Source organism: Platichthys flesus, chromosome 15 (genome assembly GCF_949316205.1).
Source record: "Platichthys flesus chromosome 15, fPlaFle2.1, whole genome shotgun sequence".
Classification (NCBI taxonomy): domain Eukaryota; kingdom Metazoa; phylum Chordata; class Actinopteri; order Pleuronectiformes; family Pleuronectidae; genus Platichthys; species Platichthys flesus.
The window spans coordinates 12733479-12865489 of NC_084959.1; the positions used below are offsets into that span (position 1 = coordinate 12733479).

The 132011-nt window shown below is 43.5% G+C and overlaps 3 protein-coding genes across 4 annotated transcripts in view; all 3 read left to right on the forward strand.

Annotated features, from left to right (window-relative positions):
* Positions 1–4059: 4059 nt before the first annotated feature.
* On the forward strand, positions 4060–67788 carry LOC133970138 (disks large homolog 4-like). 2 transcript variants are annotated; one of them, XM_062406980.1, is made up of 22 exons: positions 4060–4111; positions 37831–37992; positions 44554–44610; positions 54124–54177; positions 54939–54989; positions 55109–55233; positions 56856–57025; positions 57181–57317; positions 58511–58655; positions 59082–59217; positions 59353–59509; positions 59607–59709; positions 60296–60410; positions 62240–62416; positions 62858–62900; positions 62992–63022; positions 64035–64082; positions 64180–64281; positions 64487–64659; positions 65017–65129; positions 65242–65333; positions 66332–67788. In XM_062406980.1, exons 1-22 carry the CDS (start codon positions 4082–4084, stop codon positions 66436–66438), a joined length of 2328 nt encoding a protein of 775 aa, XP_062262964.1. In that variant the 5' UTR covers positions 4060–4081; the 3' UTR covers positions 66439–67788. The 2 variants fall into 2 exon arrangements, with proteins under 2 accessions (XP_062262964.1, XP_062262963.1); XM_062406979.1 differs by lacking the exon at positions 4060–4111 and adding an exon at positions 27755–27860.
* An 11993-nt stretch (positions 67789–79781) lies between these two features.
* Positions 79782–118965, forward strand: LOC133969531 (ephrin type-B receptor 4a-like). The gene is made up of 17 exons (XM_062406086.1): positions 79782–80554; positions 100381–100451; positions 102518–102799; positions 103847–104237; positions 106647–106802; positions 108447–108782; positions 108877–109001; positions 109768–109933; positions 110219–110318; positions 111586–111650; positions 111821–111937; positions 112298–112545; positions 112638–112853; positions 113069–113218; positions 113765–113958; positions 114391–114549; positions 115511–118965. The coding sequence occupies exons 1-17, from the start codon at positions 80488–80490 to the stop codon at positions 115617–115619; spliced, it is 2952 nt and encodes a 983-aa protein (XP_062262070.1). The 5' UTR covers positions 79782–80487; the 3' UTR covers positions 115620–118965.
* A 9381-nt stretch (positions 118966–128346) lies between these two features.
* LOC133970119 (voltage-gated potassium channel subunit beta-3) overlaps positions 128347–132011 on the forward strand; it is a 22867-nt gene continuing 19202 nt past the window's right edge. The window contains exon 1 of the mRNA XM_062406953.1: positions 128347–129085. Within this exon, the coding sequence (XP_062262937.1) occupies positions 128790–129085 (296 nt within the window). The 5' untranslated portion in view covers positions 128347–128789. The remainder of the gene's footprint in view (positions 129086–132011) is intronic.

Here is a 132011-nt window from a genome sequence, read left to right on the forward strand (position 1 = left end):
ATATATTTTACACTCACGTTAGGGACCGAGATTTATAAAGGGCTGGTTTGATGTCACTTGCTGGCTGAATTGCAGACGAGAGGGAACTTCCTGACGGGACTCGATTTCGTTCAGTGTGTGTTGGAACCGTGCGTTGTCAACGACAGACAACAGTCGCCTGTCCGTTGCCTTAACAACACCTCTGTCGCTCGTTACTGCTTTGACACTGTCTGAATTATTTGCAGGACGCATGCTGGAATGCCGCGGGGAGCTGGGTTTGCACGGGACTCGTTTTATCCTTGTTCCACTAATGTTAGTGGACATCGCTCCGGTGAGGCCGTTTCAAACGAGTGTGCATGTTTGATGAGCTACCAGCTACACATCCGATAGCAGTTGTGCGTTGTCGGCTTTTGGACGATCCACCTGTCTTTGTCCGTCGTCGTTATAGTGACTGTGAAACTGAGGTGTTCCCACACAGGAGACTTAAATGATGAGGGAGGGTCTTCACACTCCTGTTTGCCTGCGGCCGCTATGACCGCTAGGCCTACAGCACATCCGGTCCTTCGCTAAAGTTGTCGCTCGGTATTTGAGATGCACACAAATAAGTTCCGCACATGGACTCGCTGTATTCGTTTGGCAAACATGCATAGTGAACCAAAAGGGCACATACATGTACCATTATACACTTACTTTGCTTAAAGCTATGGATGTTGGGTATATAAATGCCCCCTCTGTGTAAATTGTGGCCCCTATATTGTCTAGATCTGCCAATGTGTCACCAACGACCTTGACCTCTTCACTTAAACCACTTTAATGAAGCAAGGCTATTCAGCTATGACTGAAGATCTGTAATGATTCATGGGAAATCTTTCCAACACCTCTCCGTACCTGCCGTGAGAAAATCCCATAACCGACTTTCAGGTAATTGATGAGTGCCAAAGTGTATGCTCTGTCCAATAGTACATTGCAAACTTTATCTCACACTTACATGAGGTTTATGTCTGAGTTAGACCTAGCAAGTATCTTCCTCTTCATTTTAGTCGCTATGTGTCTCCCTATCTTACTATCCTTCCACTCAAGGTCATGGGAAAGGCTTCTCACATGACCAATCAGGGACACTTTGCTTGCACGTGGCGGTGTTAACAGGAAGGCACGCGCATGTTGGTGCACACAGATTGCTCGAACATTAGCTGGTCTCCTACACATTTAGCAGTTGTATCTTTGTAACATGCAGAATTTAACTGCACAACAGCTGTTAGCACAGAAAACAGGATCAGCAATGATTGATATTGATTATCTATGTTGCGCTCTACACTGGTAGCTGAGGCTAAGTTGTGAACAGAAAGACTGAATCAGCGAGTGGTTTTGAGTGTCTACGTCAGGTGAGTCCAAACTACGGCCCGCCATCCATTTTAAATGGGCCCGCCTCAAATAAATAATAATGAATTAAACTAAACTAACAATTTAGCAGCACTTAAATGGCACTTAATTATAGCACTCAGTTTGGTCTATTTTTGAAGATATTGTACTTTCTTGATTCTTGTTGTTCTGGGTTTGTACCCTTGAATGCACTTATTGTAAGTCGCTTTGGATAAAAGCATCAGCTAAATGTAATGTGATGGACTATGGCCCATTGTATTGCAGCTGTCCCTTAGAACGCCGCCACGATCCCCCAACTAAAAAGTTTGGACACCCCTGGTCTACGTCATCGTTTCCAAACGTCTGTTTCTGCCCGTCCAGACTAAAGGCAGCCTCAGAGTTTTCAAACTCCAAAACTGACGTCAGGAGTATCCAGAGCAGAGCTGAAGCTTTCTAAACAGAAAACCTTGAAGTGTGGAGGTAGACTAAATGTAATTTTGTTGTGTTAAAGGAGAAACTCACAGGGCACTGTAGACAAAAGTATAATTTCTACAGAGACTGACTCAGTTTTTTTGCCTTTTATTAAGAGGACAGTGCAAGAGGGAAATGGGGAGAGAGAATGGAGAAACGCAGCAAAAGCTTTGGACGACTCAAACCTCTAACATGACATGTACAGGAAGTTACAGCGAGATACATATCACGTGATCCTGTTAATGGATTCTCTGCCATCACATTTTTTTCTCTCTCCATTCATATTTGAACAAGCAATGTCTTAACATATTAATCTTCTCAGGAAAAGAAGCAAAAAAACCACTTGCAGTCCTTTAGTCTTTAAATGTATAATAAATAGAGTTGTCGGACGGCATCAAAGGATAATGGGAGTTATTAAATGTTATATGATGACGGTGAAATATGGCTTTAGCTGCCTCTTCTCGAGTCCCTGCTGGATATCCCACACATTCAGTCACATTCAGCTGCTGTGTAGCTTCTGACAAGTTTGGAGTTCATTTTCAGATGCCACAGATATACAGACTAACAGGTCTGGAGGTGGAGTGATTCAAAGTGGCCCATTCTTTAATCACAGGGCTTGAGAATTGTGAATGCATGACCGCGGGTGTATACAACAGTGTCCATCTGTGGGATGTGGCCATCTGTAGACCGGAGTGTCTGTGTTTGTCGTATCGCACTGTACGTTGTGATCACAGCCTCGACTCCTGCGCCCCCGAGGGATAAATGTGTGTTCATCACTCAGAATTGCTTTATTGCTGCACCATTGCTCCGACATTGTGGGGAGCCGGGGAAGTGGAGACGAGCTGGGGTGAGGGGTGGATTCTGTGCAATTATAGAACTGATGATGCAAAGACACTGTGAAGCGCACGTCCCCCCTTTAACACAACCCCGAGTGGTACAGTCCACTGTCTTAAAGGCAGAGTGTACAGTTCAGTGCATGTATGCATTTTTTCTTACATCAATTTATTGCGGTTAACAAAACAGTGAACACAATGGTTTAAAGCAATAAAGAAAAATTCATGTTCAACGGGAAATATTTTGGGGAAATTTGAAAAATCAGATTACAATGTTGGATCTGTGCTAATATTAAAATAATCCACATGATCATGTCTGGTAATTACTTATTTGAACCTGGACTGTCCTTCATGGTTCTCTGCCCGATGTTACTCCATTTTAAAATGAATGGTCCCACGCACACGCACACACACACACACACACACACACACACACACACACACACACACACACACACACACGTTGATGCACTCGGTCCTTCAGCACTACAACAGTGGCCGTATGACAACAACAAGCCTCTCTATTGCCATGGCAACAACTGCACCATCGCTAAGGCAACAGCTGCAGAGTGCTATAACAAGCAGAAAAACCTTCACACCGTTTCAATCTCATTACTTCATCCGGTTAATGCAAACTCCCATCTCCTTCTCTCTTTCTATCTTTTTTTTTTGTGTGGGTCTTCTTTAAGTCGCTGCTGCTGTGCGTCTTCTTTTTCTGTGATGCATATGTAATTCACGCACTCCTCCTCAACACATTTTCTTTCGGTCTAATTCCTTCTGTCTTAACACACACACACACAGACACACAGACCCACACACACGCACTCACCCACTCTCCTCCTATCTCTCCTTCACTGTCCCCTCCCTCAGTTCTTCTTCTCCATCCTCTGCTGTTTTGCTGTCTTATTCTCTGTTTCTCTTTTTACCCTCTCTTTCCACAGTGTGACACCCGCCACCACCATCATCATCCCTTTTTTAAAATCCCCGCTACCCCTGTTTTCCATCCTCCATCCATTCTTCATCGCTTTTCATATTCACCCCATCATTTCTCATTCCTTTCCGCTATTTCACTCACAAAAAAACCACACGGATGTACTCTCACCTTCCCTCCTCTCCGCTCATTCTCTCTCCCTCATACAAAATTCCAAGACCACCCTCTCTCCTCTCCTCTCTCTTTTTTCTTTGCTCACTCTCTCCGTTTCCCTGTGGCCCTCCCCCTCCCTTTTCATGTTTCCCCCTCCCTCCATCCTCTCTTTCCCTCGCTGGTTCAGTTAGTCAAAGAAGAGATTCACGGACGGAGAGAGAAAAGGGGGGAAAGGCAGGACGAGAGTGAGAGTGCAGGAGTGGGGCAGGCTGGGGAGAGGGGTGTGGGGTCTCAGCCCTCGGTCGTGGGGGGTTGGGGGGGTTGAGATACACCCCAGTGTTTTGTTTTGAGTACCATGGACTGCCTCTGCATTGTGACTACAAAGGTAAGCCTATCTGATGTTACTCCAGCGCTGTGTGTGTGTGTGTGTGTGTGTGTGTGAGAGTGACAAAGAGTGAAAGGTGCCACAGCTGTATCTGCACACAGTGAAAGGAAGCACTAATCTTTCAGCTTCCTCTAAATTATAAAAGTATGACATCTGCATGTCAGGTTTTCATCTGCAGGACACATACAAATCCTGCTGTCTTTGAGATGTTTTGGGGATTTTTATATATATTTCAGAAAAAAAATCATAGGGGGAGCAGAGCTACCTGAGTGCGGTGCACGGACAGAACACTTAGATATCTCCTTCTCTGGATGATCCCCATCTCTCCATCTCCCCCTGCATCTCCTACTCTGTGTCATGCCTTGTGAGTGTTTAAACAGGGGCTGCTTGGATGTAGCGTGAAGTGGGCGAGAGCTTGCGCTATAGGGTTGTCTGTGATGGGCTTTGTGTCATGCCGAAGCTGCAGAATGTGTCAGGGAGAGACCAGGGGAAGGCACTCTGCATGCTAATCTCCCCACATTTTCAGCAGTTTACCTTCACCTCGGCCGCAGGCACACATTAGCGCTGCCCGCTGTGAACGTGCACACATCTGCCTCTCACACACGGGATGTAAGCGTTGTCATATATCACGTACATGTGCTCGGCGTCAGCTCGCCGCTCCACGGAGGCTGTCCTTTTCAGAATAATTGGCTAATAATGGGAAAAAATACATAATATGATGCGACTCTGGGGTTGGACCCTGTTTGTACAGGAGGCTGCCATCTGTCCAGGACCTTCAAAAGTCCTGGTGGACAAACTTGTTCACACACAGAGTCAGAAACAGGGGTACAATGCACTGTGGCAGCTGCACCTGAGTACAGTGTCTTGCAGGAAGTGATGAGAAAACTGGCAGAAAGAAATACACACACACACAGAGAGACACACACACACACACAGAGGTGTGCTAAACTTATGATCATTAGATTTTTTTTACTAGGTGTGTGTAGAGCAGTGCTGATTGCAGCTGGCCCTTTCAAATGTATTACGTAAATGTGTGCTTAACTGTGGCACATTACACTCATTTGCTTATCAACCTCTCAGTTTCCTTGGCAACCCAGATTATTGGTCAGTTAAACATGGATAAGTAGATGTAGTCAGATGAGCAGGGAGACCCCATTTCACACTGTGGAGGTTTAACATTAAAGCAGTGTTATGCAACTTTACCTTAGAATAAAAGCTTTTAAAATAATTTTGACTTAACATTGACTTGTATTCAGTGCTCTGAACCCCTGTTCTTTCACTATACTTAGATGAGTGGGCATGATGTCCAGCGAGAAGTGTGTGAGGCTCCATTATACGTCACACATCAGCTGTCAGCTAGCTTTAAGAAGTAGCTACCTTAGTATTCCCAGTGCGGACATCACGGCAGAGGAGACCATGTCCTTGCATTGACATTTCAGCACCCAACATATATGGGTGCAGCTTTTGATCAATCACGTTAGCCAAATGCTGAGTTGACATCATTGGACCCGATGGTCGCTGACTCGTACTGAGATGATACTTTTGAGTTTGTCGTCTTAGTAACTGATAGGGAGTTGGTCTGAGGTCAGGTTTCCTGTCCATTACCTGTTAGCTTCCAAGGTGAAGTTGCTTCAAGTCCCTTTAACAGCTCCGACTCAAATTTATTTTATACCATCGTCCTGTAATTACCACTTGTGGCCGCAGAGGCAGCTGCCCAGTCTTGTTTTAAATACACTTAAAGGAAAGAAAGGATCTGCCGAGGATAGAAATAAAAAACATCCAATTAACTTCACATTTTTCGCTAATGAGCCGATGATGCATGTGTGATTGACAAACACATTTGTGTTAGTTTAACCGGTGCAGTGTGACAAATACTTTGTGAGGGCAGAAACATGAAAATGTCAAGGTATCTCTTTAAGCGTGGAACATCAGTCCCTAATGCATCATATTTGCCTTGACTGTGAGTCACTGAGTTAGCTTGAAAAATGAAAGAAAAAAACGCTGTAAGCGAAAGACCACAGTTGGTGACAGTGGATATTTAAAAAATAACTTGTTCCAGAATCCTGCATCTCTATCAAAGTGAGAAAAGATTTACTGTAAAGCTGGCAAAGAAAACCTGAGCAGTGCCGAGGGATTGGGAGGCAGATGGTCAGTTTATAAAAAGGGAAAGTTAGTGCACAAAAGAGTGTAAAGGAACACAGTGACTGAGTGGAAATGCATGTCTTCTACCTACCAATGAGATGATTGGATGCTTTAAATAGCTACAACAACCATTTCAACACAACCCTCTCTGGTATCCGGAAGTTTCAGGATAACAGAAAAGCAAGAGATTATCGTAAAGGGTGGAGATTCACTGGTCCCTCTGGTTTACCTGGATGATTTGTAACGGGGCGTATTCCTTCAAATGTGAGTTATTAAACTTTGATGGAGGCTGGCTGCATTGCAGGTGAGGAGTGAGGCCTGGCATTATGAAGCAGAGGATGGGTGAGCGGCTCCTTGGGTGAGCTGCTTCCTGACACCCACATAGTGAAGAACCGGTTACGTAAATAAAGAAAGAAAGAAAGGTTGCTTCCCTAGGCACAAAGGTTTGGCGAGTGGGTGAAACCAAAGTGAGCTGATGAGTGGCAATGTTTGGACAGCGAGTTAAGTTGAATGAAGTCCTCGATGCTGCTTTTACTGTGAAGAAAAGCAGCTTGAGCTCAAGTATAACAGAAAACAAGATTCACCTCACGACTTATAATGGTTTCTCCAGTGAGCCACTGTGTTGAAAAGGCCTATCCTGCTGGGGAAACTCCAATGATTTAATGATGATTTAATTGCACCGATTGATCTGCTGGTGACCTGGAATTGGCAATTTCCCGCCTGATCTATATTCGTTTCTGTGACGAAACAAATGAACAGCCGTACACCACAGAATGGTTCACATCCCATACATTAGTGGCACAAATAAAGCCACTTGATGTCGGCAGAGAAGTTCTTCAACTAGAGAATGGAGGACGCAAAGCTTGCGAGTTTGTTAAAGCTCCGGGGCCGATATAAATAATGTGGAACTAGAATGGCAGCAGGTAGAGTGCATACTTCATAAATGCATGCAGAGCCAGTCATTATTATGTAGCCCTGTTGCAGCTGTTAGTGTCAGATTGTGGGATTTTATTAGTCAAGTAACATGCAGAACTTGAATTTTGAAATCTGTTTGTATGAGAGTGAGGGAGCGCCCTGTAGCCGGCAGGGGTTTATGGGGAAACTTGAAACTTATTCAATAGTCAATGTGATCTTCCATTTTTAAGGAACCCAGTTAAAGTCAGAACTTGCAGGTCCATCTCTCCGGTTGATAAGCATGGAGGCAGAATTGGTACATGTGAAAAACATTAAAGGCACTTGAATAAAGCCCCTTTAGGAGTTCGATCGTTGAGGTAATTGATTTGAATAAGAATTGATTCACTTTTCTTTTATAAAGCATCTACTATCTCTCTACATCTCTATACCCTGACGAGTTCAAACCTTTTTTTCCAGCGAGTAATATTGCCTTATTTCCTTTCTGCTTCCCAACGTTACTTGAGACATAACGTTTGCTCTGTATGTTAGGAAGACGTCCTTCAAGAAAAACTAACTCCCACACATACTGGTGAGGTCATGTTAAGACATTTTCTCTGGTGTAGCCGCTCGTAGATTCATCTCATCTAGAAACCAGATGACCCAGGAACACTCACAGTTTCACTTCCTGCCAAGTGATGTACTCATCTTTTCTTCTCATTTTAACACCTTATGTAGTTTTCTGCTCCTTCCTACACTAAAGTCTCAGGGACGAGACACATGATAGCAATGCATCGCACAGAAGTGTCATTACGTAACATGTTGGAATGGGAATATTAGGGCATATCAGCTCGAGGAGACGTCACAGGATTTATATTTGGTTGCGAGCTTGACAATACCTTTGCCTCGCTCTCTCTCCCCGCAAGGCACGGAGTCAGAGAAGGGCGGTTTGATTTTTAAGAGGCGAGAACAAAGATGAAGACACAGACACGAGAATTACAGTTGCTCTAAAAGCAATTTATTTGGACGCAAAAAAATGATTGGAATAAAGAATCAAGTATGTGTCTCCTGCGAATATTCCTACTAAATCCTCCTTCCTTCTGCTTTGCCTGTAGTTGGATGCACTCTATGTTCCACTTCTCTGCTCTCACATTTCCTATTTGTTCGTCCCTTCTGCCTCCTTCAATTCAGAAATCCCTATTTTTCTCTTTTTACCTCCTTTCCCCTCTTCTGCTTACTCCTCTATTTCTTGCCCTCCACTCTCTACTCTTACCTTCTGCCCTCCTCTACAGCACTTTCAAGGCTTCCCTGGTTAGTGCTTCTTCAAATAAATTATACATTTGACAAGATGTAGTCCAAGCAGCGGCTGCATGTGCACAGCACTGGCTGCTTGTATTGGCTTCATGCTCCAACATGAACATCTCCTTCCCTGGAATGGGTTTTCACACTCACATTCAAATTATTTTTGTGATGCCAGCTGTTCTTATGCTTCAATGTGTGTGTGTGTATGTCTTTGCATACAAGGATGAGAAGCTTGAGGCGGCCGCATGCTTGCTCTGGTCCTAAGAGTCTCCAAAATGGAGCTGAGCTAAATCCTCAGCTCGCAAAGCGAACGGAGCCTCCTCCTCCTGAGTGCTCTTTCGGCTCGTCCACCTTAACAAGTGTCCATTCACTACACTGTGTGATGTGTGATGTGTGTGTGTGTGTGTGTGTGTGTGTGTGTGTGTGTGTGTGTGTGTCATACAGTACACTGTGCTGTGGGTTAGGATTAGTGATCCAGTTGAGAGCTCATATGATCTCCACTCAAGGGCACAGGCGTCCATGAGGCCTTTGTATGCAGCCACAGAGACACAGATCCTGCCAAGTCGCTCCCAGGGCACAGGGAGTGAAGCCGGGCTTACCCCTGCACAAGTCTGATGCCATGACTGAACAGTGCTGAGGCTCTCCTTTGTCCAATGGAGAAAAAAAAACCAGCACAATCAAGGGAACAGCAGAAATGTAATTACATACAGAAGTTTTGCCCTCCATCATCATTTCTGGTCAAATGACAACTTGCTTTTGTGGTCATGAAAAATATATCGGGCTGAATTCTGTGGTCCGCCGCGGCTTTGTTGCTTCCTTAAGCACATATTGCACCAGTCACCCACACATTCAACTGCCTGCCTGAAAGAAAGGCGCACACCTACATGATCAGACTGAACTCACACAAACCGCAGAGCATCCTGCACTCCAGCACGAGGGGGCTCCTGCACCCAGAACTGTAACTGCAGTCTTGCTCGAGTTAAGAAATTGATGCAAGTTAAAGTCTTAGGAAACTCGTCAGGGTTAATTAAACGGGAGGTGGAGGCTTGCTGTGCTGTGTGCTGCTATTTTTACTGCAGGTATTGAAAGCAAGCAGCTGCAACCGCTGTGAATGAGCTTTAATTTGCACAAACACCAATGGATTTATCAGCTGGCCAATAAAAATCCACAGATGTGACCTTTTCACAGACATATCAGTATCAGAGTTTGTGTTTGCTGATATGCAATAATATTTTATAGAAAGAACAATAGCAGATATTTATGAATGTTTATTTATAAAAAAAATGTGTGTTTATTTTCTATCCTCAAATACAATTTCTTAAACTTTAGGGCTGGACATTAGAAACACTCGATAAATAGAACAACATTTAAAAAATCTGAGGTAGTTCTGGGTTATGGCTCCTCACTGTGCTTACACAATGCATAAGAAACCTATCAATATATATTGGACCTTTATTATATTGATTTAAGTTATATTGTGATTAGTATTGTTTTATTGCACAGCCATAATCCAAAGTCATCAGTCATTCTCTGTAAAAAAAAGAGATGGATGATATATTACAACGATAAATTATTTCAGAAACAAGACATATGAAAATGTACTTCCACAAAGGAAAAGTCCATGGTTCAATTAAACGATCCAAATCCAATCCTGCTCTGTGGTAGAAACCCTGTTGATATTGATTTGTCAAAGGAAATATTTGCTCAAAGGAAAATATATAAGTGGTAGAAGGTTCATTATCGGGGCAGGGACTGCAGGAGCTTCAGACACAAAGATGCTCAACTGGCAAGTGTTTAAAGGAACAGTAACCACACTCTGCTTTTAAACCTGTTGGAAACACATCAGTTTATGAAGTCGGAAATTTCGGTCGACCGTGATACTCGTGCATTAGTGTGATTTGTTAAGAAAAGGAGCAACTCTTCCTCATGTGACTGAAAATGTCAATGCAGATGGCGACAGCCAGAACAGTCTGTTGACATTTTCATAGACAGGGTTATTATAGAGGAGTCGCAGTGAATAAACCATTCATTACTAAGACAAATGCACACTTCGGTGTTCAGTGATGGAAAACCCATAGACACTCCTCTATAGAGACGTGGATAAAAGTGACTATGGTCAGACATGATCATCCATCCTTCACCATGTTCTAGATATGTGTGCCAAACACTATAGGAACTGGACAGGCCCTAATACCTGACCTCTCACAGTGAGGGCGTTATGCTGTGGAGGGCATTTTGCTGGAATGGTTTAAGTCCAATTGCGAGTCTCTGTCAGAGAGAAAGGTCACTGCAAACCATTTCAAAATTGATCTGAATGATCACATTTACATTTGATGAGAGTGTGGCCCCTTCCAGGACAACCATCAGAATCAGAATGAGAATCAGAATCAGAATGTATTAATGGTAATACATGGCCCCCTCCACAAGTCACGAGAGGCCACTGAGTGGTTTAATGAGCAGGAAAATGATGTGAATCACATGTTGGGCCATGTCACCAAATATCGACCTCATTGAACATCTGGTGGAGATTTTAAAGGAAAATGTTCCCTCATTTAAAACACCAAATGAAGGAATATCTTTTTGGATGGATGTCTCTATACGTCCATAGAACTTTAAACACCTTGTAGAAAGAAATACCAAGGTGAACTGAAGGTATTCTGACGGCATGTTACACCTTCCTGAGACATTTTTATGTAACCTACCAATCTGTTGCCAGTGTGACGCTAGCCTCTACTTTCTGAACTGCTTTAAAAAGCCCAACCCATCAGGAGCCTCCGCCGGAGAGGAGGCTGTTAAGAGCTTCTCTTTGTCAAATGCACAAAACACAATCTGTGCCCCACTCCGTCCTCGCTGTCTCCTGCCTCACTTTGCTGTACAGTCTCACCCACTGAGAGGATGAGTAATGCCTTAACATTGCTCTTGAACATTCCTTACCTCAAATGTTTATACATCATTCATGAAAGGCTAAATGTTGCTACTTGGTGTTGTTGCATCTTTATCCATTTCAAACATGTAGGCTTTGTTGTTGTGCTGTATCTAGGACCCTACTTGACAACCTCTAGCCGGTCCTGCTCACATGCTCAGCCGCTTAATTTCAGTGTTTTGGCTTTCAGCATGGCTGTCCGTCCTGAAACTGTCCATACGACAGGTGACAGATTAGATCCATCATGAACTGTTTGGGCTGGAGACTTTGTCCTCACACATTGAGTGAGAAGGCCTAACCAGTAGGAGGGCTGTGGCTGACAACTGCGCTCTGACACTGTGACGTGTATATGCACCGACTGAACAGGGCACCCAACAGATTGGTGTACTGATTCTGTAAATGAGACTATGAATCAATAGAGATGATGATGTATATGTTAACAGGAGGGTAAATTCAATAGAGACGGTCCTGTGGGCCTCGCTGGGTAGGGGGCTGAGGTCAAGGTGGGTCAACTTCTCGCCTGTAATAAAACCACCTGAGCACACAATTGGCAACTCAGTTAAAGGACACAACTTAACTAACTGCAATATGTTATGTAATGAGAGTGTGGTTGCCAATGTGTGTGTGTGTGTGTGTTTGCGTATGTGTGGGGTGAGAACAGAGAAGAGGAAGGCAGGAGAAAAATGACGAAAAACAGCAGTGATAGATGCTGATATCATCGATATGAATAGCACTCGCATTAGCCTTGCAAATGGGATCAGATTGTCTTGCTGTGCTGTGATCATATTTTTTTTCAATAGAGCGCACAATGACACCTTGTGGAAAGTTGTATAACTACAGCACAGGAGTCCATGACAGTGAGGTTCAGGGATACTGTCGAATCGCAGCTGCTGGTGCTGTCCATGATGCTCAGATTCTACATTATGCTACATTAGCCCGAGCCTTAGAGTGCATAGGATGCCTTGTGTTTTTTCCCTATTATGATTATTAGTAATTAATAAAATCCTGTATACATATTTGATGAGCAGGCTCATTTCAAAGACCCCTGTGATGTTCTCCTCTGGGATTCTGAGGTTTTTAACCTGCTTTTTCGGGGAAAGGATCCGAGAATACCAGTCATATTTGAATTGAATGCTCTCCCACTCTAATAATACACCGTGCTGCCTACACGCCTGGGAAAATAAAAAAAATCAAAACTACAACATGAGCTAATGACAGTGAAAGCGTTCCACATTGTAAGAAACAAGTGCACATATATATTTTTTTTGTGTGATTTGTTTGTCACTGGCTTTGTATCTTCATGTTCCTCTTATAGGTGATGTCAGTTGCCTAGCAACCAAGCAATCAGGGCCCGATTGTTGCCATGACAACATGGCAGGGGTATCATCATGGAGAGAATAGAGATGAAAGGAGGAAGGGAGGGAGAGAGAGGAGAGGAAAAGAGAGATAGGGAGAGGTGGAGAGAGAGAGGGGGGGGGGGGTGGAGAGAGAGAGAGAGAGAGAGAGAGAGAGAGAGAGAGAGAGAGAGAGAGAGAGAGAGAGAGCCCACAGTGTGCAGGTAGGAGGATGACCTCTGTGTAGGCGGTGCAGAGAATGCTCATGAATGCAGAGAATAGAAATTTTACGTTTGGTCTTATGCGGCTGGAATCCGCGGGTTGCACCCGGCGCTCGACAGCGCTCTCGCAGCACAGGCTTCATTCCAGATGGAAATGTCACGACGTGCTCCAGTTGTCTTTAGTCACACAGACAGTGCAGCCGATGCAGGAGCGGGAGCCTGGGCTCGGTGCGTCGCTGCGGTTTTCGGAGGGCTTTGGGCCTAACCTCTGCCGGTGTCATAACCCATCCATCACCCAACAGCAGTCCACTGTAAACAGTCCAATGGGGTCATGGTGCATTTACTCGTTTGTTCTCTGCCCTTAATACAGCCGCGTAGCAGAAAGAGACGAGGCTGGAGAGGAAGAGAACAGGAAGTACATCCAATTACACCAATTACGAACACAATTTAGATACTTAAGCAGGGTGGATACTGAATTATATTTAGCATCACAACACTGACTACAGTGACTGAACAAATGGAACAACCATTTATTATTGCAAAGATTAGTCATGTGTGTCTGAGCCCCAGCCAATACAGCCATGAAAAGGGACCACAATAATAACATGTTTACTTTACAGGAAGATTTCTAATCCATTATATTTTGGCGTAGTAATAGCACAAAATAAAGAAAGACATAATAGAAATGAGAATTTAGGGTAGAAATAGATCAGTTTATTCAGCCAAGGACACAGGCAACTATAGGTTACATTAAATGTAAATTATGTGTGTAGTAGCAGAGTGACATCCCATGAATAAAGTGTCAAGCCTATACATACTTATGGAATTTTGGAATTTCACATTACTTATATGTTACAGTTAAAAGAATAACTGAACAACTTGAAGATGATGACTAATTAAAGATCACCTTTAGATAAAACAATGATTTACATTCACTTAGGCAAATGTTTCATCAATAAACGGAGGAGTTGTACTACCCTGATTTATCCCTGCTAATATTAGATGTGTTTAAGGGTCACAAACGGTGTAAGAGAGTGATGTAGAAGAAAAAATCACTTTTATTCCTCATGAAGAGACTAAAACAAAAAAGAACCAACAGCGATGTCTGGTAATTATTGAGAAACTCGGCTAAAACAAATGAAAGCTACAGTGTTGACAGGTAATGCTTAAATAATGATAATCTCCACAATGAGTGCCCAGCTTCGCTTTTTGTATCATATTACTGTGTTATATTCTAGAGTCCTGTGTCTCTTGTTTGGCTAAATTATAATTCAGAAAGTACGGAACCAGTCTTCACCAAACGTTGAGGGATCAGGTGCAGTGTTGGATCCAGTAACAGGACTATAGATCCCGGACTTTTCAAAAGGCTCATCATTTGTCCGAAAATAATGTATCCGTCTTGATGTAGATCAGTCAAATTACTGGTGTTAAGATGGATGAGTTAAGTTTATTATGAGATAATTTAGTTGCTGCCTCTTTACTGCTGTAATTCCCCTAATTGGCTCTCAAATGGGGGTTTGCAGACTGTTGGGAGTCGGGTGGACACTGCCAGGGGGACCATGAAAGGTTTCCAGATTCATCCATTAAAAGCAACACGATATATAGGTGGAAATATTTTTCGATACATGCCCAATTTCCTTCTAAGACATTTCTCTTGGGTTCCTCTTTCACATAACTAAGAAGAAATGATATGTCATATTATTTCAGGGTTATACATGAAGGGGTCCTGGGAATATATTATCTCAAAGAAATTGAGAATCCCTAAGCTAAATAGACAAAATATGTATCTATTGTAGTAATATTGTAGTAGTGTAGTATTGTTCTGTCTTTGAGGCGGTATGTGCGCCGTAGTGAGGGACCTGGTTAAGTATTTGTCTATTATCAAATAAATTGTTATTAATTCAATATCACAAAATCGTAAAAAGAAGTAGTTTCCATAAAATGGTCCAATTTGATTCACAACATGAAACAGAGAAGAACTTAATTGATATCCTTCCTATATTGAAAATCCGATATCATTTGAACATTGCAGACAGACACTCATCTGGCCTTAAGCCAAAACATGAAGATGGCTGATATTGTTGCTGTCTTGTTTTTATGAGCAGCAGAACCACTCTGACCCATGACAGACCTGACGGCAGAGGAGCGTCCCTCAGAGATCGGCATGTGGCTTTCACTTTATGCGTCCGAGTGCTTCATGATGCAAATGTGTGCCAGGATGATTCATGGGGGAGAGGGGCGCAACGACCGACGTGGAAGGCGGTTATTTTCAATTTCATTGACGGAGAAGAACATTAAAACAACATACGTGGTTTACTCTCTGTCGCCATGTCTCCTTCTCTCCCCTCCCTCACTCACCGGCAGTGACAAACATATTTTATGAGTCACGGCTGGAAGCGGGCTGCCAGTCCTCGCCGTTCAGACCCAATCCTTTAAACATCAAGACGTATCCAACACCAACAACTCCGTCTTCCAGGAAAACTCTCTCTCCTCGCCTGCTACGACACCCCCCCCCCCCCTTCCCCTCCCCACACTCCCCCCTCCCTCTTTTTTTTATTTCCCCTTACCCTTTCACAGCCTCCCATCTCTCTCCCTCTCCCTCTCTCTCTCCCTCTCTTTCTCCCCATCCCTCTCCTCCTCTACTGCGGGTGTCTGGGAGGCTGTTTTTCCTCTGTCTCTCGCTCATGAAGGGCCGCACTAAGCTCCCTTCCCTCTGCCCATGTGTGGTAGGTAAATCCACCTCTTCGTTTTTTCGTGTCGTTCTTCTCCTCCTCCGTCGCTCTGTTGCTGCCTCTGTTTTGCATGTTAGCTCAAAGTCTAGGCTAGTCGCTCTGGCTGGCTTGAGGGATGCCTCCACGTATATCTGTGCATATTAACATCGAACATGCCTGCAGTCCACTCCACTGTCATAGATAAATCAGCGATATGTGTGTCAGGCTTCCTTTTTTTCCGCGGCCGCTCTACGTGTGCTCTGGGTATGTTTAATCGTGCACTTAAGGTATTACGTATGAATGTGGCCTGGCACTTGTGGGCGTGCAGGTGGCTGTGAGCATGTTTAGACATGCAGACAGAGGGAAACTCCAGCAGACTTGTTGAATGAAGCATCACAGCATCATGTATGCAGTGGTTGTATCTCGGCTCTGGATCGTTTGTTTGGGTGCAATTGTTCACCTCTCTCCTCGCAAGGACGCCAGGGCATCAGCACAGTGTCGTCCTTAGATGATGAATATTATCCAACTGGCAAAATAGAAATTAAATTGCCCTTCCTCAGTTTGTAGGAGGTCATGTCTGTTTTAGGGCTAAAAAGACTAAGGTTAGGCACAGACATTAGGGTTAGAGGTGAGATAATGGCTAAATGTCAAACAACCAGCTATGTCCCATTATTATTATAAAGGATATGTATATATGAAGTTGTGCAATACTTGCAGTGTGTATTTGTGAGAATGAAAAGCACCAAGCAGGCAAGAGATGTCCAGAGCTCCTCCAGTCCTCTTTCAACTAGCTGAGTAGACGTGATGAGGTCAGTTGAGTCCTGGCCTTTAATGTAGTTGAACATCCAGAAACCACCACATGCATGTGTGTGCTTGCACATGTATGTGAACTAACAGAGATTTGCACTACTTATCCGTAGAAAAGTTCGCATTGCGAGAAATGGCGTCCTGCTACATTTTCCGTTGATCTCTCAGAGAATAATTCATGGATCTTGATGAAAAGGGGACTGATGTTTACGAGCGTGTGCAATTTGGTGCAGATCCAAATAAAGATCTGGATCTAGTGAATTTGAATGTGGTTTCATAAGGGGACGACTGGGCCTTGGTGGAGGTGTGCAATCTGCTAGGGGCTATTCTAGTTACAAAAGTAATTGTTGTCACAAGCCGTCAGTTTCACTGCAATAGATTTAAATTGTAAGCGGCTGTGATGAATGAGAATCATTACATTTTTTATTGACTTCATTATTGGGACACAGTGTTGTCAATAATTTCTTGGACAATTAATTATTTGTGTGGTTTTGAGTCCATCCAATTTTGGTGGACTGTTAAAAAAGTTGTTTTTGTTTAATCTTGTTTACAAAAAAAGTAACATAGATACAAACCAACAAACAAACAGACGACGTGAAAACATAACTCCTTTGACGGGGGTAAGCTAGGAAATGTAAGTAACAGTTTAAGACCGTCTCATTTCAACTAAGTCAACATGATCCTGCATAGTTTCACTAAACGGGTCATGATCAGAGTGAGAGAGATGAGCCTCATATCATTCAGATCAGGTTTGGCAAGCTAACGGCACAACTTGGATGCAAACACTCCCAACAAAATCACTGAGTCTCTCTCTTTGCTCGTCATGATGTCACAAAACTGTCGTGACAGAAAAAGTACAGTCTGGGCCATTCGTCTACTGAAGCCCAGTGATTGGCTGACACCCTGTCACCTCTCAGCGACGGGAGGGCAGAGTCCCATCAGATGTGCGTCTCCCCGCTGTGCTCCTTTATACATGGTATACATATACAGGTATTTTCCTCATGTGTCCTGATCATCCAGCAGGTATTAGATTGCCAGGACTCTCATGAGTCATTTTTCTGCAGAGGTGATTTTACACATTTGCACAGGGCTCGAAAACAACTGACCATCCCGGCTTTGACATGACACAGCATTCATCAGGGCTAATGGAGCTCACGTAAGGTCATGGATAATAATGTAGTGTGAAGGTTTGTTTATTTGTTGTTCACATTCTTTTTAAAAGGCAGATAATTACAATTAGTTACCATTTTACAGAGAAGCCGTTCATCTATTGTGTGAATTTCTGCAATGGTGATATCAGGTATTCAACCCAACATTCCCTACTAGTTAGCACACTGGGTAATTATTGTAAACTGCACATTACTATGTGCTCTTAAGTCACTGCTACCGATGCCGCCTATGAGTGTTTTTTAAATCTGTAGTGCTTCACAATGGCTTCCATGAAAACTATACCATTTAAATGGCACTTATACTGTTGAGATATTGTTCTTCCTGCCTTCTTATCCATCATCCTTCAGTAAATGTGTGAGGCTCTCAAGGTCAACAAACCCTACAATGGTCGACACCATACTGTAACCACAGACTGTACTTAAAGATGGCGGACAAGTCTCCACTTCCTCCCACTAACCAAGAATGAAGCCAAAATATCTGAGGATACGAAAGCAGCAATCTCACGCATTTTGTAGCAAAAGAGCTGTAAAGTAGCGATCAGGGGATAGGGGGGGCGGTAGCTGGGTCTCTCAGAAACATGCAATGGACCAATCGTGAGTCAGTCTCTGATGTCAATCATGACATTTCAGCCCGTTTTTATAGCATTATGTAACTAATGAAAATCAAGCCAAGAAAAAATCTTTATCTTTGACTATTTACTTTTGGTCTGTGTCCCATCCACTAACATGGAATAGGCAGGTTTTATGACCTATATTGCAGCCAGCCACCAGGTGGTGACCAAGACACTTTGGCCTCACTTTTGAGGAGCTGTCATTTTGTCCCTCTTTAGATACAGTATGGTCAGCTAATAATACACATACTACAATAATACTATTATAATACATTTATATTATTGGCCATTCAAAAACCATATTAGTTACAGAGGCATTTACTCAGTTGAGCAGATTGGTCTCTTGGTTCTTTTGTCAAAGTTGTTTTCATCCAGTTTCCAAAGTCACGCTCACAAGTACTCATCTTTTCACACTCCATGTGTAAAACTCAAGCCAACATGATTCACTTTGAGACGGCTATGGTGGGCAACTGGGCATGCATACTGCCAGTCAGCTCTACCTGTTGGCACCCAGTGGCTCTGTTTTTATCATCTTGGCTAAAAGCAGTGCCATGGCGGACCAGACTGGCATCCTGTTGTGCTCGCTATGGTGAGGAGCCAAAGCTATCAGCGGTAGCGTGAGCCTCCTTTTTTTTTGCATTTCATCAGAGGTAACTCCAGAACAAACTGTGTGAAAGTTTGAGAAAGGACACACAGCGAGATGCATGCGCCAGTTGGTCTAAACATCACAACTTTATCCACCAAATGTTTTGGCTACACATGGCTTCACAGCCGAAGCTATCTGTAATTACAGTCGAGTATTTTCAGCATAATCTAAAGCAGCAGAAAAGTTGATTGTTGTATTACTCAATGAAGTATCTGGCATTATATTCACTTGGACTATTGATCTATGGTGTAGAGGAGTGGTACTTGTGACCAGGCCAAGAAGTGGCTCTTCATGCTACACGCTCCTCAAGTATTCCTCCAACGGAAGAAACTTGAGGAGCGGGTAGCATCAAAACTTATGAGGGGCTAGCACTCATCAGTAAATAATATGTAATCAATCTTCATATTCCAGAAATCTCACTTGGGATGTGTGTTGTAAAGGCCCAAGGAACTTCAGTGTTGACTTTTGTGCCATCTGGACGCGCGATACATTATATTGATGAAGTTCGAATAAACAGGTGACCAGCACTCTAAAGCACCTTGAGATCATTAACGTAAGTGAGGGTGTTTATCAGGACAAAAGTGGCCACGTACACATCTTGTTTTAACATATGGTATGAGTGGACAGGTCTAAACACAGGGTGAGCGCACTCAGCGCACTCAGATCTGATAGCGATCCGATCACGCCAGACCACATTCATAGGGGCCCCTTGTTTACCACATTTCTTTCGGTTTGAAGGGGGGTAAGTCCTGGGCCACATATAAAGGACTGCCCACTCAGCCGACATCCTCCAACCCGCTGAAGTTTCAACATGAACTGAACCTATATCTTTTATTCTTATCTGTGCCCACATGCTGATTTGTTTGTGGCCATCACCAAAATGTCAACAATGACCACAACAGCATTGTAATGCCAGTACTTACCGCTGGCCACTGGTAATGGGATCTCTCAAGACAGATGTTAATACCGTAATACCAGATGTTAATAACGTGTGTTCACGTCAACAACTGATTCTCCAGTCCTGGGTTCACCGTACCGAGTCGAGCTTCAGGTGAACAGCTGTTGGTGCAGCAGCAGTGGAGCTGCTTCAGGGTTCTGTGGACTGAGTCTTGACTGGCTGAAGGTCAATTACTACAATCAGCTTGACTGAAAATGTAGAGATACCAACGAAGCAGGTTTCATGTCTTTACGCCATTCAGGTGGACGAAGAGATGATTCAGGCTGCTCCACAAAACATTGCAGTGGTTCTCAACACTAAGGTAAAACACAATGAGGAAAGATGTCCCTTTACATGTGGATGGTGCTTGCTTGTTGTCCTATAGTGATAGTGTTAACTCATTAAAAGGCAGTGTGTAGCCTGACTAGCATACATTGTCTCTCAGTGTCAATGTGTGGTTTAACTGTTTGAATTTAAATTCAACGATTACGCTTGAAAAACTGTTTTGTATTTCAAATCGCTCTATATCAAAAATCTGAATTTCAATTGAATGTACGTCCGTCCCGACTCAATTCATCATGCTCTACTTAACATTTTGTTTTCCATTAGGAGAGCTGCATATTTGGCAGCGGGTTTTTTTTAAACAAAAACATTGTAATTGATCAAATCTTTTGTTTACTCCAATGTACAGAACACAGTGGCGACTAGATTAAACCAATTAAAATAGAGGGGCTTTGTGAAGAGTCTGAATTTAAATGAAACTGATTTGAGTGCCGCTCATTACAATGGCGGCCTCTTGGTGAAGTGCTAGCAAGGCATGAAATAAGCCAAGCATGATACAAATGAAGACGATAGTTAATGCAAATTGAAGTATATCCAGTGCCATACAGTGAATATACAGTATATTATAGCACGTACATCAGAGCCAGTCATTGAATTAACATGACCCTAAGGTTGCAAATGATGGAGGGGAGCATGGTTTCCACATTAATTCCGATATTTAGCACAACAAAGTTTTTCCTCTGAGTCTGGATCCTTCGTTCACACGCAGACGGCATTTTAAGTCACTAAAATGCAGATTTACAAATATGTGCGCATGTCTCTGTGTAAATGTGAAACAGAGCATTTGGGAAACCATGACATGACAGCTTGAATTTTGTAAAACAGGGACTCCTAGTCAATGTTTTCCAGGGCTTTCATCACCTTCTATTGTAATGTGACGCTAAGCAGCGACTCCAATTCATCATCTTTCCACACGAACAAATAACGTTTTATTTTCGGTTTTACCACAACAACTTGGGTCGAGTGCCAGAAATGTCTCTGATGAGGAGACAAAACAGTTGACAAATAACTTTAATCAAAGATATAAGTACCAAAATTGATGGCCTACTATTGTGTTGGTTTTGAGGTTTCTACCACTAAAGAGGAATAAACTCCTTGAGTGTGCTCAAAATGTTGTTCACTTGTATCTAGAGGGATCGTTGATGCAGACTTTATCGCCACCCACTGGCCGGGCATGAGTGTGGTAGTTTTTGTGTTCCTTGAATGATATATTTTGTAATATGAAGGTCATGTGTACTATAGGACAAATATCCTTTCAATAAAGCATCAGCAGTAGAGAAAGGCCTTAATGTGTTCTCAGGCTGGTAGAACTACTTTTTTAGCTTGTGGGTGGTTCTGGTTTATAATGGGCAGATTGTGGTGCTGTTATGGAGCTTCAGCAGACAGGATGGTCATTTCTCATCCACATTTTTTCCACATCACACATTATATATAAGTCTCTGATGGAGGACAGCTGGCAGAGGGTGGTCCCGGTACACTGCGGTTGTCTTTAGTGTGGGAGGAGGCCCGGCCGAACCAGACTGTAACAGAGGACGTGAGGTGATGGCTGTGTGGAATCAGACCAGTGTAGTCGCTGTGAGACATTCTTCGCCTGTCAGACGCAGAAGATCATCCGTTAAGGCTTTCGTGATTATGGTGTAGATGTTCTCATCCCATTTGAGGGTGGTGCAGATAATTATCCCAGAGAGCTCAATTTAACCATTTAATAACTCTCCAAACATGTCTGCCGCTTCCAAAGGGAGAAAAACAAGAGAAATTCCCGGGCTAATAGACCTTTTCTCCTTTTGAAGTGTGCTGAAGTTGCACCGTGCTCACCATACTTCATGCATATATAACACATTGCTCCAGGTCATCACTGCTGGTGATGTCTCCATTCTGGCATGTTTAATTTACACAGCTGGCTGGTTCTGCTCGAGACAGAACCAGGAATATCAGATGTGAAACGTTACAGTTTGCCTGTAGAGCAAAGTCGGAGTGCTGCTGTTGCACCTGCAGCTGAACCGGGGCAAGATTTGAATCACTCTGAAATTAAGCACTGGGCAATATGGGAAAATATTTTATCACAATTGAAAATGTATCAGGATAAAAATATAAATGTCAAGATGTTATTATTTTTAGGTTTAAAGACATATTTTTGCTCCTCAGTGAAGGTTGTGGATTTTAACTCTTCTTTATCTGCGTAAATGAGAAAAGAGCAAAACCTTTTTCAAATCTTAGATAGAACATTAACAAATATGTATTAAATCCCTCACTATGCTTTCACAATACATAAGCAATATATTGATATATATATTATCATTATTATATATTATTATTGCTATTGATGAACATGATATTTCAATAACTATTAATGTTTTTAAAGGGCCCAGCCATAGAGCCACTTATAGGGAATGAGGACATATGTTTCCTTGACATTTTAAAGCGAGAACTACTTTGTTGCATTTAAGTCCTCCATATTTGACTAGTAGTGATGTCTTTTACAATAGCAATGTTGTATGATATTATTTTTCTAGAACAGAACAGGTGAAATCAGATATTCAAGCAGAGAGACACCAGATATAGCAAGTGTAGGTGTGAATACTATAATTCTCACCTTGGGTGTTTTCCTACTCAGTAGAAGTAAGAGAGTCTCACAGAGATCCCCAGTTGTGTTTGCACTTAGACTATTTCAGTGTCAGAGCAGCTGAGTGCTGGGGGGAATGAAAGGCTGAAGCCTGGGGGCTCATTGTGAGACAGATTTGTTTCCTCCCCATTGGTGACAAACCACTGTTAATTTTTAATTTGGATACTCCAATTTCTTCACACGGTGGTAGGTATGAATGGCTGCGAATAAGATCCCTTAGAATTGTTTGCTCTGTAAATTTCACTCTGCAGCAAAAGGACATGTAAACTAAAAATAAGGAAGATAATAAGGTGGAAACATCATGTAAACAATAATTGTTTAGACAAGGAGTCCAATCAGGGCAAACAAATGTTGTCATGCAGTAACATGGACTAAATATGTTCTCCTCGTCCCTTCACTAACACAAAAGAGACAAAGCTCTGGGTTATTCTCAGGAGACAACAAAGGATGTGGGAATACACTGGACTGTGGAATCAATAATGTTGCCTTCATGCAACATGAAGGCGGAAATAACCATTAAGAAATAACTGTGGTTGGACTAAAAGATGAGTTACTCATTACAAGTCAACCCCTATTGATGTTGCATTGATTGGGCCATTAAAGCAATTATCATTGTCACTCCAGTGGGGTTAGCAATTCTCCAAATATGGGCTGAACTACATTGTGCTTTACTTATATTTAAAAATAGTGTACAGTTTAGCAGATATGCATAAAAGGATCAATGTGAAATTGCATATTTCCAAAAGGGAGTTCGAACTTTATTGTATCTGTGAAGATTGTCATGTATCTGACAAACAAAAATGAGCACAAAAACTATATTATAGCTCAATCACAGTGTGGGTCCAGAGTCAGACTTGTTATTGAATAGCAACTTTCCTTTGAAAAGACATTTAAAAAAAATCCTACAAACCAAAATAGTCGTGGAGGTTGTGGAACATACAGCACATTCAAACTGCAGAAACATAAAACAATATCTATGGGTCTGGATCATAACCTTAGTGTGCATGCAGTCAAGTGTATATTGTTCAGTGTTGGACTTGTGATCAGGCTTGGATTAATTTCCCTTATCACTGACATAAAAGGTAAAGCATTAATAGTCTGTTTTTTCTCAACCTCTGACGACGATAAGAAGATTCCAAAATAACTGCCCAGCACCTAGAGATACCCAGCAGATGAGACACATCTGGCTCTACCTACGGTGTGTTAGGCTTAGTACAACATTTGGCACTCGCAGGCTCGGTAAGCTGCTGTAACAGCCTGTGGTGAATTTTGCCAGCACTATAGCAGCCTACTCTTATAGTCACTACAGTGCGTCTTCATATTCTCTCTGTGAGTTAAGAGGAAAGGAGACAAACGTTGGCATGTGTCTCGCTGGTGCCGCGTGCCGTAGTAGCGTGACGACACGTGTGTTCACACGCACATTCACCTGTGATGTGGCAGCAGCCATGTTATAGATATGGGGACCGAGCTGCTGGCAAGTGGACGATTTGTTTGGGATCTGACGCCCCCCCCATCCCCCCCTGCAGATGTTGTCATGGAAACACTCTTTTGGGTCGCTCTCTATCGTTTTCTCTCTCTCTCTATCTCTCTCTATCTCTCTCTTTCTTTCACACAATGCTGCATTAGGATGTTAATGCTTTACTCAACGTTGGAACACCACAGTTCAGATTTCCATGTGACTCCCACGCTTACATAACGGCTGTAGTGGAAGAGTGAGGCTACTTACAGCACGTGATCGTCATAGAAATGATGCTGTATCTATACTGATTTCCAGAGAGGCAGGGTTAGTCATATCCCTCTTTATGTATAACGTCTGTGAGCACCTGAGTCTGGAAATGATGCTTGAATCAAAAGACATGATTGAAGAGGTGAAGATTTTATATGCATCCTACAAGGGGGCCTTTATACGAATTACCTGTGAATACTGAGCAGCCTAAGCATACGTTGTGTGTAGAGTCAGCCTTGGCTAACATGACGTCCCTCCTGCTGCTCCTGTACATGTCAGAGATCGGTGGAGTGACAAATAAATGTGGTTTCTAAGAAATTCCTTCCCACGCTACAGCTGACAAATAGGATTTGAATGTTTTTTTTTTTTTTTTCCATTTGCATTGTGGCCAGTTACTGATTGGATATTTTACACCATCACTACTCATTGAGCAAGCTCAATAACTTGCTTTCACACTGGAGTTTGATGTAAGTGGCACGCTGAGAAAATGTGCGGACCACCTTTGTGTGTTTTTTCGAAGAGCTGGCCCTTTGTGAGTCTGTGCGCAGTCGGTGCCAGAGTCCCATTTTAAAATCAATTCAGTGCTGCAATTCAGGGCATTCAGGAGTTCTCTTTTGTAGAAAGCAACATCCACGCATACATATTGTGGGTTTGAAAAAAATGAGTCTACCTCTCAAACGTTATGTGATCAGAGATGAGTGTCAAAGTATAAAGTTAAACCTACAGCGTGGAGAAACGTCATATATCTGGAGTGCTGAGAAAACACTGTGCTATGCCCACGCACTGAAATACACACACCGGTTTGCTCAGCTGCCCTTATAAGGACTTGGCATCTGCTTCTATTCAGAACTAACCAAAACCTCATCCCTATTCTTAACCATCACCAATTCCCACCTAACCTTAACCATGCTGGTGGTAGTGACATCATGCCTCATTAGTGGGGTCATTGGTGGGGTGGCTGTGGCTCAGGAGGTCGAGAGGGGTCGTCCACTAACCGGAGGTCTGGCAGTTTGATCCCTGTCTCTCCCATTCCCTGTGCCGAAGTGCTATCAGGCAAGACACAGAACCCGGTGTGCCAGCAGTGTGTAGGTGATGTGTGATATGTGAGAAAATACTGCATATATACACAGTATGAATGTGTGTGAAGAGGTAACCAAATCCAAAATGATTCTAACACACACACACACACAAAACTGAGTGTTCTCCAGCTGAATATGAAGAATAGTCACAATGTTGTACTGGAAGTCATATTAGTGTACAGACTACTTCCCCCTGTGCTGAGACTCATGACCTCCCCCTCTGACAAACCTGCTGACGTCTTAAGCTCGTTGCAGATTTCCCAGGCTATCCCCAACTCCCTGAGAGGGTGATATGGTTGGAAAAAACTCATCAGCTGCACACTGGGCTATTTGGAGCGGTGTCCGTGTTCGATTTAACGCTGACGTCACCCGGGAGAGTTGAGCCCGGCGCCGCAGTCGGTCCTGAGATGAATGCACAATATTTAAATCTGGCCTACCTGGTTCTCTCACTCCACCCTGTGGGCTCAAGACGTCAGCACAATCACACACAGGAGTGGAGAGTCTCCAAACTCACATCAAAACTAAGTGAGATATTCTACTTGTGAAAGACATTAAGTCTTTTATATGATAAAAAGATTATAATTTTATGACACCAAAGAAAAAAGGAAGATGCCCATTATTGGTATCGGTGATTACCTGGAGCTCTTAAAATACCTTTTATTTCTACAATTTTAATTTCGGTTTTTTAATATAAAGCCAAACTCATCAGCTAGTCCTGCTCAGCTTTGAGCAGCCACCTGAAATCTATATCAGCTCTGTAAGTGAAACAACTTACAATTTTTCCAATGAACACAAGTCTGTTCCTTATAAATGTTGTCACAGCATCAATTGATCCAGAAACATTTCAAGGCAGAATTTGACATGTGTACTTTCAGAGAGACACATTAACTTTCACGTTCTGTCCTAATTTAAACATTTGGCGATTTCCTAAATATTTTTGAGCAACAACTGTGCTGCCTTTACTTTTAAATGATTGATAACCGCTTTTCAACAATTGTGCACACATGTAACATGCACATCAGAAATCAGAATAAATCTGCTGGTGTTAATGGATTCAGCCTTCATGTCTAGGGCAAAGGTCCAATTTGGTTATTTTACCTGCAGTATTTTTTATAAAGGAGCTCAAGCACTGACAAAAACCTGGGACGAGGCTGTTGGTAAATGACGCCCGGTTCTAGCTCAATGACACATGTCCTCCTGCCGTACCGCCCACCTCTCCTCTTTCCCCTCATGTTTCTCCTCGCATCCCAACCGAAAGCAGATGGCCGCCCACATCGAGTCTGGTTCGGCTTGAGGTTACAAAGGAAGGAAGGAAACCCTAAAAAGAAGGTTTTGACCTTACTATGCAAAGTACCTTAGGATAATGTATGTTGTGATTTGGGACTACACATATAACATTTTACCCAATTGAATTAAGACAATTTGTGTCCTTCGGGGGCGGGGGGGGGGCGACTGTGCACTAACACTTCAGCACCTTGGACAGCTGCTGTGGTGTGTTGTATTTTTTCCTTTCTTTATCTACTGCTCCAACAGGGGGCGCAGTGATCACACTACAATGTGCTCACTGCTTATCTTTCACTGTAACGTGGTTGTAAACCAGGGACTGTTTGATGTGGCATCATAAATATTTCCCAGTTATCACTTCTTTGAGGACATGCTTTTTTTTAAGTTTCCCCCGTACTTTAATATCACTTCAAGCCTCGTGGGATTAATGACCAAGTGGTGCTATCGCTCTCTGCACAGCTTTGTATATAATTATTTATGTACACACACACACGGGGAGAGAGAGAGGGGTGTGTGAGGGAGAGAGAGAGAGAGAGAGAGAGAGGGTGTGTGGGTGGGGGGGGGGGGGGGGGGGGGGCGCTATAGAATATTGTGAATGATGCTGCCGGTGTTATAGCTTTGCAAAACATGACAGTGTATAGCGCCACAAGCGGAACAGACATGAGGGATCGGAAGTAGTTCGCCTCCCGGAGCCGGGCACCGCGACACGGTCACATTTCCACCGGGCTCCATCCCTCCGCCCCCCCCCCCCCACTCTCCGCGGATCTCCTCCGTCCATGCGTCTCTCTCTCCGCGAGTGGCGGCGGAGCGTCGAGCTGCGGCGGATCTGTGCCGTCTTCTGTTGAGGAAGAAGAGGAGGAGGAGGCGGAGGAGGAAGAGGAGGGTGAGCCTCTGGACTGATGTCTCTGGCTGTCAGGAACCTGAAGTGTCTGTCGCCGGTCATGTGCCAGTGTAAGGTCATCTGCAGCAACCGGACCCTGTCGCTCATGTTCGGGTGCAAGGTAAGCAAGCCTCCGGGGGCGCACGGTGCCACGCACGGCGGCCGCGGTGTTTGCAGCAGAAGCAGCAGTGCCTTCCTCTCTTTCTCTGTCTCTCTCCTCTCTTTTCTTCTACATGCACAATCTGTACTGTTGAGTTCGTGCAGACGTGTAACGAGATTAAAATCAAAGCGAGGCGCGTGTTTGTAAATGCGGAGTTTGGCCGTTTGTGCCACAGCTGACATCGCGTCGCCTCCTGTGGCTGATTCGAAGCGCGCGTTTTCCCTTTTTACACAACCACCAATTAGCACAGGGATCACACTCTGCACCTTTGGCTTACTCTCTGCTCCATATGCTCTCAGGCACCTGCTTATTCTCACAATACCTTTACATCACCTCCTGGTTTGCCCCCACCCCCACCCCCACCCCCATGCTTATATGGCTGATTTCCATATAGCAGGCTTGGCAGGCTGTGGTTGTTTTTGATGACTGGGCTTCTTCACCATATGTGTCGATGGTGGTGATAATTGATGAATGAAACATCGATCACCATCAGATGTCCTCCACTCCCTCTCCGTGGGTCATGTCACGTCGGAGCTAAACATATGGTTCACGTTCTTGCTTTGTATCAAAGGAAAAGCAAACATATGTGACCTTGGGAAATTTACTTTATTGCTCAGGGCCAATTGCATATCATTCATCATCAGGCAGGCCGTGCTGCAATGGAGGCTGAATCTCAGCTGGAAATCAGGTAGCGGGGGCAGTGTCGCTGCTGCCGCGGCCTCCAGATGAATCGCACCTTATAGCCGTGTGTTTACAGCACGGATTTGGACTTTGCATCTCGGTGTCAAGTTGAAAATGTGCGAACCAAAAGAAGCACGATCGTTCATTCACTCGGTGAACTGTCCATCGCCTCCCAGCTCCTCGCTCCCTGCCTCCCTCCCTCCCAGCTTCAGGTGTTTCCAGTATGGCAGCCAGCTCAGAGTTCCCTCACACATGGCACTCTAGTCTGTTACTTTCACCAAGCCAAATACGCTCGCTCCAGGATTTGAGGCGACTCTTCGCCAAAATTAATGTGTACAAGTTTTCAGAGCTGAGAATCATTTGGTCTACGACTTATTTGGTTTGTGTTCCATCTGTTACAATTCCTGGATTTCATCAATTACGAATCAGTAAATATGAAATAGGCGGATATCCTTGTTGTATTTCATTCATCGTGATGTCATTTATATATTTTGTACATTTCCTCTGCTAAGATGAGGCCAATTTCTATATTTGAAAGTTACTGCTGTTAAATTAGAGCGGGTGTTTGCTTTCTGGTTTTATAAAAACGGTGGTCCTGCTGTGCTGAGTTTTACTAGCTCATATAATCCCCATGTGTCCCCACACCACACTCCTGGCTCACATCCTCTTCCTCCGTATCTCCATCGGAGACAACACGTCTTCCTCGTGGAAAAGTAAATCAAACTCAACTCCCACAGACTGAAATTGCTGCAGTCATCGTGATCAAACATTCATTTTGGTGATGAAAGCAGATTTCAAACTGGGATTAACGGCTCAATTAAGAGGAATTGTGCTTGATAGTGTAATGCTGATCAGGACTGATCTGGCTTATAATAAAAAGGGGTTCCGCCCATTTATGGCAAACACTTTTTGAGTATCAAATAATGCTGTATTCTCGGCCTCTAGCGTGCCAGAGTTAATTCTGTCCTTTGAAACATGCTAATCACCTGAAAGATTCAAGATTACCTTCTGCATTGTTCTGCAATTCCCAAATACCTTGTTGGTTCACATATGTCCTGCAGGTTGAAACAGCTTGTGCTCAGTCTGTTGCAGTCTCATGGTGACGAGTTTTTTTTTCAGCCAGATCTTTCAGGAGGCTGTATAATGCAGGGATGTGATTTGTTTTTTACTGTTCCTCTGTATCCTGCACCCATTTCCTGGTTTTGCTGCTTGGTTTAATTCCCTGCTTTCTCCAGCAGTCCTGTAAGATGGCTACACACAATAGCTACTCATTTTCAAGGTTATTTGTTTGAATAACCTTTGTCCTGAAACAAAGCCCGGCACGGAGCCTCTCACTCATCTTAAGCTCAAGATCTTAATTAAAAGACTATTTTTGTGGCCGGAAGCCTTCAGCTGTTCTTTAATGTGCTCTTTCATGCCTAATGCTCATTGATGGCCTCACGACGTTTAACCAAGAAGCGCCGCCTCGCCGAAGTTTGAAGGTTTGCATTTCAGCACGGCGCTCATATTGAAGGGCACGCAATGTAACGTGTCTAAAGGATTGTGTTTAAAACGGAGCATTAATGCAATGAATGATTCACGACTCAGGGATCAGCGTGCCGTCATCTCAATATCAGGATCGATGATCAGCTCACTCTGAGCATCGATTCTCAGTCGTCTTTACTGGAAAAATACCACGCTGTCACTCATTACCAGCCATACAATCAAATGATTTAGAGGAATGATGGAGAAGATATCAGAGGGCAGTATTAAATCAGAGGTGTGTCTTTCCTTCGTGACATAAGCAGTTTGTATTCCTGTAGGTGAGGCAGTGGTTTTACGTTTCGGATCCTTACTGTAACTTTTTGTACGGCTTTACAGCATTTCCTTCCTATGGATTTGACCCATGTCATCCTGCTGTTTGTGGCTTCTTCCTTTATGAAGAGCAGTGAACTCTGACTGGGAGTTCAGAGAACTGCAGCAGCAACAATGTGCAGAGTTCAGGTACAAGATTGAACCATCATCACTACCGTGCTTACTTGCTCTTCCCAGCTTAGCTGTTATCCTGTCCGGCAGCTGGTGTTGTGTGAGCGACAAATGTGTTACTGCAGGAGGACGTATAGCACAACGCTACAACAATGTAAATGAATGGCCCTCGTCCGTCTACAATAAACATGGAGTCCAGCAGACTCACAAGATGGCAGCTTTGGAGTGGGTCATCCATTAACCACAGGGTTGATGGTTCAATCCCAGGCTCCACCGGTATATATAGCAAAGTGTCCCTTGGCAAGACAAAATTGTGGCTTCTCCAACAGAGTGGGAATGATGTGTAATGGAAGTGTGTAGGAATATTTGAATGTGACTTGACGAGTGGTTGTTAAAGCTTGGGTTGGTAATTCTGGAAAACCTAGCAGCAGCAGGGTCCACTTTCCAAAAAGGCAACGGATACATCCCACCCCCTCATTGGCCCGCTCATTGTCTCTCCGGCTGTAAACCTCTTTTTTCCTCCTTCTGTAAGACAAGTTTATTTGTTGACAGATGACAGAGTTTCCACACTGCGAGAGTCCCGATGGCTTGCTTGAAAGAACTCAAACATTCACCCTTGTCAACGTTCTTTTATAAATTTCAATCTGCATATAATCACAAGACAGATGGTGCATTAACCTGGAGTTGAGCACATCAATGGTGAAGAACTGGTAACTAACAAACTAACAGAGGCCTTCGATATGAATTCACCCTGATTAGAAACAGTACAGACAAGGACATAACACGTATATATCTTTTTTTAAACTCTCTCTCTCTCTAAGCATCTGGCAGAGATATGCATCAATGACCTCTAAAATTACATTCAGTCTCAGTGCGATGAACAAACGGAATCCAAGTAACTCGCCCTTCAGTTCATGAGCATTCATAGAAAGCAAAACACAAACTGCATTTCTCTTTTTATTGATAAACAAATAAAACTACAGCCAGAATCATGATGATACTTCTTTTCCACAGTTAAAACTGATGTTACTAGATCATGAGTGTCTTGTCACATGAATTTGGATTTGAGGAGTGAGCTATTTGAGATAAACCTCTGATTCCTCCTTTACTGTGTGAATAAAACCAATAAGAAACAAGTGCATTTTTTAAGACATTGGCCAACAGCATTGCTGCAGACCTGTGTTTAAAGGCAAATCTCACAGGATGACAAGAAATAACCACTACTGCTATAATTGCACGTGTTTGTTTCTCGTGTAGAGCCATTTACCAGTCTTTCAGTGCTGTGTGTTAAAATGGCCTCCAGTGCAACATACATAAAAACGCATGTACTCAGCATAAAAATGGACCGTGCATGCTTGTGTGGGTGTAGGGGGAGGGGAAGAAATAATCAAGACCACTGGAGCATGTGTGTGAGACCTGTGAGGAGAAGTGAGGGGAATAATTTGCACCTCGACTGTAAACTCCAATATAAAAAAGCTTTGAATAAAACAATGTATGTTATGTTTAGGGGCCAGTTTTACAAAGTTTGAGTCCATTATTTTGCATCATCAGGATTAAGTGGTTATGATCTAGTATGATGTAATGGAGACTTATCCAGGCAATCGTCCGATTCCCTGAAACATCTTCTGAATATTGTTCCCATTTTGTCTTAGAAACAAGTGCGAGTTTCCTGTGAACACAGGAAACACCCCCACCGCACACAACCAGCAGCAGTAGGACAACAGCCAAGCTACACCCACTATACACCACAATTTACTGTATCTATGACTCTTGTCTGATTATTACATTCCAGGATGATACATTTGTGTGGGTTTTTTATCAATGATGATTCATGCCACAGAAATGATATTCAGGATCTCATCAATTTGACTTGGATCAACATAAATTAGCAAGTGAATTAATCAGGCTGAAGACTGAATGTTGCACTTCTACAACAGTACTGAGCATTTAATTACGAGGAGAGAAAAAACGTGTGTTAAAAAAAATGTATGACAGATGGTGACAGAAGCTCAAGAGCACTTCAGGGACTTTAGTTTGTATTATTAGAGAATGTCTTGGACGGTAATGGGCTTTAAAACATGTTTTCAAATGTTGAATCAAAGTTTTAACAGGAGAACTTGAGAACCTTGATGATCAATCACAAATACACACCTTTATAAAAGGGGTGGAGACGTTTTCCATTGCTTTCCTTAGAGCTTGATTTATGATATATTAATACATGTATTATGAATGACTAAATATACTCCCAGGTAGAAGCTTTGTATTTCACTGTTAACTTTCAGCATTACAATGAGATTAGAGGGACTACACCCAGCAGCAGACTTAAATTAGGGTGAAAGAGGGGGAATCTAGAGCGTCTCCATGGGGGGATAAGAAGCTTGTCTTTGTTGTAGCCCCACTTTTTGATTTGACTGGATGCTTTGTTACATTAAAATCCTGCCTGGTGCAGCTTTAAGCATTCTGCCCCATGGTAAGTGTAAAGCTCTGCTGATTCTGCTGCGGTTGTTGCTGTTGTTGCAGCATAGCTACAGGGTACTAACACTTGTGTTGAAAATCTTTGGAGGATAGACTTAAAGTGAGCACCGGCAGGAGATGAGTGAATTTCCTGTCTTCTGAGGCTCACAAAAACATATGCACGAAGAAAAACAGTCGGACTGTTGGGTCCTTTTTTGATAATGCAAATGAGATTAGAGTTGTGTTTGGGGTTTGGCATGTGAGGAGAAACTTAAGAGTGAAAATCAACAAAGAGGGCAACAAGGGCTGCATACTGATGGACTGTGGTGGTGATGATGGAGTTCAGATGACCATCAGAGAGCCTAACCTTCACGCTGCTCTGTCAAAGTGACGATGAGGGATGATGCTGTGCGGCTGATGCGACGCGGTGCCTTGCATTGGCCTTGAAAGTAGTTGGGTGTGAACGTTTGCTCCAATAACATCCAGCAGGTATTCTGGCCTACATACAGTATGTGGAGGGAGGTAAACTCATGTTGACAGCATTACTGATGGATGAACGAGAGCCAGAATCAACGGGTGAATACAAGAGATACACTGTAAAATATGTTTTCATACCAAAAGAAGTTTTTCTATTTATTTTTGTAAAAGGCAAGTGGCATCGAGTTGTGGATTTGAAAAGTAGAAAATAGAATAGCCCTTAGTAGAGCACATTTCTCTGCCAACGTTTCTGTTACATTTTAAACATCTATTTATTTTGCATCAATTTTTCTGATTTAGTTAAATTCAAGCACATTTACCTACCTCATCACTGCCATGCACGGTCCTGCATTCAACTAAACTAAGCATGTAATTCCTTCTTATGACGCTGTGAAGTGACACGCAGATTTACTGTATCACTCTGTATCCTCTTGAGATCATCTAAGCAGGATGTGTTCAAATTAATCCAAACATTAAAAAAATGAAGGATTCATTATCATTTAAGAATAATGCAAATAGATGAACTTGCCAGAGCTTAAATTTTGTAGAGATGCTGCAGGGAGCTTTGATTTACACCGGAAGAGCTGCTGGTGGTTCGTGTCACAGCCTGCACATCGAGTGCATTCGGAGTCTAAGTATCTCTGAAATGATTTGCCTGAGAGGTGAGATTAGATTTCATTCCATTACCTAACTCACAGCAATTTAAGGCTCAACGTTGGTCCTTGAATTACAAACAGAGATGATGGTAGATAGGGTTGGACATTCGCTTTACGTTAAGTTGAACCATTGAATGAGCAGCTTCTTTAGCCAATGTGGAAGTATTATAACAGTACAGGTGGGCCAGCAAATAATCTCTTTCCAACTGAGTTATTCCTAACAGATGTACTGGTGGCCTTCCATGGAGATACAATGATACCTTAACCCCTGTTAGAGGTGTTAGTGGGTTTAGTTTGTACATTACAAGCAGTTTTTAATTGTTATAGTCTTTTAACCCTCCTGCTTCAGGAAAACTAAACAGACATGATTCCATTCCAGTTCCAGTTTTTCCTTTATGTATCCAGGCCTGTGTTAATGTAACTGTGGGCATGAGGGTGCAGACAACATATCAAAACATAAGAGAAGAAATTCATATATAATATTTAAATCAGTCTCCTGTTGCACTTTAAGATAAAACATCTTTAAGTTTTAGAGGAGACATTGATACTTCTGTGGCCTTTAAATCCATTTTTGTAAAACTATTGGGTTTCATCAAACCTAACGGACTTAGATTTAAGTGTATGGTAATTGTTTGGTGCTTATTTGAATGAAATCCTACAGGAAGTAAATGGGGGTCATTATTCATCAGAGAGTTGCTTGCAATCGTTCAGGCTGAACCACAGAGAAGACATAACACCAATATTAATTGCATACCTGTGGTGCAACATTCCTTTGTATCACAGCAACTATAGTTTTCTAGATGTTCTCCGGACACTAGGGCTGATGTTAAAATGTTTTTTAAGTTTTATTTGGATCTGCCCCACTCGTGAATTTCAGTCCCCTCTACATGCCAGATTTTTTTTAATTTAAGATCCCTGAATATACGTTCAACAAAAATGTTAGAAAATGTACTAAACATTTTGGAAAGAAAAAAATAAAACTTGGATTCACACCCTGATCCAGATCCAAATCAAAATGTAATGGGTTCTTCCCTGACTCATACCACATGTTCATTAAGTTTTGTGATAATCTGTTCATTAGTTTTTGCTTAAACCTGCCAAGAAACAGCAAACAAACAACCACTTGCAGGTAAAAACAGAACCGGCTTGGCGGGAGTCGCAGACACTGCACTACCAAAGGCCTGTAGCCAAGACCAGACAGTATATCACGATGAGTGAATTAGTGTGAAATTGTGCAGCGTATGAACCCTGTGTTCAAATTTATTGACAGAGAAAAAATATAACCCCTGTTCTACTTGTCGTCCCGCCGCCTCGCAAATCACAAGCTCAGTTTATAGTTGATGCGGATGGCCACACACGAGGGTGGAGTGTGAGCCCGGCTGTCAGTGAAAGTGAGGAGATGCAGTTTCATTTAAACGCTGGGATAATGGTGCACATTTTCCAAGGGTCTCTCCTTGAAGGCATTCGTCCTCTTACACTCGGATGTAACAGAAATAGTTTTCAAGAAACGGAGAGAGAGCTGGAGAGCCAAGTAGCATCTGGCCAATCATAACGTTAAGTGTGTGTGAATGTCCAGTCGTCAGTCGGACACAAATGGTTGTAGACTCCACCCAAAGTGTTATTTGGATGCTCGGATAGCTTGGCTCTCTACTATGGCCAGATTTCCCTTCTCCTTCAGGCTCGAGTGTTCAGAAGAGCAATAAACGACATTGATTTCCAACATGATCTTATATGACCTAGTTTTGATGATAACAGTATAACCCGGCCCTCAGACTCCCCTTATATGCCGGCGTATAGGTGTTTGGGGGAAGGGGGATTATGAAGCTATACCCGACCATCCATCTGACAAGCACACTGGCCCCTGAAGGCATCTTGGGCAGAAGTTCTCCGGGTTGATTGTTGCAGGACTCAGAGCTGCCTGTTCGCATAGTGATCATTAAATGAGGGAAGGATTTATATCTGAAACACAACCACCAATATTTAACTAGCAGGGAAAATGTTAAGTGTGTCCTCCACTGCTTCAACTCTCGGTGAGAAACGTCTGAAAATAGTCTTTTACATCACATCGACAGTATTTTCACTTTTCATAATTGAGCTTCATATATCAATCTGGTCTTCTTCCTCTTCCAGATAAATTAGTCTCAGACTCTGCACAGTATATTTTAACGTGGAGTTACTCTGTACAATGATACAATGTGCCGGTAAGAAGAGATGTACCTAGCGCTCTGCAGAACGGACATGTTGTAACGCACCCAGAGCACCAACTGTCACATCCCCCCACCAGTGGGACAGAAGGCGACATGGCAACATGAACGTTGGTCATGCAGGAGAGGGGGAGGCAGCAAGGAACTCGGCCTACTTTGAGCTGTGATTCACGTTGTTTACTATTCTTTGCAAGTTTAAGATTGTGATGGTTGTCGTTGAATAAAAGGTTTACGGATATAGAAGGGTTTAATTGTAGCAATTATGCAGCCGTTGTTCAGCTCAGTATTCTATTGTTCACATGTAATTGGTGGTATACAGGTACATAGTGTGTAATCCATGTTTATGTTAATGTGAATGAAGACAAATCTTGGGTTTCCTCTCATAAACCTGTAATCATGGAAGGGTGATATCAACAACTATTCATTTTCCTCTTCAGTGACCCCCCCCCCTCCCACGCTGCTGTTCTCTGCTTCCCTTTTATTGACAGACTCACTTTTTTTTCTCATTTTTACCCACCCCCCTCACTTTCTCCTCTATCTTCATCTCTATTTCACTCCTTTTCTTTCTTGCTGTCTCAGTGTAATGTGATCCTGGGCCGATGCCGGCAGCCCGGACCGCGGCACTGCAATCTCTGCTCCGCTGTGGTTGCTAGGCAGCCCTGTCTGAGACAGGGGGCTGGGTGGAGCACCTCCCGTTCCGTCTGCCCCCCCCCCCAAAAAAAAGAGAAAGGCGAGAGGAGAGTGGCGGGGTTGGCCATCAGGGCATCAGCCAAAATTCAAATGATCTTCTCCGAATTTCTCAGTCTTCAGACCGGACTGCTTCACATCTGTGGTGCAGCAGTGCATGTTGTTTGGGGGGGGGGCTGGTAGAAAAATGTAAGTGCTGTCACACAGGACAGTGGGACAGAACCTCCGCTGTGAGGCTGCCTACCTTCTGATGCGCTTGTGATGGAAAATGCCGCGTGCGTATTTTGTGTCATCACACCTAGAATGAAGCCTACCATGTGTGGCAGACACAGTGGGCTGCTGGCAGGCTGCCCAGGTGTGGGATATCGGTAGGGGAGTGAGGTCACGAGGAAGAAGCTGCATGATCCGCTGCTGTAGAGCTGCCATGAGTCACAGGCTCTAGTTGCTCCATGTGGTTGTGGAGGACGATCACTTTGCTCAACACAATGGCAACATTCTGAGGCTCCGTTTTATATCATGTCCCCACTTTGCACATGGAGGCGTCGCACATGTTACGTGGTAGAAGATATGCATATAGACGGCACGCATTCATCTGTGATGACATACTGCTCCGGGGGTTGGGTGAATTTGACATTTTGTCATGTGATTAGTAGAGCTGAGACATGAATGACAGGCTAATGGTGGATTCTGTTTGTGATCTTATCATAGCTTAACACGATGATTATTTTTGTTTTGAAGTAATAAACTTTATGCTCCATCCGACCTGCCACTGCTAACAGCCTTGTTTGTGTCTGTGTGTGTGTGTAGAAGTACAGGTACCAGGATGAGGAGACGCCCCCCTTGGAGCACAGTCCAGCACATCTGGCTCCAGGAAAAAGTGCAGAGATGCTTCATATGAGCGACAAGAACCTTGCTGCCATGGAGGCCATACATGGCTACACGCCACACACACATATCTCTCCTGTCAAGGTAAGACGGACACACACACTCGGGGATGTACATTGCTGATCAATAGCTAACACTAATACAGTCAGTCAGCAGAGGACGGAGCTTGTTTTGACCCGATTAAGTCGTGACATTGGTGAAGTGAGCCGTTTTTTTAGTCCTTTGGGTAATTGTCTAGATTTTAGGGATTGAGGTGATATCTAAACAAATCCCAGTGAAATAAGACATTCAAATTTCGTCCCTTAATGTGTTAACAAATTAATAATTCCGAATATCACCAGTTCAATCAACACATGGATTTTTAAACATAGCATTTAGAGTCATAATATGCTCTCTTCAATATCTTGTCTGTTTTGAAATCCTGATATTTTTCAAGGTAAATACTTTAATGGGTATATAATATATTTATGAGGTCATGTGGCCCTCGACCTGCTTATTGGGTAACTTGATATTAGAGTTTAACAGCTTGGAAATCAAAGTGCTAGTGGGAACTATAGACGTATTGAGGACTGAGTAATCTGATCACTGGAACCATTAAAAGGATCAGGCGAGAAATCAGTTTAGACTAACTGAATTATAACAACAGTAACGATTACAGTGGTCACTGACTGGTGAAATACAATTTCTTACGATTGGTTGTGTGAAGCAAATGTAAAATGTTTGAAGATCCAACAGTGGTATAAGCGTAGCCACAGTATAAGGGGCCATATTGTAGCAATTTTATATGCGTGTGTGTGTGTGTGTCTGTCTGTTTGTGTAACTGTACCACAATCCATGTGTGCGTAATCTGATTAGTGAACATGTTAAAAATCTGTAAGTGTTTAATGTGATTTGGAAGAGTATTGAGATTTGCACATTTACAAATCTGATTACACACACATGGATTGAGATAGTGACACAACTCTCCACACACACACACACATACAAATTGCTACTATATTGGCCCCACATATAATATTATGATAAGATTATTTTCTCTTAGAGTAAAATATATGTTACACTGGTTTCATGGCCACTGCTTCGTACTATTTTTTATGAAAAAGAAATAATTCAGATTATCTCCTATTTTCTTTTACACTTCTACTGTAAGAACTAGACGATCGTGTGCAGGGTTGTTCGGCCTTGGCAGGGGAATGCCCTCTATTGAATTCTGTTCTTGTTCTCCTTACCTGAGACAAATGTCTTACACCTTGAAAATGTCTCTCTATGAGACAGAGAGGAGGCATCGACACAGAGGACACAGGAGCTACTGGTCACACAGTCCAAAGATACAGCTGACATCAGTCGGAACACGAGCACAGTCACTTTGCCTGCAGTGCAATAATGATTACACACTGTAGGTATTGTAGCTACAAGTGCGAGCAGGTGTAAGCTCTAATGCTCACTTAATAACGATCCGTCTCATATGCCCACACATGTTATTCAACAGCCTCTACGGATATTAAGACTTTAGAGCTCCTCTATGTATTTGCTTTGAGGGGTGAGCGTTTCCAGATTTCCCACAGGGCCGCACAGTGAAGTCGCTGGGGAGCAGATATGTCCATTAAAATCTTCCCTGTTAATGAGCGGAGAGAATGAGTGACTGTGCTTTACAGCCTCCATTTAAAACATGCAGAGCGTGTTCAGCCTGAGCGATGGTGGCCATGGAGACTTCTCTTTGCTGGTGCTGAGAGAAAGTGAAAAGTTGAGTGGTGGCATTGAAGAGTCTGTTTAGCGCGTCATACAGGACACTAGAAACAATTCATTATGTTAAAGGCCAAAGAACTAACACTCACAGCCGCAGAATTAGGAATTATCAGCATATCAGTGTTACAGAGATAAACATCACGTTGTTTAATATTATATTCTGTTACTTTTTGTTCACTGCTCCTTGGTCACCTGGACAGAAACTGCAGCTGGAGCAAAATACTCCAAATAAAGGTCAATTACTGCTTTTAGACTGTATATAAAAGATATATTACATGAATGCTGCCGAAAAGTGAAGCCAAAGTGCCTTGGTCACCCCCTGGTGGAAGGCTGTAGTAAAGGCTGCATATTCTCCCACTTTAAATGTCAGGGGAATTTAAACATTAAATACATGTTTTTAAAGACGGTTTATTTCATTTCAGGCAGTTAGCTTTAATGTGTTATTTGAGGCAAAAAAATTAGGTGACATAATCCCTATCCCTAACCCTAACCCATAATCAACAGTTGAAACTAACGTCCGATTATTGGGATGTGCATATAGGCGGGACCTTGATACCATGGCTTAACACAACAACCACTACTGTGCAGAATCTGGCTCCAAGTTTTCTGAAAAGCAAAAGAGGGCCGCAACTGTATCCACAATATTACAGCAGGAAGAGGAGACTACGATCACACTGATCACCAGTATCTAAAATCAACCACTGAAATCAGCTACCAGGAAAAGTTCTATCGACCTCAACCAAAAACAGAGAGAAACAATCCCCAGACAGAATTTGGTTGTGGTTGTTTGGTCTAACAGTGTCCGTATGTCTCTGAGTGACTGGGAGCTGCTTTGTCAGGTGTCAGTCCAGCAGCTGCTGCAGCCAACACAGAGTGGGACAGCCGAGTGTGCACGTGTCAGCCTGATATAACGTAAGATGCTGTTGGACCACTTTTCAGGGATCTTTTGGCTGCGATGTACTGAAGCAATCAGGGAGATCCAATAAAAAATATATGACAGTGTCTTGTATCATGTGCTCTGTTACACAAGCACAATGAAATAATCTCCCCAGAGAGATGTCCCATTCTGACCTTTGTTGCTGGTTTGATAAACTCTCCTTTGTCCCAGTGGAGTTGCCGTTCACCAGGGGATCAGTAAGCACCATTTATCCGGGTGACAGGGAAAGAGACTGTGTCCTTTCTCTAAAATAAACCATTACAATGTTATTCAAGTCTGTTTAAGAGAAAAATGTAAATGTGATGTCTAACCTCCAGTGTTTCACATCCATTATGTGAGTGATTCAGTTATTTCCCAGAGGCCTTGTGCCTTCAGAGTTTCTAAATGATGACTATGCCGGTAGAACTATGAGTTTACACACAGGAAATATCACTTTATGCCAAATAATAATTAGAAACAAAAAGCAAGAAGGTAGTATCTGTAAAAATAAATGTAATTAAAAGAAAATGTGTGTGATACATTATACTGACTGTAAGTATTGATCATGTGGGCAAAGTCTAGTTTAGTTAAATCCTCTGTGTCACACCTCCTGTGACCAGAAACTGTTTTAAAGCACATGAATAAGCCACGCCATTGCAAATGGCCCTTACTTTAAATAAACATGAGGGCAATGCAGTTTATTTTGAATCACTCTCAGTCTCTCATGAGCTTTTCAACTGCCATAAATATTCACTAGCTCAATAATAAGTGTTAATCCACCTCTAAAAATAGTGCCCAACCAATGCTCTATTAAGTCCTTTTTGAGGAACCTTTGCCTAAAGCCACAGTAACTGGCTGTTCTATAAAAGTACACATAAAAAAACGTCTTTTAAAAAATGAAAAAAAGTTTGTTCAAGATTGATGCTTGAAATACAATGGTCAACTTTATTTTTCAAAATACTTTTTTGTGTGTTTTTAAAGTCCATTAAGTGTTTATTGACTGGGAGGCACAAACACAGTAGAGAAAGTGGGAAATGGAGAGACAGATACAATGTTTGGTTTGAGCCTTTCATGAGATTTGTTGACAATAATAAAAAATATAATTGAATCACGACAGTTGCTACCTTCTGTCAGTTCACATGCTACAGATGAGACATAATAATGTCTATGGTTTGGGCTTGGCGGGTAAGATCTTTAATTGTTTTGTTTTTATTATTCATGGCAGTGTTAAAAGTGTAGGCAGTCAGATCCTCAGAGGTAAACACTTGAATCAAGGATCTTCATTAGGCATCAAAAGGAGAAGATATTACAATACGCACAATACTCATCAACACGTGTTGTTTGTGTCACGTGTCTGCTCTTCACTGTGGCTGCACCGCACGTCCAGGTCCTTAAGAGTCTCGATTGTTCCGACTCCCAATGCGTTTCATTGAAATCAGAGAATAAAGGGCATTTTTGCTGGATAGCTGCTGTTGAAGAGATCAGCGGTAATGGAAGGAGCTCAAGCAAGTAGCCGAGTGAATTTAGTAGACCACCCATCATCCGTCAGCGGTGTTTGTATAACAGGATTTTCTCCTTAATTAGCTCGGTATTATTCATGCATTTTTCTTATCACACTTCTCTTAGGCCAAGGAGCTTTCGTGAGTCTTGATGTTGTTTTGCCAACCATCAGCAATAACTAAATTCATTTATGAGTTCATGTGAAATTACTACATGTCACCATATTGAACTCTCAGACTATTCACATTACCCCTCCAGACATACAGGTACAACTTTACATGAAATACAAAGATTTTATGACTAGATTTCAAATTGGAGCGGCATCATGAATTAACATTGGATATTTCCTCCATCTGCTGCTCACTGAATCAAAACTCACAATATAAACGTGTAATGGCGACGAGAAAATCAAGGATTACATTGTTATTAAAAAACAAACAATGCAGCAAAATTCCATCTTGGGGATATTTTCTCCTATCGCAGAAAAGGGAGCATGTTGATGTTGTTCACAATGTTTGGGAACCAGGATTGGCCCTATTTCTATTTCTGGAATGTTGCCATTATTTATGAAGTCTTGTGTTTCTCTTCAGAGAGAGCGGAACGCACTATGAAGTTTAAAAGGTCCAGAGTAGGATTGTGTGCATGAATAACAATATGTATAAAAAAAAAAAGACACGTATGTAAAAATATACATAAATAAAGGTAAAGCAGTTCGAGGCTTCGATGCCAGTGGACAAAGACTGGCTGAGGAGCCATTTTGTTTTTACCCACTCATGTGAACACAGTGTACTCTGCTGTATTCTCATATGTAATACAAGACGTGCGGGTATTAACATTTTATGCTTGATGAGCTCTAATTGCAGTGAGTGTAGTAACTGAATAAGTCTGAGGATGATGACGAATATGAGGATTTTGTTTTTGCTCTTTGTGATTGATGAAGATTTGGTTTAAGATTCGCAAGAGTTCAATGGCGATTGTGACAAAAGGAGTAAGGCCAGATTATGATGATGATTTTAGTACTAGTGTGTTGCTTCCTCAGACAGTGATATGCAGCATTTGAGGGGACTTTGCCCCCCCCCCCCACCAAATAACAACATGATACTAAGTCACATCATTCCAATCTTCAAACTGTTTATTATCAAAATTGTAAACAAAGTTCCCACCACCATCCCAAACACATCACACAAAAACATTATGTACGTTCTAGTCTTCAACCAAACTATTTAACTTTTGAAAGTTAAAGAGGTTCTCAGTCAGCTGGGGGGCCTCCTGGTTACGATTGTCTCTACTTTATCCTACTCTTCCCCTTCACTTTACACAGTCCCACCTCTCCCTGCTTGGTGTCTGAGCCTTTCAATGCCCTGCTGTGCCGATTTGAACCTCCTCACTAGTAAAGTCTTAGAGGTAGATGCACCATTGAGCAATGCACAGAAGTCTCCAGAGGAACTATACATAAAACCCGTCGTCTGTACGAGGAAAGAAACCCAAACATAGTCTGTAAATATCCAGATCAGCATGAACCCAACTCCCGGGTAGTCCCCCGCAGGATCAGCAAATACATCTGTCCCAACATTCACACTTGAATAATACGGTTTATACTGCAATACCAAACTGTTCTAGTGGGAGGGAGAGTGTCTCCTGACATGTGAAAATACTCACACTGCTGCTATTTGGTCAAATTCATAGACACAGGGTGTATTGTTTGTGCTTCAGCTGTGCAGGACTCTATTCTGCTTAAACAGACAAAGATGTTTTTCATTATTCCATCAACAAGAAATCAATGCTATCAAACATATTTACGATGTGTGTCGTGTGTTGTGTTATTGATAATTTTTCCTAATTTGTGGTTTACTTTGTAGCAGATTAATGAATACAGGCAAGATACTTGTTTATATAGTTACTCTTGAACAGATTTAATGATCTAAGTAGCTGTAAATAACTACAGAGACATATGAACCTGGTCCGTTTTTTCTCTGGGTATTCCAGCCTCATTTCGCAGTCCTAAGACATGCAGATTGGGGTTAAATTTGACCGAATGTGAATTGTTGTTTGTCTCTGTATATCCTCCCTGTGACACTCTGGCGACCTGTCCACGTTGCCCCCACCCCCCCCCCCCCAGCCCCGCCCAATGTCAACTGGGATTTTCTCCCCTCTCTGTGTAGGTAATGGATGGATGGACATATGAGATTCACAGACAGCCGGGTCATTAAAACAACCCCATTCTTCTAGTTTGTATTAACATTCCGGGAGTTCAAGTCCAGGGAATAACCTTGAAGTATCAATGTTCACATGAATCAACCGCAGTCCTTGTGTGAGCTCTGCTGACTTGATGGAACTCGATTCTGAACCCAGATGTAAATGTGTGTCGTAGATGAACTCGTCAGCCTCAGCTCTCGTTATTAAAGAAAAACAAAACTGACACCGTTGTTTTTGCCCCTCCGCACACCCTGCAAAATGACCCTCTCCCTTCTGTTGTTTTGCAGCCTGTGTTGATGTCTACGGGACACACTCCAATGTACACCTCAGCCGTTTCCACACTGGTAAGAGCACAGCGGTCCGCGCCGCTCTCCGTCACCCCGAAAGTTAACAGCCATCATCATCAGTCATCGACTTCAGTGTGATTTTGAATCCTCATCCTCTGTGTCACTCAGCGTTCTGCCTGAGAGGCGGCCGGGCGCCATTTTATCTGTCTCCTGATGATATCAGTGTGCTCATAATCATTGTCATTCAAAACCCCTTTGTCTGACAGATTTGTTCCACTTGCACTCAATAACTATTTTAGGGCGTGAAATCTCATGCACGCCACTGAAAAGTTTTTATATGTTGGGTTTCGTTACACTATAATATTCCTGTTATATTCATCTCTCTGGCGCCACGCTCTAAAGGAAAAAAAAGATGCTATCGCTTTCCTGCAGCAAAGATACTATGCAGGGAAGGAAATGCATTGCGATGTGAATCCTATTTCAGTGTAAAGAAGTGCAGGTGACTTTGCAGTTCCTCAGGGCAAAATTTTGGGCAAACACTTATCCTTAAATATGTAAATCAGTGGAGCAGTAGCCATGACGCTATGAGAAATGAGTGGAAATTAAATGAATCCTAATTTGCATCAATGTTTACATGTTGCCATGATGGTTTAATAGACAGGTAGATGTAATCTCGTTGCAGGACAGGCTGAAACCTTTAGGGGGCAGTGGTAGACTGTGCAGTGACTTCCATAACCTTGAAAAGATGGCTGCGGTGCTTTCCCAATAAACCTGTTTTATGATCAGACAGTTTGTATAAGGCTTATGTGCCATGACTCGCGACCATGATTGTGTCTATCTCGCAACACAAAAGGCGACGGGCAGAGGAAGTCACACGTAAGCACAAAGCAAACAATATAAAATAAAGTACAAAACACGGAAAATCTGAAAACAGAAGCGGGGTTAGAAGTGAACTTTGAGGATTTATAAAGGGATCATTAAGAGGATTAAACTATTAGATCTGTCTTTCACTCTCTGTTGAACAAGTTGTTACGCTTGTAACTATACATCATTTGATTGACTTTGTCTGCTCGCCCTGACCTTGAACACACCCCCGTCTACTAGTGGCTGCTTATAATTAAACTGCTCAACAACGACATCTGTACCCTTCAGTGTAAAGTCATCAGGAAGAAAAATGTCTTCATGCACATTCCTTCACTCAACATATGCATGCATTCAATGTTCGGTTTGTGTGCCTCCGGGATGTAACCCATCTGTGTGTGGATGTCCGTGCAGCCGCCGCCGTAGAGCCTGTGTGGTTGTCGTTGATGTGTAGGTGGTGTCGTCACATTGTCTCTTTATTGCGTTAATGGCGTGGGCTTTGCCAGTACCACTCCAGGCCTCGTTGATTTATGGGTAGGATTGTCTCTGAAAGCCCTGCCACGGTTTGGCAAAGTGAGACGAGGTCTTTGGGTTATGTACATGATTTAGCAAAGAGGTGCTTTAGCTTCAAATGACATATATTTTTTTTTTAACTTGGGGCATAATGTAATTAGAAATTACTTTTTTTCCACACTGTGCAGAACTTCTGATATTGATCTGTTCTCACATTAATGAATCCTCCCTCATGTCTTCGGAGCCGTGTGCTCCTCTTGTTATGTGGCGACATAAATTTCCGTGACATCATGCGCTGTGATCAGAACTCAAAGTTGTTCCGTCTGACAGCAAACACTAAGTTTTATTCAAGATTTCATATATCAGATTTTAAGAGGCAAACTTCATCATTTGATCCATTACAGAAAGTGTTTAAAGGGCTGTTTCGAAACACAAAGTCGGCGTTGAATCTTCATGTTCACAGTCAGTAGCACCTTACATGTTTTAGAGAGAATTTCATGATATATGTTCTAATGATCAACAGAAACTTTTACCAACCCAATGAGCTATATTTAAAGTTATATTTAACATCAGTTTTTTATCTTTTTTTTATTATAATTATTCGTTTCTATATGTTCATATATATTCATTTTTCAGGTGATCTCATTGTACTTAATGAATGATAATAAATGAAGGAATTCCAATTCTAAAAAGGTATTGCCCTTCTTTTATAGCAAGTCCCATATGCATCTCGGTATTGGCTGTTCAGGATACTTTCAAATTTCAAATATTTAAAAAAAATGGCATCTGTGTCCAACTCTTGAGGTTTTAAGAAAAACAATTAAAGGTTCAATGTTACAATGTTGTCTTTATTGTCCCACTTGGGGAAAATGTATTGATTGTTCAAACCCTGAAAATAAACATGACAGCATTAACTGTGACAGCAACAAACCTAAACATGGAGCTAGTAAAGGGAATGGAAGCTCATGCCATTTCCCTCACTGACATTTTTTTTTTAACAATACATGAAGCAGCCTATATTTATCTTGGCAGATCCAAGTTCTTCGGCTCATACTATCACACAACATTGTCATTTAACCTTCACCCGACGAGCAGCGAGTGAGAAGCAGCAGGCACAAAGTGCTGACCGAAACCCCCCCCACACACCGCTCCCAGTGTGTGTTACACGCATCTCAGTGTCTGTCCTTTCTCACCACAGACACAACAGACATTAGATGTTGTGCAAAAATCCTCCTCAGACAAAACAGTGAACCACTCCTCCAAGGCGTGCATGACACTTTGCATTCACACAATTCGTTCTAATGTATGGATTCAATTAATGTTTTCAGTTTTCCCAGGAGCTCTCCATCATACCCGCCCCTCTCTGCTCTGCACTCTTGTCTGAGCCATATCTGGTTTCTATCTTCATTTTCTCCGTCCTCCTTAGTTTTCTTTAATAAATGTTTAAATATGTCCCTGCAGCTTTGGTGTAATTACTGTGCAGCAGCAGCAGCTCAGGTCCTTCGGGAGGCAGAGAGGGGAAGCGAGACAGAGATGGAAAAAAAAAGAAATGCACTGGGAAAGAGAAGGAGAGAGCTGTTCGTGTTGAATGGGGGGTGGCGGGGGGGGGAGTAAGAAAGATAGAGGGGGCCTTGCAATTGGAAGGCTGAGAAAACTAGATGGGTAGATTTTATTTAACAAAATGAGAACGTCAGCTGACAGCTTGTCCTTCAGCGTGTCCTTCGGGTTAGTCTATTAAATGTGCGCGCCTTTGTGTGTTTGTGTGCATATGCAGCGTATACTACACACCTGTCAATCCATCGGTCTTTCAGAAAGTGAGAGACTGAGTGAGAAGGGGGAAAAAAAACTGTGGGTTGAAACCTGAATTCTTCTCCTCTTCCTGTAAGCAGCTCAGGAAAAAAAATCGAGAAGAGGAAAGACGTCAGATGTCAAGCTGTATTTTTTTCACAATCTCTGCCACTCCTATTTTGAAGTTTCACTACAGAGTCGGGGTTAGCCGGCCTACAGTCCCCTCTTTAAGCGAGAGGAGTCGAGCCAGTCTGCGCCGCTTGTCCTTCCACGTCCAGCCAAAGTGTAAAACCTCCCCCTCTCACATCACCGGCGTCGACATTATGCAGAGAGACAGCTAAGTAATTGCCATCAAACTTTCCTGCTCGCTCCCCGGTCCCTCAGCAGCGGGGATGGGAGGGGTAGGGTACAGTAGCAGCAGAAAATATGAACTGCATTCTCACTGAGCACAGACCAGGAGCAGGGGAGGCACCGCCATCGCAGTCCACTGCCACGGACCACGGAGAATGGAAGGATCTGTTTGTTAAGGCCCTTTTCTTTTGTATTCTGGATGGGGGATTTCTGAAGATAGGACAACTGCGTCTCAGACAATGAGCTTCATTGGTGACGAGTCATTTTGAAAATGCGAGCCTCGTTTTGGTCGAGGTTATTAGGCTTCCACAGACGACTACAGCACCTGCTCACCAAGCGGATGATGCTTTTTGGACTTTCCTGTCTTTGCAATTCTTAAAATCTCAATCAAAGGTGTATCCTGTGTCTAAAGCATCTTATTTTTGCTATTATGCTCAAAGGACCCATGTTCAGTTAAAATAGCTACAAAGCTATGAGGCAATCTGGATGATCTGTGGTCTCTGACCGACTGTTATGGCAGAGTCTAAACCTAATGTTATTTTTCGCAATTATGCTTTTGTGGTATTTCTAAAAGAAGAAACTTGGAGAGCTCACTTTAACACCCTCAGTATGTAATTTTGGAGGCGAGCAGCGTTTGTTCCCCAGTCATCCACAACAACGATTTCAGTCTTGGCAACTGAAGCAGAATGTTCATGTCCGTGTGGTACGCCAAAAAGATGGGCAGCCGCTTCCTCAACAATGTGCGGAAAGCCAAAAGGCATCGACACCATAAGATGGTAGGAACTTTTTAAAAACATGTTAAGTCTTATTTTTTAATTTTCGTACTTCCAATATATTTGAGAAATCTTTCACGAAATTGATATTGAATTGTGGTTTGTGTCTCAAAAGAGATGCTGTTAGATTATTACCGCCACCAAGGTGGTTTATTTTTTCATCTGCATTTGTTTGTTTGTTTGTTTGTTAGTTGCAGGATTACATCAGAACTAATAAACCGCTTTCCATGAAGTTTTGTGGCGCGGTGGCATCACCCAAGGAAGAACTTTCGTTTAGATCAAGATCAGGGGAGATCATGGATGTTATGGAACTGATACTGTGTCCAGATCTAGTAAATTTAAATATGGTTTCATTAGGGGACTGTTGGACCTTGGTGGAGGTTTAGAGGGCCATTCTTATTTTTGATTGTGTTATTATCGTGGCACTAATTGGTACCAAGGGTTTGCCTTCTACCAGCACAGATACAAAGCTCAGGTCAAGGCTGTGGCTTAATTTAGGGCCCAAGATAGATATTTTAATCATGGTGAATCACAACAAATCAAATGTGGTCATACTAATCAAATCCTCCTCAGGCGGTGAGTGGGTTGGTGGAGTGAGATGACGATATGTTCTGCTGCTCTGATGATGAAGGTGCTGCTTTGAGCCTTCATTTGATATTCAAACAATCATGGAGACAAGACCACCAACATAACCAACACACCCCTACAACACTCAAACCCTCAAGGACGCATGCCACCACCTTTTTTCCTGCACTCCACACATGTACCAGGGGTTTACTAGGAAGCAAGTAGATGAGCAATATGCATGATGTGACAAATCTAGATTAACCACCATCGCATCCTGCATTGAAACCAACAAACTAGAACAGAGGTTGTTAAATCACCAGCCATTAAACCAGTCTCCCAAATAACCACAGCTACATATTACAAAACACTTCACAGCAAGTCTTGTCTTCCTCTCCCTGCACAGCTCTGAGGTAAAGGTCCGTCTGGAGAAGGTAATGCATGCCCACAGAATGTTACTGTCGATTTAGTTTGTTTCAGATTGACATTGCGTATTTCACTCAGAGGTCAGTGTCTTGTTAATTGAGCGGATGGCTTTTACCTGTTGGAGCCTTTTTCAGCCAGGTGTGCAGCACAAACAGCATTAAAGCTGCTAATGCAACCTTTGGTTTGTGTCCAGAGCCGGCCCGCTCTCCTCACTGGTGACATTGCAAGTATCCTTTGCACACTTTATCTCCACTTGAGACAGTCCATGGTGTTTTAATTAGTCTTAGGCTTAAAAGGGATAGTTCACCCTGAAATGTCTCAGCTCATCTTCTACTCACCCCTAGGCCGATGGAGGGGTCGGTGAAGTGTTTGAGTTTCAGGGGTAAAAGGTGTTGCAGCAGAATCCAATACAATCGAAGTAACTAGTGACTAAAGCAGTAATAAAACAGAAATAAGATACCATGCCTCCATTCTGCTCTTGAATGGAGTTTTAAACTGTGTTTTAAGCCTAAAAGTCCTTCAGGATTGGCTTTGCTAGTGGACGTTAGCATTCAGATGGTCCCTGAATGACCCCTGTCGGAAGCACACAACTTTTACTCTCATGTACAAACTGATTTCTTTTTGCCCTTTACAGAAAGTTATTTAACTTTTATTTCTTTATTTTTATTCTATTGTTCTTTTTACATTTCTTTATTCTCTTGTGTACCTCATTCTGACCTGCCTGCTGCTGTAACAAGTGAATGTGTGGGTCAAAACATTTCTATCTAATTTAATCACATAAAATATAATTGACCTGCTTTCGAGTTGAATGTGAATGTCGGAGCTTAGAACGACTTGGAGCAGCATGCAGGCATGTTAGTTTTTTTGTTGTTGTTTTATTGCCTTTGAAAGAATCAGTCACTAATAACCCTAACCCTTTAACGCTGTTTACCTCCTGAAACTCCTAAAGTGTTTGTGGACTCAAACAGTTCACCCACCCCTCCATAGGCATAGTGGTGAGTAGATGATGAGTGCATTTTTCTGGGTGAACTATCCCTTTAACTCAGCAGGTGACTGTCAATTGTATTGGCTGCCTGAAAGCGACGAGAGGTTTGAGTGCATGTACAGAACATTTCTGACAGGACGTGCATGTTTCCAGGTGCACATGCGCAGAGCAGCAGCTGGATTGATGAGATAGTTTGAGTGTCTTGTGAGTCACAGAGCAGGAACGGTACCGTGTGCAGCTACAGCCTGAATGTAGCCTGCAGCTCGAGGTTTCCACTGCTAAATTGTCTGTACTCTATTCAATTCTTAAGGGAGAAAAGAAATCGATTCAAACACATTGCTTCATACTTTTTGGGGCTCTGTGTTTTGCTTCAGTGCACGCATGAATATTTATGGAATTATTACATCACAGCATCGCACAAAACTCAGTCAAATCTGGGAATAATTTAGCCAGACAAATCTCAATAAATGTGTTTCATTTGTTGCTGAAAATGCTTTTTCTGGCTGTTAGGTATGAATTCATCAAGAGGCACAGGCCCGGTTGCAGAGGGGTGATGGTGCTGCCTGTGGGGACACGGCAGAGGACAGGGTGGCTGAATAGGTAGTGCTAAAATATAGGTAGGCGAGAGCAGCCCAACACTGTAAATCCTACCAACCCTGATGTCGAAAGACTTGACAGAGCAGAGAGAAGGAGAGAGGGCTCTGTCTAAATCCCTCCAGGGGAAACTGCCTGCACTAGACTTGAATTTCTGCTGGCTATACTCATTATTTTCTGTCTCCAGATAAGGATGAATTTGACGTAATGTTCGGCAGCACGGCCCGTTGGACACGGCTACACGGTGAAGCTCTGCACAGGCAACTCTTACAATCAGACAGCGTTAGGTTAAAGCAGAGCTCTGCTGGCATTTTGTGCAGGGCTAGGGGAGGGTTTATGTCTTTATCCCTTTCTCTATATTTATGACCGTTTCTCTTTATAATAGAAGATATGATTAGTATCATTAGACAATGAGGATTTAAAAATTTCTAAAGAAAAAGGGATTTGGAGCATTTGATAGTGGTGTTGTGCAAAAATGTTGTGTTGTGGTGTTGTGCAAAAATGGATCTCAACTTCACGTATTTCAGCAGGAATAATGAAAATAGAAGGTTTATTATACAAAGTCCTGACATGGATTATAATATGGTGTTGATGATCCACAAGATTAAATATTTTGATATTTGTGAATACGGCTGACAAGCTGATCTTCTGCTATTACCTCTCAAATTACATGTAGCCTAAAATTATGATTTTATTCTCAAAATCAATCAACTTTTTACTTAACATGTCTAACTCTTTTACTTATAACCAGCCAAAATACTTGCTGTAATTTACAGATTCAACTTTTCGCCTCAAAGTTTCCAGTTTTGATGACCCTAGGGAATAAGTGAAAATTAAATTACATTACTGAGGTTATAGTTAAAGGTGGTGTTTGATGGGCTATATTATACTAAGAGCGTTTTATATTATTTATAAATTTAGCCTCTCCATTTGCATTCATGAAGTGAATATTAAAAACACCTGGGAATATAATGCAGCCCAGTACAACTCCACCAATAACATGGCCTTGATGCTAAATAGAAGTGAATTAACAGCTATAGGTCAAAAATAAAATAAAGAGCATAACAGGCCTCATAAAAGTAGAGTTTATGGAGCAGAAACATTGGGTTGCTTTAGTTTGTACATGTGCACTTCACAAAGTGGGAACTGAATGTTAAGAGCCCAGTTCTGTTTTCAAAGAAAAGGCAAATCATTTTAATAATCTGCATATGACCAGTGAGCATTTCTACATATTCCCATTAGAACTTACTCTCTATACAGACAGAACGAGGAACTGAGTGAAAAAAAAAAAAAGATCGATAAATAAAAGTAAGAATTGTGTTTAGTAGCTTTGTGTTTTTGTGTGTGTCGGATCAGGAGCGTAGTTTTTTGTGTGGGTCGAACTGGGTGCGTAGTTGCTTGTGTGTGTCGGTCTGGGAGCATAGTTGTTTGTGTGTGTCAGACTGGAAGCGTAGTTGTTTGTGTGTGTCGAACTGGGATTGAGTTGTTCTTGTGTGTCAGACTGGGAGCGTAGTTGTTTGTGTGTGTCGGACTGGGGGTGTAGTTGTTTGTGTGTTTCGGACTGGGAGCGTAGTTGTTTTTGTCGGACTGGGAGTGTAGTTGTTCTTGTGTGTCAGACTGGGAACGTAGTTGTTGGTGTGTGTCGAACTAGGGGCATAGATGTTAGTGTGTCGAACTTGGATCGAGTTGTTCCTGTGTGTCGTATTGGGAGTGTAGTTGTTTGTGTGCATTGGACTGGTAGCGTAGTCGTTTGTGTGAAGGTCAGCAGGCTGGTTTTCTGCTGCGGTTTGCAGTTCTATAAGCACTTGAGAAGCACAGGGTCTCTCCCATGCTAATCAGGATGGTGCCGAAGAATGACGTGTAATCTAATCGATGAAGACACCTACAAAGAGAGTCAGACTGTGTACTTTAAAGAGAACTGCACATACTTTACATCTTGCAACATCAGATACCCTGATGATGAGACTAAATCCTGTAAAGAAGCAGGACAAATTTGGGATTAAGAGGCGAGGAAGAAGACATGTGTCACACCTCAGAGAAGCTCAACAGACAGGTGCTGTAAACCTAAACCGCATCCATGCCAAAAATCCTCTCCGTTCATTGACTTGCTGTCGTTTTTAGTCTTTTCCTTAATCACTTTGATCCTGATGAATAACTTCCTGATATGTTCAGACTGGCCTCACGCTTTGTGCAAACGATAATGGACGTAACGTGGTTCTGGACAAAAGTTTGACAGGCATAACAGGCACTGTGCTAACCGAGGATAATGGAACTGTGCTGTCTGTCACTGCCTCTCCGTTTCCTCGTCATCCTCGGGAGTGTGCTGGGAGATCGCCACCATGTGCCGTCAGTGGATGAATCACTGTTTCAAAAGCACTGGTGGGCAGCAGGTTGACGCCCACGTCCACACTGATCACTCGATGGCCATTTAGCATCAGTACAACAAGTTTTACTGTCATCCGACCGGTAGCTGTGGCAAATCTGACACCAGGAATAAGAGGGACGATCACGGGTGGATGATAGCAAAAACGTTCCTGAAGCCATGCTCTCCAGCAGAGTGAGAATAGTGCTATCACAGCTGAGAGCTAAAATGGCCATCAGTCTTGGCTGTGATTGCAGGTTCCAGGGATATACTGAGAGCTCGTCCAGGAGCTGCGTCATCTCCGAGTCGCTGCCATCACTCCTTAATGACGTTTCCTCTCTCTGTGTCTCCAGGGAAATACTCCTCCAATGGTGGTGAACACCGACACGCTCGACGGTTCCCCATATGTAAGGATTACGTTTAATCTCCCTTTTATTGTATTAGCATGTCAGGCTCTACCACATAACTCACTTAACTGCCTTCATATTCACTCTGTATTACGAGTAGTTCCATTACATTCCCAACATCCAGGTAGGTTCGTCACTCATAACAAATATTTGTATTTTCGATTAAAATACAGTTTCTCTGTTACACATCTGACAGAATGGAGATATCACTTCACTCGATCCGTTAATTAGGCCGTTTCTAAAATGAATGCCGACATTAACGTGAATAGTGAGGGATTAGAGAACGAGGCGTCTCAGAGAAAAGCCTCCAATCACATGCAGGCCAGTATTTCTGCAGCACTAGGAAAAGTTATTTTCTAGGTCAGACACCAAAACAGCGAAGTCTGAAGTTGTTTGAATTCACTCTTCCTCGGGGACGGGGGTAAAGCTGATGTGAAGCTAAACTGTCCAGCCACAAGACGAATTAGACTGAGAGCAGTGCCGCCATTATCGACCAGGTACCACACATACAACGATTGTAGATCAAACTCAGTGGACAGTCTGGTAAAGGGAAGCTGTAATTAGCTTTAGTGACTATGATGCTGTGTTCTGGAGCTGAAAGAAAGATCCAGCAACATGATTGCCCAGAGGGAAACTGCTGAACCAACATAACTGACTTTAGGATTTATAGTAGTGTGAATACTGTTTAATACAAAAATAACTGTACCTCAACATCAAATGTCTACTACTTGACACTATGAACTAACATTTGTTTCCGACAGGTGAATGGGATAGAAGGGGAAATCGAGTATGAGGAGATCACACTGGAGAGAGTGAGTCGGATAAAATATAATTTTTTTCACATTTTTACTACTTCGAATTATACATGATCGGTTATATCAAATATGATGAATAAACATTGCATTTGTTTTGTGTGGTTTTGTATCTGCAGGGTAACTCAGGCCTGGGCTTCAGCATTGCAGGGGGAACAGACAACCCTCATGTGGGCGATGACCCCAGCATCTTCATCACCAAAATCATACCAGGAGGAGCGGCGGCTCAGGACGGACGGCTGAGGTAAAAAACATTCGTACAGTGTTACAGGAAGCAAATCCAAATGCTTGCATTATTATCCCAAGTCCATGATATACGAAATCTAGGTGTCAAAAGCCTGTGGGACATCCGTGCCCGGTTGACTCAGGTTTTACCTGAGTAAAATGCTCGTCTATTGGCCTCACAATTTATTCCTCTTCACCATCCTTCACGATGTATTGTCACTGAATCCCCTTTAGACAACCTGTCAATTCTCTATCCAAATACTTCAACATCTCTCCTTGGTGTCCTAAATGTTGTACCACAGTACAGTATTGAGTGTCTGTCACACTCAACACCCAAATTATATCTGAGAGGACCTGCCTGTTTGATTCAAAATCTCCAACCAAACTTTAATCTTCCAATTCTCTGTGTCTATCATCTAAAAATGATTCTTTGAAATTAGTGTAGTGTGAAAACAGTGCTCTTACCAAATAAATGTAATGGATGGCATATTTTCCAGAATCCTGTGTAATATGCAACAATACAACATTTGTTTTCCCATGAGGCTGCAGTTCAGACTCTGCCTTTCTGAAAACAGTAGAGCCCAACCGATTTCTCCTCCTCCTCCTCCTCCTCCTCCTCCTCCTCCTCCTCCTCCTCCTCCTCCTCCTCCTCCTCCTCCACCACCACCACCACCACCACCACCACCACCTATAAATGTCCATCTGAATTGGCGTTAGAGTTTAAAGAATGCCCAGGGAAAACCCTTGTAACTGCCTGAATGCAGAATGTTATTTTCATGACCATGATTGTCTGAAATATCTTGAAACTATCCCAGACGTCATGTTGCTTTCAGACTGTTCGCACAATGTAAATTTTAACACAAAAGCATTTTTCCGTAAGGGCTATTCTTCCACTTTGAATGATTCAAGCGAGGGATCCTTGAAAATCTGAACAAACAACCCTGAGACATTTTAGAGAGCAGTGCTGAACCTTTTATACTGCATGCAGATAAATTGTTCTTTATACCTTGATAAAGTTTGGATTTTTTTATATACGTGTGTGGGTGTATAAGTGTGGGTGTGCGTGAGCGTGTGTTTTATATGGCCTCACAAACAATGTGCACGTCAGACTATTGTCTCTACAAAACCTTGGATGAAGACGTCAGCAGTCATTTCTTTTGGAGCCTCAGTGGTTAAAACCTCAAGAATCATTTCAGTCTTACAAAATGTTACTCTATGATATTCAGGGCTGTGAAATCGATTTTAAACCCATGAATGGAATTGTGATAAGTGGAGTTTTCAGGCCCCTGGAGGAAGATTGTGTGTGTTACTGAAAATGGCTATTTCATCAAAATCTTGCTCGAAAATCAGCTGTCACTTAAAACTCCTCCTGCAGTAATTTTCAAGAGCGGTTAACCCAAAGAGAACAATATCAACATTGCACTGGGTCTTTACCCTTTTAGAATTATCTGTTGAGGGCTGGGGGAAAGGCGAGACATGGGTGGTGAAACTGGATCCCCAACAGAGCGATAAGTGACTGCTCCTGACCTCGTCTGGTGCAGGATTACACCCGATTTCTGCACCAACACAGAAACTCAACGCTGTGTTTTCACTCTCCCTCCCACTGGGTCTCTCTGTCTGTCCCTTTCCCCCGTTTCTTAGTGTGAACGACTGCATCTTATTTGTGAATGATGTTGACGTGCGGGAGGTGACACACAGCCAAGCTGTGGAGGCTCTGAAGGAGGCAGGTGCTATCGTCCGTCTTTACGTTCTCCGCAGAAAACCGGCGGCTGAGAAAGTCACAGAAATCAAACTCATCAAAGGGCCTAAAGGTGCGTGGGAGTGTGTATCAGTGTACTGCATCAACACTTTTGTGTGGGCTCGGGAGGCTTTTTACCTGGCTAAGCTGTGCCCTCTGGATTGAACAAATCTGCTCTGTGTTAACCCCTCTATCTCCTCAGCCCCTCTCTCTGCTTTATTTTCCCAGGACTGGGTTTCAGCATCGCCGGAGGGGTGGGAAACCAGCACATACCAGGAGATAACAGTATCTATGTCACCAAGATTATTGAAGGCGGAGCGGCTCATAAAGATCAACGTCTGCAGATCGGGGACAAGATCTTAGCGGTCAGTCAATCATATGTAATAACTTCCAGCATGCAGAGATATGAGCCCACACACAAATGCGTCACTGACAACCTCAGACTCTCACCTCTGAAGCACACGTACACATATTCACACACACACGCTCACACATTTGTGTGCATTAGCAGCAGTGAAGTATCGGGGGCCTGTATAAATTACAGCCGTTATTCTCATGTCCTGAATTTACATGTGAATAGATGTGTAGGCAGGAATAAATGTTGAACTGTGGTGTAGCTGCAATAAAACACAAGCAGCACTACTGCCATCTGCTGGAGAACAGGGAGACTGTGACATAGCGGCTGATGACAAGCTCGATTCCAGTGACTTCAAAATGGTGCTTGGTTATGATTAAATGGTGTCTGGGCTAATGAATGCTCTGCCTCTGAATTGCATATAGCAACATGCTTCTGCTTATAATGAAAATGTTTACAAAATACACTTAAAATAAGTAATTGTATTAGCAAAAATGATAATAATATGACAGCAGTGGAACATTTGAAGTTTTTATCTCATCTAATCTGTACAGCAAACCACCAGCTCACTATTTAATACAGATGTAGTGGATTACATTAATAAATTGTGTCCCAGGGTGAATTGAACTATGATTCTGTAGTTTGACGATCCGTCTATTAATCTATTTATCAGCAGAGTAATGCATTTATGATATATTTAATCTATCATTTTAGATAATACCACAAAATAGTTGAAGCGTTTTTGATCTAGATTAACATTTACATTTTGTTGTGCCTCTTGGGCGGATGTGGCTCAGGAGATTGAGCGGGTTGTCCACTAACAGAAAGTAGTAGGTTTGATCCCCGGCTCCTCCAGTCCGCATTACTTGAGCACAACCCTGAATCCCCAAATTGGACCAGGTGGTTGTTCCGTCAGTGTGTGTGTGACGTGCGATGCATATAGAAGTGCTCTATGAATGTCTGTGCAAATGGGTTAATGTAAATAGCTTTGAGTGGTCATAACAATGGATAGGTGCAATATAAATACAGTCCATAAATAGTCAAGTCATCACTAGGATGATCGGACTGTTCTGAAGAAGAGCGACTGTCATAAATGTAAATTGTGGCCGTGTGAGGGATTCAGTGTTTCTCTGGTCCTCAGTACAGCTGCCGTCTGTTGTGACTGACGCTCCCTTTCTTTCCCTGCTTGCTGCCAACGCTCAGGTGAACAGCGTGTGTCTGGAGGATGTGATGCACGAGGATGCGGTGGGGGCTCTGAAGAACACAGCCGAGGTGGTGTACCTCAGGGTGGCCAAGCCCAACAACCTGTACCTGACCAACTCCTACAACCCTCCAGACCTCACCAGCAGTAAGCCCCTCTCCTGACACACACGGATAGATAAAAACCAGAAGTGTTCATATTTGAACTAATAGTCAATGATAGTCGAGAGAAAACCCTGTTCTTTGTAAATCACTGGAGAGGACAGTGGGACTACTAAGAAAATGAAAAGCTCATGTTTACTGGTTATGGGGCATTTTCTTTCTACCTTTGACACAAATCCGCCTCTGGATGAAAGACTACTTGTAACAAACAAAAACTGCAATAGGATTTCGCAACACAATACACAACAATTTTTCCGACCACACATACAAAATATCATATTACACAAATGCATTTACTCAGTAGAGAAGCCAAACAGCCCGAAGTCTGAACTTCTATTTTTGCTGATATTGCATATCTGTGTACAGCAGCCCTCTGGAATATTATACATCTCTTTGTGTGCTATTCTTCCAGCATATTCCCATATGGATACTGAACTCAGCCACCCCAACTATCTTGGCTCAGATTACCCACAAGCCCTTACTCCCACCTCACCTAGTCGGTTTTCTCCTGTTCTGCACGGCATGATGGGAGATGATGACATCCCCAGGTGAGCAATGATCCGCTGGCTTTTCCTCAGGTTCCCTGGTTATTATTTGCAGTGTTTGCAGCAGCGGTGGTTTGATTAAAGGTATTTGTTTATCTACACTCTTTTATTCACACTACATGTTTCTGTCTTAATCAGGGAGCCTCGCAGAGTTCTGATCCACCGAGGCTCCACAGGTCTGGGGTTCAACATTGTCGGGGGCGAGGATGGAGAGGGAATCTTTATCTCGTTCATCCTGGCAGGAGGGCCAGCGGACCTCAGCGGAGAGCTGCACAAGGGCGATCAGATCCTCAGTGTAAAGACACTCATCTGTATAAAGGTGTCACGCAGCACATTCACGCATCCCACAGTAGCACAGTAGTGATTGTCCATGCTGTTTGTGTGTGCATCAGGTGAACGGCGTGGACCTGCGCATGGCGACTCATGAACAGGCAGCTGCAGCGCTGAAGAACGCCGGCCAGACGGTGACCATCATCGCTCAGTATCGGCCCGACGGTACGGCAACAACTACAACGTACAACTGTCACACATAACAACACACCTTCATGCAGATAGATTCTCACATACATAGAGATTCACAAGAAATGTAGACCTAAAATGTTTGTCCGAAAATGTCCAATCAGCGACCACTTGTTTCACGGATCAAGACGTTTATTTTAATTCTCTAGCAAAGAATTTGTGTGTGCTGGTTTGCTTCTGTGCACAATATCTCAAAAACAAATCAATCTCCCAAAGATGAAGAATAAATGCAAACAGTGAGCAAAGTAGTGAGCTAGAATTGGTATTTTGAAAATTCTATTGGAAACAAAAGGAAGTCTTCTACTTACATTCACTCAGCCAAGGCTTAAGTTTTTAGTGCCATAACACGTCTTGACCGTGAGTGACTTTACATAAAATGGATTCATATTGGTTCTATGAAGAAGGCTAAAGAGCGTTTACATAAGGGAAGTCGAGGTTACTGCTCAGTACAATACTGTTAGATAAGTGGGATGGATGCATCTCCATCGGTTACGAAGCAAACCTTTCGTGTGACTGAGTTTAAACCGAAAAGCTCCTCATGCGTTTGTCTTTCTGTTTTCAGAGTACAGCCGCTTTGAAGCAAAGATCCACGACCTGAGGGAACAGCTGATGAACAGCAGCATGGGCTCGGGGACCACGACGCTAAGGAGCAACCCAAAGAGAGGCTTCTACATCAGGTCTGACACCAACAGTAGAAACAGTAGGCTTTGGTACAACATGACACCCATAGGTGAAACTGTGGTAAACAAATCCTTCGACTTCCATAAAGCAGAGATCCGTCAACATCAATAATTCTGGCAATACAATTTACATTGATACATCAAAATACTCAAACCCCCTTTAAAAACAACGTTCATCCAATGGACTTGCGGCATATGCTAGTTCAAAACTCGTTCATGTGAAACATCGAAACTTTCAACAATACCTGGCATTTTTAGAACCAAAAAAATCGCAACTTGCTGGGAAGCTGATCCCATTCACATCAAACCTGTTCAGCCAGTTGTGTCACTACAAGGCCGATAGAAGAAGGTGACAGCAGTAAATGAAGTTTGTAGAGAAAGAGAAAAGTAAGTTCATAACAATCCACACACAATCTGGGCAACCAGTAGAAACAGGAATGGCCAGTGACCAGTTGTCAAACCATACACCACACTGCACTGAATACATACTGGAGCATGGTGTTACCTTCAGAAGGATGTCCTGCTTGATTCCCTGTGTGAGTGGATCTTTACATACGGTCCATGGAGTGCTGTCAATGGCCACCTGTTCGGCAGGGTCCGGATATTGTCCGGGTTTCTCAGGTTGTGTTCAATTAGCTTGAAGCAGCGACATGAGCTCCATCGTTTCCTCCTCATGATCCACGACGCTGAAGAAAATGTGTTGTGTTATTGTCACCATTTTGACAGAAGTTCGCACATAAAAACTCCCTCCGTGATTCAGACACGTGTCTCCCGCGTCCGTCTGGTTTTCCTGCAGAGTCACGGAGACAACACGTGCGTGTTTGTTGATAACGAGTCTGTGGTAGCCGCCGGTTAATACTACGTAACTCCCGCGACTTTTACGCAACGTGCGTAATCGTGGCGTCGCCAGGACGCTTCGTGAGTTTACCTGAATACCTTTATTTACCTTCCCAAGGTGGTTCTGTAAGCGCGAAGCAGCCATTATAGAGATGAATTAATTAATTCATACAGAAGGGATTTATGTAGTTTAAATCATTAAGGTTTAAAAAAATTTTTGTAAACAATACTTTTTTTTTACTTGTTTGTATAATTTTTCTTCATTTTATTTACATGCTCAAAATACAAAAATGAAATGAAGTTCCACTAAAATAATCCCAATATTCCAATATGTATTGAATCATTATGTAGGTCAAACAGTTCTTATGAGAAAAATATGGGATAAAAATTAAACCAAATCGACAAGACAAATCCAAATTATAAACACTGGGGAAATTGAACGTGAAATGAAAAATTGAGAGATGGATTATCGAGGGATTTGATCAATTTCAGTGAGATTTGATCCAAACAGAACAATGTATCGTCATTTCCCACTTTAATCTTAGCGTTCTTCATTTATCCTTCACAACATAAAATGGCCATTCGTCATCTAAGCAAAGTAGCCTCAGGGGTGGAAGTAACAAACGACAACCGAAAGAGATGGAGGTGGTGTGAAAATGCTTCCACATTAATAATGGAGGTGACATTTTTTTCATATCTTGTCATTTGATTTGATAAACTTCATCATGCCCCTTTCAGTTTTCTCTCTGCTAGTGTGTCATTTCTATTGTAATGTTTGAGTCTTCCTGTGCGCCTTCAAATTAACAAAGTGTGGGTTCAATTCAAGGTTGCAGGTGTTACAGCGCACACCCACAGTGTTTCATTTGGTGCAACCTTCAATAAAAATTACATATCGGATTTGGATATTTCTTTAAAAAGATGATGGTGATGTAGATGATGATTTATATTTTTTCTATGAAGTGACCGATTTACATGATCTCCTCACTCAGGGCTCTTTTCGACTATGACAAGACTGCGGACTGTGGCTTCCTCAGTCAAGCGCTGGGCTTCAGGTTCGGGGACGTGCTGCATGTGCTGGACTGCGGGGATGAGGAGTGGTGGCAGGCCCGTAAAGTCAGCCCCCAGAATGAGGCCGAGGAGGTCGGCTTCATCCCCAGCAAGCACAGGTCAGACACACTGTCCATCGACGAGCTCGCACATATCTAAGGTTTTATGTTCGAGAGCAAATAACAGTGATTTATGGAAAAGTTTAGTAGGTCGTTTGTCATTTTAAGCTCGAATGTTCATATAATTGAACAAAATTATACATGTTATAAGTCTCATTATATAACCAGAGCGTAAAAACCCATTGGCGCCCTGATCACTTGTGATAAATGTTGTGTTATATTGCTCAACCACGTCCATCTTTCTCATTCTATCCCCCATGAACCTTATGACTGAGTACTATGCTGTACAGTGTTCTGTGTTTCGAGTACTTAATATGTGCACACTTATACGTTCTGTCTACTTATATGTTCAGACCCGGGATCAGAGAAAAACAGCATTTCACTCCCGAAATGACAATAGAGTTGACTTTGACTTTAACTTTGATCTTTTCCTCTCTCCAGGGTGGAAAGAAAAGAGTGGTCTCGTGGTAACACCAAAGAGAGGGTGAGTTCACTCACCACAGTTGACTGACAGAGGGCCTTTTCTCTCAAAGCGTCTCCCCCTGTGTAAATCTCTGCTCTTGTTTCTGTCGCAGGACCACGGTCGGGACAGCTTGGGCCCTCAAGGTAATTAGTATGAAGCGTGGATGTTCTCTACATTGACTCTGCAAGCTGCCATTTACACATTCGGACATTCTCTCGTATTTTTGTAAACATAATGCACGTGTTCACATTCTGCAGGCTGCTTTTTTGTCCATCCATTACGAGATGAATTGCTCGATCGAAGGTGCTAGTAGCATCGGCCAATGCGAATGTGTAAAACTGTCAATAACCGCAGACTCAGAGACGTCCTTTCTCTACAACTACCCCGCTCTTTGGCAGCGATGTCATCTTTAAATACCTCCCTGCCAACGTCACAGTTACTGCCAAGTATAATCACAAGAAAGTCCTCATTACCATTTTCCTCCACACTGTGGTCCAAAGCACACTTCACCTTCACAGGCAGGTCTTTTTTTATTTCCTCAGTGGGGCCATCTGATGTATTAGCTCCAGCATTTTAAAGCCACGCATAGAAAGATTTGCACACAGCTACACTCAGGCTCCCCCTGCAGGTGGGATACTTAAATCACTGCGGTAAATATAAGTTCATCTTGAAACCGACAACCAGCACAAATAAAGCAAACAAGCGAAAGATATGACTAACTACATACTTATTCACAACTGGTCAGCATCTGTCCTGCATCCTTTGGTCTCTTTAAGCTCTCGCAGACGATTCCCTGAATTTCCGTTTCTTGCTCAGTCACTCTCTTGTCTCTGCCGTGATTTATACACCGAGAATTGCAAGGTAGTTGTCGCTTGTAGTTGCTCGCTCCGCCTCTGGTTCTTTGTGTGGGATGTATGCCATAGTGTTACAGAACGCTATGCAGTTGCAAGCGTCCAGGGAGCGCTTTAAAAGTTTGTGCACCATCAAATTGATAGCTGTTATTTAAAGGTGTAAACCTACGTTGTGTCGCTTTAAAACACATCGCAGTCATTAAATCTAAGTACAAGCGCACATATGCACACAAAGCTATAAATAAACGGGGTTTCATATTGGTTAAAAGGAAGTTGGCTGAATGTGTCTGTGCTCTGTCTACAGGGAGAGATAAAACATTGCAGAGTTATGAGACAGTCACCCAAGTGGAAGGTAATGTCAACAAGGAAGCAGCTCATTCTTTAGTTCCTTTGTTATCAAAGTGCACTCTTCTGAACGCCCCCCCCCCTCTCTTTCTCCTCCCGCTAAGTTCATTACGCGAGGCCCATCATCATTCTGGGTCCCGTGAAGGACAGGATAAACGACGACCTGTTGTCTGAGTTCCCCGACAAGTTTGGATCTTGTGTCCCACGTAAGTAATTGCCCTGTCAGTCACACAGACCGATTCTCTGATTCTCTGCCCATGATATGATGTCAGTGCTGCCACCTGCCACTATTTTAGGCTTATATCTGCACGATGTGTCCCCTTCTCGGAGAAATAATAGCTTTAATTTTGAGATTCTAGGCGATTTAATCATGTGCACTGCTTTGACAGTCTACTGTTCTTTGCTCGATAGACACCACGCGGCCCAAGAGAGAGTATGAGGTGGACGGGAGGGACTATCACTTTGTGTCGTCGCGGGAACAGATGGAGAAGGACATCCAGAGCCATCGGTTCATCGAGGCCGGCCAGTACAACAGTCACCTGTATGGCACCAGTGTCCAGAGTGTCCGCGAGGTGGCTGAGCAGGTGCGAAATAAAAATGAATAGCAAGACATAACATTTTATCTGTTGTTTTCCCAGTCCTTTGTTGTCATTGGTTTTAATTGCTTCCACTAATTGCAAAACAATGACTCGCATTGTATTTACAGGATCAAGCACATTAATGCTAAATTTGATGAATGGCGATGATAAATAACTGTGATTTCAATTGTGTGTATAAAATGTTTTATAAAAGAACAAGAACTAAAAGTGTTTTGAGTAATTTGCCGAAACCTCCCGTGGCTTGTTTTCCTAATTAACTGGCAGTTTTGAAGTCATAACCGAAATAACAGTGTGTGTTTATTAATCCTCATCACTGCTCTCCCTGCACGTGTACACGAGCAGCAGGGGAAACACTGCATCCTGGATGTTTCGGCCAACGCTGTGCGCAGACTACAAGCAGCTCAGCTTCATCCCATCGCCATCTTTGTACGGCCCAAGGCGCTGGAGAACGTCCTGTGAGTTCTTATTACATTACATAAATGGTCATCGAAAACCGAACATGTCGTCCACCATCAACTTTTGAAGAGCGCCCTCCCCTGATTGACTTTTGTGTTGTGATGTCAACAGAGAGATCAATACTCGTCTGACGGAGGAGCAGGCCAGGAAAGGAATGGACCGAGCCCTAAAACTAGAACAAGACTTTCTAGAGTGCTTTTCAGGTGAGCACACGCAGAGTTTCTGTGTACACAAGGTAACACAACTCCGTCTACAGTCCTTGCACAGTTACCAGTGGGTTAGTGTTGTGACGGCACCAGATGGTTAACCTGAGCTTATACACCGGCATCCTGGAGCCCATCAGCAACAATTTAATGACGAATTAGCCTCTGGGGGCCACGGACAATAATTTGGGGCTTCCGGTGTAGACAGGGGATATATGAGGCCAAGACTCCATCTTCCATTCGCCATTAACAGTCCAACAACTTCCATTTATCACACGAGTTCAAACCAATCGAGCATCTCTCCACACAATACACAAACAGAGATACTTATTGCAGGTGTTTATGGTCCAGACATCAACAGCTATCTTAATATGAATGTGGATAACTTCATTGTTTCACAAATGAAAAGGAAAATAAATTCCTCCTCCACATGAATGAGCTCCACATTCACATATTCACGCTATTGATGAAGGAGTTAAATGGGAAAATGAATGTGTTCCTGGCGGACTCCGGGACTTTTTACTTTTTTTTTTCACATTGAAGAGACACATTTAGGGCAAATCACAGCGGTCGCCAGGAAATGAACGTTAGAGTTCTCTGACAAATCCGGCGCAGAGATCATGAGCAGCTGCCACGTGTGACATTTTATCAGCCACTAAAAGAAAACCTGTGAGACGGAATGAACGTGCAAGACACTTTGTAGGCGTACATGCATCCTGGGAATGTGCCTTTTGTATAACAGATGCGATTTTGCACATTACCGATTTTGCACGGATGATCAAAGTAAATATTCATTAAGCGTCTTAACTGATGATTCCTCCCAACGTCTTGCAAAAACATCTGACAAACTTCCATCTCTTTCTGCCCCCCCCCCTCCCCTCCCCTCTTCCCGAATGTTTCCTGCTGTCTCTCTTTTGTCTTTGTTTTGCCACTGCCTGTGCCACCCCCCCCCCCCCCCCCTTCTGTTGTCTCTCCCTCCCCGACACATCCTGCTGCAGCTGTCGTGGAAGGGGACAGCTTTGAAGAGGTCTATCACAAAGTAAAGACAGTGATCGAGGAGCAATCAGGGCCTTACATCTGGATCCCCACTCGGGAGAGGCTGTGATGCTGCACCCCCGCCCCCGCCCCCGCCCCGCCCGACCGGACTTCCCTCACCGACCACCGACCTGACACCACCCTTCACCCTCACAGCCAAGCCAGCCTCGCCTGCCTGTCTGTCCTCCAGCAAAGTCAGTGCTTAGGCCATCACTGAGAATGACACAGAGAGACAAATGCATACTAAGACAAACACAGAAACAGAGACAGACACAGGAAGTGACACAGCGAGGGAAAGAACGATACCAAAAAAGAGACTCTGAGACAGACGGGAACACAGCTTTGTGTTATTCGACAGAGAAATGACTAAATCAGTATTTAATGAGGCACGACTGAGTCTTGAGGTCCTGTTTCACATTTAGCATTAAAATGCATCTTGGTACAGCTGTGCACCCAAAACTGGGGATGTAAACATCCCGAACAAGGCTTATTTAGCGATGCCAAACAATTTTAGCGTTTTTTTTTTGTTTCAATACAGTTTAAAATCAAATATGAGTCAAATTATACATCACAGCTTGTGAGATTTCTAATGCATTTTGATGCCATTTGTGAGCTGCAGTTCATCTGCATCTATACACGTTATACCTGCTGGACACACGAGACATCAGGCCTGAGCAGGGCTTGAAAGAGAGTAGAGGGTGACGCAGCAGGGACGGACACCGGGGTAGTATTAGCACCACCTCAACCAGCCCCATCCCTCGGGTGTCTCACGCTGAACACCTCCACGCGCCCATGTCGGAGATGGAGGTGCCCCAAAAAAGACACTGGCCCCCCCCCCCCCCCCTTTTTATATCAGCTCCTGGCTTTCTCTCCTCCTCCTCCTGTCAGCTCTGCCTTGTTTCACGACAGGAGAGGGGGACGACTGGGAACAGGAATCTCCTCTTGGTTCTGTGTGTGAACTCAGAATTCCACTGTAGTGACCAAGACTGACACGTGCTCAGTCGCCCATGTTGAATATCGCAAGGCATTATTTAACGAGCAGTTCTAATAATTATAATGATAAAAACTCATATGCTGAATTTGTGCATGCATCCTCGAAGACAATGGAGACAGGAGACGAAAAACAATGGAAAATCAGACAAAAAAACTAAAAAAAAGTGGTAAAAAGAAAGGCGAGTAAATAGGCTGTGTTCTTCTTCACCACCTCCCTATCGTGGAGGAGTTTTTTAAGCATGTCTCAAGAAAGAAGAAGAGAAGAGAGACGAGGTCATGAGACATGGTCATGGGAGGCCAGTCCTGAGCACAGTAAAGCTCTGACATCCAGTTTAGCCTCTGCTCTCTTATGCACACACACTCAACGCACCAACACGCTATCACACACACACACACACACACAAGCACACACACACACTCTTGTCCACTGCCCCCCCCCCCCCACCCCCCCCCCACCCACCCACACACACACACAGAGTTGTAACCTCAGCTGTAACCTAGCACACTCCTCTGCAGGGGGAATGGCTGTTCTGACCTGCTAGTCAGAATCCCGGATGAATGTTATCTCTCTAGGCACAAACAGCAGAGCTGTTAGCTTCATCGCACCACAGCCAACTCACCGGTCACTCTTCCAAAAGAATCCCTCAGCCGCAGACGTACACACTGTTTCCAGTGGCCACAGTAAAAGCCATGGCGTGTGCGTGTGTGTGTCTGTGAGAGCTTGCGCGGGCGTGTATGTGCGTCTGTGTGTATGTGTGCGCATCTGTGCACATTCATGTGTGGAACCTCCTCTGTGTGGGAGGAATAGGTCTTCTTTTATTCTCTCTTCCACTTTTTCCTCTGCTTCTTTCTCTCTTTCGTGTCCACACAAAATAAAAAGCTAAGTCATGTTTAACAAATAAATGGCCTATATATATAAATATAAATATAAATATATATATATATCTTTTTTATGACAATTTCTAAAGTGACTAAGTCTGTAAAAACATCTACAAACAATACTCCATTGATTTATTTGGGTAATATTACTGTTTGGTTGTTGGATTTACTCACGTTCCCATTTTAACCCAGCAAACAGAAATAGGTGAAGCAGACCTCACTCTAGAGCTTCGAGCTGAAGAATCTGACATGTTCTGGAGTACGTTGACAACGAAGTGAGACACATTTACAATGCAGCTGTGTGTGTGTGTGTGTGTGTGTGTGCAACTGTGTGTGTGCATCGGTGTGTTTGCAGCTTGTGTGCGCGGGTGACAAGAAAGCTCATGTGTTATGTACACAGAGTATAACTGATACCATATGAGAAATATCTATCCTTTATAACATCAACATGGTGGTTATAATGTATAATGCATAAATCAATGGTGTGTGTGTGTGTGTGTGTGTGTGTGTGTGTGTGTGTGTGTGTGTGTGTGTGTGTGTGTGTGTGTGTGTGTGTGTGTGTGTGTGTGTGTGTGTGTGTGTGTGTGCGTGCCAGGGCGAGAGTGGGACACGCACTTGAAGATGTACTGCAATACTCCTATGATGTTATGCAATGAAGATGGTTTATACATGTGTCTAAGATTATAAAGAGTATTTATGAAGTTTGCACTGACGGCATTATATGCTACAGGTATCTGCAGGAAAAAGATGGTGACTGGAAAACAAAGGGACTCTGAGGTTTTATGAGCATGTGTTTGTATTTACTTATAATTGGTCCTGAATTATAAGAGTGTAGGTGGAAGTGTCGATGGAAGTAACCGTATTCATATTTATTGTTTGTTTATATTTTGCTCACTTGCTTCTCTCAGCTGAGGCCTGTCAATGACAAGTTTGGATTTCTGTTTTTGTTCATGGTTTATTATTTATCTAGAACTGACACTGGTTCCATCTCAAGTCTGTGTATTTTATGTGTTTTATTTATTTACATTTTTTAAACACATTGAGGGAGCTATTTGGGTCTCGGCCAGAAATGCTGTAAATATAACAGGTATGTTGGAGTGTGGCTTCAGCACACTGCTGATTCGATGCAGGTACAGAGTCCATCCGAGCCACAGCCCAGTTTATCTGCTCAAACACACAACATCTACACGCACACACACACACACACAGATATCAGCACGTCCACACACCCATTAACATTTACACACTGAGAGAATCACAGAAACGACAACACACGATGAAACATCCATGAATGGAATAATATGTTTTCTTTCTTTGAACGGTTCAGTGTATTTCTTAATATCTCTCTCAGCCATCCGTATCATAGTGTGATATTCCTTATAAAAATATATGACTTTTTACAGAAAAGACTGATTACGAACTTACACAGAGACAACTGATGCAGAAAAATATATTTAACGATGACAAATATCAAGCAAAATAAAATGTTCCAGTTCAGTGAAGCGCTTGTTGTAAATTAGCTATAAAATAATAAAATGAATTTAAAAATGCTTTCTGAAATTGGACTCAGAGTGGTCTTGTTTTTTGTTCCAACTCTGTCGATGACTTCAATGTTCTAGTTCCACAGTGGACGACTGCAGGGAAAGAGCGGTACGACCAGGAGAGGGCGCTCTCTCTCTTTCTCTCTCTCTCTCTCTCTCTATTCAAGTTCCAGACTCTTACAGAAGTTGCTCTCAGCTGCACACACACTTGCTCTGGATTGTATTTGCTTCTCACTCCCACCAACTCTCCTCCTCTCATCAGGAGGAACCATTTTCTCCTTAGAGAACACAAAATGAGGAACCTTTCCATTTGATTTCATGTTATGCTATTGTGTGTGTTTATGTCAACACAAAGCTATTGTGGCTTTGTACAAGGCTGACATGATTCTGCCTCTGTACTTGCTCACCACCCCGACTTCTAATAAGGCACAATTTAGCATTCATTTGAAAATATAAGCTTGATCCAGGTACCACACACACACAAGATCAAACTTGTTTAATGCCGAGAAACCTGCATCAAATTTGGCCATATGCAATTAAATTGAAATTGTATAGCGCCAAATCAAAAACATTATCTCAAAGAAGACTGTAGCAAATTATAGAGTTCCCATAATGAGCAAGCAGTTGGTTGTGGAGAGAAAAACCTCCCTTTTAACGGGGAGTAACCTGCTGGAGAAAGAAATGGGGGAGAGAGGAGAGGTGGGTGAAAAGAGGGAGAGAGAGCTAGAGAGAGAGAGAGAGAGAGAGAGAGGTAGCAGGAACCGCTGGATTCTCTGGTTCTGTCTCATTACAGTTCTTTTAAATCATCATGAAGGGACGTCCTGGTGATGCGGTGGTTAGCACTGTCGCCTCACAGCATGAGGGTTCCCTGTTTGACTCGCGGGTCAGCTTTGGTCTTTCTGAGTGGAGTTTGCATGTTCTCCACATGTTTGCATTGTTTTTTTCTCTGGGCACTCCAGCTTCCTCCCACTGTCCAAAGACCTGCAGATTGGAGTTAGGTTAACTGGAAACTGAATTGTTTGTGGGTGTGAATGGTTGTTTGTTGTTGTTGCATGTTGGCCCTGCGGTACGCTGGCGACCTGTCCAGGGTCTATTCCGGTCTTCCACCCAATATCAGCAGAGATAGGCTCCAGCTTTCCCTGTGATCCTCAAGGGATAAACACGATGGATGGATGGGTATTTGCGCATGAGCAAACGGATTTTGTGCAAACTACTTCTTCGATTAGTTATTGGTCTTTTAAATTTAAATAACATTAACGCTGCTACAGAGAAAAAAACAAACCAGCTGTTGCCCACTGACCTGCTGGTTGGCCAGTTCATCGGCTTTGCAGCAATCGTGAGTTTAAATCCCTGAGATATTGCACCTGTTTGAATGGCGCCGATATGGAGCCTTGGAATGAGATTATTTTCCCAACTCAAACGTACTTAAGGGGGAAAATGTGCGAGGAGGTAAAATAGTCATCTCATCTAATCTAATTCATAACCACTCATCTTGTTCAGGGTCATTGCGAGGCTGTGGTGTTTCACTCCAAAAAATGCAAACCATCAATCACCTGGTTGACCACAGGCAGGTCTCTGCTGTATTATTTCAGCTGAAAGTGATGTGAAGGATCAGACAGAGAGAGGGGAGAACATCCATCACTGAACAGAAACAGGATTTAAAGCTGCAAACGGCTAATGCCTCGCAGCCATCGGGCTACTCCCGCTTGCATGTTTCTGTTATCCTCCTCTGAGCCGTGAACAAGTGTCTGTGCCGCACACCGGGTTGATGCCGCCACTCACGAACTGGTGGAAGAATGCAGAGATGGATCCCGGAGGGAGGCCGAACATTTGACAAAGTGATGTGGTTTCTTCAAATTCCCTCGTGATTAAGTGACTCACTGGATGAACTCTCTCTTTTATCATGGCAGTGATTCATGTGTTTGAAAAACCTTAGATCTTGTAGAAACAACAATGTATATTACATCCTGTATACGAGGACCATGTATCAATGTATTCCACATGAGTCACTTAAACCAAGCCAGTGTTAAGAACCAAATATCACACCAAACAGAGAAATTAGGAAACAAGATTTGCACTGTGTAGAGTGAGTATCTCTATGTCCCCTTATACGGCTGTGGCTGAATGCAAGAGCGGTCGTCCTCCAACCTGAAGGTCGGCAGTTCGATCCCCAGTCTTCCCCATCTGCATGCCGAAGTGTCCTTGGTCAAGATGCTGAACCCCGAATTGTCCCTACATTTAAATTCACTAGATCCAGATTTTCACTTCAGGAACATCCACGAGTTTTTCCCTGAGAAATCCATCCTTTGATCTGGATCCACAACAAAAGTGAATGGGTTCTCCCTAGAGCCATACCACATCCTTCCACCAGTTTTTGTGATAATTAATTAAGTCGTTTTTTGCGAAATCATACAAACAAACAAACTACATTTAAATTCACTAGATCCAGATTTTCACTTCAGGAACATCCACGAGTTATTCCCTGAGAAATCCATCCTTTGATCTGGATCCACACCATAATTGAATGGGTTCTCCCACGAGCCATACCTAATCCTTCCACCAGGTTTTGTGATAATTCGTCTGTTTTTTTTTTGCGAAATCTTACAAACAAACAAAGCAATAAATAAAAAAAATAAAAACAGGGGTGAATACGTAACCTCCTTGGCGGTGAAATTAGACACACAATTGTTCGCCGTCACAGCTCTTGCAGGGATCTCGATGTTTGTCGAGTTGCGAGGATTACCAGCGATTGTTCACAGCCGGCTTGACAACAGGCTGGTGATGGAGTGATGCCTCTTTCTGCCTGCTGCTGGGGTCCAGAGCTGCAGTGACAGGCTGGGATTTAGATGAAAAGAACAGCTGACATGTGTCGAAGAGTAGACTCAACCCAGAATTATCCCAAAGCGTTCAGAGAAACTCATTCACTTGGCTATACCGCCTGGGAGAAGCAGTGAGGCGTTACACTACAACACAAACCCTTCACACAACTCAAAGCCAATATGACCAGCGGACCTGAAGGGACCTGAGTTGTTCCAAGCATCAGTCCTTCCTGAACGTTACGCACCCCTCAACATGATCCCCTAAAGTGCTGAGGCCTTCTCAAATATGAAGGAGAGGTTGTAACATGGGTTATATGTAACACTTCCATTTCCTCCAATCAGGGACAAGTTAGAAATCACCAGATTCACTCTAAACATGCAAAGTTTAGTCCTTATTACACATAATAAGTAAGTGGTCGTTAATTCTAAAGGGAAACACTTCATTTTGAGGTACGGGGGTGTTTTTCAACTTCATTTATTGTTATAGCATTGACTGCTTTGTAGTTAAACTTATCCAATTTAATTTGTGTTTATTGTCTGTCTATTAACGTATGAGTAGGTTTTTTGGTGCTGACGCTTTAGCTGTTAGCTGAATATGAATCTATAAGAGTACAAGACTCCAACAGTCTGAGTGAGTTCTAACAGGAAGCAAATGTATTCAACAGACATACACACACATGCATGAATGGACACACAAACATAGGCATTTACATGTACATTTTTGACATTCAGTTTAGTTAACATGATGCAACTTGCAACACACACACACACACATACATCCCCCCCCCCACACACACACACACATTTAAAATAACGTTTTTTGACCTTATTTCATCCTGTTACATTGGACCCCAGTGTACGTTACAGCTACACAACAACGCCATGTGGTGAATAATAACACCTCACTCCTTAGTGTTTGAGACTAAGCTGTTTTCTGTTGCAGAGATAACAGTGACACCTTGTATTAGCAGGCAAATTTAAATGGTTTGTGTAGCATTTTGAATGCAGCGGATTTGAAGAGATCGGAGATACGAGCAAATGTTATAAATATACTCTGTCTGCCCTACATATGAGTGGCGGCACACAATAAAAGTTTTTCCACTCACATTTGAATTCATTGCACTTGCTAAATGTCTCTATCTTTCCATCGCCTGAGCTGTCAGATGTGTGTGTCTATTTCCTCCTGCACAGACTCAATTATTTGGTCAAGGTAATCCTGAGAATCCAGGATGATTACACAGCGGACATGTTCAGTTTCCAAAAAAGCAAAAAAGCAACAGATACTGGTAGTCTTCGACTTTAACGAGAGACATTTCAATCAGTCTACCCAACGCCGGCTCCACACAGGAGGTTGTCAGCATCATTTGTTAGCTTCATTACAACATGACAGCTGCAGCCCGGAGATGAGGATCAAACACAGATACTTCCATGTTTGTGTTTTATTATTCATTTCCGCCTGCTGCATCTTCCACTCCTCCACTCTCCATCCCCTCCTCTCGCTCTCCGGCTCATCAGGTCAGAGCCGGTTCCCCCTCGAACCGTGTTTGTGTAGGACATCTCGAGTTCGCCTCTCTTGTTTACAGCTTGTGCTTTGTTAGTAAATCCAGATGAGTCAGTTGAGCAGCTTCCCTACTCTTCTTTTATCCACTTATCACGCTGACTGCATCAAGATTAGAGGCTTCATCTTCAGAGAGGTGCTCGGCAGGGTGTGGTGCAGGGTTTTTTTTTTGCCGTTAAGATGCTCCTTTGTGCCGGTTTGAAAAGAAGTGCCTTCTTTGGTTTACAGCCGGAGATAATACAGACTCCTGTGGTTTTGTGCCAGAGCTCTCAGTTTGAAAGCAGATTAGACTTAGTGGGTTCTGCTGTCTTTTTCCTTAGTCTTATTAGCAATTATTAAAAACACCACACTGCGGGCAACACTAGCACAAAGAGACTTCTGCATGAGATGGATCCAGGAAGGTGTTTTGGCATTTTCACTCTTATTTTTCTGAGGAAAATGTCAACTCCGTACCCGTTCCGCTTATTAAAACATGCCACACTGGCTACAAAGGAGTGATAACCTTGTGCGGGTAACATTTAACAACCTTGAAATGAACTGAAAATGACAAAGACTTTTGGTTTTTCTGATTCGCAATCCAAGAGTATGACATCATTTTTAGAGTGCAGCCTTCTGGTGTCACTTTTAAAGCTGCAGGGGCAGAGCTTAACCCGAGAGGGCTTAAAATGTCACCCACACCAAATGCACACTTTCAGTTTTTGTAGCAGCGATGATAACTCCTGATCCCAAAAATTAGTATGACTGCATGCAGAATATATAAGTGTCATTTTGAATGTGCCAGAGCAAAATACCACAGACACTTTTACCAACCAGCGCGGTGCTTCTGGAAACGAAGAGATAAGGCCAACATTCAGTCTTTGGAGGACACTGGGGTCTAAAAATGAAAATGTCTATCTGGTGATTCTGTAATGAGTCAAGAAAAAAGCTCTTTCCCACAGAAAATGTTTTAGCTGTTAAGCTCATTGCGTGTCTTGTGCCATTACAGGTTGTTATGGGGTCCATATGGATGCACTTCTCATTGTGTAGCTGCATTTTAGGAGGCACAGTTTGTTCAATGCACCATGTAAAGAAATAATGTACAAAATCTAATGGGATGGCTTACACTAAGGTGGGGTGGGGGGCACTGATTGCACAACAATTGGTGGTTCCATCTGCGGCTCATCAAGCCTCTAAGCAAAACTCTCTAAGCCACACTACTCACATAATGGTGGGGGGTGAAAGCCTGAGTCGTCGGCCATGCTGCCATCTAAGGCTGTACTCACACATAGTGGTTGCATTGAGCTAAATGCTTATGAAATCATACTAACATGCTTGGTCTAGGTGAGTAGACACGTTTTGGGTGAACTATCCCTTTAAGTTCTTTCTCAAACAAAGTCCATATCTGTTAATCTGGAATTGTCGCACATTTAAAAATGAAAATCAACCTCACGTTGTGTCAATCGTGTTTACGCACCGACTCTGAAACGTTCGTACCCTCTTGCAGACTTTTAGTGCTTTGCTTTGTGATGATCGATAAAACGGGGGTGACATTCAGGTGTCTCTGCAAAAATAGAAGCTCCTCCGTCTTTCACTCTTACACTGCAGAAGAGATTTCTACGAATTATACACCCGACGTGACGTGATAAAAAATGGAACGTCCCGAGGCCATTTATCAGTGTCGTTTGTTTAACACTTACATTTCTGTTGAAGCTCCCACTGCCGCTTCTGCCAGTGCTGGAAGTAAGAGTCTGATTAAAGCTTATGAAGAGGAATCTCACTGCGTACAGCAAATGTGACAGCTCTGGCGAGCTGAGAGCCCCTGAGCAACGCCCCGTACGCATGCTGTTTTGAGTGTCAATCCACTTATCTTACACACTAACATATGAACAAAAGAACAGAATTGAAAAATTGACAGTAGCGACAGAACGGTGCAAAAAAAGCCAAACTGCTCCTTCTGTGAACGGATCGTACTTTGTTTTTACTTTCAAGACAACTCTCACGGTATAGTATGTGTATACAGTAAAGGGCAATACAGTGTAGGAATAGATCCCATTCTCTTGACCTCTGGAAACAAACTGAGGATACAGCAATGCACCCTGTGATGATATCAATAGCGTGGAGGAATTAAATGCATTTTGGAGTTTCACCCAATTATCCTGACATAAGACACGAGAAACAAACAGCACAAGTTGAAACAGCAAAACAAGCAACCTTGGTCTCGCCTTGCCAAAATCAAACACATGGTCTGGCCTTGTTAGCGAGCATGAATTGCTGATTTCTTATTTACATTTAGTCATTTAGACCTAAAATTTGCATATCCTCTCATTTATGCTGCTGTCCCCCCCCCCCCCTCCCGATCTTCAAAAAGTGAATCCGTTCAATTTCCCTGGGGCGGAACACCCATTAATTAAATAAGAAAACGGGCCGTTCCGCAACACTGATGTAATGAATCGGTGATGTTATGGCTTTCATTCACACAGACCATGCAATGATCCGAATGCTCCTGGTAAAAATAAAACATGCACATTTCAGAGAGAGGGAGAGAGGGAGAGGGAGAGAGAGAGAGAGAGAGAGAGAGCGAGAGAGAGAGAGAGAGAGAGAGAGAGAGAGAGACGTCATAAAACGTGCATGTTCCAATATGGCCTGTGATGTGGCACAACTGCAAGCGAGCTAATTCTTTGTAATGAGGGTCACAAATGCTAATTATTCGTACTGCATGAAAGATGATTGAACGTGGCAGCAGCGTTTGCATCATTCATCAAGTGGTGTGTTATCTGTATTTTGCAGATTCCTGCTTCTTTGACCTCAGCAGGAGACCAAACGCTGCGTATGTGGTCAGAAGAAATCAGCCCGGATCTTAAAGGCCTTCGTTCTTCAGATAAGCTGCTCTCCGTCAACTTCAATGTGCAGTTATATCAGATGTGATGTAATCAAATGCATTTGCTTTTTGTCAGTATTATGGATAGACTTACAATATACTTTTCTACTGGTACATTTAACTCAACCTGCAGTTTTATCTTGAGGACAATTTACAGGTACAACATGCCAGTACTTGTACACAGCACTCATTGTTATTTTGGAGTAAAGAAAATCTGAAATATTGTAACTATCACCAGATGTTGTGTGGATCGCTTTTCAAAGTAAAAGCACATGTTCTTTGCCTAAGAAGTGTGATTTGTGTGAAAAGAAGCCAGGGAGCTCCATTTGGTTGTACTGCAGTAAAATTTAAAATGAGGGCTCGCTACTGGATGACTAATTTTACCTGCAGGAGTATAAACAAGAGTGTGAATGAAAGATTCACAGATGTACAGATGTGGAGCTTGTGAACTTATATGACTTTTATGTGGATGACTGCAAACTAAAGTCTTCAAGTCTACATGGACAAGCACGATTGCAGAAATTATACCATGCAATAGTGTAGTATAGGAATTGTATGGCTGTCAATGTCTGTATAGAATTTTATTGTATGGATGGTGTATTATATACTACACTCTGTTCAGATTTTTTCCAGATCTTTTTTTTCAGCTTATTAATTGTGAATAAATCTAATCTGAATAAAGTTTATCTTATTGCTAATTAAGACCCTTAGTAATATTATAACAATATATGAATTGTGATACTATGCGCTATGGACACAGACATATAAAAAGCTCCCCACACTTCCAACTCAAAAACAAGACTACAGGCCTAAAATACTTTTTAAGTAACCACAAAAAACATAGCTGCATGGTGTGTGATCCTTTGTGTCTCTGCAGAGATTTCTTATTTTTACCTCTCAGTCTTTGTGGCAGTTTTGCTTGTCTCTGTTGTTTTGTGTCTCCTTTGGTTGTTTCATTCCTCTTTTTGCCCGATTTGCATCTCTTTGTTGTAACAATTCTGGGATATTTTGCTCGATATTTGCAGGTGAAGGTCAGATGAACCTGTGATATGTGGATGCCTCTGCATGATAGGCCTGTTCAGTAACCCCACATGAGTGTTAATCCAGGACGTTGCTTAAATGTGTATAGCAAGAAAGGGTCCCTCTGAGAAAACACAATGTAAGTAAACACAAATGCAAACAAAAGTATCTTTAATCCTTACGACCTCTACCAGGGAGTTTATGTTTCTAGAAATCACATTCCAATATCAATATAACAATATTATGAGGTAGAGCACTTTTCAGGTATTATATAGGGGACTGAGATCAATGTTCGTGTACGATTTGGTGCAGCTTGATTGAATTTAAGGGTTTTTTATTGGGCCTTGGCAGAGACATGCGCTCCTGCTGAGGATCATTCTAGTTAGATAAGAGGAGTCTCAATTCAGGGGCTGCATACTTCGGAGGACACTTAGGCTGCATAGACTACAAAGGTCGGACCTAAGTGAGAAGGTCTGGTCTACAGAGGATTTCAGTGATCGGGGGTCACCAGCTCATCCTGCCTTTTATCACTGTTGCCTGCAGCTATGTTAGCAACAGTGTTGTGCATGAACGAACGCGTTCATTGAACACGTTCACCTTTATGAGAACGATGAACTGAACGCAACTCAATGAAATAATGAATTTGAACGGTGAACACGTTCTTATTGTAGCGTCCTCGCGTACAGACGACAGGAAACTTCTCTCTTTATATAGGTTCATCTCTGATCCATGCAGCTTCCTTCTACCAAGTTGTGTGGTTATTGGTCCAGTAGTTTATTACTTAAAACTGTTTATGTAGAGGAGGAGATGTTTCTTAACTTGGAATGCGGGCACTCAATTTCTCGGATATACAGCAGGAGCAACACTCGCACCACCTCCAGTTGGTCCGTCACTTCTCGTTATACACACTTTTAGCGTCTTTACCCACAATACCCAGCTGCACTACGTCACACACTACTAACTTTCCTTAAAGGGGCAGGCCATACCTGCAACACAACAGCTCTTGGTCTCATATACAGATGGCAAGAGAAAGCAGAGAGGGATTTTTACACACTGTCTGATAAAGATTACGACAGTAAAGGCAAGAAGTAATAAGGTTTTCTTTAACTAGTTAAGTCTTTCATTCTCACTTTCCACCTTAAAACTATGACATGAACTGAACTATGAACTAGTTCAGAATTTAAACGGTGAACTATGAACGTGAACTATTCATGTTTACTTGTATGAACTGAACTTTGAACTAGTTCATGAGAGGTGTGAACATGCACAAAACTGGTTAGCAACAGAGCTGACATTTGACAGGACAAGATATTTGTAATGCTCCTTGGTCTTTCTGATGCCCCTCTATGAACAACAGGTTGTCAATAAAACGAATGATCCCTTGGGTAGGTCTGGATAAATCCACCTGTGGGCCCCTTTGTTTTTCAAGGAAGGAAGGACTCATTTGTCGACTACAGTTGGGGGAGCCTTCGAAGTGTGACAGCCTCAGTGGTCGCATTGGGTCTCCAAATGCATCCTCCGAAGGACGATGCCACCACCTGAACTGAAACACAGCTATATCTCAATTGAGCTTTTAATTTGAAGGCGTCGTCCGGAAGCGAAGCTTCTCACCACGCGCTCTTGACTCTGCTGTTATGGCAACCCGAGTGGGCGGGGCTTGCCGGTGCCATTCGACTCCGGGGTGTGATGCGGTGATGAAGCGTCGGTGACCAGCGGCTCACAGGAGCCATACCTCGCTCAGCCACCGCACCGCACCACCGTGGACACCGCCGTGCGTAAAGCCTGCGCACTTCTCTGCTCCGCCGCTCCTGTAACAGCTGACCTGCCGCGCCGCATCCCTCCACCTCCACTGGATATCTTCTCCTCTCATACCCCCGCAGTCCAGAAACCTGGTCTGGTTTGGAGGACGAAGTGGAAGGAGGTGTGATGAGGTGGAATGCCGTGCGCTCTGCTCGGAGGATCCAAACCTGCGCGACCGTCCAGCTGAGGTGAAGCAGGGAGAGAGAGATTTTGGGAGAGTCGTGTGGGAGCTGAACCCCCGCCCCCCGCCCCCCGAAGAAAAACGAGGACACAACAAGTTTGAGGCATGAGCCCCCACTGCTGACGGAGGAGTGAGGAGGAGAAGGAGGAGGTGCTTTGTTCCCATACTCTAGTTTTCTATCCAGACTTTTCCACCACAAAGTCAAAGTTGGGCAACGCGGAGGAGAAGTTTCCGGAGAGTAAATAACAAATAACAGTGCAGAGCCCCTATCTCCTGACAGCTCCACTGTCTGTGTGTGTGTGTGTGTGTGTTTCTGCTGCAGCGTTGTGGCTCCCCCACATGCACACTACAGGTCCACTCTAAATGCGGACAGGTCTGCGGTCAGTGAGTGCGCACAGCCGAGCCGCCGGTGCCACTTGGTCTTTAGGAGATCACGGAGAAACAGGAGCATTTCGTTTGTGATCGTGCGCCATGGAGGTGACACGCCAGAGCATCGTCCTGCTGCTGGGCTGCATCCTCCTGGTCTCTGCAGAGGAAGGTGAGTGAGCCTTCTTCTTCTAACGCTGCCCATCGCATGGACTGGTTTTCTGTGGCTACAACTGGTGGTATTTGTATGGTAGCCCAGAAGTGCAAATCATAAATTATATAGAAACAAATCACAAAACTCAACGACGAATAAGAATACACAATTGCATTAATAAATAAACACAAAAAGTCACAAAACATTACAGGAACTAAGAAAAACGCAAGGATGATTAAGGCGAAAAAATTATGCATTTTGAAAACACAACGTTAAATACTAACACACAATGATAAATCCAAAAACATGACATTAAATTACAAAACACAACGGCAATAAAATAAATATAATGTCATCTAAGAAAACACAACTGCACCTATAGGGAAATACACTAGGAAATAAATATACACAATTGTGAAACAAAAAAACACACGGCAAATAAGGAAGCACAATGACAAATCACAAAACGTGTGGATGGTCCTTCCATCCAATCAGCGATCGAGCCTTGTTGATACCAAGTACCAAACTTTACTAGTTAGAAGTCAATACGGTTGTGTTCTGTAGTTTGTCGTCATGTTGTGCAATTAGTTTATTTTAATTTGTATTCTGTGGTCTTTTGTGATGAGTAGTGTGTGTGATTTGCACTTCAGGGCCGGCGTAGCATTACATCCTGTTCCTCTCCACGAGTGAGTGCAATAAAAAACCCACAAGGAATTTTAAAAGCATGCTGTGCAAACATCACAAAAGAAGCTGACCTAAATCCACGGGGGAATCATCATATAAATATCATAGCAGGATATGACTGCAGCCACACTGATTAGAGGTACTTAGCGTTACATTTATATCTCCAACCCCAATATGAATGTCAGTGGTGGAAATGTGGTTCTTCTCCTCCTTCTGCAAAGAGGGGCTTCGTCCTTTTAGTTTAAATTAAAGAAAAAGAGGAGATAACACCTTTATAAATAAAGACAAGATAGTTTTTTTTCTCCTGATATCTTCAATGAGGTCATATCTAAGAGTGTGTCTCTATTAGGTTTCACTTAGAAGCCATCAAAAGGGCCCCAGGCTGCGTCCTTGGGGGGCCCTTAACCCCCTTACCCTAAAATCAATACTAAAACATTCAGTGCGTGGAGGCTAATACGAGGCTGGAGTGATTTTTTTTGTGGGATGACGTAGACAGCTGGATGAGACACTTTAGCTTTTCCATTTAACTTGAAGGAAAAAAAACTCCAGTGCTTTGTAACAAATGTATAATGTGGATCATCATTTATATCAGGTTCTGCCAGCAGATTTGACGTTAATGGTCAAATTGGATCTGCGCCGTGAACCCTGGAGGGACAAATAACACAGGCTGAAATTATCTGTCATAATGCCCCTCAGAAAATGATGGTTGTCTGGTTTTAACAGGCCGGTGCGGCTCGGCATCATCCGGCAGTGAAACCACCAAGCCAGCGTGGGGATGATTTCCTTAATGCAGGGGAGCAGGGCTGAGTTTCACGAGGCTAGGTGTTTATTTCTTTTTTTCTCCCTCCTGCCATGTCACTGGCATTAATGGGGAAGGTTGCGGTTCTACAGAGTGAACTGCGAACTGAGTTTGTAAAAAATGGTTGGTGACGCAACGTTCTGCAAAGGCTTTTATAGAAAACGGTGGAAATAATAGGACCGTGTTTACTGGGGATCAGAGGATCACAACTGGGTTTCTCAAGGAGCTGTTGAACTGCAGCCGCTTTTTTTTTTAAAGTACCTTACTGCTGTGTCGGCTGCTTGCTGCTGTGGTCCTGTGAAGAGCACTGTTTGATCTCCATCACTCTTTTCACTGGTTGTCACCGTGGATGGGCGATGTGACTACTCCCCGAAAACTGAAGCCAAAGAATCTTGGCTGCAGTCGAAGTCATAAATCCTGCCTCCTCCGTGTTAGCTGATGGGACATTGGCAAAACTAAAAAGTCAAAGTAAACATCAGAGACATTTTTCTTCGCCCATGTTTATATACAGGCTCTGGTTGGTAATGTTTGTTTGTGAGCTCGCACACTGCTGCTTCCCAGTGCATTGCTAGCATCTAGCATAGCTTAATGAAGAATGAGTTCATGTTTGACGTAAAACAAAGTCTTGAGGAACCAACGATTTCTCTGGCTAAGTTCCAACATGCGCGACGCTGTGGCGATGAAGGGTTTTTCAATAAATTGAATTTTGCCTTGAAAACAATGAGCGCTCATACAATGAACATTCTCCTGAAGTTTGCTCATTTCAGTCAACAGTTGTTGTAAACCGGAGCTCCACAGCCATGCATGACTTCACCCACTCTGGGGCAGGAGCACAAATCTGTCAGCTACGTCTGGTTTTGAGGCTGGACGCTGCATATTTGCTGCGCTCTCTTCTTACGGGGGGGGGGGGGGGGTTTACAGTGTGGCTCTTGCTATGTAGACTATACAAACAGAGGGATGTAGCGTACGTGTCATCACCCATGGATTTCTTGAGTGTCTTTCCAAGCTTTGGATTTGTTGCTTGTGCACACACACCCAACAAAAGAAGATGTCACTGCAGCTACAAGCACAGTCTGGATTCTTGTGGGAGGGGGGGGGGGGCCAGTGTTGACTTTGTATTTCACTGAGAGAAATCTGGGATTTTCCCAGACGCTTAATTTGACTCTACTGACGAGTTTCTCTTCTTCTATCTTTTTCTCAGGGACATATGAGATACTTAACCTCAGGTCCTCGCTGGCGGGAATGAAATCAAAAATAGAGAGTGCCTCAGAATAGTCGCGGTCGACTTTGCTGTGTTTCGCTCTCGCTGTTTTTTTTAGAAGACGCTGGTTCCAAACAGGTGCAGCGCTGGCACAGTGCGGAGAGCGGGGGGCTGGGGGGGTGGGGGGGGGCTGACGGGATCTTGTGGGCCGATTCCAGAACATCTCTGTCTTGCCAAGTGTGAACAAGATGTCAGATTTCCATGTCTTGGGTAATGGCCCACTCCTCTTCCAACACACAGTGGATCAACCCCCCCCCCCCCCCCTCCCTTTTCTCCACCTAGTAGGGAATTCTGTAATGAACTGATGGGAGGGCAGATGAAGCTCACAGCTGCCAAATCTCTCCTCCTTTTCCAACTGAAGGATAAATGACTCACTTAGGCAAGCCACTCGCTGGCTCGGCACATAGATCTCTCTTCCTTCTGTCTCCACCAAGATTAAAACACAGACCTCCTGATCAGATCACTACTTTGGCTGGAAATTGATAACAACCTTTGGGTGGAAATTAGTAACAAGGATGCACACACATTGTCTCTCTCACAAACATATTCTTGTCTTTTTATGATTGGGAGGACACTGATAAAGTGCATTCCCTATAGGCCCTTACCTAAACTTTAAATATCACAAGTTGTATGCCTAACCCCAACCCTTATCCTGACCGAAACCTAATTCTACCCTCAACCCTGAAACTTGTCTGCATGCAAATGACGCTTGGAGTCATTAAAATGGAGATTTTTTACAAATGCCTTCCAAATTGCAGATACTTGTCTTTGTATGTTTGTGTACTCAAATAACGGAGTGCTTGGGAGAAGCTTACTTCCCCTTGGTGAAATGGGCATGCTATAGAAACAACGACAACAGTTGTGCCCATATACTGGTTTCTCCACTTTTGGTAAGCACCACTAGGTCTTATTACAAGTGTGCCGCAGACCTTAGCATTAGTGCTCCACATTACCCAGCACAGGTGTCTGCTTGTTCTCACAACTTCAGAAAGACAAATACACACACACATACAGACACACACATTCTTTCTCTGCCTCACTTTACACATAAAAGTGTATGATGTGCGGAAAAGTATAACGGAGTCCTTAAACTGAAAAGACATTGTTTTATCCAGTATTAAGTCTCTCTAATGTAACCCCACTACAATTTTAAAACATACTTGAATTAAAAGATGTAAGCTATGAAGAATCCCTGTCCTCCCACACACCCATAAAGTACCCATTTTTGTTTTTCTCCCTGCCCCTCTTCATTCCTCGCACACACAGTTTCTCTCTCTTACCAATTCCAAATGCTGTCATTGACAAAGCACCGCAGTCTCTCCCACCTGTTCAGGTCCAGAGCTTTAATGATGTCGACACCATTGTCAGAAAACAGATGCACTAATGATGCTCTGGCTCTTTTTCCTTGGCTTTTCTTTTTTGGGCATTTTATTCATACTCAATTTGATAACGTGTTTTTTATTTTATGTGTGCTCCTATCTACAACTGTCATGTGGATATTATGATCGAGAGGTGAGGTGGCGTGAAAACCTTGCGGAAGAGGGCGCAACAAGAAGACATGATTAAAGGGCAGGAGTCTAGTTAAAAATGAATGGAAAGGAAAGCATGAAAATATGACCTTTATCTTTGATTTATGTATCGACGTGAGGGAGGTCTTTCTCCTCAATGGTTCACGCAGATCAGATGTTTTTGTTCACACCACAGGTTGTTGGCACGTCGAAGAAGCAGAAGCACTGCTGTAAACGATCGAATCTGTGTTTTCAGGGTCCTGGTTCAACTTGATAAAAAACGAATCCAGATATTTTTACATGCAAATAGAAAACGTGAATACAAAAAAGTGGATGAAAAAAACACTGTGTTCATGCATCTTGACCGTAGATGAGGAGCGGTGGAGAAAAAGGCTCTGGAGTTGACGTGTTATTGTCTGCTGAGCTGTCAAGTCAGGGCTGTGTCCCTTCAGCGAAAGTGTTTACGTTCGGCTGGTAGGACTTGTACTCAGAGCGTAAAAGTTTGAGAACAGCTTTGTAAATCCATCTCCCTCTGCTCGGGCTATGGGGGAGTGTCTCTGATCTCCAATATGGTCTGTTTCTGCAGCTGTTGCCTCCGTCTTTCTACAAGTCATTTTTTCGCATGGTATGCAACAAGAGCGTGCAGCTGCCGGTTTGATTGTTTAGCACGGGCATGTTATGCTGTTCGTGCTGGTAATCATCAACAGGACTTTTTAGCTTGTGCTGATGGGAATAGGGGTGAGGGGGCTTCCTGTCTCTTACAACCTTGAGTAATTTAGCCATTCCCTTATGAAACCGAAATAAAATTCAGTAGATCCAGATTTGTAGTTGGTGCAGATCCAAGTTGCACATGCTCCAAACTGTCAGTCCTTAAACATGTCTGAATTGATCCATGAATTCTAAAGAGAAATCATAATTTTTTTGAAAAAGAACTTAAGTCGCGTTGTTAAAGAAAATTATTTTAAATATTCTGCATCCACCTCCTGATCCAGATCTGCTCCGAAATACAACGGCCTTTTTCCTGACCATACGTCCCCCTTCCACCAAGTTTTCGTGGAAATCCATTTTGTCGTTTTTGTGTTATCTCACTTACAAACCAACCAACAAATAAATGGGCAGGGGTGAAAACATTAAAACCTCTACAGCGGTGATAAAGAAACCCACATGTTCCGGGTGCTGTTCAATGGTAGCCATAGAAATGAAGCAGCTATAGGCTGACTGCGTGCCATAAACAATTACTGCAACATTCACCATGTTGCTAATCTCCAACCTGCTAACCTCAATGTAGCAGGCTCCTTAAAACATTCTGCAGATACTTGCCTGCTTTTTCGAGGGAAGGCAAGATGGAGATCAACACTCAAGAACCCTCAGAAAACGGGGATGTGCTCATATTTTGTACCAGAGTGTTGTTTATTCCTTCACCTCGTGACTCCTCCATGGCAGCGAATAACATAATGCTTCACGATCTAAACTAAAACTCTCTCAAGTGTCTCAACTGCAGAATGTTTTTTATCTAAGAGGCTTCAGTTGAGCCCCAATCCCTTCTTTCACAGACATGTAGCCTTTTCTTTTGCTACTCTCTCCACGTCCTCTGTCTCCTTGATGTTTGACTGGTGCTATCCTGTTTTCTCCTGCTGACTGTCTCCCCTGCCGTGGAAATGTGGATCGTTTCCCAGAAATCCCTTTAAACGGAACCGGTTTTTATAAGAAAGGGATTTGCATTTAAAGCAACCTCCCCCCCTCGCTCCGAAAGCCTGTAGCCCATCATCCTCTGTACCTCAATCCGATGATTAGTTTCCTCAAGAGTTAAACAGGCGTCCAAGTGCCACAAGTGCTCTCAGCCCCTGTCTCTCTCTCTCCCTCAGTGCCCCCTCATAGAGAAGGACGTGTATGGCATCGAGGAATTGCACGTGCACGATACTTTAGCTTGGTGAGAGGATGCACCCCCAGCCCATACATCCATGTCAGGCGTTCACTTTGGAGAGCCGTTCTGTCCTCCACCCACACGCCTGCTCTCTCAGAGTGGGACACAATGGGGACAGGCTGCAGCAGAGAGGGAATGAGGCCACAGCCTATCAGCCATAAGCACCAAGGAGAATGGCACTTTTAGAGGGATGGAGGTTCTCTTTGAAGTGAGTCAAGGAGAGACGGGGAGACCTGCATGCGTCAATGAAACAGAGAGAGCAAATGCAGTGAGGGCGAGGAGGGTGCATGTCTGCACACCGTGTAATGAGCAAAGTGTGTGTGTGCATTGCCTATTTGCATTCTGTAATCACACACACCTGGGGCAAGATCTGTCAGATATATGTGATGGGCTGAATATGTGATTATAATAAAGAGATTAAAAAAGGGTCTTTAATTAGAGGACAACAACAGAGAAGGGGAGGTATTTGTCTCAGCCCCATCTTTATCTGGCACACTGATCACATCCATTATTTGAGGCACACTGAGCATTGTATTAGGGAAATCTTTGTAAGGCATTTCTGCGCGGCATTGTCGCAATGTTTTTGTCAAAAATCGCAGGAGGGGATGAGGCAGCATGGAGCTGGTGAGACGTCTGAGCCTGAACGTGCAAGACTTGATTAAAAAAAGCAAACCTAAAATCTCTCTGCTGGAAGCGTGCGCTGCCAGTCGACGTGTTCGGGATATTTTCTCTCCTCCCTGCATCACGGGTTGACCTACATCTTGCGTTTGATATCCCAGTTTTAAGTTTATAAAACGCAATTCACTTGGTTCAGCGTCAACCTGGAGGGATCACGTTCACATCTGCTTCCACCTTTATGCATGCACACGGCTTCACGTCTCCCAGGGCCAGCTTTGATACACCGCACTGGAGCAAGTGGGCTCTGCTCTATACGGCATAACAGAGACATCCTTGCACGTAGCTGTGTGCAAGCTTCAGGAGGGAGCCAGGCTCCATAAAGGAATAGGTCAGTTCAATTAAAGAATCATTAAACACCTTTTCCTGGCAACTTGAACTCTTGTTTTGAAGGAGGGCTGCACAGAAAAAATTGTCTTTCACTGTTTGCCTTCTCCGATATCATTATTGCTTCAGTGGCACATCATTTTTATCTCTTTTCAGCCTTATGCAAAAGAGTCATTGTATTATTAGTCTTGGTTAATTTATTGTGGGGGATTAGAGAAGTGTTTTTGGAATTCAAAGTGTTTGTAAAGGACTGAAGTCATCCCCTGATGAAAACACAAAATGGCTGAGGGTGAAAATTATGCTCATTTTGCTCTAATAGATGGCTTCACATCCAATGATGTGTCCATATATATGGAGACATGTCTCTGATGCACCAACCCTGATGCTTGTAGGTGCAATGCATGTACGGATGAGGAGAATTAGCTCTCAGCATGTCTGTTGTTGATTGAACATGAAAGTGGGATGTGTCAGAATAAAAGAGAAAATTCTCTGTCTACTCCCTTGTATTTCCACTTAGATGTGTCAATCCTTAGATGGTTTATTTAGCTGGAGTCTGCACTGTTAGCTTCAAGCTGTCCACCTCCCACTGCAGATTAGTCACTGAAAGCTGCGTGCGCGTTTGTGTGTGTGTGTGTGTGCGAATGCGTTTTCTTTGGCATGATTTTTTTTCCTCTCCCAAAATGAATTGTAGACTGTGCTTTAGTGGAGGCTTTGATAAAAACTTGTTTTAAGTACAGCAGTAGACATTTCTGGGGCTCACGGAGAGGTCGCAGATGCATCACAGCAGTAGTTGTGGGTTTTTCATCAAATCGGATTTGAAATAAGATCGGTCACCTGTTATGTATTATTTAACATAAAGTGTAAGCTCACATTTCCACGCTTTTACTGCTCAAAGTGAAATATTGCATTCCAGCTCTGAAGGTCAAAAAATGCAACGTTTCATAATGGAGCCAGGTTTTACATTCATGGTTAAATGACAGAGGAGACACACACATGCTTATAGTCAATCGATACTCTTCCAACTGGTGAACTAGCTGGTGTAATTATCCAGAGACACAGAAAACACAGGGGTGGCCTTCTCCCCTGCTGGTTGGGAAGATCATCCCAGATTTCAGCTCTGTGTGACTCCAAAGGGTCCGTCCTGCAGGGGTGCCAGTCTACGGCTGACCTAACCTCCGGCCTTCCCGTGGATGTGAGAAGGGGATGAAATCCTCTTTGTAAAGAGATTGAAAAAGTGTTTGAACACAGGCACCTCACCTGCACACTCCCATGGTGATGACACACTGCCCTCAAGCCCTCCATGAAGTCCATAACTTAACTTTAGGCTAGTTGGTTTTCAGAGGGCAGTTTGGACCACAGCGTGATAATGTGTGATAGTTTCCAGGCATAGAGCAGTGTGACTCTATAAAGTTGTCCGACCTGAACTTAGTCCATGAGAATCCTGAGTCTGTAGTAAAAACAAACCCACAGATTTATCGAGAGCTTTCAATTTAAAACCACTGTCAGACAGAAGGTCTGCGTATGATGCAGGTCTGCGGAACATGTGTGTCCGACCTGCATTGGACCTGTTCAATAGAAAAAACAACTCTGAGTCTCTGCAGTGTAGTTTGAAACATTTCAGTCATAAAACCACACAATAACATGAATCACATTAAATTATTTACCGCATGAAGTCTCAGTTTCTCTACTTGGTCTGTGAAGTTCTCTCTTCTCCTTTCTCTTTTTTTCCCGAGGGTTCTATAAATGACATTTGAACAAACACATATCTTTCCATTCCTGACAGCAACGCTAGTTCACCAAAGCTTGGCACTGGCTGACCCTGATCCAGAGGAGGGTCAGCCAGTGCCGATGTTTTCAGACAGAACCACAACGGCGGTTTAACCTGTGTCACTGTGCCACCGGCTTTTGAGTTTCGGAATTTGTTCCCAAATTATTACAATTTTTCTCTTTTAAATACCAATCTGAAATTGTCTGACATTTTTCTGATTGTTTTCAGACGGGTAAATCCAGATGCTTTCCGTGATGTTGACTAGCACATCACACCGGAGATAAATCAACGACCAAAGTTTCATTTCCAAATGTTAAAAACAACTTTTAACAGAATTTCAGCCTCGAGTCTTTGCTCCTCTCGTTCCCTTTTTCTCCTCTACATTTGTACAGACTGTAGCCTTCGACAGCACCGAGCAGAAACCTTCCACTAAACACATGCCTGCGAAGAACATCAGCACAGAAAATGTCTTTTAAAACAGCAAAGTGCTGAAATGTACTGTGCAGCACACTTCAATTTAGCCAGGCACTCGCCTTTCAGTCCGATGGCATCAAGGTGAAGAGAAACCATACATGTTCTCTAACTTAAAACATGTGTTTCCATCTACGGCCGCGGGAAGACGTAGCATTCAGTGTAGTGGGGGGAAATTCCACTGGATACAAAGATACAAAAACATTGTGTATTGCCGGAGAGAGTTTTAAATCTTTTGTATATATTTTATTTATTTTGAGATCCTTCAAAAGGAATTGATTTTGATTAGGGTGAGAAAGACGTGTGTGATAAATGTTGTGTAAATTGTGGACGATGTCTTCACAGAAATTGACTCTGTTGTGGGGACTGAATGTGTATTCGGTCCATGGTAGACTTGTCATTCCTGAACTACATGTGAGAGAAGCAGCCTCTTGTTTCAGGGCGGGCCCCTCCTTTTGCTTTGCTTTACTGGACAGAGCCTTTCTCCCGTTCTTCATCGTGTTTATGTTTGTGTTGCCTTCAAGCAAGTCCCCCTGTCTTAATACGTGTTGCGTAGAAGAACACAAAGCGGCATTCCAAAGATGTAGAATATTGCTGTTAAAGGCGTTTTAGTGGCACAACGCAGTAAACGATAAAGCATAATATGAAAAGATTGACGTTTTTTCCATCGTAACAGGATATTGCCGCTAATGGGGCTCATTATAATAATTGTCATCTGAGAGGGGGAAGGCAATTTAAGGTGAAGAAATAACATGGATAATGGAAGAGAGAAATTGAGAGTCTGGTTCAGGAGGGAGAAAGTAATGTGTATAGAGCTTTAATGATCAGTCAATGAATGGATCCATTGATTGACAGAGGATTAAATGGCCAACTGTTTTCATAATCAAATTCATTTAGTTATTTTTGTCATTGTCTAAGTGAATCATTCCAGACAATTTGTGTTTCCAGCTGCTTGTATGTGAGGATTTGATCTTTTTGAATTATTGTATATCAAATATCTTGTGTTGGTCACACAAAAATAAGCCATTTTGAAGGCATTGTCTTGGGCTTTGGTAATATATAATGGAAATTACTAGTTAATTAAATACGGTTATATATATATGATCATTATTAAAATAAATTAGGGATAGTTGTAACTCTACCTTTCAATAAAGACCAGTCTTTATTTTACAAAAAAACAATAGCTCACACACCACTGGTTTATCTGTTTTTTTTATATGGGTATGATCCCAACTCCTGGCTGAGATTGACCTCATAGTATTCTTATGGGACCTATTATGCCTTTCCTGAGTTTCTGTCATACATATATAATATTACAGTTTTGGATGTTCATATTAAACGTTGCCAAAGTTTCAAATAATGAGGTAAATGTATGTAACAGAAATCCCTGTGAGACGTATTCAGAGACGTCAAACTGCTCTGAACGCTTGGCTCCAGTGGTTTATTTATTTTTCCTTTATCCCGTAGCTGGCTCCAGGCTCGGCTCATTCTCCCATAATAGTCTAGACTTAATTGGACCTATAGTCATTTAACATACTCCGGCATTCAAATAAGTGAAAGAGCAGGTATTCTATACAATCGTTTGGCGTCACCAAAATAGCTCTTTAATAGCAACAGAGGGTTTCCTCTTGCAGTCACCATTTTAGCCAAATTCTCTCATATGACACTAATAAACAGGCCGTATATTTTTTAAATATACAGATTGTGATTGAAAGACTAAATATGACATTATTTTTCACATAAGTATTTAAAGGGTGAGATATTTATCAAACAATGACGTCCTGTAATATTTACTGCAGTTGTTCTTGTTGTTGTTTACTCTCACATTCTGGATTGGATTTGGGCTCGAACATATATATGGTGGATTTGAGAAGTTTCCATTTCAAATCAATTGTGCTGTATTACATAAGCTGCTTCAAGGCCTTCACTGAAGTCTGGACTTTTCCTGAAATCTCCTCCGTCAGTTGCTGCAGACATTTTTTTCTGTGTACATTTTACTGCAACTTTTCCTTCTAGTAAAAGACGCGAGTGTGTACAGCGCTTCTAACACACGATAGACTTGGGACCGGAAGAATAGATATATCTCTGGGTGTTAAAGGTCCGATAAGTCCAAATGTTTCTAGTATTGTCGTCAATGCAGACATAAGCAGGGGGGGTTTCAGTGACTGGTTAATTGATTGATTCACAGTTTGCGTTCAGAACCACCGAACAGGTCAGAGGATGAGGCGCTTCTCACAAGCACTGGATGTTCAATCAGAGGAAAGTGCTCTTTTAAGGACTCTCCGTTAGGAGACCCCAGCTAATATTGCTTATGACTTTTTTGAACTGTGAATCATGCAGAGGTACTAGTGGAGTCTCAGAGTGAAAACATAGAGCTAGAAATGAGCATAATAGGTCCCCTTCGACGGCTGCATGGCTCGTGGTAATGCAGCGGTTTGAAAAGTGCAGAATACTTTCACAAAATGTAATGATTTTTTAGGTTTTCTTTTTTTGTAATTTATTCCTCCTCTTATAGGATTCGGTATCAGGAAGCCACCAGGGAGTTGGTGTTGCCTGCAACAAGGTTCTCAAGCAGCCAGTCAGTCAGTCAGTGGGGTTATTTTTGAAGAGGGTTTGAGAGAAAGCAGCTTCTCTAATTTGAAGTAGCTGCAGTTGAATTCACACAGTGGCAGATCAATAATCCGAAGGAACTGAAGTACACTGTAAAGCCAGGTGTTGAATCAATCACACATATGAAGGAATGGGTGGGAAAAGTATTTGTTTTAAAGTTTTGAATGTGTCTGCTTAGAATCCAATTCTGAATGATTAACAATTCCTCCAGAGAAAAGATAAAGGTTTTTTTCTGCTTGCGTCCTGTTGAGAAGAAAATGTTCAAATCTATTGCTTTTGCTTTTCCTTGCCAGAATCAGTCCGTTCTCATTGTACGAAAACGTCCGGCAGCAAACACCTCCTACAATAACCCTGAGATCTGTTCCCAAATGCTCCTACAAGTCACCTCTCTATACATAGTGGCCATTATTCATCCAGTGTAGTCTCTTTGGGAATATCTCTGGCCTCTCCACAGTGTGAATTGTGTTTGTCCAAGGGGAAAAAAGGCTCTTTGAGTCCACGATGCACGAGTGCCGTTGAGGAATTGACACTAAAGGTCGAAACTCATTACTCGTAAGCGGCAATATAAAGAGGCGCCGAATCAAGTAGATGTATCATATCCTCTTAACCTTAAATCTCTCAATTTATGAAAGGGTCAAAACATTTTTATACCACTCTGATTAAAGTAAACGCTCTCTTTGAACCAGTGCGACTTGAATAATGCAACATTTTTCCCTTTCACTATATGCCACAATTCATTATAAAGGGAATCAGAGATGCACCTGCATTTGTTTGGTGGTTCAACACCGGGGGAGAAGCTTTTGTTAATTTGTTTATGCTGTGATGATTCACAGATGGATTCATGTTAAACAAAGAGCCAGGATTTGAAAAGATTAAAATGGTGCTTTGCCCGAAGACAAGAACACGCGTGCAGCTGAACAATAACTAGAAGTCAAAACAGTTTAACTGCCGTACTGAAATGATTAGTAGCTCGGGGGTAGAAGTCTTCTGATCTCTCATGTGAGTGTGAGTGAATGATGCACTTGTGGGAAACCCATCTTCAAGTGGAGATGATTAATGTAACGATTGCTTCTAGCGAATCTCTGTAGGCCGTGTAAACGTAATGGAAAACATTCATAGGGCAGGTAGCACGGACCTGTGCCTAATCCTCAGTGGGCTGGGTCAGTCACTTTGATTCACTGCAGTGTTGATCCTCTCCAGTAGCATCTTTGGTTTCTGTCCAGTGTGAAGCTTCCTGCCTAAGTAGGTCACATCCTGTCCTGGGACAGAGACCAGCCGCCGCACTGACACCGTGTATCCCCTACAGACAAGACAGGGAAAACGTGTTAAACGCGTACACATTTTCCTCATCTCACCTTTGCTACTTTCAGCTCCCGTCACGTCGCTCCTTGACACATACTTAATGTGGCCAAGGGTATTGTTTTACAGTCGGGCAGGAGTTAAATTGGCCCCCACTCGCACAGGAGACGGGAAAGGGACAGGAACCACAGGAAGCTGAGGTCTAATCTCACTAGACACAACTCTTGTCAAAGATACACAAACACGGTTTACGCACACACGCAAATTTCATGCCCCACACTCACAAAACAATGCAGAGCTGACATGTGAAGGAAAAAATATAGTTTTTTCTATTCATTTGCATTCTTCTTGTGCACGACAGTAGATAACCTGAGTGCCAAGGACATTCAGCATTAGCATTTCTGAGGTTTCACCAACAATAGCTGGGTGGTGATCACTCCTTGTGTACGATGAAGGTGATAATCGCATGCAAAAGGATTACCTGTGAAACATTTAAAATTTGACACATAGTTTGCTGTGTGATGACATTGACTTTGCAAAAAAAAATCAGGACATAGGGAAACAGCAGGGCTCTGTCTCAGGCTGAAAAAACTCTTTGACCAACAGAGATGTTTGGGTGGAACCAGCAATATAAACCTTTGTTAATTGAGCTGCTTTCAGTCATGCATGTTCCAGAGCTTTTCCTGCCAGAAAAATGTCTGGAAAATGTTTGAGTGAGCCGAATGAGGTTTCTAACATGACGGATGCAAAAGTGAATACGAATCCAACTTATCTCATGATGAACAAAAAGGAGCCAAACACGTAGAAGATGGGAAGATGTAAACTTGGAAAAGAGTTTTTTATGACAAATGCATACACACCGTTGTCGATAAGCTCTAAACAAAAACAAGTTGTAACTGTTTATGTCCTGGTGCCAGCATGCTGCACTCCCGCACAACCCCTCGCCTGAATGTCCGGACCCAATTTTCCAGACATTTTCCAGAGTTAACGTCTGAAAAGAGCTTAAGTGAGCTTTGGGGCTCGATGTTTAAAAGAAAACAAAAAAATTGGGGTTTGATGTTTCCCTCTGTTTGTAGTCTAGCGCAATGCTAAGCTAAACAAACATGAGCGTGGTATCAACAATCCTGTGTAATTTGTGGAAAGACAGCAAATAATTATATTTAACAACGTGTGTTCCTTTAATTTAAAATGTGAATGTATCAAGTTACCTGAGGCACCAGAATAATCCTCGAGCATGTCTGATTTCAGGGTACTGGCTTTGCAAAATTTAAAACACGTGGCGGCTTCATCCCCCGAAACATGAGGTTCTGAGTAAAACCTGGAGGACATGAACTCTCCTATCAAAGACTTATTTCACGACTCAAAGAAATCTGGACGAAACTTTTATATCGAGCCTCGGCAGAGAGCAGCTTCAATCCCAAACCACCTAATGTGGTGCAAGCACATGGAAATCCTTAACACGGCAATTCATGAATTATTACTACTTTATGATAAAAAATGTGCATTTGAAAGACTCAAGTGGTTGATAAGTCACTTGCTTGCTACATGCAAATGTCATCATGGTATAATTATTAAACTGGCCATACAGAAGTACATCATAATGACACCATGCCTGGAATAGCTTCATGTTAACCGACTAGGATCTTAAAAAAAAATACAAATAAGATCAAGTAACCTGATGAATGTAGCTATAATATTCTTGAACAGACAAATCCTAAAGCTTCCAACAGCTCTTCTTACGTTTCTCGTTTTCATTTCCCCTGTTCTTCACCTCTGTCTGGATTTCTCTAGGTGTATGAGTGTAATCGGTACTCGGTTTCTTTAATTAAAATGAGGCCTAATTGGAGCTGAGGCAGGGCAAATGTTCGAAGGCCTATAATTTCCCTCTTGCAATCCAGAACCCCAGAGAAAGTAAAAAATAGGGAGGGAACTGGATCATGGTGTAGAAGTTAAATGTGAAGTTACATTAGGAAAAAGGAGCTTCAGGTCAGATGGCCTCCTGCTCTCGGGCTTGTGGACATTTGTTGAGCCTGATGACAGCTGAGTAGAAAACAAGGGTGTTGTCTTTTCTTTGTTTCACTCTCCTTTTGTCGGAAGCACAAAGTCTTGTTTTACATTTCAAAAGAAGCCACTTACAACACCCTCCACTGTTACCTGCTTTTCATGAAGAAAAAAAACTAAAACCTTTCCCTCTGCTGTGTATTTCCAACATGGTGTGTTGCTAAAAATAAAGCTTGATCATGCTAATACTAATACCTCAAATTATTTTCTCCACCCTAACCTCGCCCTGGCTGTACTGAAAAACAAAAATTGGTTTATAAGACTGTTCATACTATATCTTCAAACTGTTATTTTTTCATAATTATAATTCCAAGGCCCAGCACCGGTCCTGCTGCCAGCGCCGGTGTCCGTTTAGACTCGTCTGGTGTCTGTTAATGCCAGCGATTGTACTGTAATTACTGTACAATTCTTTGTTTGGGTTTTTAAATATGACCAGATGACGAATCTTCATTGTTCCCAACGTTTTTCTTGCACTCAGGGCAATTCTCCGGCAGTGGGTGGCCACCTCTGCTGAAAGAATGTAGGGGAAACGCTGGCTTCCTCTAACGGGGCTTAAGCCTGAGTCTGCTTCAGTGAAAGGCAAGGGCCTTGCATGCACATAATAGAAACACTCGCGCTCACGCATCCTGCCTCATAAACCTTAATGATAGAGCAACGATAAACAGTGATTACCAAGCCTGGGGCAGAGTGTTTCTTTACCACTCCTTCCCTCCTACCCCCCCAACAAAAATCAGCATGAGAAAAAGGAGGCAGGTGTTCATATGAAAAGTCTTCGCACCGGAACCTTGGTATTATGAAGGTGTTTGAAATTATGCTGAAGTGAACTCGAGGCAGACTAAATGCGGGGAAAGCACCGGCCTGGATTGTGCCGCCCAATTATCCTCCCCATCCACCTCTGTCCTCTTTTTTTCTTTCTTCCCTCTCCGCTCTTTGCAGACTTTCCTTCCCTCCTCTTTATCGCCCGCCTCAGATTGTTGTTGGTGTGCTGCTGCAGAAGCGTGTGTGTGTGTGTGTGTGTGTTTCTTTCCAGGGAGTTTTGCGCACGGGAGTGTAAAGCGAGTAGATTGTAAAAAGAGAGAAATGGTGGAAGTGCAGCGGGAGACGTCGGTGATGGAAGCTACGTTTACCATTTACCTCTCAGCGTGACATAATGACAGACCTGCTGCATATGTAGCACCGATGATTAGTGAAGTCGTGTGTCACTGCTTCCGTGTGCCGTGCGTTGAGAGAGGTCGAGGGGAGGGGGGGGGGCCGACACGAGGTGGAATGCCTGAAGTACAATTTAAGTAATATTGGCTGTCGACAGAGGGGAGGAGAGGGGGGTGGTGTGTGTGTGTTGCTCCCTGATGGTGAATGTATTAAATATCAGGGGCTCAGATGTGAGCAGCTGTGGGTGTGATGGAGTGACCATTGAAAAACGTTAATGGGAAAAACAAAGATATAAAGACGCAGATATTAATAGACAACACGAGATGCCGTCCACTTTAAACACTCGCTCTTTTACGGTTAATTATTTTGAGTGAACGTGTTTATGTGCAGCAGTTAAAGGTGTTTTATTCTGAAGGAGGAGCAGCGTTGGGGAAGGGGGGGGGGTGTATTTATTTAATGAGCTTGTCAAAGGATGTATCTTTATGAGTTTTCGTACAGACAGTGTGACTTGTCATCAAGTGTGGTTTGACTGTAACAGTGGTGCTGCTTTTCCGACTGAACTCCAGACACTCTCAGGAGGATTCCCAGCGGGAGAGGAGTACTGTGGATGCTTCTAACAAGCAACAGACACTGAAGTGAAAAAAGAGGCGTCACGCAGGTGGAGGACACGGCAGAAATGTTCTACTTGGAAAGACAACGAAATTTGAGGAGCTTCTGCAGTAAAAAACAATTCTGATGCGTGTAGGCAGATGTGCAGGATCAAAAAATTGCAATATCTGCAGTGGAATTTAACTGCCAACCCTCGCCTCCATGTTCCGGACGTTTTCATGCTGGTGTGAACGTGTCGGATCCTGACAACCGCCTGCTTGGTTCTGTTTTATGTTAAAGTCCAGAGAAGATCTGGACACACTTGTGTGGACATTTTCCAAAGTTTATGTCTAGAAAACGGCTTGAGGGAAAGGAAAAGTTGAGCATCAAGCACAATGGAGGAACAAATAGATTTAACCTATGTTACCTGATTAGAATAATCCAAATATCATCCTGAATATATGATCGTGAATAGCCTACTGTTGTCAGTAGAATTTAACATCAGTCTCTGGACGGCTGCAGCTACTATATTTCTCTCGGTAGTAAACGAGAGTCAGATTCTTCTTTATCTCTCTTTTTTTTCTCTATGTCTTACTGTGTGTTTTATCGGGATGTGGGTTGGCAAGTGATTCATATGATTGCCTCTCATTTCCACAGGATCATGAGATTAGTAACTGCAGGCGTTGCAGTTATTTTAGTGAAATACTACAAGTTTGTATCTCTGAAAACGTACACCCCCGTATTATTGGATGTTAGAAGCATTTCAATTAAGAAACAGAAGAGGTCTAATTTAAAAAAAGGAGTGAGCCGTCTTATCTCACATTTGGATGAATCCAGATGGAATCACTGAATCTGTGTCGAACATCAGAATGTATTCAGAGCACATGATCTGGAACCAAGTGACATGTTGAACCAAGTAGGCGGTGGAGACAACACATCTTAAACAGTTGAGAAGAGCAACAATTTGGCCCTGACCATGAGAGTGAAGCCTTTTTTTTTTAAATTTTATATCAAGAGCAACATACCACAAGTCCAATATTTATATACAACGATATATTGCTTTTGCTTTGTGCAAGAACAGTGAGGCGTTAACGCACATGATCAACCTCAGATTTAATCAGAAACAGATTCCACTTGTGAATATGCAGAATCTGTAGGTGAGGGACAAGATGTGGGGCCAAGAAGCTTCTGGGTTCAGCCTCTGGTTTGACCAATCTCCTTTGAATAGGCTTTGCTCGCTAACAGGGAAATAGTCCATGTGAAGAGCAAAAGAGGCAGAACACATTGAACGAAAAGAATGAGCTATTTGTTTTTTAAATAATCCGTATGCATATGCAGATAGCTGTTTATAGAGATTAAGCCAACACACCAGCACTAAAACGCCAACAAAAAGTGTTGCTGTGCTGTCTGTGGTTTGCGCAGAGAGATGCTCGACTTGTGTGATAAAACAGACGAGTCAGGCTGTAAACAATGTGGGGCGAACAGAAGACAGAATCCAGGCCTGATTATCTACTGTCTACACAGCAGGCCCCAAAATATTGTTTGACTGTTATATATCGTCAGACAAAAGCCGAGCAGCTCTGAGATTTGTGAAATATTTGTGCTGTTTATCAAGTGCTTGTCATTCTCTACCTGTAAAGAAGAGTGTAAAACCACAAAGTTAATTATCGATATCAGCTGCTATCAACATTTTTATTTTCATATAATTTTGAACTTATAGCTGCAGCCCTAAAAAATACAAACCAGTAGAAATCACAATTGGGGAAAAGTAAAGCTATTAAACCTGTGTGTGTGTTGGTGGGTTATGGAATGCTGACTTTACTGTTGAACCTCATACTGGGAGCCTAATTCAACTAAACATCTTAATAACCTCCATGATAAACTCTCACTGAAAACCCCCACCTCCTTCAGCATCCACTTCCTCCTTGATCATGGTGCACAGGAGCGCCGCATTAAATCCCGTTTATTGGTAAAAACCAAACTGCCTGACCCTTGAGATGAGCTTCTGGGGGGAGAGGGGGGGGGGGGGGGGGGGCATGTACGGCTCTAAAAGTCGGGTCTGCTATAGAAACCTAATACCATCAGTGTGAATATCAATCATAATTTAACAGAGACAGAGACTGCGGGAGAAAAACAATTTAAGATGTCCACACGTGAAAAAGAAGTCACCTCGCTATGCTTCAAGTTACATGCAGCTCGGCTCCAAGGTATTATTGGGATAGTGAATCGTAGCAGAACTGCTCAGGTTGTTTGTGAGCTGTCCCCCTCACACTCAAAAGATTACAAAAAAATCAATTCTGCTGTTATCACAGATCGTGACGGGAAAGGCTTTAATCTTTTATATATGTGTGTGTGTGTGTGTGTGTGTGTGTTTGTGTGTTTGTGTGCACGTCGGGCTGATACTCTTGTTGCCACCTCTGGCTGTGACTCTCTCTCTTGACAAAAGCCGACTCTTTTCAGCAGGTTCAGTGCGACCGCAGCCCTGACGTGTCTCTGGGGACAGACGGGACATAAGGGGGATAAAAAAAAAAACATGACAGACAAGAGCATTTTAAGGGAGTGGGAATGTTAAGAAGGAATCGAGTGGTGAAAGTCTATCTTCTATCCTTACCAGTATAAGCAAGATCTAAGCCCACGTTTAAAGTCACTTGTGTGGTATAAATGTAATACTTCTCTTTCCTCCTGAGGGATATTATATATATGTTAATCCTCTTTTGCAGAGGTCCTGATGAACACTAAGACCGAGACATCTGATCTGAAATGGACCATCTTCTCACGCACCAAACCCGAGGTATGTAACCCCAGCTTCCCCATGTTATCTGTAGTCCTAACACAGACCTCGTGGTGACTGGGGGATTTTTGGCTTCCAGCTGTTCTTTTGTTACTTGGGCTATAAAAGAGTTCCTTATATGGCTGGTAACTGACAGAATAAAGGAAACGCCAGAGTGAATGTGGGATTCGGTGTATATTGAAAGCAGATGCTTTGATTTAGCCCATCAACCTTGGAGCTGCCCACAGTTTTGAATAGTGCAGCCAGAAAAATACATATTTGTAATTTGATCAACTGAAGAGTGGTTGCTAGGGTATTATATATATTTTTTTGCCAGTGACCGAAACTGCTCAACTCGCTTACGTCTCAGAAGGAAAATTGGTAACAGTGAAGCTGGCAGGGGGAGATTTCGGGACCTGGACTGAAATGCTCAACAAACGGGTCTGTGCTTGTGATTAAGATGCACAGAAAAATTGTCTAAAATGCTTTTTTGCAGACGTCACCATTGAAAACGGTTTATTCAAAGCCTCAAATCGTCCAAACCGCAACTAAACACGACTGAGTATGAAACATTGATGCAGTCGATGTGGACAGGCGGCAGCAGGGGGGATGCCACAAACCGTCTGCATCAGAATTTACAGATCGCAAAGGATTACCGTGGTTGTTTATTTTCAGGATTCACGGATTGTCGCGGCTCCATAGTAGATGTTTGTGGCTGTTCAGTTTCCAAAATACCTAATCATCGTTAAACGTTACATGGGCTTTTCATTCGGAGGCCAAATAAAGCTTATATTCACATCAAACCTCCAGTGTAATCGTTTTTATAGCATTTTAATGAAATCATAAATATCATTTCAAGGCTTTACGGTGATGTGTATCCAGCTACAGTTGTGGAATCAGGTCCTTTGTGATCACACGGGATTAACCCTGCCACGTGTATTAACACACACGTTGAATATTTGATTTAGTCTAAGCTCATGTAATAAAAAGTTTTCACTGCACAACATTCACAGGATCGTTTTTTAATGTCTGTTTGCTGCAGCGGCTATTTTTAGATCTTTTCAGCGTAGCAAAATTTGCCCCGTGGTATCTCAGCCTTTTGCATACAACTGATGTATTGTGTAAAACTGCGCATCTATATATTTATAATTCCCTCCCCGATTTTGCATTCAAACATAATTTCTCCACAGTAAATGTTTCTTTTTTTCGGATGAGCCCTGAGGGACGCTTTGTGCATCTTCATCACAGAAAATATTGTGTTCTCAGACATATGTCCTGCCAAAGTCCAAAAGTATTTATTTGTGGGGATTAGAAGGGAAATTCTCCCTTCGAGTGATTCAAACCCGGCTCCCGGTGCTGTGCCCCACTGTAATTCATTCAGACCAGTATTCTGCCTCACTCAACGCATCATCTGCAAATGGATTTTTAAAGATTTACATATTTACATAACTGAATTTCTGAGCCTCGAGTTCAGCAAAATCTGCTAAATTCTGCCCCTAGTATGTTAATTTCCTGCTTGTTTCCCGCTCTTGGGAACATGGCGGCGGTGAACATGTTCCGTTGACTCAGAAGTCAAACATGAAAGTGTTTTACAGTTGTATTTGGCTCCCCAACAAATGTGGATTTCTGTAGAGGTTTTCCAGATCATACATATTTGCCATATCCCCTCTGTATTCTTACGTTTTAGTCTAAAGTGTGTTTGAGGGGTGAAAGCTGTGTCTGCCTTGGATGCTGTGAGCAGTCGTGTGCTCTGTTTGACGAGGGAGACTTTTATTCCCACTAGCTGAGCCGCGGCTCAATGGGAGGACTGATTTAACAACCCAGATTCAAATTTGGGCCGGTTCAAAACCCACAGCGGGCCAGATTCGGTCCTGCAGAGCTCTGACAGGTGTGTTACAGCACAGGGCCAGCAAAGAACTGCAACATTATTATGATTAATAGGACTTTTAATGGTGACCCATTATAAAAAGACGATAGTGAAGGTTTTTATAGGGCAATTAAATATATACTCTGGTCTCACAGAGAAGTTTGTTGGGGGTCACATGTCATTTTAACCTGACGCAATTTCTTCTCCTCTTTCCTCTCAGTGGGAGGAATTGAGTGGTTTAGATGATGAGAACAACAGCGTGAGGACTTATGAGATCTGCCAGAGCGACAGCTCGTCCAGCCACTGGCTGCGCAGCGGCTTCATCCCGCGCCGAGGAGCATCTCAGGTGTACGTGGAGCTGAGGTTCACCATGTTGGAGTGTTCCTCCAGGAGCACCCACCACCGCAGCTGTAAGGAGACCTTCAACCTCTACTACTTCCAGGCAGACTCCAACGAGGCCACAGCCACTTACCCCCCCTGGATGGAGAATCCTTACACTAAGGTATGTCCAACATCTTATAGGTCACAGTCGCCTTGTTTGTTTGTTTTTACAAACAAAAACACTTTTGTTTCACTGTTGTTGTTTCAGGAAGGAATGTTTAAAAAGGGGTTTTATTTATATTTGACATATGAAATCTCAATCAAAGGTGTACTCCACCTATTTTTCACATGTTTCACGTCTTCTAAAATGGAATGTAAAGTTGAATAGTTCCAAATAAAAAACATGATTTAACAAAGTCCTTGAAAATAATATTAAATCTCTCTTCTTCTATCATCCAACATTTTTTAAACTATTTATATAATTAAATTTTGGTTTGATTTTGATTAAATATGACTTTGAATTAGACTTTTTTTTAACATTTTAGCTGTTTGTCTATATTATGGTGTGTTGATATTATAATGTAAATGATGTCTTAACATTTTCCTCAGCGTAAAGTGGCTTCTAATCCCCCAAAATGCATTTGGCTCACAACCAGCTCATAACAATATGGAAATCAGTTCACAGAGAAAATAGTTGATTTAGGTATATCATGTTCTATTGTCAACAGTTTATGACTTATATTTGATATCCCAGTTACATTATTGTCTCATTGGAGCCGAAACAGTCTTTAAGCACTGTGCTGGCCCGCGTCTCCTCGTCAAACCTCTGATGTCAGAGGAACACAGCGCCAAAGGGAGGATTGAAGGCTGTCCCCGCTCCTCGTCTTCATTACCACTTAGTAATATGACTCTGACAGAAAAATAAAAAGGGATGAAATGTTCACCGTGATGAATTACCGCTGCTCTCGGGCCAGTTTCAACTCTGTGCGAGTACAGCTTCAAAGCTCACTGTAACAAATGGGAAACAATGGGTGCCAGGAAGGTAGTAAATCAATCTGAAATCACAGCAGTACGCTTTGGAACATTTTCAATAATGTAAAGCACATGTGATGCTTCAGTTAATGGTCAAAAATGACTAAAACATGTAAAGCCGCCCTCATTACGACTGAATCCTGTGGGTTTGAATCTGGACGTTGCGTAAGAGCCTTTCTCTTTCTTCCTGTCCTAGGTGGACACAGTGGCTGCAGACTTTCTCCTGAGGAAGGGCGGGGAGCGGAAATTCAATGTGAAGACCTTAAGAATCGGCCCTCTATCCAAGAGAGGGTTCTACTTGGCTTTCCAGGCTCAGGGTGCCTGCATGGCCCTGCTCTCTGTCCGGGTGTTCTTCAAAAAGTGTCCCCCCCTGCTCAGCGCTCTTTCCTCTTTCCCCGAGACTGTGCCCCGCATGCTTGTGCAGGAGGCACAGGGTGTGTGTGTGGAGCACGCCGCCCAGCAGGGGCCGCGACCTCGCCCTCCCAAGCTCTTCTGCGGGGAAGATGGCCAGTGGGTGGGCCAGCCAACCACCTCCTGCGCCTGCCTGGCGGGATATGAGGCCACTGAGGGACAAACGCTGTGCACAGGTAAGAATGAGGCCCATTTAGGCCATGTAGGTAGGCAGCAGAGCAGGCGGACTAAACAAGAAAACAATGGAGAGAGGGTTTTGGCAGAGTAAGGGTCGCTGGATTGGAGAGGAAGTGAGAGACCGAGGAAGTTAAATGAGGGAGGCGAGGGGCTTTCACACGGAGGGGACACAGAGAGGTCAGGTGGGGCAGCACTTATCTCGTGGAGGAAGAGCAAGGTCAAAGGCTCGCTGCTGAGACAACGGGTGGTTCGGCTGAGATAGAAGAAACACAGGAGGTGAAGGTAGTGAAGGGGTGGGGGGTGGGGGGGGGGGCGCTTGGGGTAGAGATCACATTGCTTCGAGAACATCAAAGTGAAGCAGACAAAAAAAAAGAAGTTAGAAGCAGGAGGATTCTCTCAGGAGCTCAGCAGCAGCTCCGTCTAATGAGTCCAATTAACAAGCCCTGTGAAAACACACATGCACACACACACACACACACACACACACACACAATCATTACCTTGACTTACACTAATTTACTATACTCATACTATACATAACTGATACTTGTCTGTATACTATAACACATTCTCTAACCTTAAAATTTAAGTCCCCATAAGGTGAGCATGTAAACAGACTTTGGCCCCCACAATATGAGTAATACCTCACACACACACCCACACAAACACACACACACACACACACACACACACCCTAACATGGAAAATGATTGACTGGTAAACACAAAAAGAAACGCTGCAATTCTCAAGAAAAGGGGAAATGTGTGTTTCTCTCTGTCTGTGTTTGAAGGTGGGATTCAGTTTGATCTCTGTGGGAGGCGTAATCATTTTTCCATAACAAAAAATAGAAAATAAGAAAAAATTATTTGCGACATTTTGCTTCTGGTGAAGTGGGGTTGACATTTCCAGCGTTCTGTTGCTGAAGAGAGCTGGGGGGGGGGCGACCCTCTAGACCATAAAGGGAAATTGCCTTCACAGCAAGACTGAACAGTTAATTTGCAGCGTAGGCCGGTCATTTCAGAAAATGAAATTGACATCCAGGTTTAAAACGAAATTAATTTAGCTGTAATGCCGTTATCTCCCATAGACAACGCTTATACTTCCTGCGTCTAACACAACCCTCTAACTTCGAATTTATGAACGCTGTCGGGTTGATTTAGTGTTTCAGATCAGCTCGATCACTATATTTAAAACCATATCTTTGAAGTAAAGCTGTAGCCGGCTATTAATACCGCTACATGGGAGGGGTCGATTTCTCCATTTGCCCCCATGTCTTTACCAGATTGACATAATATAGAAGATTACAAGGATGGCGCCCAAATAAATGTATTTCAAGCTGTGACAAAAGGGAGTCGGTGAGGATTTCAGCAGGTCTCACCTCTCCCCCGGGACTTTTCTCACATGTGGGATATTCCTGTGTGAAAGCGTTGGCCACAGAGTGTGTTTGTTGTTATGTTGCTCTCATTCAGCCTATGAAGCCAGGATAGCAAACACTGCAGGTGTTGGCGCACGTATGTGTGGCGCCACTAGACGACAGCTCATTACATATTCATGTGTAGGACAAGTGCCGGTGTGTATCAGAGGAGAACCGGTTCAGACGAAGACAACCGATGACTATTATCCATCCGTCCATTGTCTTCCACTGAACTGAGGATTTGGAGAATTGTTACAGCCCTGATAATAAGAAAATATTAAAAATAACTTCAATGAAATATATGATAATGATAGAGATTAAAGACAAATAATAGTCTTACACCCCAAGTTACATCAGGAATAAGCCTACCGAAAAAAAGTAGGTATTGAGCCGAGATTTAAAAGAAGATGCCGTCTCAGACAGCCTCGTTTCTTCAGGTAATTCCCTCCAGAGCCTCAAGGCCCTGATGGAAAACTGCCCCCCTAGTTTTCAGCCTAGCTCCAGGAAAGGGACAGCAGATGTTAACAGACTCCGTTTGTCTGGATCCCTACCTGGATCATGTCCCACCCCTCCACAAGATTTCATGGAAATTGGTTCAGTAGTTTCTGAGTAATCCTGCAAACTACTAAACAAGGTTCTTAGTTACGTTCCCTGTGTCTTTATATCCTGAGTATCACCGTACTGTCTTTGGTTTGGGTGAGGAGACTTTGTACGATCTTGTTCTTCAGATATGATCAGATGAGTCCAGTGATAGGCAACATACCGATGTGAGTGTGTATTCACTGACCGATGTATATCAGCGTTATTGTCTTCAGTTTAGAACCCTTATTGTTTAATTCTGTCTGCGACCAACCTTCACACAACCACCCTGTGAAAACCAGATCTGTAGATTGGGTCCGACCCGGGTCCGTGTGGGACTTGGCGGCTTTGAAGAGCGTGTGCAGTGTCGTGTGTAATTTGTCTTCGTCTGCCCCCCCCCCCCCCCCCCTCTCAGCCTGTCCTGTGGGTCAGTTCAAGCCGGGCACAGAGGGACAGTGCGTAAGCTGTCCAAGGTTCAGCCACACCACCGTCAGGGGCGCGTCGGTGTGTGCGTGTCGCATGTACGGATACCTGCGTGCAGAGACCGACGCTCCCGACACCCAGTGCACCAGTAAGTACGCCGTCAGCCGCACTTAACACATGAATCCACATGCAAACAGGGAGGTGCAAAGATAACGCTCGTTTGTTCTCGCCTATTCAGCCTCTTCCTCACTTTGTTGTTGACCATGTCTCTCCTCCTCTGGTGTCGTCGGCCCGGCTCCTCTAACCTCTTTTGTTTCCTGTTTCTGTGAGTGTCGGCCATTGAGATGCGTGTCTTTTGTGACAGGTTGTTGGGGGGGGGGGGGGGGGGGGGGGCAGGGTCTTTTCCCTCTCCACAGTTAAAGCAGGCATTGATGGTCTCGAGTGACACCTCCATGCCAAGTCAGGAATGTTAATTCGGCGGCATGTTAGGCGTTTGAAAGGGAGGGGCTTTTTAATGAGGTGCATTCTCTTCCGGTGGCTTTAAAGAGGAAGTGAAACTGATGTGACACTCAACCATTGGGCTGTTGACGTCCTCTGTCTTCTGCAGGTGTGACATTAATGCCAACTAGTATTCACATCCACCAATTTCAGTATGACCGATAAGTTTAATTACAAAAGCCCTATCTTAATTATTAATCTCTTAATCTCCCCATTTCTGTCTTTGTACTGGATTGCCTGCACATCCCTTAAATTGTCAATTTGAATGACAAATTGTAAACCAGCCCTCCCATCTGCACATCGTAGGGCTCTCTCCCCTTCAAAATAAGAGTGCAGTTGTAATGTGTGAGTAATGTGGCAGCCTCTGTGATTTTAATGCAGATTCTCGATGTTAGGTCATAAAATGCATCACCTCTAAAAAAAATCCCCAAATTCATGATTCATGTGCACTCCCATTGTTTTTGATGTTGCCCCACTTCAGAACACGAATTAGCACTCAAGTTACCTGCAGGCTGTCTGGCAAAGCTTTGTCTCCTCGGCCGAAGCAGAAACTCATCCTCGGTGGCTGAGTGGTATCGCTGTTCAGTTATGCCTGGCTTGAGGCAATAGCTGCCTTCGCGTGGTTTTCAGACAGCGGCCATTATCGTCCACTTGAAGACAAAACGTGACCGGTTAAATTCCGCAACACATGCCACACATCGTTGTGGCAATAAGCAGTCGCTCTGCACAGTGACGGCGTGCAGACCGAATAATGACGTCTTCAGCGCTGGGGGGGGGGACTGTGTGGGTCACTGAGAGGTAAAGCAGCAGCACGATGACACAGAAGAGATTAGAATTTGATTTGATGGAGAAATTGTATGCGGTGTGATTGCATCAGGGTAAGGGACAACCTGGAAAATTAAACAAGATGACATTTTGACAGGGGGGTTGGGGGGGGCTGCTGATATTTTCTGAAGACATTTAGTCACAGGAGAAAACTGACATGTTATCGCATTTCATCAGTTCAACAAGTTGCATCACCCGGGTTTGACACTAATGCTGCTGTTCCAGAAAATGTTCCTGTTGTTGTGAACGTGTCCGACCTGGACAATGTCCTGCTTTGTTCTTCCCATGTGAAGGGCAAACTCCAGACCCCATTGGCCGGACATTCACCGGATCTCGTGTGTCTGAAAAAGTGAATTTCACCAAACTGTTCCCTTTTTTCTGTGAGAACATCTGTGAAGTGAATTCCTGGTGTTAATAGGACAGTAAAAGCCTGATCTAAACTCAAGCATCTCTTTCATCGTCCCTGTAGAAACTCCGTCAGCCCCTCGCAGCATCAGCACCAAGATCAACGACACCACCCTCAGCCTGGAGTGGAACGAGCCCCTGGACAACGGGGGCAGAACGGACATGAGCTACGCCGTCAAGTGCTCCGTGTGCCGGCCGCCCGGTGGAGCGTGCGTCCCCTGCGGAGACAGTGTCAGCTACCGGCCGGCTCAGCAGGGCCTGCTGGGTCGCAGGGTGGAGGTGTGGGGCCTGCTGCCGCACACCACCTACACCTTCACCGTCCAGGCGCTCAACGGGGTGTCTCCGCACAGCGGCAAGGAGCCGGCCAGTGAAAGCGTCAACATCACTTCAAGCCATGACGGTAAGATGGTGGAAAGGAGGAGGTGGAGAACGTTTCTATAACACAGTCTGAAGTTCCACGTGCGACTTATTTATTTCCTGTGCCGTCTGTGCAGTGCCGTCGCTGGTGTCTGTGATTCGGAAGAGTGACTCCACAGAGAGCAGTCTGACTCTGCACTGGTCAGTACCAGCTCAGCAGCACTACAACATCCTGCAGTATCAGCTACGCTACTGTGAGAAGGTGAGAGCTCGCTGACTACATCCCTCTCTTCAGATTTCATTCTTTTCTTTTCACGCCACACTAAAGCTCAGGATCGGTAAACTCGTTGCCCCAACGCAGATGTGGGAAACGGGGCGTGGCAGCGGTTGAAATGGATTTCCTCACACACGCCCCCAAAACAGACAAACAAACATGTACTGCAAATATTGGACAAAGTTAATGAGACACTGCCGCTCGGGACAAAGGATTTAATTTCAGTTTGTTTCAGTGATTCATGATGCTGCTGAGAAACCAGATTCTTTTTCAGGCATGAAATCATAACATTGTAAACCCCCCAACATATAAATAAACATAGCTCGGATTAAGCCTCTGGAGTCTGCAGTCAGACCAGTGGGATCCAATCACCTGATGCTTCTTGGGTGTTTTGGGGTCCGATATGTTGTGTACTAAATCAAAGTGAACATTTATTGTCTGGTCATAAATGCAATGTTCTGCTGAAGAAATGGCAAGGTTCATATTTCTTAATGATAAATGCAATATCAAAAACAGACCATCTAGCCCAGGATTGATGTTCTGTAGAAGGTGAAAATCCAGTTTTATTTCAGCTCAGTTTGAATAAGCCTCCAATCAACCATTCTGCAGTTATCCCGTTTTCGTAGGATATTTTAATTCCTATAGATGATCCTTTCTGCTCTTTGTTCTTTTTACTGTGATCTCTGTCGTTTCCTCACTGATTCCTGCTCTGCGCTCACCTCCAGTCGGCATAACTCTCTCCCTTCTCCTCCAGGAGCGGCGCAGTGAGGATCAGTGCCACTACACGGAGAGTAACCGAAACCAGGCCGTGCTGACGGACCTCCGCAGGGCCACTCAGTATGAGGTGCAGGTGAGGGTGCGCACCGTGGCTGGTTATAGCAGCTTCAGCCCTGCAGCCATCTTCCGCACCCTGCCTGATGGTAAGAGAAACCTTGACGACTTTCACGCTTTCACATTTTTCTCTTTTTTGTTTTCGACTTCCTTTCAGCATAATCAGGCCCTGTCCTTGCACTGAGTTATTGTCCTTGTATTCAGCCTCTTCAATATTATCAATTCCTGTCATGTTCTTACCCTCCCTCTCATACTGTTCTTTACAACCAGTATAAACCTCCTGTCATGATTTCTGTCGTTACATTTCTCCAACTCTCTGTCTTTCTGTCGGTTTCCTTTTCTCATTGTCTCTCTACTCTGTTGTCTTTTTTCAGGACAGGACTCGGCCTCCCAGTACTTGCTACCTGGCATCCTCATCGCCGCCGGGATGCTGCTGCTGGTCACCTTCGTCTTTGTGGCCGCTTACTGCATACGGTGAGAACAGGGCAAAGGGAGCGAGAGAAAGAGGAGCAGACAGAATAACAGGAAATGGGAATAAAACGGGGGAAATCGGAAAACCAATAACAACTGTGACCCCAATTTTACAAGTTTGCCCCACTTTGTTCTCTTGTTTATACAAATCATATCTTATCAAGAGTGGGTTTGCCTCCGTTACTCACACCAGTTGTTTTTTTTTGTCCTCTGTGAGACACAAAGAAATGCTCATGATGTCTTCTGCTTGCACAGCTAAAAGTTATCCTGCTCATTAGAACACTTTCCCTAGGCTTCATTGTTTGAGTAAACAGTGTTGGATGCCATCACAGAGAAAACGTGTGTGTGAGTGTGAGTGTGTGTGCGAGAGAAAAAGAGAGAGAGAGATGGAGAGAGATGACGATAGAGGTAGAGGGCAGAGAGAGACAGGATGCAGGCGTCCCAACCCTGTTTCCACAGGACAGGAGAACAATAGCCGTGACCTTGTGACATATACACACACAGACACACACGCACACACACACACACATACCAGTGCTGAGGCCCAGATCTGCCACTAACCAAGGGTGGTGCATTATTGCTATTTTAGGCTTAAGAGGTGGGAGAGGGAGAGAAATGGAGGAAGGCAGGGATCCAGTAGCTACAGGGTTGTTACGGTCCTGCAGGAGGATGAGCTCTTGCCAGCAGAATTATAATGGAAGCTGCTTGTGTCAAAGAGCAGAACCGCCGCGGCTGGCTCAGGTATTCGTCATCACCACAAACCATCATGCATTGTGCTTTTAAGATGGCTGGGGCTGGTTTAAGGTCAACAAAAGCGTTCTCACATCAAGGGAGCGTTTCAATCAAAATATAATAAAAGGATGGCTGTGTTTTGGGAAAAAGAGAGAGAGCACCCTTTACGACACTGGATCTCCATCAACTAGAGGGTAGTGGTCTGTGGCTGAGCTGAACTCTGACCTCTCGGTGCGTGGCGCCCTGAGTATTCCCAAAGGGGAATCAATATATTATCATATCATTGCTCTGCTGGCTCACATCCTAGAATTGTCAACACCGAGTGAAAATATACCGCGTTTTTTGATGTATATACTATTTTAGAAAGCCGGGCTCAGATCTTTTTTATTTTTTTCATCTGAAGAGTGACTTTATTACATCATTGATTTGCATCCTATTGAGAAAGCATTAGAAACGCTTGCCAAGAATAAGTCTGACGTCCATTTTTCACTGCCAACCAAATCGTGCTTTATTTATCCCGACCTCTGTCTCCCTGCAGCAGACACAGCCGATTAAAGGATCCAGAACTGAGCGACAAAAACAGCCAGTACCTAGTTGGCCAAGGTAACACAAGGACACCCACACACACACTCTGAAATAAACTAAACCTTGGCAGCAATGTTCAACGTATTCATCAACATCAAGGAAATCACATTAAATATGACAACGCTCTGCTCATAGTTCTCAAACGTTTCTCCTTTTCCTTTCCCACGACTCTGTTTGTCTTTCGCCAGCCGGGGTCAAAGTTTATATCGACCCCTTCACCTACGAGGACCCGAATGAGGCGGTGCGAGAGTTTGCCAAGGAAATCGATGTTTCCTTTGTCAAGATTGAGGAGGTCATCGGTGCCGGTAAGCGCCAACCACATGCTATTTCTCATTATTCATAAACTTTGGACTCACAGACTGAGTTTTTTCTTTTGTTCCCCCCCGAAATAACATTATGAACATATAACTTACAAAGTTAAATTGCTTCTGTGACATTTAAAACCATTGTCTGGGTTCTTTATTAGACAAAAGTCAATATTGGCGAGCAAAAGAAGCAATTAACTGATAAATATGTTAGCTGTATTAGTAGCTCTCGTTCAAACCAAAGGGCACCACTAGCTTCCAGCGGGCTTTAGCGCCACTGGAGATAACTCATGCTCCCAATAAAGTCAGGAGCAGCAAAAGAAAACAGCTTAATGTGTTTATGTGTCTGTTCGGCTGCAGGAGAGTTTGGGGAGGTGTGTCGAGGACGACTGCGAGCTCCGGGGAAAAAGGAAAACTACGTCGCAATAAAGACACTGAAGGGGGGCTACACTGACAAGCAGAGGCGGGACTTCCTGTCCGAGGCGTCCATCATGGGCCAGTTCCAGCATCCCAACATCATCCACCTGGAGGGGATCATCACGGCCAGCTGTCCAGTCATGATCCTCACAGAGTTCATGGAGAACGGAGCTCTGGACTCCTTCCTACGGGTCAGTGTGCGATGAGAGAACACACACACAGTGAAACACGCCACCCACATCACTCCAGCCCTAATGCAAGTGTTCCTCCTCCCCCCCCGTAGCTGAACGACAGCCAGTTCACGCCCATCCAGCTGGTGGGCATGCTGCGCGGCATCGCCTCGGGCATGAAGTACCTGGCAGAGATGAGTTACGTCCACCGGGACCTGGCCGCCCGCAACATCCTGATCAACAGCAACCTGGTGTGCAAGGTGTCCGACTTCGGCTTGTCTCGCTTCCTGCAGGAGAATTCGTCTGACCCGACCTACACCAGCTCTCTGGTGAGTTGACAGTCCTCTTCAGCTATCGCCTGGGCAACCCTTCAATTAATAATGATTTATTCACATGGGAACATATGTTTAAACATGACGTTAAAAAAAAAAACACACTAGACTTAAAGTATTTTTGTCACCCCTTCGCGTGGCTTGTCCCGAGCTCGGCCTGGCTGTGTTCTAGGAAAGTTTTGCAGTATTGACTGTTTTCCTCTTCTGCCCAGGGAGGAAAGATCCCGATTCGCTGGACGGCACCGGAGGCGATCGCCTTCAGAAAGTTTACCTCGGCCTCAGATGTGTGGAGCTACGGCATCGTCATGTGGGAGGTCATGTCTTTTGGAGAGAGGCCGTACTGGGACATGAGCAACCAGGATGTAAGTTCGGGGTTTAGTCGGACACAACATAAAAACTGAGCTTCTCCCAAAACAGCAGCTTGTGTAATGACTTTCAAAAAGCGACTGGCAAAAGCCAATCTGCCAGTTGCAGACGAGTTTTGCAAGTGGATTGAAAGTCACCAGTCGCTGTGTGAACTCATTTAAATGAGTCGCAGGCCGATGGGTCGCAGAAACCTCACAGACCCCGATCCCATTTACAAGCTGCTAAAAATCTCTATTCTTAACAACTGCGATGTCCAATGAAGCGTGTCCCCTCTCCTCCAGCTTGATGCGTCACTCTGTGAGCAGACTGACGCATCAAGCTGAAGAGCAGCAGGATCACCGGGCTTTACCATGTCTCTTGTTGCCAACAGTTGTACAGTGCTAATCTAAGTAGGATTTTCAGCCTTCTCCTCTTCTCTATTTGTTCTTCCCTTTGTACGCGTGCTAATCTTCTGGCCCACCGAGCTACTCGACACTGAATTAAATACCATCATTTAACGCATTGATTTGTATTTCTTTTTTATTCATTCACTTATTCATTAGGTTATCAATGCCATAGAGCAGGACTACAGGCTGCCGCCACCCCCCGACTGCCCCACCCACCTGCACCAGCTGATGTTGGACTGCTGGCAGAAGGACCGCTCTGCACGCCCTCGCTTCACGGACCTCGTCAGCGCCCTGGACAAGCTGATCCGCAATCCCGCATCACTGAAAATAGTCGCCCAGGAGGGAGCAGGGTGAGTGCGCAGATGTGTGTGGTTGATTGACATACAATGAGGTCACGGTGACAGCGAATATGCAGATTGAGAATGAGCAGTAAAAAGAGAGGAACCAGGTTTGTCTCTCCTGATAGTCACGGGACAGACGCCAGACCCTCCTCGTGCCCGATCTTATGTTCCCTCTTAATGTCCTGCTGGGAGCTGTCAGCCTCTTGCTGTGCCCATTTCCCTCCCTCCACATTCTGCCTGGCGGGCTGGTCGCTTACAGCAGAGGAGCCTCCACCCCTGACAAATCCCATTGTTAGTCCCTGTCAGTCACTCACAGTCAGATTATACCCCTGTGTGTCAGCAGGAATGTTGCTGCAGGATATATATGTATAAGCTCCTCACTGTTGTTGTGCTGACAGTGTGTGTAAGTCCTTGCTTTGTCTCCCCTCTCCGCTCCCCCAGGCCGTCCTACAGCCTGCTGGACCAGCGTGCACCTTTAGCCCTCTCGTCGTGCGCCTCGGTGGGGGAATGGCTGAGGGCCATCAAGATGGAGCGCTACGAAGACAGCTTCCTGCAGGCCGGCCTCAGCTCCGTGGACCAGCTGGCCCAGATCACCACACAGTCAGTACCTACTGAGAGTTTTCTTATCTAAAATGAGACTTGCAGTATCGCTGGAGGAGCGTTTTGGCTTCGCCCACAAGGTCAGAGAGCCGGGCCCACTTGTGGTGATTGCAGTAATTAAAGCCTTGCTCACACTTTGGGATTTTCAGCCTGATTTATTCGGTCCGCCCCGAGTTTTTGCAAGCAGCAGACAAAAGTGCTGCTTTCGCTTGATCTCCAGTCGCCATTGGCCGTGTGTTCACTCTTCAAAGACACGATTAGGGGCCATTCGCAGACTCCGATCAGATTTCCAACCTCCAGTCGGAGTAGGTGGCAAATCCAGACAATCAGAGCAAGGGACAGGGTGAAGGTGGTGAGGGTCCAAGTAGGGGGGAGGTGCCCCCTGATTTTAAACTGCACGTGTGTAATCATGGAAATCACAGAAATAACCATGTGCGTGAGGGACATGGTTACAAAGTCAGGGCAGTTTGAATTAACCGCATTGGGCTCAGACAGAAACACGAGGCCTGGCTTGCTCTCTGTTCTTCACCACGGAAGAGTTTCACCTCTCCCCCAGCCGGATGTGTCATTCTGTAGCAGCTTGACACAGGATCAGTCCGATTCTCTTCTCTTATCGTGTTTAAATGTAGCTCAGTGCCCAGATAGGTTTCTCCTGGTGAAAGATGGTGTAGCGGGGGCCCCCCCTGTCACCACTCAGTCATGTAGTATGACCTCACAAACACTGAAAGATTGTCGATAATAAGACAGCAAATCTAGGTGTGTAGTGTGAACTCATCTTAATTTCCTGAAAAACTGACGAATCCCTGAAGTTTGATTTTAAGTTTAATGTGAACGACTAGCAAAGCCCAGAGAGCAAAGATTTCTGGACTGGAATATCCCTTTTATGTCCATTGATTCATATCTTTCATTTCTCTATGTTCTTCCTTCCTAATAAGTCCTTTTCCCCCTCGTCTTTGTTCAGGGATCTCCTCCACATGGGTGTGACTCTGGCCGGCCATCAGAGGAAAATCCTCTCCAGCATCCAGACAATGACCTTTCAAAACAAGAGCACTGCGACGGTGACCTTCTAGCTCACCCCTCACTAACCTGGACGTGACCACCAGCACGCAGGTGCAGCCCATGTACCGAGAGCACTCCGGATCCTCTCCTGTGACCCACTTTGAACACGGACTCCAGGAGAGATTGGCACAATTTATTCATGACCAGGACGGAAAAAAATAACTAGCTCAAGATATCTTTCCCCCAGAGGATGAGAGAGTCGTCTGGAGACTGGCGAGTCCCTGTCACCCACAGTGACCAGGGGGAGAAGCTGATGATTTGCAGAATGACTCATTTTTAAAGTTTGCGCTCAGTGTTTTTATATCCACAAGAGATTAGGGAGTAGACATGCTAAACCAAGTGGAGAGACAGATCAGTGTTTACAAATTCCTCTAGTATCTTGGTGTCCTGAAAACTGGCAGTTGACGGGTCTTCGACCCACAACCCAAAAACATTGCTTCACCAAAGGACACCGAGAAGAAAAAAATACCCGTGACAATTAAAGGATCCATCTGTTTTCATATTGTTGTGTAATTATGAATGAGAACTGCTTTAACTCTGGGTGTCTTACATTAAATCCATCTGGATTACATTACTACTTCCATCACCTGAACATTTTAACAGTCGGATTGTACTTTTTCTTCCATTTGATTTCAACATTACCTCTTTGCTCAGGTGTGATGTGTGATGCAGACTCTGGAGAGTGCTGAACTCGTCCTAATCAGACTCCTCTCATCTTCCTCAGTCTGGCTCTCCCCTCTCCAGGCTCAGCAGCCAGTGAGGAGCGGGGAGACACACGACACATATCAGCACTTTCATCATATCAGACTTCATTCTAATCTCTTAAGTAACTCCACGCTTCTCACTCGGAGTGTGTTGGGTTATTTCCACTGCCTGTGATTCTGCCGGCAGCTCCGTTTTTTATTATAATCAGACTGAACAAAGGACCAAGTGGACTCAGAGACCAGAGAACACTGTCGAATTGGTTTTCTTTACCAAGGAAGCAATCTGACCTCGCACATGTTTTGACTAATACAATTTCAAAACTCTGTATTCTCCATCTTCCAGTGCCATTCAGTCATCTTTGTGGACTTAAATGCCAATTTTTTTAAAGCAAAAATCTCGTGGGTGATTCATGTTAATGTGCCCTAAAGGGTTTGCTTTGACATTTTGAAGTTTAGCGTAGATATTTTCCTTCATCCGATGTTTGTCATGCCGTCTGTGAAATGTTTCTGCTCTTGCTCAGCTAGCTGTACAAACATTGTTTCCTGACACCCAGATTGGGTAACGGTTTAGCTTTCTGTCAGCAGTATCCATTGGTTTCAGGCTGGAATGCTAACAACACTGCTGAGCTCCTATTTGATTAGCAGAGCAGTCCCCCCCCTTCACATTATTACATGTGCTTGGTGGGGAAGAATAATGGACTGGAGTTCAAAATGTCAAAGTATTTCCCAAAGACTTTGCATCTCTTGAAGGATAATACCAGCCTTTTTGACATTTGGGTCAGGTGTAATTTCCCCCGGGTGGCTCCCAGACCTGCAGTGAATCAGGAAAATGGAGCTTAAGCAGCCACTTTGGATACAAAATGCATTGCAACACTCTTCTCAGTAGTTTCCTTCTTGTGCCAGTGTGTATTTTTTTTTCTTTAAGCTCTGTTTTGTGGTTGATCGTTCTGTTAACTTTCTTTTTTCCCATTCAGACTTTTTTTTATGGGTTTTAAGAGGTTTAAGGTGCAATTTTCACGCATTTATGTCCAATCAAATGTGAGGAGTAGCGTAGATTCAAATCCACTGAATGCACACCAAAGGTTTTGTGATGTAATGTTCGCAGCACATGCTAACTTAAAGCAACACTGTGTAACTTTTAGTGAGAAATAGCACCCTCTGTAGGCACATGCGATAATTAATTATGTTAGGTGTTGTGTCCAAGAGACTGAGTGGTTTTCATGCAGAGAAAAACCAAAGCCTATCAATTTTTTGTTGAGCGGAGCTCTGATTGTGTTGTACCACTCACTGAACTGAACCACAACAGAACGGTGGACATTGTTCAATTCAACTTTATTTGTATAGCGCCAAATCATAATCAAGACACTTTACATAGAAGGTCAGGAACCTTAAAAATCCTAGAAACAGTTCCCACAATGAGCAGCACGTAGGCAGCTGTGGGGAGAAAAAACTCATTAACTGGAAGAAACATCCAGCAGAATCAATGTGGGCGGTCATCTGCCTTGACCGGTTAGGGTGAAACTGGGGGGGAGACGAGAAATGGGTGGAAAAGAGGGGAGAGAAGAGAGAGAGATGGGGGAGGGGGAAGAAAGAGAGGAGAGAGAGACCAGGAACAGTTGTGCACCATCAGGTTTCAGCTCAAACTAGTTATGATGAAAACAATAAGAGTGTAAAGATGTTATTAATGATAGCAACAGCAATTCACGTATGATATAATAATAACATTACCCATGAACCATAAGTGCTCCACCAAACTGTGCTCAGAATCCTTTATATTCTAAAAGTTTACACGCTGGATGTTGGAGATTAACACTGTTTTGTAATTACTTCTACTGTAGTTGTAATTATATGTACAGTGCAGCATCACTCTTGAACTTGCCGTGTCTAAATATGACTTTTTAAACTGCGACTATCAGTCTGCAATCTCTGAGCCCATTGGCTATTCTATGGCGGCTAATCATGAATGACATTGTTTACAGTCTTATTAGTTTCTTTTATCACTTTTTATATGTGTCTTAGATCCAGATGACATTTTTTGCTAAACCCTATTAACACAGATCCGCATATGAATGCAGATAAATTAAAAAGCCAGATATATTCCAGCCAATGTGTTCTGCCACATGGTCTGTTTACAATCTGCCAACCAAAGCCGGCTCAAACGTGATTGGTCCAAATAGCCTTACCGGTTCCGTGCCGCATTCCCAGTGTCGCAGGAGATCCCACCTGCTCACCGAGGTTACACAAAACAAGCATTCAGGGTGAGGCGTAGGGATGAAGGTGGCACCGTTCAGTGTACCATCAAATTCATTTTGGTGCTGCTACTTTAAGGTGAAAAAGTTACATAGTGTTGCTTTAAAGTGATTGTGCTGCTACCAAATGTGATCAAAATGCGTGTGATGCCAAAATCACCCATTCTCTTCCTTTTTGCAACACAAATTGCTGTCAGGCCTTAATCAAAAACACTGGTATTGTCGCGCAAGAGTGCGAGCGATTCCCTCAAGGATTATGGGAAATGCGGTCCTCATATTGAAGATCTCAGTTAAACTATGAAAATCATGAATAGATTGAAAAAAAGTATGTTTTGATTACCATCCTGTGTGTACGCTAATCTGTATTCAGTATTCATAATAAAGATGCACAGCAGTGATTATCACCATGGACTCGATTCTTTCAGCTTCTTTTGAATGTGAGAAGCGCAAAGACATACAGAAGCATGAATATACATCATAAGTCATTGCATAGAAAAGGAAGTCCCTATTTGACCTCACAGCATGAAATCTACCCGTCTTGTGACTTCAGTCCGGAATCAAACGATGGCTCACCACCAAGCCGCTCCGGCGTTATCATCGCACAAGGACGTTTCTGGATTTCCTCAAAAACTTTCTTTAACTGAGTTTTTTTTTTTTATCGGTGCTTACAGGTTGCACCAAACAGAGTGGTCCTTGGTTGTCGTGTTCTTATCTGGGGTTAGATAAGGCCTCTGCCTGGTCTGTCAAACATCACAGCACAAACGTGGAAGTAAAACATCTCAACGGGGGGAGTTGTTTTTTCCCCTTTTCTGTCGTCTCTGTGGATTTCTGTCGCGAGTCTTTCATCAATCCCATCGCCCCATTTATTCAGAATGAGAAGGGAACCTGAGACCGCCAGGGCGAGAGTCGTACCTCAGTCTCCATTCTTGTTTTGCAGCTTTGCCGTCTCGCAGCAACTCCTCCTGCCTTCTGTTCCTCCAGAGACACTTCTTTTTGAATTTTTTACCCCCGAGGGCCTTGGAGCTTGTCCTCTCCTATGTTTCCCTTCCTGGTCCTCAGCCCTTTTTAATCATGAAGAGATGTTCTTTTCTTCTCCTGTGCCTCGGGCTGAGAGCAGCTTATAGCGCAGCATAAGCTTAAACTCTCCCTCCCTCACACATACACACACACACACACACACACACACACACACACACACACAAACACACACACTTCCTTTCTCTCTCCTTCTATCTCCAAAGCTACTTTAAGCATGCAGGCAGGCTAAGCAGCCGGGGCTTGAAGTCAGTATTTAGATTCATTGATTAATGCACTTTGAGTATCTCTGTGTTAGTGACTCATTACTCTTGTTCTGTTGCTCTCGTGTGGTCCACAAATTACAGACGTGCACAAGTGCAGCTTCTATGTGGCGGAGATAAAATAGCAACGATTAACAATTCTTCCTCCGAGTATTCCTTAACTCTGCAGAGTGCTTCACTTTGTATGAATCTCTTTTTTCTTCATTTGGGTGTTTGAAAGCGAGAGCTGGGCATTCACTTCAGCTTTCTACCTCTGTCACTGCTCTGCGTGACCCCTGACCCCCGGCGTATAGTACAAATTCTAGGCTCAGCTTTGTCTGCATTTCTGAATGGCCATTCATTAGGGCCGCTGTCGAGTCGGGAGAGAGCGGAGCGGGCCCGCCAGGTTTTTAGCATTTGGTGGGATTGTGTCATTCCCCTCGCATTCCTGTGTTCATTCAAGTGTGGAGAGCGGGCGGGTGTGTGTGTGTGGGTGGGTGCATGGCCGTGGTGGATGGGGGTTAACCAGTGGGACAGGTACCTGTGTGTTTGAAAACAGAGGGGGGGCAGGGTGAATGTGATGTGGAATGGTTTCAGTCCGTCTGGTGCAGTAAACACGGCGGAGAGTCAGAGTGTGATCCTGCATTAAACGTGTCTTGATTGACGACGGAGTCCACCGAGAGTTTTGCGCTTCCATAAATTTGAGGGGGCTCACAAGAGACCGATTAATTGTCAAATTCCAAACAGCTGAATTTTAGTTCCAAGTATGGGTCAAACTGGATCACGCAATTCCCGTAATGCAACTCAATGCCATCTGTTGTTTGATTCATTTTTCCAAACCTTCTCCAGTTTGTGATGCAGGTCTTCTGTTAGAAAATATATTTATGTCTCAAACCTAAATCATGTCAAACTTGACGACTTCAGCGTCGGGGTTATTTATGCTTTAACAGATGAGCGGTGTCATTCTGCTCCGACATCCATCCGTCAAGGAGATTATGTTTTCGTCTGCATTTGTTTGTTTGTTTGAAGGATTACACCCAAACTACTGGAAAGATGTGGTTTGGATCAGGAAAGAAGCCATAAAATTGTGGTGTGGATCAAGATTTTCCAGGATTTTAGAGAGAATAACTCATGGAACTTGTTAAAAAAAATCTGTCTTTTTAGGGGACTGATATTTATGTGTGCTCATTTTGGTGCAGATCCAAATAAAAATGTGGATCAAGTGAATTTGAATGTGGTTTCATAAGGGGACCGTCGGGCCTCGTTTGAGCTATGCCTTCTACTCAGCTCCAATTTAGTTTTTTACTTTATTTAGTCAGTAGAATTAATACAGTCCTTTACAAAGTAGATACACTTTTCCACATTCACTTCTCTATCTATTTATTTTAGATATTCCATGTAATAAAGACATAAAAGTGAAAAAAAGAAAACAATCAAAAGACAACAACAGTTGACAAGACAAACATTTGTTTTTCTGTATTTTGGCACTTTGTTATTGATGTGAGTTTCCAAGGTGACCCCCACAAGTGCAGTCTCAGGAACCCCTCCCACCGACGGAGCTGCGTCCAATGATTGATCTTCACAAGGGAAACACTACATATGCATTTGAAAGTGTGCCCCATTCTCCCTGTATTGGAATGATCATCATATCTTATCACTCTACATTTGAGTGTGACCCTTATGGATAGAGCTGTAAGAACTTCTGCTCTCCAATGTGGTCTGAGGACATATCTATCAGATTGTTTCCAGTGTACCACCACCTCTAATACTGTTCCTAAGCCAGCTGAATCGTAAAGTTGTTGGAATGCCCCTTTAACATGTAAAAGAGGATTCTTTTTTTTCGGACTGATTTAATGCTTTCTTTTGGAATCTGCAGAGTTGCTTTCGATTTTCCCGTGCAGCAGCGGCTCGGAGCTGGAAAGTCAGATGTGAGATTGTCGCTCCTGTGCCAAGTCTTCCCTCCCGGAGAGGACCAGCAGACGATCTGATTCCAAATGGCCCAGCATTTTCCTGGTGAAAATCCACCCAGCAGCCAGCTGAGATTATTTTTCAGCTGTGCACGCCGTGTGATGGTGTGGACAGATAGGAGGCACACTGCGCTCCCGCTCTGTCTTGTCTATCGAATGTGATGGCTGGGAAAAGTTGTCGCTCCCCGCTGCTCTACAATACATCTGTTGACTTTGCTGCAAGCCTGTGACAGACCATTGCTGTAAATACGACTTAGCTGACCCACCTGATCAAATATAGGGTTGTGAGAGTGTGGTTATTCCACCGTGCTGCAGTGCAGTTTGACGTGGAATTAGTCTTGTACTTTTCATTATGAGCCTAATCCACTTAATTCAACGTAAACCCCTCGGATGACGGGCCCCTTCTGTCCCTTAGTGTTATTCTTTATTTGTTGCAGCAGGGGTAATTCAAATATTGGGACATTATTCACTTCTTTGTGAGGCTGTCACGCTCAAAATCAATGTCACTTCTGGATCATCTCCATTCATTATCATTATTTGAAATGTCTGCATCAGAAATTGAGGAATGTATTTTGGCCCCAGCCACAGTTATGGATCCATGTTCCTCCTGCTCCTCTGTGCTGCTGTTTGCTCATAAAAATGGATCATTCTCCGAGCCAAATGGTTTGTCGATATATACATTATGACTCCAAAACAGCCATAAGTCACATGTAATAGCAGGTATCCACTTCTCCTTCATCAGGCTTCAAAGAACACATCATCATATCATGTTTTTCGACTGAGGCGTTAGCGGCTTGAAGAATGTGAATATGGACGTCAACACCTCCAGGACGAGAGACCGGCCCCTGCAGAGGTGTTTTGCTGGTTCCTGCTCTGTCTCAACTTTCAGCATGCACACACACACGCACACACACACACACACACGCACACAAACATACACACAAACGCACGCACAGCAGCCATCCATCTCCCCAGTGGCAGCCTTTTGTTTTCCACGCCGCCAAGATGTGCTCGTTGCCTTCTGTGAGGAAATGAAAGGAGTGTGACCTTCTTGCTTCTCATCCTCTCCCTGTGATTCACCCATATTCTGAAACTCGATCCACATGAGTCAGGGTCCGGTTTACGCAAGGGGGGGAATTTGAAGTAGAAGAAAAAATATCCAATTGCGGCACAAGTCGAAATGAAGAAGTTGACACGCTTTGTCTGTGCGTGTGTGTCTGAAGTATGAGGTATGGCAAACATTGTGTTAAAGATGTTCCTGCTCAGCGTGATTGATCACCATATGGGTTATTGAACTCAGATTGATGAGTTCACGCCACGGTGTTGTGCTTAACCTCTCTCCCAGGCCTCACCTCCAGGTCCTAACTCAGCCCCGGCTCCCTCTCGCCCCCTGAACCCCAACACTGTAAATCTTAGCCATCAGTGGAAAAAATGTGTGTCCACCAAAAGTCATCTGGTCAACAAACTGAGACGCGGAGTGTTTTCACCAGGCTCCCTCTTTAATCAGGCAAAAGTTTATAACAGTTCTAGGGTTTGGGGAAACTACCAAACCTCTTTTTTAAACATTTCATCTGTTTTTTTCCCCTTTTCCACAGTAAAATCTTCAGCTCTGTCTGATTTTCATGAACACAGTGGAGTCAGCGGCTCATATTTGTATTGCGGTCGTTTAGCTGTTTACTTTTACGAGACGTTTCTTCTTGTTTGTCTGAATGTGAATTGTTCTTGGGCGAGCAGCAGCCCTCATTGAGCAATTTTCAAACATGTTCGTCCAGCAAATGAGTAAAAAAGCACTGAAGAGTCAAACAATCATACACACAAGTTGCTGCACTTTCTCACTAGGTATAGGGACACATAAAGTTGAACTTTTTGAGTGACACACACACACACACACACACACACACACACACACACACACACACACACACACACACATCCATTGTTCGCTTGTGGCCCCTCAAACCCTCCTCCTTTGCATAAATGACACTCCATCCCACCGGTTGATTATACTGTAAAAACATGACCACTCACGTTCGGGGCTGACCCCATGAGCAAACTGTGTTTCTTAGGCTCACATAATGACAGTCCGCAGGGCGATCAGGACTCTGTCTCTCTCTCTCGCACTCTCTCTCTTTCTGTGTGTGTGTGGTCCAGGTATTACTCATGTTGTGAGGACATAAATCTGTTTACATGGTCACATTATTATGGACTTGCCGTCCTTATGGGGACAAAAAGCACGTCCCCATAATGTAAATCACACAATTTTAAGGTTAAGACATGTTTTAATGTTCGGTTTAGGCTAAGGTTAAGGCTGTGCAGAGCTTTCTGAGGGTTAAGTGTTGCTTTTAGGATTAGGTTTACGTTAGGCATTTAGTTTTGATGGTGAAGGTTAGGTTAAGGGGCTAGGCAATGCATTATACCTATGAGTGTCCCCACTATGATGGAAGTACAAGGGTGTGTGTGTGTCTTGCTATAGGTCCCTGCACCTTTGTTCACCATGTGGAGAGTCGTCCTCTAAGAAATCTGAGGAGGGAGCATATGGATATGATTTAACCATCATCTGGACGCAATACAACAAGGTTTACAAAGTATGAGTAAGTGTCTCTCTGTGTGTGTGTGTGTGTGTGTGTGTGTGTGTGTGTGTGTGTGTGTGTGTGTACGCATGAATGTGATCAGATTATAGAAATGAAATAACTGTAATCAACACTGGACAGGTTCCAATTTTACACAGCTCATATACAATGATATGCTATGCAAATCCAACCAGCCCCTTTTCCAAATATATATTATACCCAGAATAGGAGGATTACCCCCGCACACACACACACACACACACACACACACACACACAGACACACACGCACACACACAAGCACTTACGCACGCACTCTCTCTCTCACACACACACACATACACACACACCTGATAGAGGAACTGGGATTATTTGCTGTGTCACTGGCGCCCTCTAGTGTGTAGAATGTGTGGTGTGGTCTGTTTATTCTGGACATCATTTGTTTTAGTTCACGTGTATTTTCATGTTTTGACTCCCGCCTACAGACTCCCTTGTGGTTTACAGAAGAAACACCGGAGGAGCTTTAAATGTGAGATACCTGTGTGGCCCTGCTGCATATATGTGCACATATATCATCCATGGACGCAGGCTCCTGTGTGTGTGTGTGTGTGTGTGTGTGTGTGTGTGTGTGTGTGTGTGCACAGAGAAGTTGAGCAGGGCATGCAGCAGCCTGATGAGGATATTTTGATCGGAGCCATCAGTGCAACCCCACGTCCAGAAAACCTGCTGTCCGAATCCACGAGCTCGGACGTGTCGCGTCTCCAGGAACGCATTTTTTCCTCCGTGCTCAATGAGCTCTCCAAAAATAAACCTTCAGCTTGGTGCGCAGCTGCAGCCATGCGTCATTGCCTTCATATGTGCATTATGAAAATGGGGCAGGATCGTCGATGTTAGTGTGAGCGTGTGTGTGTGTGTGTGTGTGTGTGCGTGTGTGTGAGTGAGGGCTTGTGATGTGGGAGTGCACAGCTCCTCTGGAGTAATTACACGTTCTGTCAGACACAGGACTGATCTATAATCCATTACCTGCATCTGTGTGTAACCCTAACTCGTGCACGAGCTTGATGGATGCAGCGTGCCACGGCATCTTTTTTTTATTTAAAACATCGATGACAGCGTCTGTCTCACATCACAGAGAGGAGTCGCCTCTAAACTGAGCTTTCATAACTTTGGATCGACCGGCAAGGGGCGCTGTCACCCATCTGCGCTACTCTGTCGCCCCCTGGAAGTCAAGAGAGGGTGGTGCACGAGTAAAGGAAACGCAGAGTCATGTTTTGCTTGGGCGGCCGTGCACGAAAGCACGAACACATACACCAACCAGAGTCTTGTCTCCATGACTTCAGAGGACATTACATTAACTGTAATTTGGTTTCTTGGAGACTTACTCCAGCCTCAACTATAGTTTTTACCTGCCTAACCTTAACCCTTACCTTTACCCTGAACCAAGCACCAACCCTTACCTAACCCTGACCTAACCCTAACCCTAACCTTAAAAAATGTCTTCACCTATAAAATGTAATGATTTATGGTATGGGGACTTTTTGCTCTCGTAAGGACGATGGACACACCCCCACACACAATCTGCACACCCCTGCACATTGTCACTATTGCCTAATAAACACAGTTTTCTTGTTGGGTCCCTACTGAACCAAGTGGTTGTCTCTTTACAGTAAAACCAGCTGGTCTGATGGAGTGTCATTTATCCCAAACAGGCAGGTTGAGGCAGCGTGGTCCAGTACAACCAGACCTCAACAATTGTGTCTTATCTTGATACAGATCATTCTTTAGCTGTAATTACATTTTTGGGAGCCACTATTATAAATTATGCTGTCTTATGACATTGTCTTATGACAAGCGCATTATAAGCTATAGCTTGAGACATTGTCTTATGACAAGCGCATTATAAGCTTTGACTTGAGACAGGGTTAGAGGTGTGACCTGGGCAGGTTACCAGTGTATCACTGGGATGACACACAGAGACAAACAACCATTCAAATTCACCCCTTCAGGCAATTAAGAATCTCTGATACTCTTCGGAGAGGAAGTTCCCGGAGCATCTCCACAAAGACACAGGTAGAAGATGCAAACCCCACACAGAAATGACAAGAGTTCTCGATGCGGGACCGAACCCACAACGTTCCTGCTGTGAGGCTACAGCCACTGTATCAACGTGCTGTACAGAGCCGCACAATCTACTTTGTTGTTTAACCACCCGCATTGGACTTGATTCATTTTCAAACAGCCTCTCGGTGTGATTTGCCACCCTGACTGTTACAGACTGTTCCTTAGCCAGCGCTCTCAAAGTTGCAGTAAAATAAATCTGACACTCTTTAGTGCAGCAGTGTATAAAGGTGCTGGAGGGTGAGTAACACAGCCTGAACAGTGGTGACCCACAGTAACTTGTGATTAAAAAAGTCTCCATCAGCAGTACACACTCCTCTCCCTAACAGCAGAGCTCGCCGCCCTCTCATCCCCGTACAGTATGTACACTGGGCAAAAATAGCAGCACTCCATCTTGTTTTTGTTCTATACTCCCTCGCCATACCTTACTACACTATATTGTCGGACTGACATTGCAGAGTTACGCAACAGATCACTAAAAACAAACTCCACTGTTCCAGTTCAGATATCTGTCAGTTACGCAATGTGGACACCAGGAACCCTCGCAGATATGAAAGCGTATATATTTCCACATCCACTCCTTCTTGATCCGACCCGTGCATCAAAATAATCCCAATACCAATGGCGGCTTCCTCCGTGCGCCTGGACACCCCCGAGGTTGTAATTTACACTGGAGATCAGGACTGACCTCCGCCAGCTGCCCGTGTGACTGTGGTCACTCGAAACAGCGATTATAGCTGCAACTTAATCCCAGATGATCTCTGCTTCTAAGAGCCACTGCGGCAGAGGTGGGGCGGGGCGTGGTTTAGTTTGGACAGCAGGGACCTGGACAGCCATGACAGCTGGAAGATGAAGGAGGTCAGAAGCGGTCGCACAGATGCATGAATGGATTCTCAGACAGTCAATGAGCTTGACCTTTGGGTACTTGTGTACATCCATTCGTCAATTAAGCCATTGATAGATATTTAATCCTATGTATACAACCTTTAACCCATGGTGTGTAAGAAAACCCGAATCTCAAACGTGAATCAATCTGATTGGTTTATTTTTTACCCTAGGGGGTTGAAACAATGCACAGTTGTGGTGGGAGAGAGTGAAGTCATTATCTTCATGGAAGATTCAGATCACAGTGTTAGATCTTTAAATTCCCATTTGATCAGTATATGCATGTGGTAGATTAAGAGGTCAATGACTATGCATATACTGTTGAGAAGAAAATCCTCCCCATCAACATCATCGTCTCCCTGAACTGAAGCTTCCCATTTTTCACTTTTTTCTCCATCTGGCGGCTGTGGCTTAGGAGGTAGAGTTGGTCGTCCACTCACCAGAAGGTGTCAGCGGTTCGATCCCGAGCTCAGCCAGTCCGTGTGCCAAAGTGTTCGCAAAACTGTACTGTAAATTGGTTTGAGTAGGAAAGTGCTCTATAAATACAAACCCTTAACTTTTTTTCATTTTATCTCTAAGACGACGTCCTCTCCTTTTCACAGACAGTAAATGATATGAGTTCAGAGCTTCACAGGTTCTGTGCTTCTTCATGGTTTGTAGGAAAAACAGACACTTGGGGGTTTGGCCCTACAACAAAACGCGGCACTGGGCTGAAGCCGGCACCAGGCTTTTGGGAGGACGCCAATCGCCTTTATTTCGACTCAACAGGAGCTGGGAGGCGGTGGGGCTGTTGGTCGAGATGAAGTTTGAAGATCGACTAATCACATGTGCATGTAGACAAAATAATCTGACTGCAGAGTGTCTGCGTAAAAGCTCTGAGAGCTGAACTCTCGCAGCCTCGACTGACTCCGATTATATCGCAGCCACAGAAGAACAGATACTTCATCCGGGCGTTCACTTAATCTCGACAAATGTAAGCTGTTGGGGCATCAACACAAATCCCTCCTTTGAGAGATAAAGAGAGAAAGATGCTGATTGCTTTTCCCGACCATTTTCACTCAAACGAGCACCTCACACCAGCAGGAGTCATCGTCTGTGACTGGGCGTTGCTGCTGACATGTTGGGACGGGCTTTGTTTTTTTTGGGATTGAGACACTCCACAAAGGAGCAATCAGGACCTTTTGATATTTTACAGGTGCTTTAAGTTCCCGTCTCCAGCGGTTTGATGTCTGGCATCCTTGGGACCGGATGCTTCAAATCTCCATGAGTCTCTTATCAAAATAGCTCTGCCTTGTTGTTTTTTTTTTCTAAGGCAGGAGCTGCTTTCGCCTAAAGTAGACTTAGAAAGGTAAGAACCGAGCAACGGAGGGGAACGATTTTCCTCAGCTCCTGCACCTGACTCCCAGATAACAATGTTCGCCAGCCGTGGTGGTTCCGGAGGGGGAAAGGGGGGGAAGTACTCGGTGGAGGACCTGTACGGCTTCAGCAAGAAGCCCAAGGCGTCGTCCTCCTCAGGGAGCATCGTGGCCAAGTCTGGAGCCCGGAGCAGCAAGACGTCGGACGAGAGGACGGAGTCTGAGGCCCTGGCTTCACAGATCCTGGAGGCGGCCCACAGGCTGGTGGAGCGCCGCCGACTGGAGCTCTACCTGAGGGAGTGTGGCCTCTCGCTGGCCGAGTGCGAGGCTGGGCGCTCCGCCATGACATACAGGTGAGAGGGACGCAGGCAGGGCAAGCCGTGAGATCAGGAGGTGTCTTCAAATGTTCGAATGGCAAGTGCTGCAAAGTTAGGTGAAATCATAATGTTGCTTTAGTGAAAATGAAAATAAATAATGGAATCTAAAAGAACACACAGCCATATATAGACATGATAGCCAAACCTGCTGACTTTATACTGTAGCCACTTTGATTATCAGCGGCTTCTAAAGAGAGACCGCAGAACAAACAAAAAACATTCAGCTTTGTAGACGGAGAGCATCTGACCCTCCTGAGCACCAAAACCATCTTTCTAAAAAACATGATTAATAATTCTCCAATTTATCACTAATGCACGAAAGTAGTTGAGCATTTGAAGAGGACTGCGACCGGTGGCAGTGAGCAGAGACATCTTTCAAGTTTGAGGGGGGAAAATAGAAAAGAGAAAGAAATATATTTGGAGTGGCTCTTTCTGTTTTTTTTTTTTTTTTACCAGTGACCTAGAAAGAAATATGAGGCGTCTGACGAGATTTCAAAAGCAACTGCAGTGCTGAATAAACGTGGCTGGACCGCAGACTCATCTGGCTGTTCCGGCTCACTAATGTTAATGCGTAATGCAGGGAACTTTGAATGAGACTTTTACAACAGCCATTGTCTATTGTCGACCTCCTAAAGACAGCCTGACGGGGCCGACATCAGTGGGGCAGAAGTTTAGGGTTAACGATGCATGATCTGACAGCAGGGGACAGACTCTGGGTTGTTACAGGGCTTTTTCTAAAACAACACTCTATTATGGGAGCGCCAGAGTTCTCACAATTTCACATTAGCGCGAGTTCTGTTGATCATACTTCAATGTGTTTCATATGTGTTGCATATTCATACATTTACACATGTTACAGTGCCTCAGTTGTAGGTTTTGGGGATAAAGCCGTTGCCATGAAATCCATTTTCACTGACAAATTTAGCTATGAAACTAAAAGTAGGGCATGTGTTTCCGCAGAACCCCCCAAAAATACGCAAGATATTGTTTCATATTTCATCATCTTTGATTTGTGCATGCTCAAGAATATCATTGGTTTATTTGTGGGTGTCTCTTATTATTCATTGGCTGCTGAAAATATTAATGCAGTCTGTTTAGGAAACAGGGTTTTTGTGATTCAGTACGGAATTTAATCTAATGCTCTTCTGTAGCTCAGGACAGCAGTCATTAAGACATCAGTAAAGTTGCCTCTAGGTGGCAGCGTCACCTTTGAAGACAAGTCAGCCCTCTGGCACTTTGATTCAAAAGCAGACAAGGAACGAAATCTGCAGCTAACTGTGTGTCATCAGAATGAACCAGTGACAGAAAGCAGATGAAGAACTCCCTGCAGCATTTTCTAACAGCATGCATGGGATCTGTGAACTATAGTAAAGTTGTCCCACACACACACAACCACACACACACACACACACACACACACACAGTATGATTCAGCTCTTCTTCTTTCTTCTGTGTCTTCAGTCGCAGCAATTTCAGTGTGTGTGCGTGTGTGTATGTGTGTGTTAGCTGTGGGTAATTTGTGTAATGATGCAGCAGCTCCAAACCTCCTCATGACTGAAATTGATTACTTGTAATCAACACAACAGCTCGGCTCCTCTTCTAATTTGCAGGGTTTTTCTGGAAACAACGATTTCCCGACACACCCGCTCATCTCCTGAGTGCAGAGCAGATTTTGGGGAAGAGGGACGGATGCTTTAAATGTTGACAAGCAGAACAGAAGGGCCAAAGGCGTGCACCTGCTCATGAAGTAAAGCTTCGAGGATGGACATTGATTAACACAATGTGTTGCACAGAGTCTGAATTTGAGTTAAGTCATAAAACAGTGAATTAAGATATTCTGTCCAGGGGTGGATCCAGGGGTGGTTCAAGAGGGGCACTAGCCCTAGCTGATATCCTGTAACTAGTGCTTTTTCAAAAATAAATGTCACTTACCAACAATATCAACAATAAATATGGCATTCTGTTGAGACATTTTTTTTCTAAGCTTTTTTTAAGTCAACAAGGGGTGCCTTAAATGTGCAAGTTACTGAATAAGGACTTGTGAAGGTAGGTTAGACCCCCGACCTAGAGAAATGGTGGATACGCATCTGCATCTGCCTGTCCTCCCTTTATGAATAACTTCAAGATGAACCAACACCTTAAGGAAGACAACATCTCTGAGAGAAAACTTCAGTGCTGCAGTTCCACGGAGTATAAACGCCTTCAGCTTTCTTGAACTATGTGCACATTTCACAAAGGGCCACTCCGCGAACAATACCCAGCACTCTTCACTCTTCACTGCTTTCGTACAAGGAAGTCAAAACCAGCTGTTCAAATCTCTGCAGCCCTCAGATAAAGGACAATGTGCCACTGTTTCTTACTCCCTCTATATTTCTACATTTAAACCAATATATTTTTACCATCTGTTAGTGTGAATGTACAAAAGAAAAAAAGAAAAGAATCATGGCTACATGAATTACAGAGAGGATCAGGCATAGGGAAATGAGCCAGTGCATTTTATTGAGGATCACCCACTGGAGACGTGCTTTGACATGAGTTTTGTTGCTGAGATTGATGGTGGACTTGCACGTTGAGCCTTTCAAGGACGTTCTCATTATACAATCTGTTGCATGAAGCATCTCGATGAGAAACATGGTCAACTACTCTCTCATTTCCTGAGATCTCGGTTTAACGAGACATTCATGTTTGCGTAAAAGTGAATACGTGTTTCAAAGGACGAGCTCAGATTTGAGCTTTAAGATGGAGCAGCTGCTTTGTGAGAGTGAATCGAAGCCTTAGATTAAAATGTATTCAAACTAACTGGATGAAGGTGGGGATACCTTGGAGTGAGTGAGGTGATTCTTGGAAAATGTAATGATGAGAATGTCGATGTGACATCAAAAAGGCTGGTAATGAATGTGCT

Bases quoted from the DNA above. Each gene is read 5' to 3' on its own strand.
- LOC133970138 (XM_062406979.1), top strand. From the start codon at position 27,759: ATGTCTCTGGCTGTCAGGAACCTGAAGTGTCTGTCGCCGGTCATGTGC. The intron at 59,218-59,352 runs GTGAGCAATGAT...TGTCTTAATCAG, and splicing joins GGAGATGATGACATCCCCAG to GGAGCCTCGCAGAGTTCTGA. The intron at 65,334-66,331 runs GTGAGCACACGC...ATCCTGCTGCAG, and splicing joins CTTTCTAGAGTGCTTTTCAG to CTGTCGTGGAAGGGGACAGC.
- LOC133969531 (XM_062406086.1), top strand. From the start codon at position 80,488: ATGGAGGTGACACGCCAGAGCATCGTCCTGCTGCTGGGCTGCATCCTC. The intron at 102,800-103,846 runs GTATGTCCAACA...TTCCTGTCCTAG, and splicing joins TGGAGAATCCTTACACTAAG to GTGGACACAGTGGCTGCAGA. The intron at 114,550-115,510 runs GTCAGTACCTAC...GTCTTTGTTCAG, and splicing joins CTGGCCCAGATCACCACACA to GGATCTCCTCCACATGGGTG.